Source organism: Rhodamnia argentea, chromosome 2, assembly GCF_020921035.1.
Source record: "Rhodamnia argentea isolate NSW1041297 chromosome 2, ASM2092103v1, whole genome shotgun sequence".
NCBI classification, from domain to species: Eukaryota; Viridiplantae; Streptophyta; class Magnoliopsida; order Myrtales; family Myrtaceae; genus Rhodamnia; species Rhodamnia argentea.
Window position 1 is genome coordinate 19937964 of NC_063151.1, and position 135119 is coordinate 20073082.

At 39.1% G+C, this 135119-nt stretch overlaps 8 protein-coding genes and 1 long non-coding RNA gene across 20 annotated transcripts; 2 read left to right on the forward strand and 7 right to left on the reverse strand.

Annotated features, from left to right (window-relative positions):
- Window positions 1–7408: 7408 nt before the first annotated feature.
- Window positions 7409–9169, reverse strand: LOC115739625 (transcription factor bHLH93-like). Its single transcript, XM_030672828.2, has 4 exons — window positions 8355–9169; window positions 8079–8246; window positions 7785–7952; window positions 7409–7572 (listed from the first exon to the last, which is right to left on the reverse strand). The coding sequence occupies exons 1-4, from the start codon at window positions 9051–9053 to the stop codon at window positions 7486–7488; spliced, it is 1122 nt and encodes a 373-aa protein (XP_030528688.1). The 5' UTR covers window positions 9054–9169; the 3' UTR covers window positions 7409–7485.
- Window positions 9170–25318: 16149 nt separating this feature from the next.
- On the reverse strand, window positions 25319–33100 carry LOC115739643 (protein odr-4 homolog). 3 transcript variants are annotated; one of them, XM_030672855.2, is made up of 12 exons: window positions 32822–33100; window positions 32519–32740; window positions 32035–32130; window positions 31573–31664; window positions 31362–31490; window positions 30904–31024; window positions 28455–28539; window positions 28245–28354; window positions 27488–27639; window positions 26047–26143; window positions 25607–25914; window positions 25319–25492 (listed from the first exon to the last, which is right to left on the reverse strand). In XM_030672855.2, the coding sequence occupies exons 1-11, from the start codon at window positions 32900–32902 to the stop codon at window positions 25618–25620; spliced, it is 1482 nt and encodes a 493-aa protein (XP_030528715.1). In that variant the 5' UTR covers window positions 32903–33100; the 3' UTR covers window positions 25319–25492; window positions 25607–25617. The 3 variants fall into 3 exon arrangements, with proteins under 3 accessions (XP_030528715.1, XP_048131226.1, XP_030528714.1); XM_048275269.1 differs by having other exon boundaries at window positions 25319–25523; XM_030672854.2 differs by having other exon boundaries at window positions 25319–25914.
- A 1757-nt stretch (window positions 33101–34857) lies between these two features.
- On the reverse strand, window positions 34858–38186 carry LOC115739644 (ribosomal RNA small subunit methyltransferase NEP1-like). 2 transcript variants are annotated; one of them, XM_030672856.2, is made up of 9 exons: window positions 38162–38186; window positions 37718–38035; window positions 37302–37394; window positions 36711–36855; window positions 36508–36618; window positions 36335–36417; window positions 36113–36170; window positions 35392–35501; window positions 34858–35248 (listed from the first exon to the last, which is right to left on the reverse strand). In XM_030672856.2, exons 2-8 carry the CDS (start codon window positions 38012–38014, stop codon window positions 35422–35424), a joined length of 867 nt encoding a protein of 288 aa, XP_030528716.1. In that variant the 5' UTR covers window positions 38015–38035; window positions 38162–38186; the 3' UTR covers window positions 34858–35248; window positions 35392–35421. The 2 variants fall into 2 exon arrangements, with proteins under 2 accessions (XP_030528716.1, XP_030528717.1); XM_030672857.2 differs by having other exon boundaries at window positions 38141–38172.
- Window positions 38187–42754: 4568 nt separating this feature from the next.
- LOC115739642 lies at window positions 42755–44498 on the forward strand. Its single transcript, XM_030672853.2, has one exon. The coding sequence runs from the start codon at window positions 42883–42885 to the stop codon at window positions 44332–44334; it is 1452 nt and encodes a 483-aa protein (XP_030528713.2). The 5' UTR covers window positions 42755–42882; the 3' UTR covers window positions 44335–44498.
- Window positions 44499–44698: 200 nt separating this feature from the next.
- LOC115739640 (glycine-rich domain-containing protein 2-like) lies at window positions 44699–50309 on the reverse strand. Of its 3 annotated transcripts, XM_048275266.1 has the most exons (11): window positions 49751–50309; window positions 49051–49214; window positions 48670–48787; window positions 48295–48549; window positions 47433–47888; window positions 46436–46947; window positions 45910–46105; window positions 45521–45676; window positions 45053–45428; window positions 44883–44989; window positions 44699–44837 (listed from the first exon to the last, which is right to left on the reverse strand). In XM_048275266.1, exons 1-10 carry the CDS (start codon window positions 49751–49753, stop codon window positions 44952–44954), a joined length of 2274 nt encoding a protein of 757 aa, XP_048131223.1. In that variant the 5' UTR covers window positions 49754–50309; the 3' UTR covers window positions 44699–44837; window positions 44883–44951. The 3 variants fall into 3 exon arrangements, with proteins under 3 accessions (XP_048131223.1, XP_048131221.1, XP_048131222.1); XM_048275264.1 differs by having other exon boundaries at window positions 44883–45428; window positions 49751–50307; XM_048275265.1 differs by having other exon boundaries at window positions 44699–44833; window positions 44881–45428; window positions 49751–50307.
- A 1242-nt stretch (window positions 50310–51551) lies between these two features.
- On the reverse strand, window positions 51552–57631 carry LOC115739641 (serine hydroxymethyltransferase 2, mitochondrial). 3 transcript variants are annotated; one of them, XM_030672850.2, is made up of 16 exons: window positions 57521–57631; window positions 57343–57393; window positions 57055–57141; window positions 56757–56878; window positions 56557–56633; window positions 56067–56191; window positions 55247–55339; window positions 54266–54358; window positions 53966–54163; window positions 53744–53848; window positions 53570–53635; window positions 53376–53453; window positions 52698–52809; window positions 52506–52616; window positions 52221–52399; window positions 51552–51818 (listed from the first exon to the last, which is right to left on the reverse strand). In XM_030672850.2, the coding sequence occupies exons 1-15, from the start codon at window positions 57614–57616 to the stop codon at window positions 52251–52253; spliced, it is 1563 nt and encodes a 520-aa protein (XP_030528710.1). In that variant the 5' UTR covers window positions 57617–57631; the 3' UTR covers window positions 51552–51818; window positions 52221–52250. The 3 variants fall into 3 exon arrangements, with proteins under 3 accessions (XP_030528710.1, XP_030528709.1, XP_030528712.1); XM_030672849.2 differs by having other exon boundaries at window positions 52217–52399; XM_030672852.2 differs by having other exon boundaries at window positions 51552–51828; window positions 52217–52399.
- An 11862-nt stretch (window positions 57632–69493) lies between these two features.
- On the reverse strand, window positions 69494–72014 carry LOC115739572 (pentatricopeptide repeat-containing protein At1g09900). Of its 2 annotated transcripts, none has more exons than XM_030672726.2 (2): window positions 71889–72014; window positions 69494–71814 (listed from the first exon to the last, which is right to left on the reverse strand). In XM_030672726.2, the coding sequence occupies exon 2, from the start codon at window positions 71697–71699 to the stop codon at window positions 69837–69839; it is 1863 nt and encodes a 620-aa protein (XP_030528586.1). In that variant the 5' UTR covers window positions 71700–71814; window positions 71889–72014; the 3' UTR covers window positions 69494–69836. The 2 variants fall into 2 exon arrangements, with proteins under 2 accessions (XP_030528586.1, XP_030528587.1); XM_030672727.2 differs by having other exon boundaries at window positions 71885–72014.
- A 5417-nt stretch (window positions 72015–77431) lies between these two features.
- LOC115739494 lies at window positions 77432–85640 on the forward strand. Of its 4 annotated transcripts, none has more exons than XR_004015240.2 (3): window positions 77432–77674; window positions 79882–84301; window positions 84500–85640. It is a non-coding gene; the product is annotated as an uncharacterized LOC115739494 (long non-coding RNA). The 4 variants fall into 4 exon arrangements; XR_007197345.1 differs by lacking the exon at window positions 84500–85640 and having other exon boundaries at window positions 79882–83849; window positions 84071–84372; XR_007197343.1 differs by lacking the exon at window positions 84500–85640 and having other exon boundaries at window positions 79882–84372.
- On the reverse strand, window positions 83347–96409 carry LOC115739493 (MADS-box transcription factor 23-like). The gene is made up of 9 exons (XM_048273828.1): window positions 96317–96409; window positions 95722–95929; window positions 89821–89899; window positions 85434–85495; window positions 84187–84286; window positions 84059–84100; window positions 83892–83975; window positions 83644–83804; window positions 83347–83554 (listed from the first exon to the last, which is right to left on the reverse strand). The coding sequence occupies exons 2-9, from the start codon at window positions 95901–95903 to the stop codon at window positions 83539–83541; spliced, it is 726 nt and encodes a 241-aa protein (XP_048129785.1). The 5' UTR covers window positions 95904–95929; window positions 96317–96409; the 3' UTR covers window positions 83347–83538.
- Between the last annotated feature and the right edge of the window lie 38710 nt (window positions 96410–135119).

The window sequence follows — 135119 nt, forward strand, 5'->3', positions numbered from 1 at the left end:
TTATGTTATAAGAAAAAATTTAGTGTAAATGTGTCACAGTGAGTGTAGTTTGAGTTTTTTTGTGTTCGAAATGAATATATCACAATGAGCATAGTTTAGTGTTTTTTTGCGGCTTTTTCCTTAATCGAAACTATGAATTTTTAAGGAATTCCAATTAATTTCTTGATAGTTGGACGTTGGTGCTTTAAAACTTGATAATCAATTCATTTCCTCAAATTAAAAATACAAAGAAAGGCTTTCGGGTCGAACCGACCCAAATAAGTTTGATTGGAGCCGTTTTTGTTGCGGGTCATTTAAGGCTCTAAAAACTATAGCTCGAGACCTTCACCTCGTCCTCGTTACTCATAAAAAGCATAACCCATCAACTCATTCTCGCCCCAGGCTGTATGGCAAAACGTAACCAATTAATCACACGCTGATCGTGCAATGTGCATTCAACTGATCTCAAGAAAATGTGCTTCTTCACGCGCTGTCAACGATCTTCAATTTTTACCGGATTATCGAGAGGGCGTGACGTAGTTGAATGAGGTAAAGACCGATCAATATATTGAATCGAAGACCTTATGGGATCCAATTGTACCGATCGAGCACCAGTCTAGTTCGATTTTTAAAGACAACTTGTGTTACTTTTATGTGTTTTATCTTATGCCCGCGCAAAGAAAAACGAAAAAAAAAAAAACGTATTCATTATAATGTTTATTTTTCCTAAAATAGTAGGAGAGAGAAAAGAGGGGAAGGCATTAACGAGGTTGGTGAGGTTTAAGGGGACGAGGAAAAAACAGGAGGCCAAATCATGTGTTGGGGGACAAGAAAGCAGCCGCTTCCTTTGGATTGCCGGGTCACGAAGGCGACGTGTGACTTTCCCTTCCTTGCCCCTTTGCAATTTCCCCCACGCGCTCCTCGCAGGCGCTGATCACTCACGGTCCAATCACCAATCACCTGCTGCCGTCCATCAAATTTTTTTAAGAAAATTCAAAATAAAAATATGAAGTAGCCTATGTTTTAAATAATTGCATAAAGCACCATCATTTGCTCGTATAAGGACTTGAAGTAGGACATTATTTCAAAGAAGCACCTGAAAGGGCTATATCAGTCTGAAAAAATGGCCCCCTCGCCGGCTCACGAGGCATTTTCACCATTTAATTTTCTTTATTTTTTTATTTAATTTTTTCATTTTCTATTATTTTTAAAATTAAAAAAAGAAAGAAAAAAATATAGGCGGGAGGGTAAGTTGTATTTCCTTTTTTTTACTTTTACTTTTATACTTTTTTTAACATGATTTAACTAAAAATTAGATTAAAATTGTGTTTTGACAAAAATGCCATTGATCGCCGGGAATATTCGGTTGATCGGCAAGGTCGTGCCATTATTTGAAACAACTATGACCACTTTAGGCCTTTATTTAAGACTATTTGACCATTTCGGATTGTTATTTGAAACAAGGTCTACTTCAAGCCCTTATTTGAAATTTTTTTCAAAAGATTAGTGATTTAAAAAAATATTTGGTTACAAATGATCGCATGTATAGTTTGAAATAATGAAAAGTATTTTCATTATCGACAATATTTTGTGTCTAAACATTTGAGTTAATGATAAAAATATTCTTCATTTATTTATTTGTCAGCAAATATAAGCAAAAAAAATTTTGAAAATATTTTTATATCACTAATGTTTCGCAAAATAAATGAAACCTAAAGATCTCTAGATTCGGACACTCAATTTCTATGCATGTTTACTAAAATTGGTCATTGGAAATCGATTTGCTAAGTGACGTTTTGGATCATAAGTGCGAACTTTAAATGAGTAAGCCGTATACGATGGCCAATGACATCGAGGTACAAGTAAGTCAATTTCGTAAATCAATCTTAATAAGTCGAGCGTTTGTCGATTTTTTTCGTCCAACCTTCGAGATGTAGGGATATCAATGCATCTCGTCAGATTGAGTCACGTACTCTAGATGTACATAAAGAGAGTAGCCTTGCTGCTCATCCTTCCGAGACTACGAGTGTACTAAGAGCATCCATCGACAAAGGGATCACCCTAAGATGATCATGAATTGAATCATATGGTTCAATTCTCAATCTTTCTTTCTTGAAGGTCGAAAGGATTGAAAAAAAAAATCAATCATTCATAATCATGGTGAAGAATTCCTCAAAAAGTTAAGGAGTATTAATTCCTTAGATATAAGCCTAATCCCCTAAAAAAACCTCGAACTCTAGCTTTTGTAACATACAAGATTTCCAACTTTTGATTCAGCTTTAATTCTACCCTAACATTTTTTTTTTGTCTCATTAAAAAAAACTTCAACTTTAGGCCATGTCACAATTTCACACTAAACTTTTTTGTATAATAAAAAGCCTTAACTTTAGGTCTCGTCCAAATTCTCCTCTAAACAACTTTTGTCCTATGGAAAATTCATAACTATAGGTCTTGTCCCAATTTCACTGTCCGGACTCGATTTTACTCTAATTTTTTTTACAGTATTATAAAAAAATCACAAACTTTTACTTGAGTCAACGACAAAAACAGTACGATAAAATTTTTTTTCCGACTAATTATTTCAAGCAATGCAAATCATCGTGTACTAAGAGCGTTTCTCGATTTTTTACGAGACGAAAATAAAATTGTGATAAAAGTTAAAAGTCCAAAGTTTTTTTAGGGTATTGCGCTCGCAATCATAGGAGTTCTTTTATCTTCGGTGCGAGGTGAAAGTCCAATACACGTTGTGCATTATTATTAATCGTTTTTTCATTTTTTGGCTTCGGGTGGGACCCGCGCACGGGCAGCGCAATGGTCGTGCTTGGACTTTGGTTATCGCAGGGGGGTAGAGTGGGAACACGCGCGCCAGGTGGTTCGTGGGAGGTGGCCAGTTGCCAGCAAATCAAGTTTTTCCCACCAGGTATTTTCTTTTTTTAATTTTTTTGTCCTTATTTTTATCGAATAACTGCCAACAAATACAACAGTCCCACGCGCTTGGATCCGTAGAAGATACGGTACATGAACACGGGCACATGGAATGATTGCCATGCACGATGATGAATCCTATGGCCGACATCATCATCATCAGCCAAAATCACATACATTCTTAGTTTTGATTCCTATGCCTAAAGCTTATGTTCCAATTTTTGTTTTCCCCCACTTATACTTTTTTTTTTTTTACATTTATTTGCTTGCCTTACTCATCACATGTACTATTTTCTTCGGATTAACATAAATCGTCAATTTTCTTTATGTCTGTAGGATGTCCAAGACTTTTTCGGAACCCCGACTAATTCTCGCCGACCATCCACTCATGCGTAAGAATAACTGACATTCTTCCGTACCATTTGTTTATGTTTTTCCCTTTTATAATTGATATATTTGCTCTTGAATTCATTGTAATTATCGAGTTGCTAGCGTTATTTCGGCGTTCTTCCATGCTTACACATATTTTTCTCTCTCTCTTGAATATGCAAATATTTGAAAGGAATGAAAAATATTGGGTACCGGAGATTTTTTAAATTGCATATTTTTCGATTTTTTCAACCGATGTATAACAAAAGGCAACTTAAATTGTATAATATAGATAATAAGCAGATTTGTGCATAATGCATGTTGAATTCGCATGGAATCATGCATAACAATTTCGTGTTTGGGTCATCCCCAATAGATAATTCACGTGCCTATTGGATCCATGTAATCGATAGAGCATTTAACGAGTTCGAATTCAATGCCCTTAAGTTGGAATCCTATTCCACTAAATGGAAAAAAAGAAGTCAATTCTTGTACCATGTCACGAAACCTGAATCTCGATGCCACTTAATTGCTTAAGCTTTTTATCGACGAATTATAAATCTCGACAAACGCACGGGGTTTAAGCATGGGGACTCATCATCTTAATTCTATGGGAAACGTGTCTTCCCGAACGATGGGAGTCCGCGAAGTATACCACAAATTCGAAAATGATAATCATTTTTCAAATCATTCGTAGGAGAATGAAAAGCAGTATATGTCCGTTTGTTTGCTTTATTCAATCATCTATAGTTCTCCGATTGAGGTTACACTCTCATCAGTCGTCAATCAACTTCTTTTGTAGTGATTTCGATGGGCCGCGGGGCAATTAAGGGCTGACGATGTACTAATTGGGCCTCCAGGCCTATTACTACTCAGCCCATCACGTTTCACCGTCACTATTCACTAGCCCAGTTTTTTTTTTTTTTTTTTGGGGGTTTCAGAATTCACTAGCCAATTGGGTGGGGGAACAAATCAGTTGTGTTAGCACCGACACTCTCCCAAAGCTTCCGTGTAATGTTCAACGTTCTCTGACACTTTCGGACACTCTTTCATATGCAACCGACACGTGGTCAGCGCTAGCAACACGATAGTCCAACATCCCCAACATGTCATTTCGACAATCATCGGTCAATTTTAAGTATTTTCAATAAATTAGGAGTCAAATATAAATTTATTAAAAATATATATACTTAAATCATGTACTCACCCACCCATAAAATTAATATACCCATCCAGTTAAAAAAAAAAAACTAATTGTGAATCCATAATAGAAGAAGAATAATAAACTCACCGCTAATATTTTTATATATACAAGATAATTTATCATGTATATATAAAAATATACATTTAATATGCAATGTGTCCCAACGTATCGAAATTTCCTATTTCATGTATTGTCGTGTGTCACGTGTCGTGACGTTGCTACATAGATTAGCACATTGGCGGACCTAAAGGGACATGACTATATGGTCAAGAAATCAACACCTGAGATTTTATAATTTTTGAAACATTTTCGTCTATCCCCTCGCCTCAAGCTCTCGGCCCGCCACCGGATGACGCGCACGGCGCGTGCCCGATTCCCTCATACGTCGAAGCCCGTGTTTTTTATTCGATTCATGAATAGTGTTAGGATTGCGAGTGCTACCCGCGGGGATTGGTTTGATGGTTCGAGCAATTTTGGATATTTTGTTTGGAGAGAAAGGGTGAAAAGAAAAAGAAATAGAAATAGAATTGAAAAACTGATTAATCTCTTCAATTCTTTCCCCTCTTCTCGTTCATCAAGATGAATTTCCATTTAAGAGCCGGGCCTCAGTTCAAGCTAAGTAGCCTATACTTGGCCTTGGTTTATAGCTACTCAATGGACAAATAGCCCATATAGCAAATTAATGTATATCGATTGTTGATATATATTACATATGGGTTGTTAACGTATGCATACAACGCGCGCACATACATACATACATACATACATACATACATACATACATACATACATACATGTATGGGGACTATGAAGTTAGATCTGCAATTACTCAACTTATAGATTTCGTTTCCCTCGTGGATTCCTAAAGTTTTGTAAGTGAAAATACGAAAAACAGTTGGCATCGCCACGCAAGAGTTGATAACTCAAGTTCTTGAAATAAATGTGGGTAAATTATTGGGATGCATCGGTAATTTTGAAAAGAGTTGATAATCTCGTACATTGGTAATTAAACGCAAACGACATTTGAAATTTCCTAGATGAGTTAATAACTCAAGGAAAGTTTTTTTTTTTGGTCGAAGCTTAAGAAAGTTGATAAGCTACGAGTAATGATGGTAACTTATTTAAACAGTTGGCAATTTCAAAACAATCATTTAGTCCTCAGTAGTGCTCATATAAAAGCTAATAATTTTCCCATGAGAGGTGGTAAAGTTAACATCTTGGCAAGTTTAATGAGTAATTCTTGTTAAACTGCCGGAAGAAAGTTAGCAATTTCAGACAATCAAATAGACATTGCTAAATTGAACTCAATTAGGAGTTGATAATCTCTTATAAAAGTTGGAAATTTAAGCTCGGCAAATATACAGTTATGCACAATTGGAACTGTCGAAACTTCAAACAACCAAACAGATATTACTCACTCAAATAAGAGTTAGTAAAGCTAAAACTAGTTTGGAATTAACTTGTGAGAAGTTGGTAAATCACCCCGAATCAAAGCTGGTAGCTTTCTACAAGAGTTAACAACTTTAACGTATCGGTAACTTTAACATATAAATATTAACGAGTTATTAGAATAATTGATAATTTCAAAACAATCACATAAAAGGCGATGGTAGACTCAAATAAAATTTTGTAATTTTCTATAAAAGTTAGCGATTTGATAAGTCACACGAGTAAAATTGATAGATCATGGATATAGTACATAATTTGGAGCGATTTAGTAACTGCTGATACATCTACAAAATTGTTAGTAAATCACCAACGTGGTACCGACCAAATAAGTTGCAACCTAAATTTTGTTAACGACGGGACTTGACAGCTACCAACGTTTGACGTCTTATCAACACGAAACAGTCTTCTGATCTTAAAATTTTGAGTTAGGGTAGTCGTCCTCTTTTCCATAAATCCTTCACAAAGTGTGAAAGCTTGTGTTAGATAACCTAAGGATGCAAAAAAGTAATGGTTCTTCAATTAAAAGTTATCTCAGCAGCTTCCTGAATTGCTGAGGGGGGGAAAATTCCTAGCTTCTTCCTCAGGTTGGTTGCTTTCAAGCAACGTGAATATTCCTAAATCTTCTTTTGCAAGTGAGGCCACATCTTGGATCTTATCAATCATATAAGATTCTCACAAACCCTAGGCTTCCAAAAGTTGGTTGGCCATTGGTTTAGTCACCAATCAGACCCGACCCATTAGGAGCAGAAACAGAACCAATTAGAAAAGGAGAACAAAACTACAAAAAAGCAATGGAAGATAAGACAGAGTAATCATCAATGCATAAAGAATGAAGGGGGGCCTGCCAATTGAATCATTCAAGTCTCTACTTGTTTTGTAAGGTTAATTGCATTTTGGCTTGTACTAATATGAGGCTTATGCTTCCAAAGATGTCATTATAAGGAGGTTGAAATTCCTTTTAGGACTTTGGACTTGCACTCTCTGTCGTCATCTATTGCTTTTTCAATGTATTGTGTACCAATTCTAGACCGAGTCTTTCATGCTTACAATTTTTTTTTTCCTGGTCCCTTTTCTTTTGTAGCACAAAAGATTGAAATTTTCCAAATGGGTTTGTCTCTAATAACCTCGATGAGTCTTCGCTCCTATCCTTACGTCGAAATTTACTTGCTTTCAATAATTTAAGTACGGTTTTTATCAGGAAAATGTGAGCCGATTCCGAAATTCGGCCATTTGGCCAAATTTATGGGTTAGTATTAACTATATGAGACATGACCATCTATTAAAAAAGAATTGTGCCCCAGATAGATGCAAACAACATTAAATTTCCATCTCCATGACCATGGGCAGTAACAGGAAATCAGAAGTTAAAAAATCTCCTGGATCACCTTCTCCACATGAAACAACACATTACACTGCTCTGTTAGTCAATAGAAAAATAAAAATAAAAACCATAAATTGAAATAAATAATTTTTTTTTTCCTTCTAGCCTCAGTCTCACTACAGCCTCACATTCCCAAAACTCATTTTTCAATTACTAAAACCAGGAGCATCCTTCACCATCACAAACACCTCCCTCCATACCCTGCATTCCTGAACAGAGCTTGCTTCATATCTTCAGAGCTGACCAGACTCCTCTGCTCCAATCCCTGTTCCCAAAAAGGGGAAAACCACAAACATATAAAAAAGAAGAAGAAGAAGAAGAAAAGATTATTGGACCCACAAAAAAAAATCAATTCACTTAGCTCAATGTAACTTTCAAAAACAAAAATTTGTAAAAATTTGGAGGATCTTGAACTGTTTATTTTTTTTTTGGGGGCGGGGGGAGGGTGGGGGGTGTTGTTTCCCTCTCTTTCTGTACCTCTGAACAGGAAGCTTGGATTGCAAAGTCACTGAAACAGCTAATAACGCACTGCTCAATCTCAAGCCCTAGTGCTTCCATGGTGGATATGGTCGATAGCAACAATCCTGGCTTCCCCGCACAGCAAATCTCAATCCTTGTGTCCTCATTTCTTCTCTCCACTTCGAACTGCAATGGCCCCAAAAAGGAAAAAAAAAAAAACTTAGTTCTTCCCCATGGTTTTCTTGAAATTGGAAGTCCTGAAAATTTTCATGGAATTGATGTCACAGAAGAAGCACGAGAAACTGGGCATGCCTGTGGTGAGTTCCTGACCGACACTTCACTTGGCTTCATCTCCTTGAGAGGCTCCAACACGTTCAGCTGCTTCAAGTCCAGTTTGCTCTCTTGTTGCAAACTGTTGATCTTGACAGTGAGTTCTTTGACGTAGTCGATCGTGTCTCCAAGAATCGATGTCCTGTCCATCTGCAGAGCAAGCAAAAGATAGCACATCGCAGGTTCAACTCGATCGGTCCCACTCAGTCATTGTGTAACTCGATAAGAATTTCCATTACCAGAATCTGGACCACATACCTTGCTTATCTTGGGAACGATGGATCGGAGCATAGAGAGCCGATCGTTCAACCGCTTCCTCCTCCTCCTCTCGGCCATCAGGTTCTTGGAAGGCTGGCCCTCCACCTTCTTGGCCCTGCTCTTCCCTTCCAGACAAGAACCGCCCATGTTGAACACTCCAGGAGGAGCTGCTGCTGGTGCTGCTGCTTCAGGAGATTCCTGATGTACTACAGGCTCAACCTTGCAAGTCGCCTGTTGTAGATACAGGCCCTGGAAATCATCCGTCACCGTCAGAAGCCGAGCAGGATCCGGTTCGTCTTCCTCCACCAGAGGACGAAGCGGGAACTGATCTTCTTGAACGCCGGCGTCGATCTCGCGCGGGCTGTAGGACGAGTCGGTGAACTGCGGACCGGTGACTGGGCTGTAGGACGAGTCGCTTATCATGTGGGGCTGCTGCAAGAAAGCGTACTCATTGCCAGATGGGAAGCACAAGCTGCTGAGGTCATCTTGGTCGAGGCATGGAGAGACGGAGAAGGCTTGAGAGGGAGAGAAGAAAGACGGGTTGTCGTCGAAGCAGGGATGGTGAGAAGAAGCCCAGGCATTAGAGAAGAAGAGGTCGTTCATCTCTGTGGGGTTGGTCTCAAATGGGTGGTGGCTGTGGCTCCTCCTTTGAGCCGCCAAGAGCTCCTCCAAGAAGCCATGCTGCTCATAATGCTCCATCTCCGTTTCTCTCTCTGTCTCTGTGTGGCCGTGGGTGGAAGGTGTTTGGCGATTTGCCTTCGTCTGCTGGGAGAGAGGCTAATGGCAAGAAAATGCCTCGATATGAAGAAGCTGGCACCAAGTTGATGTATTTATAGGTGCTTTCACCTCATAATTAGAAATGCATTGCATCATCTGTGTATGGAAATGTTTTCCCGACATCACTGTCAATGACGTGACAATCTCAATCGTAAATTCATATACCATGATCGTGTATGTTGCATAAAGCACTCATTAATTAAGAGATCGTGTGGTAAAAAATAATTGACAATGCCGTCGTACTGTCGGACTAGCGGCTCTAGTTATATTTTATTAGCCTCTTAATCTGAGATTGAAATGGAATCTGCTTTTTCTGCCATCTGTCTCTCTCTCTCTCGTGTGAGTTTGTGTGATTTGATGTCCTTTTCACCGAAATATGCAATCAAACAAGAGTGAATAATGTAACAATTCGGAGCGTTTCGCCCCTGCAAAACTTTGACCCACATGTGCGTCTCTGAAGCGGAAGGAGAGAGATGGGATGGGATGGGGGGATGGGATGGGTGGGGAAATACCATGATAGGCCCTGTCACGTTCTTTGGATGAGGAGCCCTACTGCTGGTGCTCAGTTTGTTGAGATTTGGCACAGCTATGTAGCCAAGGAATTCTCACATGTCCCTCTAATGCGACTGCATGGAGAGGCTAACACATTAACATTAGTGCATTTTACACGGCATTGATTTTGTTTTTCTCTCTCTCTCTCTCTCTCTCTCTCTCTCTCTCTCTATTTTGTTTTGTTTTGTCTTTTTTTTCCTTTTACGGTCTTTCCATTCCACGCTTCTCCTCCCTTAGATGTGCTATTCATCTAACAATCCGATCCGACGAGGACGAAGAGTGGTCGTTAGGAGTAAAGGGTCTGGACAAGGCTATCGGGTTTCTAGAATGGCAAATTGGATATGAATGAACCGAATAAGGAGAGAGCGATTTTAACTCCCAAAATGGGTTACCTCATGAGGACGGGCCAATGCGGACAATACATCGAGTAAGTTAATTCAGGGATGCCACAATTCAGTTCTTCGATTGTCGCCACTCTGTCAACACCGTTAGCATCCGATTGAGCCTTGTGACTCACGTTGGTGGCCCCGCACCGTCTTCGCGGGGAAGGAGTAATGGAGGCAGTGAGACAGCAATGAAGACATGATCGAGAGACAGAAAGAGTAGCTTTAGATTTGGATACTTTGAGACTCAAAAAGTCTATTTTAGGTCAAAAAATAATTAAAAATAACTGTAGGGTCTACTCTTTTAAGAGTTTATGGCTCACAACATACTGTTATTTTGACAGTCATTCAAAAATTGTTGTGCTAGTAAAACCCAATCCTTATTCAACAAAGAAGTTTAGCTTTCATTTCATTTATTTAGATCGAAAATTACTAACAGAATAACACAAATTAGTAGCATCTAATCAACCCTTTTTCGAGAAATCACCGGATGCATAGTGAGAAAGTTATCATCATGAGCACTTAATCTTTTGGTGATCGCCCGTAGCATTTTGCTATCCAGATTTTCAAAGGCAGGATGCTCGAAAATCATCATGGCAAAATGTTCTTTACCTCATATATAATTTTTTAGGTATTCTTTTAGTTGAAAATCCCCATTTTTTTATAGTTTTCGTGGGCCATCACGATTAGATGCGGCATTTGGTTGAATGCAAGGCTCCGTTTGTTTTGCGAAAAATGAATGATTTGAAAAATATTTTCTTAAAAATGATCAAATATATCGCTTGAAATAATTAATCAATGAAAATCTTTGAATGATTGATAACAATTTATGTCTAATCATTTTCTTGGAAGATGATCGTATCTTTCGTTCGTTCATTTTTATAAGCAATACAAACGAACATTTATAGGAAGATATAAGTTATTTATTTTCCACAAAACAAACATTCCCTAAAACTTTCGCATAAATCTGAATCGTGAGTGCACATATCATAAATGTTATAGGTACAATGCATAGTTTCTTACAGCTCATGTATTTTTCTTTGGTCGAAAACTCAATTAGTGGCATATGAAAAATACTTTCCTTTTCTACGTTAGACCAAAACTAGAGAAACTGATGATCCTGATTCATCATTCATGAGCAAAACTCATACGAAATCGGAAACGAACGCGAAAACGTGAAGGAAATGGTACATACCTCCGGCCATTGATGAAGTTAGATGAATACGGATTCGCAGAGCTTTGAAAGATCGGCAACAGGTGTTTCTAGCCAATTCCCTTCTCTGAGCGATGGGTGTGCGTTCTCCGATAAATGTACGTTCTGTATGTATGTTCCAATGAAAACTGAAAACTGACGTGAGGGTTTGACTTAAACAACCCATTTTATTTATATCGCCATCCGCACCTCTTCAAATAACATCTCCCGTCAAGATACTTATTGGTGAGGTGGCTATCACGTAATTAATGTGCATAATATATCGTTAATAAAATTGAATGTCGGTAATTATCAACTGAATGTGGGATCATATTATTAACATTATAATTCTATTCCCTTGTTCAAATTAAATTAAACTTTGCAACAATTACTCAATTCAACTATTTTTAGTCGGCCTCCCCACATTCTTCTTTATTTTATTTGAACTTTGGTCAAAGTTCAATTAGGCAATGAGGAATATGCCCCTCGTGTCTAAATCCTATAAACTAGAAAACAACTTGAGATTAGATAAACCCATGTCGGAAAAATTGAATGGGAGAACTTATCTTTCTAATCAATATATAATACTTCAACTATACTTTATTAATCTTTTCTTGTAAGCGCTGGACTGGCTCTACACTTATATAAATATGATCAAATGACATTTTTCTATCTCCTGTTTTGGCTCATGCGGTCGATCAACTTTGGGTTTCCCAATGTATTGTAGGGTGTCGTGGATATGACCTTGCCATTTGATAGGTCCTTAACAACTAAGTGAATTCCAAACATGCGGCTTAGTTTCAATTATTAAAACTTGTTAAAGAAAAGAGTTTACATTGTGTGTCAAGACCCCCCCCCCTCTCTCTCTCTCTATATATATTTATATATATGTACATGTATATTCAAATAATTGGTTAAAGCAGGCAAAAAACTTTGTCTAATTTACTATGGTGTGCACTTACTCCACATAAGTTGTTTGCCTAGACACTAATTCTGTGGACCGGGTCAATGATAATCTTCGGTCATGTGGGTCCCATTCCGGACTAGTGGTTGCCGTAGGAAAAAATTATCCAAAAAGTCATAAATCTATTGCGTTTTTGTTAATTTACTTATAAACTTTTTAATTTTGGCAGTTGAGTCTAAAACCTTTTTTATGTTTTGCCAATATGAGTCTATTGGGCCAATTTTGACTGGAAATTACTGACATGGATGCCGACCGTCCTACGTTGCACGGCCGGCGTTGACGTGAAACATAAAAGAAATAAAATGAATTCGAAAAGAAATACTAAAATATTATTAAACATTAACCGTATCAGCGCTAGTTGTGCCACGTCCGACCGTTAGGATTCAAGCCAACGATTTCTAGCAAAAATAAGCCAAATGGACTCAAGTGGTGAAACGTGAAAAGGCTTAGGACTCAATTGACATAATTAAAAGGTTTAGAACTAAATCGGTAAAAGTACAATACGTTTAGGATTTTTCAGGCTATTTTCCCACGTCCTAAGAACCCTTCCGGGGAAGCTCCACTTGCTCCTATCCGACCTCTGCGATTGAGGATCGTTGATCTGATGCTAGGCACAGTGACTTAATTAACTTCTGCGTCGTGTGGTGATTATTATAAATGCTCTATTAAGTGTGGTTATCATAGAGTTTAGCGAAGTAGCGTGTTTCTACATGCTTGTTGCTATCTTGGAACCGAATACGATTCGCCGTAAGAAAGAATCTGAGTGTGTTTTCTAGTGGTTTTTTTATATTTTTTAATTTTTGTTGTCCGAATATATTAAAAGATATGAAAATTAATTTGGATTATTAGGCGACACGTACAAGTAAATTAAGGATGTCAACTGCATAAAACTCAGTTTAATGAAGGAAGTTGGTGAAACTTTAGGGTTTAATCAGAGGCAAAGCCCCTAGTGAACGAATCTCAAAGCCAATGCTCCTTATTTTTCCCTATGTCTTTCAGCTCCGGCTTTCTGAAAATGTATGGAACATGTCGTGTGTGTTTCCCATGGCCCGGTTAAGTACAGCTCCGTGGCTCATGCAGGTGATCCTAATCCGGGGCAATTTATGCACGGTCTGTCGGTTTTAAACATGGGACCTTCAATTCACGAGCTCGAAATTGGCTGAGGCCCCAGAAAAACAGCGCCTAGCCCTGGAGGGTTAAAGTGAAGAACTTTATGCATGCCCACGTTCGACAGCTAACTTGGTTGCTGAAGCCATGAAAAATGTGGGGAGGGAAAATTAATCATCACAAGAAATGTCCCTTCAGAATTTACTGTCCCTGAAACTGTGCACTCCGAAAGTTGTCGTATCGATTACCATTAGCCGCTGTCTGAGCGTTTATTTTTTAGGGCTATCTTCGAAACTCATATCCTCCGTTTCAGCTTTTCGAGAAAAATGATCTTCTAAGCGTGTACATGATAACATTTTTAAAAGTAGATTTTTACTTCAGAAATACCGAAAAAGCTATTTTTTTTAACTCTCAAATTAGAAAAAAAAAAAACTTCAGAAGTGGAAATTTATTTTAGAAGTAAATTTTTTTTTTTTATCAAAAAGTACTTCTCGCCTCATTCTCTTTTTTATCATACACACCTCTGCCAACCTCTATCGCCGGCCCCCGCCCACCGCAGACCTCCGTCAGCCAGCACTCGTCGACCATCCCCGGTAGTCAACCATTGTCGACCTCTGTCGCCCGTCGCCCATCACCGCCCGTGATCGTCGACCACCACTAACCTCTACCAGCTGCCGCCAACCGCCGACCACCACCCACTACCAACCTTCGCGGGCCGCGATCGTCACCAATCGCCGATCTTCGCGGGCCGCAACCGTCGCCAACCGCAGGCCCCTGCGCCAACCATCAAACACCGCACTGGCCACCGCTGTCGAGTTGTCGTCTTCGGCCGCTTGAGTAAAAAATAAATAATAAATATTTATTTTTTAAATTAAATAATATTTTAATAATGCAAATTATTTTTAAAGAAATTTAAAAAGTTCAAAAAATGAAGTGAAAATTTTTCGCCACTCGATAATAATTTTTTATAGAATATTTTGTGTGAATAATGTTTCAGGAGTAAAAATTTTCAATCGTTACCAAACGAATTTCTCCGATCATAAATAACCTCTGGAGTAGAAGTAGAAAAATCAACTTCTGCTTTTGAGGAGAAGTAGAAAAATCAAATTTTGGTCAGAAGTTGATTTTTAAAGCGGGAGTGTTACCATGCGCGTCCCGAGAAAATAGCCAAAAATTCTTTCTAAGTAAGAGAAATTTCGAGATTAGCTCCACAGGATCATTTGACGAACTACTCGAGATCGGCAGTAGATAATAATATCAATGAAATCCCCGTTATTTCAAGTAGCATAGAAAAGAATTTCGAAAGCAAAAATTTGCGATGATTCAAGTAACACGGACGATTTAAATAAGTATTATCGATCGAGCTTGCAATCAGCCGGTGCCCACAAATTTCCACAGCAGCCGGCCACACTTACTATCTGCGAAATGATTAAGCGTGGGGGATTATGATAGTACTATTCCCTGTTCGATAATTATATTGGTCTGCTGATAATAACTTTTTTAGTCGCCTTTAGCTTGGAAAGATGACGCCATGCATTGCCTTGAACGTGCGTGAATAAACCCTTAATATATATATATATATATATATATATATATATATATATAAAGTGAAATTGGTTAATTAAAAATGGCTGACGAAATTAAAATAACATAAAAATGGTTTGACATATTTCAAGTGAGGGCAACAGAAACCACACGAATTTCCTCGAGAGCAGTTCACGAAGCGGACCCAAGACGACAGTGCAGTGAATGTCACGTTTGACTTGCAAGTGTCGGAATGAAAAATTTAATAAATAAACAAATAAAAACAATTGTTTTTTATTTGTCTCGACTAGTGGGCATCTAATTATTTACCAACGTGTCACATGCATGGAATCTCCTCAAGAATTGCAAGCACGAAACTGAACGTGACCCATCTAAGATCATGACTAAATTCTCCACAAAACTGACAACTATTACAATAATAATGATGACGATAAGAACAACAATATAATAATAGTGGTGGGATTGCATTTTCTCTTAAATCTGAACGCAATTGAAATAGTAAATCTATTGTGATTGTGTCGATTCAATCCTAAACTATTTTTTTGCCGATTTAGTCGTAAACCTCCGCCGGCCAAATGGACTGTATTAGCACAATTACAAAATGTTTATGACTCGATCGGCAAAAACAAAAGCTTATGACTGAATTGGCGAAATCGCAATAGGTTTAGGACTTTTTAGATAATTCTCCCGAAGGCAACTTAACATCGATTTAAAATTACATTTTGCTTTATATTTTCTTAAATCCGGTAACTTTGGTGTTTGATTTTTACTTGACGCAAAATAACTAAAAAGAATAATTCAAGAAATTATAAATCTTGCTCCGTAAGACTTTGTATTCACATTTTCAAATCTAAACATGTATGTTGTTCTTCAGATATTAGAATAAAATCCCTCAAACAAGCCTTCATGGAACAGGCAAAGTGGCGGACCAAAAGCCCTTACAAAGCTTGTCCATCCACATGATTTCGTCCATCACGTCACTACAAATATTTGTCATTTACGTGTATTGTATGTCCTTTGAGTGCAAGAAAAACAAAATAGTCATTCGGCCAAAAAAAAAAAAATCCAAAAAAGAAAAAAGAAAAGACATAGAAATAAAAACAAATAACAATAATGCAGCCAAAAGATGTCAGCGACTTGCAAGAGAGGTCACGAAAGCGAAGCAAGCACGCAGAAATCTCTATGTGCTAACTGGTTAAGGGGTTTGGTTTTGCCCTTCTGTGTCTGCTTTGTTCTTTTTCCCATGTTTACTAATCCAAGGATTTTGTCAGTTCCGTGATATTTCATGTCTCAATAGCTACGATCATGTACATTTTCTATTTCGATGATACTCTTAACTGTAAGCGAAGTTTCAATCTCGTCTCGTCTCACCATGCTTGATTCGAAGATGCTAATCGACCAACTTCAGAATGGGAGAGCAACGTCCGTATACGTCGTTATATTAGACTTCTTCATAAGGCCGAGTCATGGTGTACATTCATTAATGATGAGACGGGCCACAGATTTTTGAATTATAATAAAACTAGATATTCTCTTTCAGGAATAATCATTTTAAAAAATAAGTGCCCGCTAATGTTTAGGCTTATCAAAAGGTATTTATTGAATTCTCGTTATAAAAAATAAACCCATCAATTTATTTAAAATTGCGAAAAGAATCACACTAGACGAATTTAGTTTTTGACGTGACAACTCATAAACTCGGGGGAAAAAAAAAAGAATAATGCCGTTCCAAACACAAACCAATACCATTAGAGAATGAATTAAATTTCTAAGTATTGGTAAGTGCTGCACGATTGATGGAAATCAGATATTTGAGAATGATGGAAGAGTGAATGGTGAAAGCGTTGGCAAGAGCAATTTCTATTTTTCCCAAGTTAGATACTACTATAGCACACCATTTCAAAAGAGGTTAATAATCCAATTCCGCCACCGAAACCATCATAATACAATTTTTTCTTGTTTATTTCTTCATTAGAGTTTCTCATTCGATCCCTACATTTTTTTTTCCTTCTCAAATTTTTCCCTCCAAACAAGAGCTAAGCAAGCCGCCTCGGATCAGTCCGCGGATCGTTGCTCGTGACTCGTAGCTCGATCAGACAGATCGCGGGAGGCTCGTCCTGTCAATGATCTTCTACGGTGCTTGAACTGCCCGCATCCACCGATGACAATTTATCCTCAAGATGTTCCTTTTATTAAAACTCGCTAAGGATTCACTTCAATCGCATCTCTTCGTACGGCGATAACGATATGTTCATGACTGACGGCGTATCGCATCAGCTGGCCTATTCACGGTGCCTATGAAATCGGGTGGGGGGCCGCCACGGCCATAGACCCGGGTCGCGATGTAGGGATCGATCGATCCGAGCAGGGCCCATAGGAACGAGGGAGAGGGGGGAAGGGACGGTGAGAGGACGAAGGCCGTGACGCAGCCACACACCGTCGCACAGGAATGTTTTGTCGTTGTCACAAAAACCGCGGCCATCTTCATTCGCCACCAACACCCGACATCAGCGGTTTCACCAAAAACCTCCCTCTATCTCTCTCTCTCTAGAAAGCATGGTGTTGAGCTTGGACAGCAGCCCACAGAATCGAATCGAGGGAGGCTTCTACCACTTGTTTCTCTCTCTATCTCTATTCTCTCTCCCAACAATTTGTCTGCTTTCTTCTTGTCTTGTTAGGATCCTTCCGTCACTGCTCACTGCCCCTCCAAGAGCTGCAATGCACAGCTTCTTGTACCAAATTATGTCAGAAACCTAAACATCTCCTAGTATCAGAACTCAGAAGCTGAGAGAATCAATTGGGATGTTTTGGGTGACTCTTGATCCCCATCTTACTCAATTGGACCCTTGTGGATTTTGATTTTCATCTATCTATCTGTCTGTTTATCATTTTGTTTCTTATTGTAATCCAGGGGGACATCCCATGAATCTCATGATTTGGTTAAATTCCGACTTTTGAAGAGTGTAGGTGGTCTCAATCTAAAGCAGTTTGCATGCAATTTGCGAAATTTGAATAGAGAATCTCCAGTTTTCGAGCTGAAAATCTCCTAACACCCTAACTAATTGTGTCAACTATAGACGGTACTCAGTCATATTTATTACCCGAGCGCTTGGGGTAACTATGATTGACTATAGATTGCTTTAGAACTGAGTTGATTGTCTCAAATATGTATAACATACTATAGAACAACCTTGAGTAATTAATGTGCATATTTTAGATATCGGACATAGTTTTCATATACAACCTTCGTGTTAGTATGCATGTATGAGTTGTGTTAGAAAAGCCTCATTTCGGAGAATTAATGTGGTGTTGTGAAGTTAATATATTCTAGTTGGTTCATAACTCATTTACTTAAATTTTTGAGTGAATGTGAGTCCAACTGGATACGTTGGTAGGCTCGATTTTTGGCAATCTTTTCAAGTGAGGGTATTGGACTTTTACTACATGCTCCGCTAGAAATTCTGACTTGAAATCCGTAATTTCTGTTTAAAATGCCTTTGGGAATGCGTAGTAACCTTTTTCCCATGAAAGGGATGTGGCTGGTGACATGTAAACAGGGATTACCTTCCAATTTCAGAATGAATTTTTAGTAAGTGAATGCGGCACTATACAAATGGTAATTATTTTGATGGCAAAGAGAATAACTTAATAAAAAATGCCCTGGATGGACAAATTAAATGGTACTTTTTATCAAAAATTTAGGGATCACATTGAATAAATTAAAAGTATATAGACAACGTTATATATTACATTAAAGTTCATGAACCCCCCCCACACACACACACACATATATATATATAATATGAATATCATTATACATTGGATCGAAGTTAAAGGACTATTTGTGTAATTATTCCTTATCATTATTATCATAGGATGGGGGAGGTTTCAGACTGTGATGCGACAATCGTGTTTTATAGCAACAAAAGTGCTATCCAAGTACTGGAAAATGATGTTCTTCATTTGCACCCTAGACCTATTGACATTGACCCTCACTTTATGCAACATCATGCACTCTACATCGCAATTCATCTTGTTTTCATTCCATCCATCAATTAGACACATCTTCCCTAAGGCACCTCCCCCAGGACCTTTTCAGATCTTTCTACCCAAATTCCAGCTAATTATTGCTCTCCACATCAAAGAGGGTTTGGTGAGATTTCAGAGATATTTTTATCCCTTTGCCTTGATTGATTGGGAATTGTGATTATGAAATGCACAGTGGGATTGTATGTATTGTGACTGATTGAATGTGGGGAGAGGATCCGTTTAATTTTATGTAATTATGCTAGATAGACTCTCCAAGTTTCTTGAAAGGCCCAAAGAAATATATAAAGAAGCACATATTCTTCCTTCCGCATAATTGTCTTTAGAAAGCCTCTGTTGAAGCGAAAATTAGATCCAAATATTCATCGTTAGGTTTACTGAACATGCACGAACCTATTATAAAGATCGATTACACACGAATTAGGGCTCGTGCATCGTTAAATAGGTGCATAAATTGGTAATTGAAGCGGAACTATGCATATTTACCAAGAGATATAAGTAGGATACGCAGCACAAGTCCGGTAAACATAATGGGGTTTGTACAATTCGCCTTGACAACTTCTACTACTTGTTCGCGTAGGGTTTGGTTGGCCAATCTCTTAAGCAAATCGCAAGGTGGATCAGAACCGACTCACCGTCTATTTAATCACCGTTTGTCAGTTTGCTTGATGACAATCCAACGTTGATTGAGATCCCTAATTACAATATTTTTCAACCCAATTGACTCGCTTGTTTGTCACGTAGGGACTGGAGTCCAAAGTTGAGATTTGTACGCTTGCGTGGATCTCGTACCGTGGGCGAAAGACAAGTGTCGAAAAGATGTCATCCATGTGGAATTTGATTCGGAGTGTAAAAACACAAGTAGAAAACAAAGCAAAATGGACATTGGAAGGTGTCCATCAAGGATCAGATTTCCTAGTTGACATATCTGGGTTTTTTTTTTGGTCCCTTCCTACTCTATTCTATTTTACAAGCTACCGTGAGTGCGATGTGTATGCACAGATTGCGAAACTTTACTCCCTCCTCAAGTATCCCCACCCAAGCTCCCCCCGTAGGTGGGGATTCGGATCCCCCATCTCCCCCTTATCAATTGAGAAGAGTGGCCATTGAGGCAAACCCCCAGTGATTACATATCCGGGTTGAAACGTATTGGTATTCCATTATAAGTCCTCTCGAGTTGCGGTGAGGGTTGCGGCTCTCGCAGCTGCGAGTGAAGGCCCATGAGCCCTCGTCTAAGAGGTCGTAGACCTCGGCGGGTGGCCGACGGCCTCCCGCTAGCCCTAACAAAAAGAAAAAGAAGAAAAAAGACAAGGAAAAATCGTTAAATATTTAAAAATAAACAAATTGAAAAAGTAGTCAAATATTATTGAAAATTGTCCAAGCCGGTGCCAGTCACTCCATGTCAATAATTTCACGCCAAAATTAGCTGGATGGATTGAATTGACACAAATCAAAAGGTTTAGGACTCAATTGGAAAATAAAAGATTTATGACTCAATTAACACAATTGCAATAAGTTTAATACTTTTTCGATTATTTTTCCTTATACAATATATTTAAATACAAATTGTTGTTAGTAGTGAAATCGTTATTCATCGATTAATTATTTCAAGTGATCATTTTAGAAAAATACTTTTCAATTTATTCATTTTTCACAAAACAATTTAGACTACGTTAAGATAAGAACTAAAAGAAAAAGTTTGGGGGGGGGTGACATCTAATATCAAATTGGAGATTATTACTAAGTTGGTCACAAAATATATATATATATATATATATATATATATATATATATATATATATATATATATATATAGCTGCCCATTCATTGTTGGTTGAGTGACAGGTGTTTTTGGAGTTGACTTTCTCATCGAATTATTTCGAGAAAATTATCAAAAAAGTCATAAATATATTATAATTATACCAATTCAATCTTAAACCTTTTTTTTTTACTAATTCAATACTAAATTTTTCGTATTTATACCAATTCAGTTCATTCGGCCGGCCGGTGCCGACATGACCAATTTTTGATAATATTTTGATATTTTTTCGAATTTTCCGTCAATTGAATATAAAAGAAAGTGAAACCATGAGGAGAAAACTAAACTTGGGTTGGAATGCAAGAAGCCTGAAGAACGGCGAACTTAAATTTAATGAATTGAATCCGATTGAGTATTGAGTTCAGAGATTTTAAAGCATTCATTAGAAGGGCGCTCGGAATTTAACATAGTCGAATGAAAGAAGCTTTGGCCGATTTGCCCCTTTTCCAAATAGATTCCGGAGACGGACTCTCATGGCGTGCAGTACTTCCAAACATGTTGCGGAAAGAGGACGGCGCGATCGGATTACAATCGCGAGCAAAGCGGGAAAAAACCGAGCGGCGGACGGAGAAAACAACCCGCCGGAAATGACGTGATTGGACTCGAGCGTCGGAATCTACTTTACGCGGGAGCGCGAAGGCGATGAATCCGTTACGAACGACGGAGAAATAAGCTTAGATCAAGAGCTCTCCTATACCCAAGCCCCCGGGGATTTCCGATCGATGTCGCACGATGTTTCGCTCGATTTCTCCCAGTGTGTTCCTCACAAAACTCTCCAAGGAGAAATCCTAGAAGCACCAGTCAAGAGTTTATGAACAAATTGGGAGCCCGATTCGCCGTGGTCCGGGCACTTTTCCACTGTGGGACGCCTCACCAAACTCCCGAAACTTTGAATAACATGTTAAATAGTTATGGAAGACTTAAAAAAAAAATGCTTTCTACTTTTATTTAAGTCCAAACAAACATGCCCTAAGTTATTGCAGAAAAAGCATGATGATGATATGATAACATTCTATAGTTTAAATTGAATGTTCTTAATGTAGGAAATCCATGTATTTCACGTGGACTCTTACCTCAAATCACCGTACCAACGTCAAGGGTTGAAAATACATTTATTACAGCTGGGTCGTAAGGGGCTAGTTTTGTTTTCATGCTTCTTGTTTCTAAGAACCGAACTTGCACTCATTATATATCAATCAATCAATCAATCAATCAACATAATTTAAAAAGAATTTGAAAGAAGAAAATCTTCAATTCCAATCAAACCTCGTCAAAATTGCATTATGATCTCATCTTGCCTATACGGCAAGAGAGAAGCTCCTTTAATTTACGCACAAAGTGGTCCTTTTAAAGTTATGTATTAAGAGTCCGTATGGTAACGTTCCTGTTCCTGGGAACATATTTAGAACAGAAACATTTTTTTGTGTTTCTGTTCCTGGCTACGATTTTCAAGAACAGAAACGCGTTTGGCAAATACAAAAAAAAAATACTTTTTTTACCAAAAGGAAGGATTTGCAACCAGAATCGGGCGACCGGCAAGGGCGGAGGCCGACGATCGGCGGCGGCGGCCGATGGTGGTGGCGGGGGGGCGACGGCGACGGGGGCGACGGTCGACCGGTGGCGTCGGCAGGCGGTCGGCAACCGGCGGCGGCGGTCGGCGGTGGCGTCGGCAGGTGGTCGGCAATCGGGCGGCGGCGCGTGGGCCGGCCGGCTACCGCCAAGAACCGACGGTGACCGGCGGCGGCGGCGACCGGCGGCGACGACCGGCGGCGGCGACCGGCGGCGGCGGGAGGCCGAGTCAACTCCTCACCGACGATGGTGGGCTGTGGTGGCTTGCATAAGCTCGCCCTCGAGTTGTTTCCAAAAAGTGTTCCGAAGAACAAGAAACAAGTTTTTTTTGTTCCTTAATTTTGCTTCAAAAGTGTTCTTTTTCTCAAAAATGTTCTTCGGAACACTTTTGGAACATTTTTTTATCATATGCGTTTCTGTTCTGAAAGTGTTCCCGGAACACTTTCGGAATAGAAACACTTTCCAGGGAGTGTTACCATACGGACCCTAAACGTCTTTTTGGTGTATCAAGACATGTCTCATTCTCCCAAGACCAACACCACATAAATATGTTAGCTTTAATTAATCGCAATTCGGTAATATGAACACAGTCGTCTTGGGAGGGTTTCCTTCGTGGATATGCTGACTTAAGATTTTTGAGCACTTATCGGGTAGTGGTGAGCGATTCCTCCCGTATTCATAATTGAATGATTGTAGTGAGTCATCACCTTTAATAACTACTATTTGCTGCTGCAATCTACAGACCACAATTCATATTTAAACACACAAATAAATATGAGACATTAATATAATAAAAGTCTCAGTCTTAAATATCATCGGAAATGGAAACTCGGACTAGTGATTCCAGATTACACACTCATCATCGGACATGACGCAGAGTCGTGCGATTGCATATACTAAGAAAAGCACAAAAACTAGTTACGGGTTTTAAGTTCCACCTACCCGAAACCTATCCGTCGGAATAAGTTTCTCAATTTCTAGAATTTAAAACCTATCATGCATACCTTGGAACTTAGAACAGGAACGATACCCCATCGATCCGATTCCAGATTCTAGGTTATACCCTCAAACAATACTCACCCTTACTATTGGGTAGCCAAACATCATTTATGTCTAGAGTTTGTCCTTGGAAAGATCTCGAGCTGCAATTGATGTTCTGAAAGGCACTGCGAGCCCGATAGAGATCGATTGGTTCATGCAAGAGGTCAGCGGTTGGGAATAATATACATTCATATTATATCGTTTTTCTGTTATTTTAATGTAATCTTAGTACTAGTTGCGTAGGTTTTATAGACTAAAATAATGTTAGGTGCAGCTGTCTTAAGGATCACAAATAAATGCAAATATTTTATATTTCTTTCGGATTTGCTCACCACTTAATCTCGAGTTCTTAATTAAAAAAAAAATCACTAGTGATCGTAACTGGTCTATTTTACTAATTAAAAATGACCCGTTTAAGTCTAAGACGTGTTGTCATCTTCATCCCCCAATTCTTTCTTCCAAACATGGGGGATTTCTTTTGAGTTTTTTTAGCACTAATTCTAGTCAAATTAATGATGGGACCATCTGAGATTAGTCACACCACGAGAACAACACACGTGATTAAATCCATTGGCTTCTTAATTCCTTAGGGAAATTGAAGTTATGGACCCAAGGGAATTACGTGTTCGTGTTAATTCCGTCATAATCGGAAGGCTAATTTCCTCGATTAGGATGTCACAATTTCTAAGGGATCATAAGAGGTTTTCCAGATTAGTTGGCGATTATGTGAATAATTATTTACACACTAAACATGAGCTCTTCCACTCATGAAGGGACGGCGACCAATTGGCTTGAAATCCTCTTTTTTGGGCTTTCCTCATGGATAATAGCATAAAAGTTGGCAAACTTTAGTCGCTGAAAAAGAGGGCAAAGCCATCTAATTATCCATTTAATTATGGAGGTGGAAAAAGGTAAGACATTCTTGTGGAATAACATGAATATGCTAGTAAAAGTTAATAATTTGTAGATATTAACCCGACCCCTTCGGTTATCGATTATGAATACTACTTTTGAAAGTGGAAAAAGCGAATAGGTGGTCATATATATGTCACAAGTTAATTGTATACCGCATCGATTGTTAACGTGGTCTATGATGCTCATATAGGATTCTTGGAAGAAGCACGGTCAATTACTGTCCATCGCCCGGCAATTTCTCATGGTTTTGTTTCATTCCGACCCACGAGAGAGCACGTTAAGTACTCTTTACTTTCTCCATTTTGGTAATTGTAGGCGTCCTGAAAATGCATACTTGATGGCTTCGGTGTCACCGCCTACGCGTGCTTTACGAAAAAATCTTTACATGATATACTTTCATTTGATGCACGTGCAAGCGTATTGAGCTAGTATCGAGCTAGTATTACAACTGAGGAGGGCCAGGACATACGGTGGCCATAAGAGAACCAAAATCATTTGCATTGGAGCGAGCTTCCGGGATGGGGCAACCCACTTACACGAAATGGTTGGCTCGACGATGATCGTATTTTACACAAGGACCGCGATAGAATCCCGATACAATAGTTGTTTAACTTACAAGTATCAATCATTTCGACATGCAGGAACGTGGTTTGTGGAGATGAATTGTTTCCAGAAACGGCATTATAAACCGCAATGTATGCAGAAAAATGCCTTCATAACCTCTACACAACACAGCATAATCAAGCATAGAAGATAAGGACGCTAAATGTAATCATACATGGTACGAGCATTGAGTACAGGGACATGCCCTTCGGAATTCTACCCATTCAACTTATTGGGTTGACTTCGTACGTCATGTTGAAGATTTCGACATGAAATTCATGGAAGTACATGAACATTGCATGAAAGCTTTCATGTTATCATGGCTCTTACTCGTTTCTGCCGAAGCAGAAAGTTTCGAATTTGGAGAAAGTCGACCAGAAAAGAAACTGTCTTTCGTTATCAAAGCAGAACAAGGGACTATAACAATAGTGCTTTTCCAAGAAGCTCTAATTGATCAACATGTAGAGAGAGGGTGTATACCAGCCAAGTGAAGTGATACAATGTTATGCTGCCGACTCACTTTAAATCAAGTTTGTGTGGAGCTTGAACCATGATTGACTGCTCCGAAACCCAGCCACTATTCTGGAAATGCATATAATACCTAATGTGATACACCAGTCTCCTCTGCAATGACTCAGTCACAGAGGCTAAAATACTACAGAGAAAGCAAAGATAATGTAAGAAAAAACAGAAAACCTGCTAAACTTCCAGTGAAAACATACTTGAAGATGCTCTTACTAAAAAAGATTTCAAGATGCTCTCACTGAAAGGAACAAATATCCGAGTAGAACAGAGAGGAGAAGCACAAGAATAGCTGCCACGGTGCTTAGATTGGATTGCTTATTAGATTTCTCGTTACTTTCCTCGCTTTTTGGGTCAGCACCAACCTTTTCTGAGAGAGATTTAGAATCCGACCGTGATGGTGATGCTACGTCCCAAAAACACTTGGCGACAACTGAAGGGGCTTCTCCTTCTGGTTCTAGTATGTCGGAGGAATCTGTGAGAACTTCCATAGACATCAACTCGGCACAATGATCCTTAAGAACCTACAACATCGCACGAACAGAACAAAAAAACATTTTAATCACACGATTCTGCATCTGGAGACAACTTCTTTTAGTTCTTCAATGCTCGAGAACACAGTTAAACCACTCGTTTACCAAGTCACATGCACAAACCTCAAGCGTCTCTGATGGTTGTAAATAGTCGCAAATGAACATTCCAGCCAGCCAAGGAGCAAATACTCTTCGGGGAAATAAAAGACCACTTGGTTTCCTGCTTTAATCATGTAAATATCAAGTGAGAGACAACAATATGTGACCAGCCGCACAAAAGAGACCAAAGTAAAGATGCAATTTCGAAATACCAGTTCCTTGGTTCATGGATGTAAATATCAAGTGAGTCACAACAATATGTGACCAGCCGCACAAAAGAGACCAAAGTAAAGATACAACTTCGAAATACCAGTTCCATGGTTCATGTAAGCGAGATTAAGGAATCAGACACAAGAAAAAGTGAGCAAGAAGGTTGGAAAGCAATTAAATCAGATTGAAAGGGTAGGCAGAATGTGACGACATAAGCTTGAGTTACAGGTTGATATTAATTAATTCCCTCTGCTGCCAGGCTAAAAACTTTCCCCGAGAAAGCTTCTTGAGTAGACAGTAAGGAATCAACAGAGCGTTCTTAAAAGTCATACCATCATCATTCCAAAAGTAAACAGGATCAATATTAGGGGCCAAGGATACCAGTTGAATCAGAGTTGAATCCTGCTAAATAAATTCCAGTATCATGCAAGACTACTTTTTTTGAGGGGCACAGAACTAAATGTACTTAAATAAATACTAAAACAAAAACAGTGAGCAAAGGGAATTCTTCATACACATGGACCTGTGTTTCTCTTTGCATAGGCTCTTCATTATTGAACATTGACTAGGACGATTGTTGAAAGGAAGATAATTAAAAATCTTGCAATCCACAGGTAATCCACAGGTCACCTCACATTAAGCAAATATAGTCAATGCTAAGAACAGAAGTTTACTTGTGCCATCATTAGTTCCTCTAGTTTCTCAATAATGTGACAGGGCTATAAATCCTACCGAGAAAATATGGTTTTTGTAGCAAAAAACTTAGACATACGTGCCATGGAGATAGAACAGCCTAAACTCTTGTCAACTAAAATTTGTCCACCCAAACAATCTAACTCTGGTCCAGCAAACAATTTACATGTGGATCTGAGATCAATTGAACCAGTGGTTATACTGGATCCTCCATTGACCCATTTTTCCTTTTCAAGTTCCACAAGAAACCAGAACTCATCCAAGCTGACTTTTGTAATTCCCATGATCCAAGTTCATTCGCTTTTCCTTCCCTTGTACATCTTAAAGACCAACTCTCCATCATTGCTTCTATTGCCAAGTACTTATTGAGGGAACTCACTGATCTTGTTATTAAAGGAACAATTTCACAGGTGATATGACAGTCGAATAATGGTAGAGAAAACAAAAGAACTGCACAAACAAGACAAACTGGAAAAGTAACAAGTACTGAAACAACAATAACAAACACCCAAAGTTACACTAGCAAAGCAATAGAAAGAACATAAGGTGGTTGTTAGCACACCTCAATGACTGGAGGTCAACTTGCGAAATAAGATTTTCCATTTGTATATCTGGACCAGATTCCCTGCATTCGTTGTCCAACGGACGTAGATCTGCATCTGCCTCATCAAGGATAATGTCTAGTCTACTTCGCAGACTTGTGATGATATCTGCCTAGAAGTACATGAAAAGTCCATGACTGCTATGGAGAAAAACAATGACTGGAAAAGGGATGAGATGCTTCTAATGGATATTTTTCATAAAGGAGAAAGCTCCTGGAATGCCTTACAAAGGGAACTAAATCTAGAGGTTCGTACTCAGGAGTTGCAGGCTTGGTCAAGGAATTTTAGGCTATGTTTTGGTGGATTGTGATTTACAATTTAGGGCAATTTGACAATTATTCTCAAAAAGAAATCTTTCTGTTGAAGCACAAACACAATTTAGAAGTTATTAATGAAACTTTGTGATTTTTCAGAGAACATACAGATTTTACTACTAAATTAAAATAAAATCGTAGATTGTAGTACTTTGGACATATGTGAAGCCATTTGAAACCATTTTTGAAAGTCAACGCAAAAGCCAACGAACCTATGCATGCATGCGTCAGCACTTATAGGCGTACGCCTCACACGTATGCACAGAGAGAGAGAGAGAGAGAGAGAGAGAGAGAGAGAGAGTTTCTTCCACTGAAAACATTTCGGCATAAAACCAAGTGCATTATTAGCTCCATGCCACAGAAGAAAAAATGAATCAGAACGCAGCGAGACAATGGATATTACCTTGATATCAGCAATAGCTTGCAAAATTGACTCTTTTGAACTCAGGAAAGCAAACGAACATACAGAGCCACTGAAGAGAAGTACGCCAATAACATTTTCTAAGCTGCTTGCTTCACAAGCATCAATAAAGTGAAAAGAAGATAATTAGATTGAGATTGGGAAAGGCAGAGTAGCTTTTGGGAAAATTAAATCCAAATTCATCCAACTCACCTTCTAAATAGGTGTCATTCATAAAAGGCAGAAGTAATTCAACATCATGAAAACCCTCTGACATGGATGTTGCATCATTGGTGACCTGAAGTTGAAAGAGAGACAGAGAGAGATTAACAAATGAAACCAAATATGGCAAACTGTAAAAGAAACTGCTGTACAGTATACACAAGGCCAGAATAATTAATTACAATACGAGTAGCAGAGAAATGAATAGGCATCAAGCTTCACAGGATTTAATGAATTCTCATTAGTTGATGGATGATACTAGACGCACATATAGAATTGAAATTAACAAAACCTTGAGGTAGTATTTTCATGACCAAGCATTCTTGAAGGTGGTCAAACACTGGGCTATCATGTTGCCTCATGACATGCCGTAACAAGCATTTCAGATTGTAAAAAAAAAAAATCCTTCATAAACATAAATGCATCAGCACATCTACTTAACCATTGTCCCAAAAAACAATGGTCACAGAATGAGGCCCATGTACCACTCCAAAACGTAAATCACATAATCAATAACTCAGTCCAAACACAAGTCAAACCAGTCTATATAGAGGAGTTAATAAAAATCCCATCCGATGCCCAAACAACCCTATGCCACCAAAGAAAAAAGAACAAAGAAAAAAAAAATCCTCTCTTATGCCTTGTTTGATTTACCTTGGCATCGAATTACTCAAGAGATGAGATCTTATTGCCAGAATTTTCACGTTGTAAAATCCAATTCATGGATAAAATATCTACCCGAACATGAAAAGTCTAATATTCAAAAGTCAAATCCAATTGGATCAAAATGAGGTCTTAAAGTTTTCAAGGTTCAAAGTTCATTGGAGGGAGCTCTTCACAGGGAATCATTTCATTACGACGCTAATTCAGTCCAATTTCGACAGCTATTATTGTAGCCAGAAGTCCCATCAGACTTGAGACTCAAGTCAAATGATCATGCTTAAGGCAATAGGCTATAGTGCCTTTCGCTTAGAGGCATAGAGGAAAACTCAGCAAACATAATTTCTCATTATTGGTTTGGAAAAGATAACCACCCAGAGAACCTTCAGTTATTAACAGGATAGAAAAGAATGACCAGACCAATCATACAATTATTCTAGGAGAGAAAAAAGACTTATAGGAACACAAAAAATATTGTAAAAATTCATCTCCACATTTAGCCTTTGTTTCATGAGTACAGCGCCTTCCAGTTTGAACCTTTATCATGGCAAATATGACACTTCCAACAAGGAGGACAATGTGATCAGATGTTAGTGACATCTGGAAGTACTATTTCAACACCATCAATAGTACTTGTGAACAATAAATCTTAGTATGTATATCGAAGTATGATGCCACTTATGGAGAATTTGGTGAAGGCTTGCAGAAAATGTTTTGTTAACAGCTTTTAAAAGGCATAAAGATTTTAGAAAAGAAGGTAAGAAAAATCGTTAAGCGACGCACTTAAATTTCTTAAGCATCACAGTAGGACCCTTAAGCACCGAACTCAAAAAGGAATTGCATCGCACAACAGCAAAAGAAATTGCTAAAACTTGAACTTCGTTAGATTAAATGATAATTTCTGTTTCTCCATAAGAGGAAAGGCACATTTATAGACTCCACTAAATCCTCCTCTAATTTGGAACAAGAAAAACATCCTGTACCAAGTTAAAACAGAAAACCTTTGAGCGAAAAACAGAAATATCCTGCTTCAAATAGGAAAGGGAACTTGTAAAAATTCCTAATGAACTCTAATCCTAACAAATAGACTACTAATTCAATTAGAAGAACAAACCCACTACTATTATGACGGTCATTCGTGTTGTTGATTGAGGCAAAAGGTCTATCTACATCAGTTCTTGATAATAAGGACAATGTTTGATCACCATCAGCTTGTTTGAACATAAAGAGGTTAAAGCAACTGAAATGATTACGTCATCACCTTAAAATAATGAACACATCAATTTGAGTGCACCTACTAATCAAAGTTCAATTCATAATTCTGCTGACCACAGCTGACTCATTTCACAGTTTTGCCCCAAAAGTTCAGTTCTGACCGATTAATTTATTGCATCTAATTTGCCTTAGCCTGTATTCCATGTCTATCTGGCTAAGAAATAATGTACTCTGCACCTTCTATATGAATGGGTTGTAGTACCCTCCCCCAATTCTTTCTTCTCGAGACAAAATACTATTAAAGCAATGGCTATTTTCATGGGAACTTTTTCCATTTGATAAGATAGGGTGTGCCAAATTTCAAACTTTTGGGACTATGGAGTACAATTTGATTGCTTGAAAGACCAAGTGTAGTTTGCAAAAATCTATAATTTCTATAGCTTTTGCCTGCACATTGAGGCAACTATTCTGACATTCTCATCCTAAAACTGAAACTCCAAGAGTTAATGCATGTAAAAAGATAATCATTGGGTTATGATTTCGACAGAATAGATGATAGCCTTACCAGGTTTCCATCAACTACAGCCCTTGCACTTCTCAGCTCTTTAGCCATGACTGAAATTCCACTATGAAGTACATCACCAAGCTTCTGGACATCTGATGCACTCTCACGTCTCACAGGCAATCTAATTTAACATTTTTTTTTTATAGAAATAAGCAATTCAGAACTACCACAGAGGTGGAAATTCTTACCAATTAACCATAGCGGAAACAATGCCGAAGGCCGATATAGACCAATCATATAGAGAAATTTCTGATAATAATGGCTAGTCAATCATTTCGAGTCTTTCTGAAGAAGAATACTATTCTTTTGATCAAGCCAATTAATTCTCTTCCAAAGGCTTCCAGAATTTTTATTGATAAACTGAAACTTCTTTGGCTAAAAACGGTTAAAAAAAAATCAAATCAAATAAATAGTCCACTGTTCAGATACAGAAGATAGACGTGGAAGTGTAACATTACCTCATATTGAAGTTGTAAGTACACTTAAATTTCCGAAGAGAATTTAAGACTCTTCCCATTTTGAAATCACAAGGTTTAAGGCTGCTAGACGTGATGTTTGATGCCAGTACACAATTTCGGCATATCCACCTACAAAGTTAACCAGTTGAAGCAGGTACTGCAAAGTTCAAACATGTCAAGTGGACATTGTAAGTATAGGAACTAGTTATACCTCCTTGGACTATAAGAAATATGTATGAGCAGTCTCTCCTCAGTGTCAGTCCCTGAGAGGGGTTGTGCTGCCCCTGCAACTCCCTTTATGGTCTGCAAATGCCATTTTCCACCAAGTGAACCGAAGAACATGAACTCTGCTCTAGAAAAAATAATCTATTCATTACAAAAGCAGGAACAAACCTAATTAAATCAATTTATGACACAAACTAGCTCCTAGGGTAAAATAAACTAGGAACACTTGCCAACGTAAAATGCTGATTTGCAACAAGTGGAGTAAAATTCACACATGCCAGTTCCTATCTTGCAATTGCTAAAGCATGACTAGCTTTGAAAGAAAAAAAGAGTATGACTAACTTAAATTGCACTTTTCACTAACAAGATTAAGGAGAACACGCTCATAGATGCAAATACAACTCAAAAAGCCAGTTTCAAACGAAAACTTGAGCAAATGTCTGAGTACCTGGCAAAATTCTATGGTCGAATTCTTGAACGCACTCTCACTGGCCCATACAAAAATGCCGATCACCCTTACGCCACCCACAAGCATTTTGGACACCTGAAACAACGAGACTTAGTTCGTGTCCTTCTGGCAAACCCTCGAAAACTCAATTGTTAAAACACTGGCCCATAAAACAACTTCATTATTCGCTGAATAATAACTTGCAACAGAGAAGTTGTCCCAGAAACCATATTGATAGACTTGATCAATTATGACAGCACCTACATTACAGTAGAGAACAGATCAAACGCACGAATCTTTATAACCACAAATATTCTTCATCGTATCAGACCACTCCGCTGCATCATCAAGAAATGCATGCGATAATATGTCAAAATACTCCCTAATCGATGAACATCTAACAATTTCCCAACAAATCCCAAAGGAAAAAGGAGTACTAACAACCAATACACAACAATACCATCAAATTGTGTGATAAAACTACCTGACGTGCATGCTCAGCGACCCAATCTTTGTCTATTACCAACGACGAAGAATCCGATGATGCCTGGGACTTGGATTGCTTCGCCCCCTTCCTCTTGTCATCTTTGACTGGCTCGACGAGGGAACAAGCAGGTCGTCCCTCATCGTTGGGCGGTGTCGCGATCAAACTGAAAACAAAGCCTCTGTCCAGGCTCGAGCTAAGCTTGCCGATCACAAGACCCACCTGTAATTCGATAAACGCAGCATTTTCTCAACAATCGATCCACGCAGCAAACCATACATCACGAAAATCAATCGGTAGTACCTGAGCGGGAATCGATGAACTGGACAGGCGGTCCTCGGTTAATTTCAGCTGGGCTTCTTCTCCGACCACCGCTTTCACCATGCTTCTTTTTCAGTTCGCGAGCAGAGTCCGCTTCACCTTCGATCAATCGCCTTCTCCCCCCTCCCTTCGAAAGCGTTGGAGGCGGCCGTCGTCCTCCCGTCGGATCTCGCCGGAGTCGGAACTGAGGGCCGGTGAGCTGCGCCTTGACGACAGGCGGCAGACGAAGAGGGACAATAACGATTAACGAAGAAGAATTGAAACGGGGTAAACGTACTACGTAGAGCTCCCAGATCCGGTTCGGTTTGTAGGTGACAAAAAACCGAACTAAGTCGAGTCGGTTAAAGATAAAATCATAAAACCGAATAGAGTAAAAATCAAACTGAATTTACCGGTTCGTTCCGGTTCCAAACCGAACCAGTACGAACGAAATTATACTCCTTTTTTTTTTATTCCCCTATTGAAACGCTAATTTCACAACCATTGGTGCATACGTATTCATTGTATTGGGATTTTAATAACAAAAGTGTGTCTTTGTTTACCATAATCCCTTCATTTTATTGAATAACGAATGGTCGCACTTTTTCCACTCTTGTCATAACTACTCCAAATTATGGTATTTTGACAATATTTGTCCTTGTAGGTCCCATCTATTTTTAAGCATCCTTTTGCTTAATTGTGGTGTCCCCGTTCATTTTCTTTTTTGTTTTTCCTCGTGGAGTCCCATTTTTTTCCTTTCTTTTTTACTTCTCTTTGTTTCCTCTTAATGGAATAATAGTTCGAGCTTTGGCAGTATTTGCAAAAAAATAAGAGAGCAGAAAAGAACACTCTTCTTCCTTTGTGATTTGCCTTTGTCACTTGTCGTTCAAGCCATGTCGCACTTATTGATTTTTGAATCTCTAGTCGGGATTCTCTAGAAAGGCTCTCGTATCGTGTCATATGCTATCGTGTCGTCGGTCGTCCAATTAAAAAGCAGTTCGATCCCATAACCCACACCCAACCAGAGGGGCACCGATGGGTAACGTGCAACATATAGAATGAAGGTGGAATTCGTGGTTGTGCACGTTTTTCTCCTGTTTGCTTCCGACAGTACCTGGCTTTTCCAATGTCTGAATCTTTGTCGACCATATGCTTCAGCGTGCAAATTGAAAATCCGAGGCAACACGAGCAGGCTCGCGAAAGGCCAGAAGCACGTTGCACAAAACTTTCGAAATTAGAGAGCTCTCAAGATGCCCAGTTCAACGCTCTGCACTCTTTAGCTCTTGTTAAGGTCATCGAGTTAGGTCCAACAATATCTGTTGAATCTCGCCCTTGGGTCCAAAAAGGTGCAAGACATTGACATCTACATGTTCAACTCGTCTCTTTCCGAGTGAAACGACTTCCTATCGATGCCCATTTATTCTCTCCCTAACTTACACTTGAGGACCCCGTCCAAATCACCCATTTCCATCTTCTCCCATCAAAAGATCATGGATGACTTCCCGTCGAGGTTTCAAGCCATCGAGACCAACCCGAAGAGTGAGGGCGATGGCGATGGCGGAGACAACACCACCGCCCAAATGCAGCTGCATGCAGGGACGGGTCTGTTTCGATCGGGCAGGGCCGCCCCCATCAAGTTCACCTTGGATCCAGAGCACCAGTGGGAAGGATAAACCTTCATCTCCGTCATGGTCATGGAGTCTAAATGATGCCGAATCTAAGAGACGGAAAAGAGTGGTTAGGTACAAGGCATATGGCGCGCGGGGGGAAGATCAAAGCTTCAATAAGGAGCGGCTTTCGATGGATCAAGAACAAGTCCTCAGCACTCGTGCATGGTTACTAGGAAGAATTAATGGATTTTACTGCTACGCCAATCCGTGAATCGTATGAATGCCCTGTCGCGAATGAGCACCTCTTCATCTTTTCTTATGGCGGTTCCCTCAACAATTTTTTCCTCTCCTTTCTTGTACATTTTCAAGCAACAACATTAAAGCATCGAACATTTTATGGATCCGACTCGGGATGAAAACAACTGTCTATTCATGTCAAGGAGGGTCGTATACCTGGAAAATTTTGATTGAGGTTTCAAGGTTCAATTTTGCAACAGACACGAGTAAACATTTGTATCCCGATCATCACTCTGAATAGAAAATGAAATGAAGGAGGCTTTTCTCTCCTCTTCCTAGTCCAAGGTGACTCGCACGCCCAAGCTGTTCCCCGTGCACGAACCAGGTAATCCCCCAGGATCATCAATCAATCAATTGATAAGGAGAGCTGATATGGAAACTAAGTTCTTTCCCTCCGCAACACCCTTCAACTCTGTTTTTCACCCCTTGGATCTTTGTAAAACTCTTTACAGCCGGCAGGGCCAGGTGAGTTCGCTGCCAACTTCACTATATCGCTACTTGCAGGCATAATTACCCATAATACCTGACACAGGAATACCTTATCAGCACTTAAACGATTTCGCCGAGCAAGCAAAGAGTATAACAAGTTGGAGGGCAAAGTGTCATGCAAATAATCACAACATTTATCTTGGATATGCTCAAAAATAAATGGAGAGATTGGTTCACCTGTCCCATGAGAGCTATTGACTGAGCGGGTTAAATAAATTTCAAATGCTTCCGCACGGCATCGCAAATCATGTTGATACAACATGCAGCACTCAATGGATAGTTGGAAACTGTTGCAAAGTAGAAGCCAAAGTAAGATATGCAACAAGCATAAGATGGCAAGACTTGCATAGATATCATCATTTACAGCAAAGATATGTTGCTTGAGAAAGATAGCATCATCTCATTGTCAGTCGAGCAATACAATTTCTCTTCATATTTCAGGATACGAAAAAAAATTAATTCTTGAAAATAAAAAAAATTACAAAACAAGAGCATCCCCGACCTAAACAAAAGTTACAAAACAAAAGCATCCCCAACTTCCCCTTATTCTACATTTTGCATCCTCTACTTTGAAAATATCCAGAAAGCCTATGATCTACACCGCTTTAAAAATTCTATACAGTAAAAGGTGCGAGACGTAATTTTTTTTTCTTTTGGAAACATTAGAGTCCAGGGAAGAGAAACTAAAGGATGCAAACTATAGGTTTTAAACTGAAAGATGGAAAATCTTTTGTAACTTCCCCAGCTATTGGTAATTCAACTTCCACTTTCAGCAAGGGCAGTGACCCTTATAAGGGGAAGTAAAATGTCAACAATGCACCAGCATAACATGATACTAGGAAACAATTCAAATTTCTAGCTAAATTTAATAAAAAAATAAACCATATGATTTACTCACTTGAAATAAAATCATCTGTATACTCGGTTTGGATTTTCCCATGGGCCATCGCACCAACCTGAAAAATGTAACATGTTTACACAAACTAATACAAACTCACCACAAACACTAGAGGGCTATCATCACCAATAGCAGCCACATAGTAGGGATAAGAGACACAGGGCTAAAGAGAGAGCCAAAAATACTACAAGGCATTCTGCTGAAAAATTTATACAAACTCACCACAAACACTAGAGGGCTATCATCACCAATAGCAGCCACATAGTCCTGCATTTCAACCAGCTTTTCTGAGCTGTGAGAAAATCCTGAGATACAAAAGGAAAGCAACAGATGTGTTTAATTTACTCAACATTTGACTTGGAGAGAGAGAGAGAGAGATGATAACCAGTTCTTACCAATTCTTCTGGCATTGGCAGGCAGATATTGCGTCACAGGGTTTTTGATCACCCGCAAAAGCTTCTCACGCTTGCCCGCTGCTGTTATACTCAATTTTTGCAGTAATTGCACTGTAAAGACAGAAAATTATCAAAAAATGCCTTGAAATGAATTGGCTGATAATGATTAAACAAGCTATTAGGTAAAAGCAAAAGGTACGTACACATTATGCCTGAGAAGCGCTTGTATGTCCTGGGGATACGGACATGAGGCTTGACTTCAAAGAGCACACCCTTTTCAGTCCTCACATAGACAGCACGAACCTTTCCTGCCTTATTAAGTGGACTGTCTAGGATCGCCAAAAGAGCCTGAAAGCAAAGTGAAGAGTTAAGTGAATTGGTGCAATAAGCAGTCACAACAGAAAACCAACTATTGACACATTTGATCCCAATGCGCACAACCTACATAAAAAAATATATTAATAATAACAAGTCCAATGTTAAATTAGTTGTTTAATGAATATATCTGCTTATCGAGATGCCATTGCGCATGAATCGCTATTAAACCCTATCTCCATGTCACCACCTGAGAATTCCTTCTAGAAGCATGATCAGCGGTTTCCATGCTAGGTCATAATAGTAAAGATCACATGACTAGTTAAGCCATCATGAGTTATCAAATTAAATAGTAATGGGGACACACTTGAATCTACAGACAATGAAACCCAATGCATGCAAAAATACAGTTTTCAGTTAAACTTTGTCTATAAGTCCTCAAGAAAAGCATCAAACCCACAGCAGCGAAGTTCACAAACCTGGTGAACGATGTCAGGTCTATAATCAGCTGGATTTCTACCATTCCTCTTCAAAAAGTTGGCGTGATCATCTGAATTCAAGATCTGATAGGTCTGCAAATGTGACTAAGTTGCTTAGCCTAATGAGAAGCAAGAAGACAACCAAGAAAGACATGGATACAGACATACACTTCTGCATATATATATAAGTGACAGAAATCCACAGATCTCTGGTACCACTGCAAGTCTGCAATGGAAAGTGCTTCTTTCATAGTAAAAATTTTACATTGTGAGAGCAAAGATGAAGTTGTTCTGTAAGCATCAAAGTCACAAGTCACGGTCCTGACAAACAGATGAACTCTACCATGGATAAAACTAACGCAAAAGGGGAATAATAAGAAAGACACGTGAAGGGCAGCCTAAGCTCAAAACCAAACCTTCCCAACTTTAGCGACTTCCAATGAAGCCTTCTCGAGAACAAAAGTAACCCCAATGTTCTTGGAGCCTTGACTCTGGACCGGTCCGAGTGGTATGCCTTCGAGCTGATGAACTGCATCATCCTCTACTTCTTCTGATTGCTTCTCCTGATTTTCCGCCTCTTCTTCTATCGATACATCATCTGCCTTCAGTTGCTTCGGCTGTGGTTCTTGCTCACGTTCGCCTTCCTCAATCTCCGCATCGTACTTCTCCTTCCGCTTTCTGTTTCCCCGTTTGATTCCCAAAGGCCTCCCCATCTTTTCACCTCGCTATTGATTCTGCAACCACCCAAATTAAGCCCTCGTCCAATCAACAGCCATAATTTGATCTGGAATCCCAAAAGCGACCCCTTTGTCGTTTATAGAAGAAAGCGAAATGCGAACCTTCGAGAGGAAGTGTTGAACCTGCGAGGGAGGGCCGGAGGTGAGAGGCGACCAAGAGCGACCGGTGATAAGAGGCGACCGAGAGTGGAGAGGCGAGAAGCGAGGCCGCGGCCGGAAGTTAGTTGAGCCGTCGAGACTTGGTAGCAGCAGACGCTGGCGCTGTGGAGCTTGGAGAACGAGCGGCCGGGTTTAGGGTTTTTCCGTCAACTGGACGGGACGAATCACAAATGGATTTTAAATTCAAAAGCCCATCCATAATAATAAATGGGCTTTAAAATGAACCCCACTTGGGGTTGGTTCTGAGAAGATGGCTGGTACAGGAAGACAAAATTTGCTTCGACTCTGTCTTGGGTTAATTTGACCCTGCAGTTCAGAGGCGATGACTGGAGCTGGAAAAATGAAACTTGTTCCAACTTGGTCGTAGTTGCCCGCCAGGTGTTCGTGAAAATTTCCCAAAGGAAATTGACTTGAAAGTTTGAAAATTCCAGAGGGTGAGAAACACTGCTTCATTGAGTCTAGCTTCTTCTTCAACTTTGCAGCAGGCTGCAAGTACATGTGGACGAAGTTCTTTGCCCTCTGGAGGTACAGGTTCGTTTGTGAGAAACTGTTCTTTTTATGTTCCTAATGCTGCTATAGGATGGGTACAGAGAATTGGTATTTTTCTTCTGGGATTTGTGGTGTCAAATAATGGCAGCTCAGTTCAGATCAAAGCCTGAGTAATCTGGGGTCGAGTCAGTTCTTGAATGTAGTAGTTGGTTCTGGAGATAATAAGATGTATGTTATTCTCAGATCTTGGGCATCAAGGGGCATTTGGTGATACTTCGCTTTGAAGGTTTTCTAGAGTTTTTAAGAATCTTAGGCTTCGTATGGTAACGTTTCTATTCTTGAGAACATATTTGGAACAAAAACATTTTTTTGTCTTTCTGTTTCTGATTATGATTTTCGGGAACAAAAACGTGTTTGGCAAATGCAAAAAAAAAAAAAAATACTTTTTTCACCAAAAGGAAGGATTTACAATCGGCGGGTGGCGGCGGCCGCTTCAGCTCCTCGCCGACGATAGTGCACGGTGGTGACTTGCACGAGCTCGCCCTTGAGTTGTTTATAAAAAGTGTTCCAAAATCCAGAAACAAGTTTTTTTTGTTTCTTTTTTTGGCTTCAAAAGTGTTCTTCGGAACACTTTTAAAACATTTTTTAACCATACGCGTTTCTGTTCCGAAAGTGTTTCGGAAACACTTTTGGAACGTAAACACTTTCCAACGAGTGTTACCATACATGCCCTTAGATGACACTTTAAGGACTTGGAGGTGACAAAATATTGGATTATTTAGTAATTTCATTGGAAGTTGTCATTCCATTGAGTCTTAGAAAAATTTGACTTTGCAAAATTGATTCCTCGAAAGGAGTTCTGTGGGCTTTCTAGGCTTGTTCTATCTGCAAATCTTGGAGCCATGTCTTCTCTCTCTCTCCCTTGGAGACTTTGCATTATAGCTCTGTTGACATTATTAGATTCCGGAAATTTTGACTAGGTTGTGCTGTTTAATCTGATCAGTGAAGCACTGAACCTACCATTGGAGCCATGTCACTTTTCCTATGCTATAATCACCAGCCTAAAGAGACACTACGTGATCAAATTTGTGTTTTTGCAGTTCCTTTTTTTGATGTAACAAGAGTCTTGTTAGTAACTGTCCAAGCATACTTTATGAGGGCGACTTCAATTTTCAGACCACAGTTAATGTAACGAGGATTATAGTATTTTCTCAATTAGTTGTTTAGCAAGTACTCGATTTATTTACTAAGAAATTTCTTCATAGGCAATAGCCGTTGGATGCCACGAGTGTTGGAGCTAGCTTGCCTTCTAATATGAATCACAAGACCCACAATGGCCATTTTAGTTCGAACTCCAAGAGAAAACAATTAGGCTACGTTTAGTGGTCCAAATAAAAGCCATGATAGGACATGTTTTATCCTATATTGTATTTGGTAGTTGTGTCAATGTTTGTAGATAGAATATGATCAAATCATCGGATTTCTTATCATATCCTATCCAGTCCTATTCTGACTAGAATTCAGGACGACCAAACGTAGCCTCAAGACACAAGAAGTTAATATGGAAAGTCCAGGGTGTGGATGGACTTGGCCTACAGCCCATTCTTGCACCAAAGTATAACAGCCAATTTACAAGTAGATTGAACATTTCGACCCCCCCCCCTCCCCAAACGAGAATTTTAGCTCCGTCACGAGCAATCTCTTAAAAGTTGCTTGAAGTTGTTGTAATTGCGAGGTGGTTGTCAAACACCTCATAAAAGGCTAGAACACCGTTTCGCGGGGTTGAATTTCTGATGGAAAAATCGTAACATTGAACGAGAGTGATAAGTTTGGCTTTTTATTGACAGTAGCACGAGCGTGCCTTGATCCTCTTGTAAGATAGAATGTTTAGCTTTCCATTAACAAGTATCACTGCATTATTTCTAACTCATATTTCAAAAGCGTCTGTTCGATGATCCCGAAATTTTGCATAGAATAAATGAAGCCTTATAAAGTATACTCGAAGAGATTTTTAAGAACAACTATGAAAGACAACTCTAAAGGCCTTTGGACCTCCAACCTTTAGACAAAAGCTACGTCGTTTGGAAACTATTTTTGGGAGCCCACGTGGGAAATGTTAGTATTTTCGAAGTCCTCGAAAAGCTTTTAACACTATCCACCAGCATTAGGCATTCAGCTTTTATTCCAATTATGCATTCACTAATTTTTTTCGTATGCCTATTTTACTCATGAATGACATTTTTCGATTACGCTTTATTTAAAATACATACCTAAATCTTTTATAAGTGTAATTATTTTTTTTGGCTGAACAACATTAAACCAAAGTTGATTCTCGGGGCATTTTTCGATTATAGTTAAAACAAAAAATGCTATTTATACTTCGAAATTTCCCTTGAACAGACCTTCCTTTATCCGATAGGCAGCATATCAATGCGCTATAGTGACCGGCCCGAGTGACACGTATTGTTCGTGGCGACGTTATCGATCACCCCCATCGGAATTGACACTCCTCTCCCTGCTCGGAATTCGAAATCTCCATCCCTCCGCCCTTGAAAATATCAAGTAAAATAGCACGTGGACAACGTATCGAATTAATGTGTTGCCTTAATTATTGTTTCTTCCAAGGAAAATGACCTCGTGAAAAAAGATAAGAATATTCCCAAACGAGCTCGGGTTACGGAAGAAGGAGTACAAGGAACCGAGAAGAAGGCATCAGCAACAATTGGTGCGCAATACACATTCTCACATAATTTTGTTTCTTTTTTGGTCGGGATATTCTAACATAATGGTAACCACAACAATTGGTCGTTGGGGCTTCTTCATCAAATTCGAATCCCATATTTTATATTATCCTCTTCTCCAATTAATATTATAAATAAATAAAAAGGATAAAATGAAAAAAAAAGGAAAAAAAAAAAGGGCATTGTAAACGTGCAATTGAGCAACAGAAAAAAAGGGGTCACTCTCAAGGCATTACTTCCACGCAATCCTCCCCATTCAATCCTCTCCTAGTCGATCCAACCAGGTGGGCCCGGCCCACGGGCCCAGCGGGGCCCACTAACACGACCCGATGGTGTGGTGGGGGCGACTGCAATTATTGATTGTAATAGTAATGATTAGATTCCTTCATACAGTCTTTTTCTCGATAATTCGATGACGACCCTAAATGTGATTTTGTGATTGAGATTAAGGGCATAAGATAAGACGCGACGGTAAAAAAAAAAAAAAATTCACAGGAAACTCAAATTCGTCGGGTTTCGATCGCATTCGGAATCAACGAGAATTGACGTGTTTTTCATAAAATAAAAGAATCGGCTTCTACTATTACACGAAACAACGCGAACGCTTAAATTATTATGCATACCTGAATTTTCTCTTAACAAGAGAAACATGATAAGTCCAAAAAAGGACATCAAATAAAAAAGTTAACTATCAAGTACGTCAAAGTTCGCTCTTGATGCCTATCGGCCTTAGCACATAGACATCTAAGAATAGTCATGTCGCGTGGGTGGTATTTCGAAAGCATCTGTGCAACTGACCTTTGAATTTCCCTTTTGTATGAATAGGATGCGTATACTTTGATTCGGATTGAATTTAGAGTATGCCACGCGTGGTGTGTGCATGCGATATATGGCGAGCTCGATCATAGTTTGGTTTCAAATTGCCAAACCAAATTGAAATTGGATTACAATTATTCTATTCGATCCCGTTCGTAAAGGTGATTTCTCGAACAAAATTGAAATTTCCAAGTTTGGTTCGGTTTGATTTTTTTTTTCTTCTTCTTCTTCCTCAATCCGCCCGATCGAACTATTCATTTATGACTTATGTGATCATATTAATTCAGTTCAGTTGGATATTTTATTAAGATGGGATTGAACTGAATCATGCTGGCCCCTAATCTATACCGCTAAATATAATCTGATCTATCGAAACTTTCTTTGTAATTTAATTATCAAATATTATCTCCCTCCATGGGACCCACCACCAATAATAGACGGCCACGTCAGATGACGAGAATCTACTCCCTCCCTCTCTCTCTCTCTCTCTCTCTCTCTTCTCCTTTGCGTTCTTCTCGTGCAATCTCAACGACCCCACTCCAAGTTTCATCTCCAATGGCGTCCCCCTCGACACGCTCGAAACCCTAGAGAGAGAGAGAGAGACGCGATCTCGGCCTCGAAGTTCACGCCATTTCGGCCATGGACAACAACGCCTACTCCCACTCCTCGTACCCGGACTCCGGCAACTCCTCGCCGCGCTCCCGCGACGTCGACCTCGAGAGCTCCTCCTGGGACGACCCCCTCCCCAACAGCTACAGGGTCCGCTTCATGTGCAGCTACGGCGGCCAGATCCAGCCGCGCTCCCACGACAACCAGCTCGCCTACGTGGGCGGCGACACCAAGATCCTCGCCGTCGATCGCGGCGTCAAGTTCTCCTCCTTCATGTCCAAGCTTTCGTCGCTCTGCGGCGGCGGCGCCGCCGAGGCCTGCTTCAAGTACCAGCTCCCCGGCGAGGACCTCGACGCGCTGATCTCTGTCACCAACGACGAGGATTTGGAGCACATGATGTTGGAGTACGATCGGCTGTGCCGCGCGTCTGCCAAGCCCGCCAGGTTGAGGGTCTTCCTGTTCCCGATGACCAGTTCAGCTTCCGCGAGTTTCGCGGACAGCGAGGGTAAGTCGGGAAGCCAGTGGTTCGTGGACGCCCTGAATTCGGTTCAGATGCGGAGTCTGGAAGGTTCGTCGCCACCGGAATCGACCGCAGGAGTGGCGGCGCTGAGTCCGGACCTCCTGTTCGGCTTGGAAAAAGGATTCCCAGCGAGAAAGCTGCAGGATCCGCCAGCGATGGCTGCAACGGCGGCTCTCGATAGGGATGTTGCAGCCGGATCAGAATGCGGATCGGAGGACCGGCACGTGATCGGAGAACCGGTAATTTCACAAGAAGAGATTCACCGCCAGATTGAGGAGCTGCGGAGGATGCACATAGCCGGACACGAGCAAGTTCATCTGTTGCATAGAAAAGTGGACGATGCAATTGTCAACCCTAGAGCCTCCGCCGGTGACTACTACGGACAGCGACCACCTGAGAAGGTAGCATCGCCGGCTCCGGGGCCAGTGGCTGTTCCGGTTCAGATGCAGATTCCGGCAAGTTTCCCATCGGAACACCACATGACAAGCGGAGCTTATCCAATTGCGGGAGCCGGAAATGAGCAGCAAGTTTATTATATGCAGGCTCCGGCAGGCGGCTACATGGGGGCACCACAGGTGATGCGTCCGGTGACTGGACAACCTGGCCAGGCGGCATACTACGGAGTGCAGCGGATGATGCCGGATATTTTCCGGGAGCAGCCGGTGTACAATGCAGTGCCACAGGCACCAATTCAGCAGCAGCCGCCAAAGTTCATGGCTTATAGCACAGAGGGAATACAAGTGGTGCAGGCACAGCAAAAGGCCCCAGTAGCTGAGCCGGGTTTCCCTCCAGTGGTGTATGACGGGTCGGGTCGTCAGGTTTACTACACAGCCATGCCGGGATCAATGGCGCCACCCTATCCATATCAAGCGGCAGTTGACGGGAGGCAGGGCGGCGACACTGGGGTGGCGAATCAGGATGGTAAGGTTGTGGGAAAGGGGGCTCAATCTTCTTCGATATGATTGAAGTTGTTGTCTATAGTGGTGAATTGAACATGTGAACGCCTTTCAATATTGATTCTATCGTCTCTGTCCGAACGTGAGCTCAATCTTTGAGCGTTCTCCTCTGCTATCATGTTCTTGTTCAGGAGTGAGTTTGGAGTGCATTAACTTTCTCTTTCTCTTTTTGTTTTTTTTTTCACACATTCAATTTGCATTCCTTGTAGCTTGAAGCAAATCCTGATTCCTGAGTCACCCATTTGAGACTTTGTACTCGTAAAGCTTACATGAATTGAATTGTGAATGTTCTTATGAGTCGTTTAATTAACTATCCACTGTCAGAATGTCGGGTTTCAACTGCTCGGCGGCTTCAGCCGGAAGATTTTCAAATTGTTCAGTTCCGCCAATTTCCCGGAACATGTTAAGGGAGGAAATTGCAAGATGCTACAACATCGGTAGTACTATTATCGTGTTTGAATATGTGTCGACACTTTAAACGAACTATATAATTCAGTCTGGGCGACCACTGCAACGGCCGCCGCAACCGCTGCTGCAACTGCAACGGATGCTACACACTGTCAGGACCAGAAATTGACATAATATACTATGGTTTAGACTTCAACATCAATCATATGTCCTTTCTAGCGACCTCCACTGCAACGGCTGCTGCAACTGCCGCCTCCACCACAACCACCACCCCTGCAGTTCCCCCCGCCGCAACTGCCGCCGCAACCGCTGCCGCAACCGCTGCATCCGCCCGCAGCCACTGTTTCTACCGAAGAACCATTGCGGTTATCTGCACTGGGGGCACCTTCATTGCTGCCACCAAAATTCGCTCGTGTTTCTATTTGTTCCTGCGCATGAACTCCATTGCCAACTCCATCGACACAACTTGAACACATGACAGAGGTTGCCAAAAATTGGTACTTGTCTGCATAAAGGTCGCTCGAGCATTTGCCTTCCACCTCTTTTCTGTTGTCTTCCTTGTTGCAGATACTTGCATCCAGAGCATCATCCATCCATTCCTTATTCTCTTTGTTCTTCGGAATGTGTCGCCACATATTCGACAGTATGAATGCCAATATTATTGTAGGCAGTACCATCCAATCTTCTTTCACCTGTCAATCAGGGAAGTTGTCTCTTAGCAATTCCTCATTTTCTTCCTTTTATCTGGAAATGGTCTTGACAACTAAAAAATGGTCGCTTTTACCTTTAGTATGCCACATTTCAAATCGAGCAATGCCGCTGACTTCCCGTAGGGATATTCAGCTGAAAATTCCACGGCTGTCAGGACTCCTTGTTCATCTTCCTTCTCACAACTGTTTCTAACCTCATATTCTAGCTTCCTTCCAGGATATATAATCACCTAAAGAGTACAGCACGTGCAATGAGTTGCTAATTGATAGCCTGGACTCTGCCAGAGTGAACTGTAATTCATTGTGAAATGATACATAGTAGAACTTGTGGAAGGACTTGTCAAATTGCGAAAGCACTTGTTGCATCGCCATCTAATCTCTGGCTGAGATGTTTCTTCATGAGCAGTTCTACACGTACAGAATATGGATTATGAATAAGATTAGAAGAATAAAAGATGCTTACTTGTCTATCACCCGTGAGCTTAAAAACATGGCTGTCTCCTGAGGAATCTCCCTCTAGGTGAAAGAACCATGTAGAGTTCATCAGGGACCATCCTGTTCCTTGTAATTCTGCAAGTAGATGTGTTTTACCATCTCCAGCTGTTCTAATCAGCTCTCTTGGAAGCTGATTTTTGTCTGCCACAACTACTTTGGAATCCCTATCATGGTCAATACTGAAAACTGATTAATGGTTGCATAATCCTGCACGTGTAAGGTTATAGGGACAGCGAACATTTGTAGTTCCAAGGAAGGAGGATGGAAGCTTTTGGGAACCAATAGGATGGTCCGGATCCTAAGAACCCTAGTCAATTAAATGTGTTGCTCAATGTAACGTAGGTTCATGCATCAAACCATGTCGTAATTTCTAACAGCTTGCGAATTACAGTAGCGAGCTCCATTCCAGTAAATTTTATACGTTCACTACATTGTACTAGAAAGAAAATGCAATCTCATCATTGAATGGTTTAGATATTCGGTAATGCATATACCTCATCTGGATGTTGATGATTTTATTGCCTTTCTCTTGTAGGATGTCAGGATTAGTCCTCCTGAGAAGCGGCAGGAAGCGAGCACTTTCCATTGATGGATTAGCTGGAACCATTTGAAACATGTATTCCATTGGAATCGGAGGAGTGAAAGACAGGATGATGCGGATGCTGACAGGCCTGGAATCCAAAGTCTCCGAGTCTGTTGGGAGCTCAAACCAATTGTCCATCCAAAGGGGAGATCCGGGCTCCGACAGTTTGGTCAAAGAGACAGAAGTTCTTCCCAGTGGCGTTTCTGATTTAGTGAAATTCGTATGACGCATAAGTTCGAAAATGAGCTCTCCATCACGTTCACACTGAAAGCTAGCGACCTGTTTGTTCCCTGATTCAGACTGTATGCTTAGTCTTGTTTTGGTGTTGAAGTGCACATCTGGCTCAGCTTTTCTCAAGGTGACAAAGAGATTGCCTCGATGCCTAACTGGTAAGCCTTTGATTGCTGCGATCTCCACCATGACCTTTACAAGATATTACAAAATGAGGAACCGATTTTATCGAGTTTGTGCATTACAATCTAGTGGTGCGCCCAGATTTTCATAAACTTGAAGCTTATAGGATTATCTATGAGCTATCTCCAGCATGAAGCTAGCTGTAATTGCAATTCTTAGGTGTTCCAAATTCCAGCGTATATACAAGGAAAGAGTTGCATAACATTTGAGTAGCTTCCTATATGTATCAACAAATCATGTGCTGTAAATGGACTTGACTTAAAGTTGAAAACAGAGAAGAGGAACAGTTAGTGTCGCACTTGCATTTGAAGCTCATTTAGTTCTTCCGACACGCGACTAAAGATTTGAGTGGGGGCAGCCTTTCTATATTTGGACAAAGCCATATATTAAGTGCAGCTTCTACTGTCAGATAACTGTACATGTGCTGAGTATGGTTTCATAGCCCCCTTCAGGTGGTTCGTGCCATATGGTGAAGGAATTTGGAATTTAATTACCTCTACTAGCTTTTTTGGGGGAAGTGGAATGGCATTCTGAAACCCGCCGGACGAAACTGCCTTCTTGGCCACTGTATTCAGCTGAAGAGGAGTTATTGTCAGTGGAGATGGAGGGCTGCCTCTATGCATTGCTCCTGCCTTCCAATAGCTCATACCAAATGTCTCTTCCCACAACTTTGTGGTTTGGAAAAACCCCATGTTGAGTTTTCCACCTTCGGTCCGATCGGAATCAGTATCGTCATGCTCTAACACCTTCCCGATGATGGCCGCTGTGTCTCTACAGTATGAAGCGGGGTTTAACTGGTGAGCATGCCAGATGAGATCGATGTCGTAAGTCGGGACACAAAAGCATTTGTTTGCCTTTTCTCTCTTCCTCTTGATCAGATAGAGAAAAGCCTTGTATCTGGCCACAGCTTCTTTAAGAAGTACATCGTCGTTCATATACGGTCTGGACACCTGAGCAAGAGAAGAGATCCTGTGAGTAATTGTCCACTGTCAAAAGAAAGGTTAGAGAAAACCCATGTGCCAGAGGTGCACTTCAATGTGTTTCACCAGGAAGTGACCTGAGCTGAAAATTACCAAAAAAATATCAACCCCAAATTCTGGGTTCAGTTCAATTAGTTAGATGTGATTTTCTGTTTCTCTGAGTTTCTTTTGTACCCCCTATATCCCCACTGCCAGAGTTCATTAGATGCAACAAATTTTTTAACTGGGACGGTGATATATATGAATTCAAATTCAGGGACGTGAAGAATCGTCAGTGAGAATAGGACTTCAGGAGTCTAGACACGATCCTTCTGAAAGAATTTTAGCCTTTAGGTGATTTAAAAAACTCTGATTCCTGATAAATTCATCCCTGTACCTGGTAAAAGAATGAACTCTGCCTCTTGACAGCTGCAACTAAGTCGTAATCACTGTCTCTCGGGGCTCCCATTGTATTTCCAGCTCCATTCTTTGACGAGTTGCCATTAATGTCAAGTTCATAAGGTTCACTTGGATACATTCTGTTCCAGATTGCTTCGGTTTGTTTTGTGCAGGTTCCTTGGAGAGATGATAAAACATTTGAGTTGTCCAAAATCCTCCCGTACAGCTCCTGACAGTCGATCTTATACCGCACCTAGGGGAACCAGAAAACGCGCATAACTGGGAAAATTTCCTTTGATGGTAAAGAACGAGCAGAAAAGGCTGACAGAGTTCTCGAAGAGAGCAAAACACATATGCCTTATTAGAGTCTTACCGGGTTTAGCCTATGACAGTGCCATATCCATTCGCAGTCAAGAGGCACCACCAGGGGTCCTTCAGAAATCGGAGAATCCATGTGCTTGGCGAGCAGTGGAAGCCAACAATGCTTGTATCTGAAATTAGCACAAAATTGAAAGATCTGAGAACCGGTGGATATTTTTAGGAGTGTGAAAAGGAGATATACCATCTTCAAGTCCTTGCAACATTAATTATCTCATGATGGGAGAGTGAAATTTCTTTAACTAAGATTAAAGCCGAAAGAATGGACTAAAGTTCCATGACAAGTTTTATCTCATGAGTATGCAAGGTGCAACAAGTACTCTTCGAATCTCCGTATCTGGGTCACTCAATGGTCCGAGACCCATTCACTGCTCACCGACAAATGGCACGGTCCAACACTGGGCCGCTGTAGAGATGCCGATTCCTATCGACCGCTGCTAGAAACTGTAGTTGTTGCTTGGCACCTGCCACGAGGTCTGTGCTCACGACTGTCTGCTGTGCTTCAGCCCACTCCAGGTTTTGTTGCTTCTGCTCCATTACCTGCACAAAGGACGTCAGCAACCATAGAGTTTCTGAATGGGAAAGATCTCTTACCGTTACGTAGGCACATCCTAATATGCTAAAGTAATCAATTTTCTTTTCCAGAATTCCTCATGATAGTAAACTAAAAGTGACCCAAAAGGCAAAACTCTGCGTAGATGATGGATTCAAATCTTGTTATGTCATTGTTGAATTTGACCTGGGGCAGAGAGTAGAAGTCACTGGACATCATGCAAGTTCACTAGTTATTAATGTCTGCTGTACCTGAAATGCAAACTGACTTTCAAAAACTAATATAAGACCTGTCATACTTTGTTTTGAAAACTTTTAAGGATGATGCTACATCACTTGTATCGATTTTCATATTAGTAGACGATAACAGTTTCATGGTTCTAATTCCTACTCACACTAGGCCACCTGTGAGCTCTGAATCTTCAATTCAGATCTTCATTTCGCAAGTCCTAGGAATGTAGAATTGCGAAACCAATACTTGCAGTATGCAAGGTTGTACTTTGTATGCGCTGCAAATTCCTTACCATGGCTCTTTCCTTTTGTGATTCTCCGAGCAAATGCTACACTAAGATGGTGAGGAGTCTCGACCTTCTTTATGATGAAAGTGCTATATTTAACTGGATTTGTGTCTCTCTTGTCTCGGCTGTTGTCTAATGTCTAGGAGGTTGATATATATGGATTCCCTAGGATCAACGGCGAGCAAGATGGAGGAATGAACTTCATCTTTGGATATGGTTGAGAAAAAACATAACTCTCTTCTGAGTTTTGGTGCTAGTCACACTTCAGGTGCTTTCCTGGATTTCAGCTGCAGTTCTGGGAAGACTTTTCCGCATGCACGCAAGAAACATCACTTAGTTGCCAGGTTACATCGGGCAACGTGTTTCATGTCATCAGTTATGTGTGATCTCCCTCAACAGCTCATTGGAGAGACAATTAGTCGTGTTGGTAACTCCTGCTTCGACCTCGATTCCTTTGGTTAGATTAGATGCCGCGACAGAACACTGTAATGCGAGAGCCAGGTTCGCTTGATCACAAAACTGAAGCTCGGAAAAATGTTTGTATTTTTCCTATTCCTAGGATTGGATAGAACCACTATTTTGTGGGTGGAGACAGAATTTCTATAGTGTTCTCATCGTCGGAATGAATTCGAGCCTAAGTATGAAATACTACGCTATCGTCCGTGCTCAACTGCACTTGTGCTGGCTAGCAATAGCGCTATTGCGGTCCCGGGATTGTATGCATACAACCAACGACATTTTGCGACAAGGCTTCCGACCGCTATTTTCATCATTCGTTTCTCGTGTTCGAAAACAGTTCATCCTCTGAGGTTGAATGAGTAAACAGTTGTATAACTGTGCAACCAAGGCGCACAAATCCAGTTTTGTGTGTCACAAAAGAAAATCAATAGGCGACGTGGCTGATGGATTAATTGTTGTTGCCTGCTTGAAAGCATCACTTGGAAATTATTTCTCTTGCTGTTCAGGCACCTATTCCGTGACACCCTTATTTGCCAACACGAGATATCTGGACGATTCATCCTTTTAACTTGCGGGACGAGGAGGGAAAATAAACAGTACTAACACTCCCTCCAAAGGAAAAAGTGTAAGTAATGGAACTCCTGCTGCTAAAAGCTAAGTTTCGACAAGGGAAAGATTCCCAATGACATATGATGTTATAGTACTATGAGGTTATGCTTTGTTACGCGAACATATCAAGGTTTTGCCTAACTCGACAGCCATTTTCGCGCATTCTTCTTTTTCGCTTTTCCCGTAATCGCATGCTCTTGTTTTCTCCTTTCAATACAAAGCTACAAACTTCTTGTAGACAGCAAGTTTCTGGAAGGGGAATGCCGATAAAGATGCCAAAGAGGATCAGCCTATCTAAGGTCTGTCAGCTTTGAATATCAGAGGCACTTCATGCAGCTCTTTTTCGTCACGGCGGCTTTTGTCTTTCCCTAAAAGCAATATAACACAACTCGGCACCATGCAGGTGCATGCTCACTTCACTGGCACAAACCAACAAACCACGAGCCTGTGCATTTGGTGCATCATGCCTAGCTACTAATTGTGCATCCACTCTTGTGGAGTTCTTCTTGGCAGTGCGTTCGAGCATTTAACAGTGTCTTCATTCTGATCATGGGGTAAACAATGTTTAATCTCGAACCATTTCCTTACTGTAAGAAGACTTGTTTCCCATGTGTATCACAATGAATGGAAGGTGCCGAACTTTGACCTAGGTTACAGGCTGACACTGCCGCGAAAAGTAAAAAAATTTCAATATGCATGTCTTAACTTTGTCTACCCTCTTCTGAGTTAAGAGACCACCTGCACTCTGGTATGACACGTGGCCGGAAGGGAAACTCCCTTTATTTTTTTCTTATTTCTTGGGTTGACAAATATACTTCAATTTTCACAGCATACATATTTTAAAAGGAAACAAATCAGACACTTAACAGGCCCGAGTATACAAATCTCCTGAGACTGCTGCAAGAAAGCAAAAGGATTGAGTCCTCCAATCTACCAGCCATGTCCAACGATCCAGCCGTTTTCACAAGAATAGACATGACATGGCCTATGCGTGCTGGCAGCAAATCTGTGGAGAGCTTAAGGTATCAAAAACACCGCAAGGAATATTTAGGAGCAAGGATAATGCATACTGGCAACTTGCATTGCATAAACTTTAAATTTGCAACCCCATAAAAGCACCTTGTAAAGCAGGATATGCTTCGGATTATCTATGTTATGAGAATATTTGGCAAACAATTCTTCCACTTACAACATCTGATTCATTTGTTAAATCTAAAAATCTGACAATGCCCGTGATCGAGAAGAGAACTTGCCACATCCTATGTATAACCCTACTTCCGGATTTCTCTTTTCTTGCCAAACAAATGGTGGAGTGCAGAATATTGTGGACCAACTTTTCTGACTTCAATATCCAAAACAGGCAACGATTTAATAAATGTGGTTCGACTAATTAGTGAAGATTACCCATTGTTGAAGCTGCAACATCAGGATGACTCCTTTAGTTTTTGTATCTCATTGTTTCTTTCTCAAAGCCGATTGTTGGAAATTGCTTGGCATATTCTTCCACCTCTTCACGGAGTTTTGCAATTTCAGATTGAACATTGGCATCTGATTGCATGGTTACCACAAAATCCTTCAACTTAGTTCCTGCATTGGCAAAAATCATAAAAGTTGAGAAAAGCTCACAAACAATGGATCAGGGTGATGTTGAACAGTCATGTATGTCAGTGGACAAAGGCGAGAGTCCTTGAACCTTGAGAATTAGCCTTGACCTTCAAGGCCAATTTGACAGCAGCATCAAAGAAATCGGCTACTCTTGCAAAATCCTCCTCTGCAAAGCCCCTGGATGTGAGCGCAGGGGTCCCTGGAGCACCAGACAAGGTGAGATAAAAAATCAAGTACCTAGGAGAAATATATTAAAAAATGAAAGGGAAAAGGCTCTCACCCATGCGGATACCACCAGGAACCATGGCAGACACATCCCCAGGGACAGTGTTTTTGTTTGCAGCTATATGAACCGACTCCAATACTTTCTCAACTCTAGAGCCATCAATACCCTATGAAAGGAATGTAAGAGTTTGTCATTGAGATCCACTTTGAAATAAATATAGTTTGTTTCCTTTCACTGTACCATCAATCAAACACTTGAAGCATTAATATCATATAAGTAATTAGGATCTCCTGCAAAACTAGAGGCTGTGATAAACATCGCCTGAACTGCAGTGATAGATACCTTCAAAGCAGAACATCCAATAAACAAACAAAAATAAGGGGAAAAGGGCACAAAAAACCTAGCACAAACAACCTATCTCATCAATATTTTACACTTTCCCCAATTGTCTTAAGTCCTACTTTAAGATGTGACAAACAAAGTGAACAAGTGAAATGCAATCGCACTTCAGAGCTTTAAAAGCTTTGCTCCCTGGCTAGAGGAAACATTATCGAGAGAGTTGTGTAGAGAGAATTGATAATCGGCATAGAAATAAGTTCTCACTGAAGATGTTAAACCTAGTGTAAATCAGTCAGGGGAAATATATCCCCCGTGTTGAAGTATGTAATTTGCAGATGAAGCAGCACATGAAACAAAAACGAGAAGGAAAAACAAATTGAGAAATTTATTTACCTTGTTCCTCAAATTTACCAAGACCAAATGGTTCTCAGTTCCGCCAGATACAAGTTCATAGCCCTTCTCTAACAGACTCTGAACATTTAACGCCACAGTAAATGACACATGAAGTTATGGTGTGATATTGAAAGAAACAGAAGGTAAACAACCGTCAGCAATCTTGTGAAAGATGGCTTATAGCCCTTAATCACCTGAGCAAATCTTGAGCAATTGCTGAGAACTTGCTCTTGATAGGCCTTGTACTCAGGAGTCATGGCCTACAAACAGATGGAAACCAATGATTTAAAATGGTTTGCTGCAGTATGAAATGTGCAAAACAGACAAAAATAAAATCAATCCAAAAAAATCCTTTTTGCTTATAAAACCTGCTTGAGTGCAACAGCCAAGCCAGCAATGGTGTGATTGTGAGGGCCTCCTTGAAGTCCTGGAAAAACAGCCTGATTGATCTTGTCTTCGTAGTCATAGAGAACCTAAAGAATAAAATTCTATATATGATCAATCCACAGGTATTCAAGACCCTAACTTCAACCCATATGCTACGAACTTTTGAATGTTTGGCATGCAAAATAAGGAAGATTTGCCACCACCTCTTGCCCTTTCTTGTTAATCTCTTTCAGCCCCTTTCTGAAGAAAATCATTGCTCCACGAGGCCCACGAAGTGACTTGTGAGTGGTAGTTGTCACAACATCAGCATATTCAAAGGGAGATGGGATGACTCCAGCAGCAACCAACCCACTAATGTGAGCCATATCTGCCAGCAGTATAGCTCTTTGTTTGTCACAGACCTGTGGAATCCAGTAGGGAACAGCAAAGCAAGCATAAAAGGTGTTAGAGAAATTTGGCAATGATTATGAAGCTGCATAACACAAGTCATCAAGGAAATTTACCTTTCTAATACGTGCATAATCATAGAGTCGTGCATAGGCACTAGCACCAGCTACTATCAACTTTGGCCGATAGAGGATCGCACTTTTCTCCAACTGTAATGTCCAAGTAAGTTAAATTCAGCCAATTACTAATTCCACAAAATTATAGCTGAATCTGGATATTTTCGTAAAAGAAAACAGACCATTTAACTATTTTCAATGAAAAGGACAATTGCAAATTTAAGCATAAAAGTTCTTAGATTATTTTGGTAACTTCACTTCTCGTCGATGTCAAGCGAATTCCATAATATCTGACATAATTAGACTACCAAAAATACTCGGATATTACCTTGAATCTGATTTGATCAATTGTTATTAGGGAAATAGAAAAGAAACTTTTCTGAGGGATATGCGAAGCACTGATGTGGCTAATTTAATGTTTAGCATTCCTACAATACTAAAGAAAACGGATGTCGCGTTCTACATTGATAGTCCGTGCAGCATACATAAAGAAGTCAGAAGGTGGTTAAGTTCTTGCGCTTGAACGGTTTAATATATGCTTGGCCAAAAGGAAAATGAAAAGAATGATCTAATATGACATTATGACAATTGTGTTCCATTGCTTGGTTATGTTTGTACCTTTTTACATGTAGTATATATCAAAAAGAGAGGATTGTGACATAAGAAAACAGGACAGAGCCCACACTACTAAACCATGACTCACATTTTAGTACAGGATATCATCGAATTCCTAATATGCAAAGTGCACCTAATCTACTGAACGCATCACCAATTCATTCATGCATAAAAACTTGTGCGTGGGTGAGCATAATATAGTTTTAAGCTAAACACCCATTGGAATTGATATATCCTTCCAGAGAATAAAAATTATGAAGCATTAATGGTAGAAGTCCATATAACACAACTCAGGCATGCTGAAATGAAAATTTTCTTCACCTCCCGTAAATTAGAGCAACAGATGAGAAACATACTCAAAAGTACCTGGTCATAATCAATATATCCCGTGGTTTCATTCAGTCTGTACGGCATCGTCTCAAAAAATATGGAAACTGCAGATATTTTCTTCGTGTCTGTCTGCAAAATAAGAATGTGACTATCAGAACCAGCCACTGTAAAGGCTAAAATGCTACTGCTTGCAAAAGCAATAATTTGTTAAAGTTGCAAGCCATTCAGTTTATTTACTTTTTTTGGTCAAATTATTTCATCACAAAAATTCTTCAGAAGCTACTCTGAACACCATAAACAGCAACTATCTTCCTTCTTCAATAGAAATAACAAAAGAGATATAATCTTTGGTACACTAACTGTGTTCCAAAGAGATAAAACACAATTCAGACTGATTAAAAATATGCCGCGTGTCCACATGCCAGGGCCATCCATTATTGTATGAGAATAACCTACTACTGTCTTTGGGGGTCTATATTTCTCTTATTTAATCACTCTTTCAAGCCAAGGCCTTGTTGAGACTATGATTCAAGAGCAAGAGTACAGCATTTCTGGTTTCTTATGTTAATAGTTGCATACCTGAATTGAAGTAAAAAAGAGATGGAGATTATTGCGCACTAATTCATCAAGCACAGCTTCATGATATAACAGGTACAGTATTGAGAATTTTTCCCTGCTTAAGCCTCCATTTAAATTTCCCAGCAAATTTACTACTGAGAAAAAGTTGAAGCTTATAAGTAGACACAGAAAATAACTAGCATATAATGTCTAATAAATATGAGACAGCATAAAAATCCTTTGTACAACAGGAGCATGATATTACCAAAAAGTGAAAACATTGAGGATTCTTAATTACCTGGTAACCATGTGAAAGATGGCCACCATGAGGAAGGTCAAGTGCCATGATTCTCTCATGAGGTTTCAGTAATGCAGTGTAAACTTGAAAATTGGCTGGTGATCCAGACAGTGATTGAACATTAACTGCAGAGAAAGACGACATAGGTTTAACTTACACAGGTCTGATGCTTAAATACACTTTCTGCAGAGTCTTATAGACTATAGAGACAACATGCCCAACTTGTGAGTCAAGTAAAAGTGGGGAAATAGAAAGAAAGAAAAGCATAGAAAACAGTGTTCTTCCACGTGCATAATAAAAACTGCACCTTGATTTCTGGACACCATTTTGTCTGCTGTGTTGGATTTTATGTTATTTCTAGCTACATACCGTTTGATCAAATATCATCGACTATGGAGATACCCCTTCATTGGAGAGAAGTAAAATGTCCAGAGTCCAAACTAACTGTTCTCAGGGCCATAAACCGTTGTGCCAAGCTACAATGCATTACCTCCCCATTTTGCAGGATCCAATCGAAAGGCCTCCAATGCACGCTTCTGACATAAAGTTTCTGCCATGTCTATATACCTAGCATGGAAACAGAGAAAATATTGACTCCAGCTGATTGGTGATGATGCCCTACATGAATATCTACATAAATTATAACAAACAATATTCACAATAATGCAAGAGTGATGGGGCTAAACATACTCATTTCCTCCATAATACCGAGCACCTGGATACCCTTCACTATATTTGTTAGTCATCACCGAACCAACTGCTTGCATTACTGACACCGAAGTGAAATTCTCCGAAGGAATAAGCTCAAGGCCCTGCAAATTAAATTCTAAAGAACTTATTGTATCAACAATCACATCAGATTATCCAAGGAGAGAAATCCGCCCCAAGGACAATATTCAACACCCGTATCTATCCAAGGTTGAGACAGAAGTCAATCCACATTCAACTCAACCAAGATAAAAAAAGCAACCCATTTGAAGTGACGCACCTTCCATTGCCTCGCTTTCTCGAGTTCAATAATGTCGGCGATTTCAGGATCAATGACCTCCAGCGGTTCATTCAGTTGCTTAATCCACTGGAAAAAAAAAAACAAAAAGGGCATCTCAACGCATTCATAACAAAATATCAGCCTAACCGAATCCACAGAACTATTTTCCCGCCAACTCAATCCCCGTCGTGGATCTGGCAAATCACAACGAACACGTCGAGGACAGAGAGAAGCGCACGTAAGCAAATCGAAGTGGAACCAAAACGACGGCGACAGAGAAGTGCTTACGGTAGCGCGAGCCGACTCTTTGTCCTGAACTGCTTCATTCGAAAATGAAGACTGCGAAATGATTTGAGATCGGAAACGCGTCAATGAAGAGCCGGGTTTCGATCGCCACAAACAACACAAAAGGCAATGAACTAAACCGAATCCAATGGAAAAATTCGAGTTGGCGGGGGACACGAACCGCGCAACGGAGGGAACCGCCGTAGGCGAGAGGTCGAACGGAAGGGAAGCTGCTCGGCGGCGAGGAGAGTCGTCGGAGAAGCGACGCCATTGCCATCCTCTCTCTCTCTCTCTCTCTCTCTCTCTCTCTCTCTCGCACTACGCACCGAGCCTGAGATTATTCAGTCGCAGAAAGAATCTGGTTGGGTCGCGGGAAGGAAGTGGGGGTCGGGTTGGTGGCGAGGTTGATTTGTTTTCCTTAAAGGAAGTTGTTGTTGTGGGATTCTGACACGAGGTGGGGCCCAAACAGACCAAGGCCAATGAGCTCGCTTTCCGAAGCAGCAAGCGGTGATTTGTCTAATTTTGGCTTTCACCATATCTTGTCCTCCCTGTTTCCAATTTTGTTTATATTCTGAGAATTATTGTACGAATATCAAATCAATTTTAAGCTTTTCACTTTTGTTAATTTTATTCTAAAGTTTCGTACAAAATTTTGGTACAGCCCCCTTGACGAATTTATTGAAAATCGCCGACGCGACAGTCCAATCATCGTCGCATTGCCATGTCAGCAATTTCGGGCGAAAATTGATCGAAGAGATCACATTGAAATCTCGCGTAAGGGGTTAAAATTAAATTATGAAAATTGAAATGTTTAGGATCGCATTACCATCCATATATTAGTTTTAAGACCGAATAGATAATTTCCCAGTCTTCTTTTCAAATTCAAAACATTTGAAACTTTTAGCATTTGTAAGAACTGATGTGAAAATGCATTTTCAAATTTTTTTCATGATTTTTCAAACGATATTCTAAAATTTTAACGAAATGGTGAAAAAAAAGATTTCGCCATAATTCCAAACCAAAACGTAACTATGCTGTCGGTTATAAGGGAGCCGACACCTTTTGAAACACTTTCTAGTGTGCGTTACATTTGATTGTTGCTAGCGTGCTTAACTAAATAGCAAAGGCTTTTCTCGCTTATTTAGTAAAGTCAAGTTTTTGGCCTTTATCTCGCACGTGACGATAATATCGAGTTGGCAAAAGAAAAAGACTCAGAAAAAAGTACTTTTTTTTCACTTTAATTCCAAACCAAGAAACCAAACTTGAATCTTACCACGTATGATTAGCACATATTATCATGCGGGCTCGTGAAATCTACATGACCGAGATTGACATTGACCCGATCCAAATATGTTCATTGGACAACGCTTTAAGATTCGAGAATGGCTAGAAGGTTAACGAGGAAATTTATATGACACCATAGTCCTCAATTTATGCAACGTTTCTTTTCGAATTTTCGATGCGTACTCCCGGCTTCAATTGAAACATCTAATTCTTTCGAGGAATACATTCCATACCTTTTGCCTGGTACCAATTTGAGGTCGTCCACCCCGCCCGAGGCTAAGTCGACAAGGAGCTCGTCTCAAAAGTTGTCCGCAACATGGATGACCTCGACCTCATGATGTTAACCGCATCTCGATGTAAGAATAATTATGCCACACATGATATTATTAATCAATGATTTAATAATCATTTAAATTCTAAAAACCTATTGGCCATGGAAAGATGCTACTCTTATGAAAAGATGTTAATATTTATGTGCTAAGAGGCACCTATTGATAGCTCGTATCAAAAAAGGTCTAGTCCTCTCCAACCCGACATAACGAAAAGTTACATTCTATCCTCCATCAGAGAAAATACTTTAACACAAAAAAAAAAAAGGGGGTTAAGGGAGAGAAATCGAATTTCTTCATTTCTCCTGTCTTTGCAACGACCATTTTGTAAAATTATTGCAATGAATAGATGTATGTCTTCATCCTCCTTATCATGAATAAAGCATAAAGATTTAACGTTCTTTAATTCAGAATTTCCGCGTATAGAATGACATTATTGCTTACACTCGGGAGATTTTTGTGTGGGAGTGACTGAATGAGGGGGGCCGACGACGTCGGGGGCAGTGGTCGAAACAATGCTAGCGGCCGGCTCCGATGGGTAGAGAGAGTTTATATGGTTTTGAGGTTTTTTAAGGAATCTTTTCAATATTGAAGGAGAGTTTTAGGGAGGCCGATGAGGATCATCGGCCTTTCTTGGTTTTGGCAAGCTCTCGTCGTGGTGTGTGTTCTTTGAGGATTTTAGTGTATAGGCTCCTATGTAGCACGGATACTCCTCTCGGGGAGATTTTCGCGTGTCGGACACGTGTCGGACACATGTCGGTGTCTAACACGCGCCAGACACGCGGTCAGCCCGTGTCCGAGCTCCAACACATGGTCAACCGTTCGCTTCCCCTCGGCGGCCTTCATTTCCGAGAGAAAAGGAGAGGCCACCTCGCATCAGAAGATCAGGTCCCTCGACGCCTCGTGGCTGCCGGCCTCGACTCAGATCGCATCCTCGCTTGCCTCGCCTCAAGTCGCCTTCTTGAAAGGATAATGAGTGGTAGCTCATTAGGTGAAGATGGACAGTGAAGCCAGACGAAAATAGAGCTCATCTCGCGGAAACTGAAAGCAAAAGAGAGATGCACGAGAGAAGGTTCGTCAATGGAGGAAACATGTGGGGTGTTGTGATGCGCAGATGAGAGAGAAAGTAGAGAGAGAGAGGTGTTGTTTTCCGGGAGGGGGAGGACGATAATAGCTCTTTACACTTGCCTAATTTATGACTGACGGAGACCTATGTGATCCCAAAAAAATAATATTTCCTTCCTACCCTCCTCTCCCCTTTTCTTTTTTTTTCTTTTTTTTGGCATTTCCTTTTAAAATATCATCCTTTGAAAAATATTTTATTTTCTATTCGCTCTCTTTCTTTAATTTTTTTTATTTCCATAATAAAAAAACTATCAATCGATGTTTGATGGAATAATTTTCTAGGTTGTTGTTGTTGTTGTTGGTACTTCTTAATTTCAGTCAAGATCGGTAATTTATGAGACCTAAGATATGAAATCATAAAAAATAATAATTTATCATGCATATATAAAAAAATATTTATTTATTATGCATTGTGTCCCAACGTGTCGAAATTTTCTATTTTTTGAGAAATCACTTGTCGGGGTGTCGTGTCGTATTGTGTCTCATATCCGGTGTCGTGTTGATGCTACATAAATAGGCTCCGTAAAACATTAGGGGATTATTGCTGATCATTAAAAATGATAGTATGATCTTCAAGACTTGTTCACATGACATCTCAACTCGTATGTTGACAAAAGTGGTTTCTTGAATTATTCGTAATTTAAACCCATCTGAACCGGTGAAATCTTAAGTGGTTACACCTTGTACTTTTTTGAGGGCTTTCACTCGTATAAAAGGTGAAAACAGGTCCTATGAAATGATTGATAGATAAGAGCCGGGATAATTATCAAAACAGTCTTAAATTTATTATAATTGTACCTATTTATTTTTTTTTTTGCCAATTTAATCTTAAACCTTTTTGCATTTTGTGCCGATTCAATCCATATGGCCGGCTGACGCTGATGTAGCCAATTTCTAATGATATTTTAATAGTATTTCAATTTTTGAATACTTTTTGAATTTTTTTTTTAAATTTTCGTTGCTTTTTTGGCTCTTCCTTCTTTGCTTCTGTTTATGACCATCGAGGGTTTCCGAAGCTCGCCAGCCACTGTGCGAGGCCCTCTAACCTAGATCTAGGGGAGGGCATGGCTCGCCTTTGCCCGCGGCCAACGAGGCCCTCGTGTTGAAATAAAATTTGAGCTTTCATAGAGAGAAGCCGTGCTTCCAAATATTACCTCCCATCGTGCAAGAAAAGGCTGCGTACAGCGGAGAAAAGGGGCTTGTTGGGGAGGTTGATGGTACGCCCAATGCCAATGCCAATGCCAATGGAAGTGTGAAGGATGATGAGATTTGCACCATTGATATTCATCTTCTCAATGCTTGCGACTTGAGGAGTAGGGAGGCTTAAAAAAAAAAAGAGAATGGCCTGCAAAAGAGAAAACAGAGAGACAACCTGCAAGAGTCGAGAACTAAGATATCGAAGGCGTGAAGGAGGAGGAGGAAAGTGTGACTCGCAAGGGAAAAAAAGAAAACAAAATAATAAGAGTTGACCAAACCAAAAGGAGAATTTTTTTTTTTTTGGTCGAAAGAAAGATTCTATTCATTGATAATCGAAAGAGTTACATATAATACTTTCAAACTTCCAAAAGACAATAAAAAACCAAATCTTGCATCTAAAAGTACACTCTCATCCTTCATGAGTAGATCCGGTACGATGAACTTGCGGCGGCCGATCATCAAAGCCCATGATGGGCACACACCGAGAACTTCCATACCAAATGTCACGGCTTGCGGTGCGCGTCCAGATTCGACGTCCCCATCACCAAGGCCGAACAATAACATCAACAACAACAACAGTGTGTTAAAAGGACACAAATAATATACCTGTAGGTAACTCCTAGATTTATATCTAAATATATATCGGGAGAGTAAAATCCCTAGATCTAGATCCAAATCTAAATTGGGATAGAGAAGCGGTTAAAGAGCTGCAGAAAATTATTTATGTTGATGAACTCCCAAAACATAGTGGGGTGGGAGAGAAAATGAAAGACAAACTAGTAGAGAAAACCGATGACAGACGAAAGCTCCGGCACGACGATCTTCTTCCCAACGCCAACGATCTCCTCACCAGAGAAGCATGAACCAGAACTAGCTTCCAAGCCAAAACTAATCGAGATGAGTGAAACAGAGGACCAAAAGGAGATTGCTTTTATAGATTTATAACATACGCGGTGGGTCATACAAGAGATAGTATGGTCAAAATACACACACAAAAGGAGTGTCCAAATCAGAGGAGGAGCGGAAAAGCACGGCCCTAAAAGGCATATGAGGATTGGCTTTTAAGCACGGCGGAACATTAGATGGTAAGACGTCGTACAATCTTCGCAAATAATTTGAAGGATTTTAACTCTAAGTACGATTAAATGTCAAAAAAGTCGTACGCCTCAAGCCAGAAAGTTGACAGCTTTGGTAAGGCGTCGTATTACAATGATTTTTGCCTTAAGTACCACCAGATGTCATATACCTTGGTAAAACATCGTATAGCATATAAAAGAATTCATATTTACAACTGGCCTTAACTACGTAGAATGTTGTATAATCCAATACGGTGTCGTATAATAATGAAAGGTGATACACTCTGATTTGTGGCTCGGAATGCAATATCCTTGTACAATTTACGAATACAATCTTTACGAGGGTACAATGTCAGGTCGTATGCCTTTCTAAACAAAATTCCAATTTACTCTCTCAATTTTCAAGTGAATGGAAAATTGTCACAGTCGCTTTTTCAACGGTCGAAACCTTGCTTACGTGATCTCATAGCCAAAGCTATTTGAGATATAACATGTTGAACTATTTAAACATTATATTATACCTTCATGTAAAGACTCGAGTTTTAAAACAGTTGGCGATAATCCCATTAAATTTCATATGGTATCATAGCAGGAGATTTATAGTTCAAATATTTCTCGGCTCCTATTTGCCTTCTCAATGACGTATTTCCACACTTTAGGCACACGACAAATAGAAAATTCTCTTGGTGCAACGTAGTTCGGCAATGCCACTCTACTTACCTAGAGTTAGGGTGAGGACTCTTCTAGCGCCCCATGAAGGGTTTGTTCTCCACAAAAGAAATAAGCGGGGATGGCCACGGATTCCCTCGCAATAAAGAAGGAAATTGAGAATTCAATATGGTAAAGGGAGACAATGAAACAAAAGGTAGAATAGAAATGAGATAATTACAAAAAAATGTCCTAAACTTATTTTATTTGTGTCAATTTAGTCCTAATTTTTTTAATTAGATAAATTTATTCATAAACCTTTTGATGGTTTGCTAATGCATTTTTTTCTTATCAATTTTAGCCTTTAATCACTAACATGGATGTTGGCACTAGCATTGATAATTTTTTACAATCTTTTTCAAATTCTTTTGAATTATAATTTTTTTTATTTTTTCCTTTCTTCTTTTCATTTTTTTCCTTCTTCCTCTACTGATTTTCGGGCCTCGATGATGGCCGGCGACCAGCCACGGGTGAGGGCTAGCTTTAAAAAAAAATTGAAAATATAAAAAATTGTCTATGTCAATGCTGGAACTATATAGCACGATCGACATCCACGCTAGTGATTGCTGACCAAAATTGTCTGAAATGATTACATTGGTAAATTCGTCAAAAGGTTTGGAGGCTAAAATTGTCAAATTAAATAGTTTAGAACTGAATTGATATCCGTACACTAGTTTTAGGACTTTTTCGGCGAATTTTTCAAAGTAGAAAACGACAGCTCTGTTGAAGGAGCAGTGTTTACATTTCAAGTTTCGTATGTGTGCAGCAGTTTAAAAAAAAAAAAAAAAAGGGCCCCATTACCGAGAGGAATTGGTGAAGTTGGGTTGGCAGCTGTTGGTGTCATCCGTTAGATGATCCAATGTGCGTGTTCTGCTTTGAGAGCATCTTCAAAAAATTACCGTAGAGGCAATGAATACAAAAAGTTCAAATGCACGAGGATCTCAAATTCGCGCCGAATTGTCATCTTAAACCTTCCTTCGAACAAAACAAGTTATCGACTCAGTAAGGATATTCAAGGGTTTCAATCTGTCTCTCTTATTATATTTTCCCGAGTTTCGGTTTCAAGGCCGAAATCTTGTCTACACACGGGGGAAATGTCGGAACGTTTAAGTATCAAATCCGCGCGTACAGCTTCATATTTTAGAACAATTGCTTGTGATCTCATAACATTTTACGGGGCGCTATGAATTCCACCAACGGCTTACTTGAGACGATAATGGACCTTTGTTTTTGTCCTTTAACATAAAGTCTTCGATTGATCAACATAAGAACGTAAATTCTCGGCGGTCCAACAGTCATGCCCTATATCTGCATAGGTCCCGATTCAAATGAAATGAAAATAAAGAAATTAGGTACGGTGACATTGAGCCTGCAACAACCACCCTCCCTTTCATAGCTTTCGAAGCAAGAACTACCTCGGACAATTTCAGGGGCAAAATTCGCCTGAAGCCTATGCAAAAAATAATCTGACGGAAAATATGGTGAAACGAGTAGCATGTTCAAGACACAGATAATAATAAACACCAACCAAGGCAAATTGGTGCTGCTCTCTCCCGTTTTTTTTTTTTTTTTTTCGCTTCGATTTAGCAAAATTACGCGATTTGAGTAATCGGGCAAGAATTATTGATTAGGTAATCCACTTCGATACATTATTTTTCATGCAAAGGATTGACTTTTTTGGTCAGACGAATTTCGAAAAAGCGACATGGAGTGGCTAAATGAAATAAAATCGTGCATATAATGCCTTTTATTACTGCCTACCAATATGCAATCACTAAATAATAAGAGCGTGCTTGTTTCGCGGAAAAAAATTTATTTTTTTTGCAAGAATTTTTTGTTTTTTTTTTTGGGGGTCAAAGCAAGAATTGTGTTAGCCTATCTTTAGAAAAATAAGATTTGAATTCAATTCAAGAGTGCAGAACCGATTACCACATTCCGATGCTGAATAACGTAACTGTTGCTGTATTGTAATTGTATATGCCTCCCAACGACAGAAAGTGAACCCCACACGGGGATGATTCGGCTGCGACGCACCGGAGGACGGCGCCCCCCCCCGGGTTCTCATCTCGGCTCATGGGGGCGGCCGCTCGCTTGAGGCGGGGGAGGGGCCGGCGTGGCGGGAGGAGAAGCCGCGGGAGGGGGCGTCGCCGTCGGCGGGCCAGGAGCCGTCGTCGAAGTTCTGGGAGTAGCTGAGGGGGTCGTAGCGGAAGTTGCCGATGGGCTTGGGCTGGGGGACGGAGAGGGTGGTGGCGATGGACTTGCAGTCGAGGTTGGGGCGGGCGAGGAGGCTCCTGGAGGAGTTCTTGTTGCTACTCCTCCGGTGGTGGTCGGCGCTGCTTCTGTTGTGCCACGGGAGCTTCAGCTTGAGACGACCCCAACAGGAGAAGAGGAGGCTCTTGTTGGAAATGGACTCCATTTCCATGGAACTTCCCCCTTTGCAGTCTGCAATCTCTCTCTCTCTCTCTCTCTGTCTTCTCTCCCGTGGGAATGATTTTGAGTGTGTGGTGGCCAAAGTGAGGCCACCCTCCACTCTTTTTCGATTTTCCCCTTTTTTTTTCTTTCCTTTTTTTGGGTTTATGTTTTGGGGGTAGAGAGAGAAAATAGTGTAAACAGGGGAACAACAAAAAAGTATCCCCGGTAATGAAAATGTCCGAAAACCCTAATAAAATTTCTTGTCGGGTCAGTAAAACCATGAAATCTGGCCAAAAATAAATAAATAAATAAAACCATGAAAAGCATTTCAATTTGTTTCTCTATCTTACTCGAGTCGCATTCTCGTGTTGCGTCAAAAACTAGCTATATCGTCGCTGCTAATTGCTTCATCCGTAAGAGTTTCTCGAGTGCCCGATTGGCAAGGCATAATTTGTCTAAGCCGTATGCATTCGAATTGAAATCATGGTTAGGTTTCTGTAACTAGTTTTGATTTTTCATTTTGGCTCCATTTGTTTTCGCGAAAAAAAATGAACGATTCAAGAAATATTTATCTTGAAAACGAGCGCTTGTTTCGTTTGAAATAATCAATCGATAAAAAACAATTTCACTATCAACAACAACTTATATTTAGATATTTTCATGGACAATAACAATATTTTTCGTTCATTCATTTTTTGTAAGTGATATAAACGATCTATCTTCGAGAATACGTTTTTCAAAATCGTTCATTCTCCGCAAAACAAGCAGAGAGCCACAGATAGCTATTTTGAAGCAGAGAAAAACAGCATAAAAAAATAAGAAAATCTTTGGATTCAATTATTAAGTCTTCTTGATGACCGAGGAGCACGACGAGCACAGAGACCCAGCTAATTTGCAAGTACTCCGAAGTTTGACAACTACCGTTTTATATTTTCCTTAAGAGAGAGAGAGAAAGCTAGAGCAATAAGAAATTTTTTATTTTTTTATTTTTGGTCAAAAGGGAGCAATAAGATCAATTGACGAGATTTGGACAAAACTTGCATTCAAAGGATGCAATATCAAGCAGCCAGATAATAAACCATAATTAGTGGACAGTAATACCTAATTCGAGAATCATTAACCTAAAGACCCCATCACTAGACCACTCAAAAGCAACAGGGGCATCGACATCATTTGCAGCTCATAATTTCACCTGGATTAGCAAGCCAAAACAATGATTAGTACATGGAAGCATGGCTGAAGACTCAACGCATCAATCAGATCCGGGACCATTCAGTCATTTGGGTGGGATGGGATGGCCACACCTCCTCACACATTCCTCTCACGCCTTTCCTCAACATATATGCAAAGTAAAGAGAGATCCAGATGAAGGATGATTCTGAGCCGTGTGATTCAGAATGGCTCAATCCATTTTGGCAAAGGAACGAGTCCCTTTCCCACTTCTAGCACACCCAAACCAAAGCATTGGATTCCTTGGGGCTCTTGTTCTATTCAGTCCAGACACTTCTCATTCAAAAGTCGAATTAGCTTGGCACATATGCACCGCGGCGATGCTCTCGTCGCATACTCGAAAACCATTCAGTCGTAACTTCCAAAGATCAGTTGGGATTGACATGCTAGTAACACTGGCCGGGAGTTCCGTGTCCCTCGTACGATATGGGAGACCGAATAACTGGTGTCGTCGGGTTCTCTCAAAATCATAAACCGTAAAGTAATGCTTATTGGTGTCTAACATAGTGAATGAGCGACGTAGAGGGTAAGAGTCAACTGGGTCTGTGGGAATGATGTCGGACGGTTTGTGCTAGGAGTTCTATGATTAGATAGAATACATCCCTTAGGAGCCATGAAGGAGTGGTTGGCCTCCCGTGTACAAACCGCTTGGGAGCCGATGCCGCTCTCCCGACGAGGCCATGGCAGGCCAAAATTAGTTATAGTGCCTAATGTAGTCTGCTATCGCTCGATACAAAGAATGTCCGAACTAAGCCGAGCGTGGTATGATTCAATACGAGAAAGACATTCGCCTAAGTGTTCCATAAACAACTAAAGAAAAAGGGTTGGCCCGGTCCCGCACAACCGGCTAGTTCCGCGATCAAGGAATCTCTGAGCCCGTGACAAATGGTATCAGAGCAAGAATCCCTCCCGTAGGTGTGTGATTGGAAGAAACTAGTGGTCTTCCCGGTGTTACGAGTGCGGAAAGTGAATCGCTGAAACCAAAACAAAAGAAAAAATAAAAGGCTTGGACAAAATGCGGCTCTCGACTTGCTTTTGGGATGCCAATGAGGACACGGGAAGAAAGCGGTTCCTCACTGAAATGGGAAGATCAATTCGGCGAATCTCAAAATGGGTCCTCTACCATGTTTGAACAAGGATAAACCTCAATTGGTTAGCTAATACAAAGAGGAAAAAAAAAAGTGCTTATTAGTGAGAAAGAAAGGTGCCACCAGGTTAGTGCGGTTGGCCAAAGCGCCACACTTTAAAAGCGACAATAACTACAAAACGGTGCTACCAAAGGTGAGGACAATTGGCTAAAAGTGCTACACTGAATTGCATGGGTGGCCAAAGAAAACCCGAACAACCATCAAAATAAAAGAAAAGAAAGAGAAGCTACCCATATTGAGGAAAAATAGTTTTGTTGGGTGAACGCGCGCCTCCATTGGAGTTGATGGTAGTAAAAGTCGCAAGAAAGCGACGGAACCCGCAATGAGGGCGTTACGGAAATGAGTGGGGGCAAATGACACGAGCCGGAAGTTCCATGTCCCTCGTATGATGTGAGGGATCGAACAATTGGTGTCGTCGGATCCTCCCACACTCATAAACCTTGAAGTGATACTTGTTGGTGTCTAACATAGTGAATGAGCAATGTAGAAGGTAAGAGTCAACTGGATCTGTGAAAGTGATGTTAGGACAGTTGGTGCTAGCGGTTATAGGATTAGATAGAATACATCCCTTAAAGAGCTCTGAAGACGAGATTTAGAAGCTGCGAAGACGGGATTTGCCGCTCTCCTAATAAGGTCATGGCAGACCGAAACCAATTCTAGTGCCTAATGTAGTCTGCTATCGCTCGATACAAAGGATACCCGGGCTAAGCCGAGCGTGGTATGACTCGATACGAGAAAGACATTCGCCTAAGTGTTCCATGAACAACTAAAGAAAAAGGGCTAGCCTAGTCTTGCACGACTCGCCAATCGCCCCACGGGCTGTTCCGCAACCAAGGAATCTCTGAGCCCGTGACACTAGTCTCTCACCAAAAGTGCCCATGAATAACACAAATAACTTGACAGGAGCCCGCAATGTGCAGTCAACCAGCAGGAGTTCTCGTTCGCACGCAGCAGCTAAAAACGATGATATGAAAGACAGCATATTCAAATTAGGCTGAATAAAAGGGTCCACCTCGTGCCATCAAAAAGCGAGTCTTCAATTTGAAGCTCGATATGGGACACTAATAAAACCCCACAGGCCTAGCAATACATGGTATTTTCCATCTTTTATGATCTAGCAAGTGTTAGCAGTAGATCCAAATGCTCTATGTAAATCAGTGATGAAAAGATACATGCTAGAGCTTTTGGCCAAAAAACCCCATTCAAGAACGAGGGCAAAACAACACCACATATAGAAGAACCAACCCAGGTGCTTTTACTGTTAACAGATACCTCGTTGGTTAAATTACAGAAGGCTAAACATATGGACACATCAGTGTGCGTGATTCTTCTCTAGCCAAGAGATGACCCAATCAGTTGGTAAATGATGAAAGATGAAGGCCTCGTGGAGACAGAACAAACAAACATATCTAGTGTCTAGTAAAGCAAATTAAACAAGCATCTGTGCCTCCAGAAATGTATAAATATCATGTAGAACACATAGGCCATACAACCCACTGCGATAAAGTCAGTTTCTTCCAAAGAAGTGGAGAGTGAAATAGCCAAAGTTGCCATTACATAACATAAATATCGTTTGACCTGCGTAAAGGCAACGAACCTTTCTTGATCACTGATCAGCAGAATTGGACACAGAGACTATTTGTTGTATTACCGGACTATAATTCCAAGCAGCAAAGCAAACATTACAACACAGATAGGTGCAATTTCATGAAGTGATGATCTGTAACTTGCTACAAAGGAAAAACATGAGGTATTTTTACCATGGATAGCTCAAAGAACAAAGGTGTACTCAGTGTACCGATACCGCCCTGTAATGTTATACTGGCTCCTGCTTTAGAAGGCAACACATGGTTTGAAGCTCCCTCACGTTATAAGTTAAAAAAAGGCTACACATTCAGACTCGTGAAAGACAATGTGCCCCAAAAATTGCAGAACTCAGGAAATAGAGACCAGAACTCCCTAATGACCATATACTCAAGTGTTTTAGGCTACATCTTGACAGCTACCTGTTCAGCAGAACTCCTTCTTATGACTCCTCTGGTACAAAGGTCATTGAGTAACTGCAGCGCCTCCTTGGCGAACCCTTCATGAGCTATGCCCTCAATGAGAATGGTGTAGGTAGCTTCAGTTGGTTTACACTTTCTGGAGACCATATAATCCAAGAAGTCAATTGCCCGGTCAGTTTGCCTAGTCTTACAAAGTCCCAACATAATAGAGTTGTACGTAATAGCATTAGGCTTCAGACCAAGTGCTTCCAATTCATGAAAGTACCTGATTGCTTCATCAACCTTCCCTTCTCTGCCAAGACCCCCTATGAGAGAGGAATAGGTGATAATATCAGGTCTAAGACCCTTTTGGCGCATCTCATCCAAAAGCTCGATTGCACGATCAGTTTTACCCACCTTCGACAACCCATCGATGACTGTATTGTAGGTGATCAGAACAGGAGAGCAACCTTTGGTGCTCAGCTGATTAAGTATCTCAACTGCAACATCGACTTTGCCATCCTTACATAATGCCGTGAGCAGAGTGTTATACGTAACTATATCAGGGTAACAGCCTCGGGACACCATTACATCCAAGTATTCAATAGCCCTTTCCATCTTCTTCTCCTTACAGAACCCGTGAAGCAAAGGATTATAACTCAATGAATTTGGAGTGCAGCCATGCCTAGGCATCTTCTCCAAAACGTCAATTGCTCGACCCAACAAACCCTTTCGGCACAAGAAATTTATCAAGATATTGAAAGTAACAACACTAGGAGAACAACCTTTCTGAAGCATATTGGCCAAAAGCCTCTCCGCGTCCATCCACCTCCCAGTGCTGCACATGCTGCGCAAGATGATATTATGAGTTATGACGTTAGGTTGGCAACCGTAGGAAGGCATGTTATCCAAAAATTTGATGGCCTCGTCCAACCGTCCCTCCTTGCATATCCCATTGATGAGTACATTATACGTAACAACATCGGGCTTGCATCCTTTGATCCTCATCTCATCTAAGAGCTTCATCGCTTGCCCAACCCCACACTCCTTACAAGTAGCTTCGATTAATATGGTGTACGTAATTACATCGGGATAACACCCCTTCTGCAGTTGCATGTCTAGAACTTGCATTGCTTGTTTCAGTTTCCCATTGTCACACAAGGTCCGCAATATAGTATTATACGTAACAACATCCGGCGCAACACTCATTCGTTCCAAAACCCGCAAAGCATTGTCAATCTCCCCTGCCCTGCAATACCCGCTGATCAATACATTGTACGTGATAACATCAGGAACGGCCCCCGATTGCTCTAGAATTTCCATCACTCGAGTTGCCTTCCTAGTCTTACCGAGCTTACAAAACCCGCGAATCAGGCTGGTGCAAGCAATGATATCGGGAATGTCCCCATGATAAACCATGTTCTCAAGAGACTTGAACCCTTCTTCCAGTTCGCCGTTCCGGACCAGCCGGCGGAGACGATTGTTACTCTCGAATTCCTCGAGAGAAGAAGATGAAGTGACCAGCGAGGAACTACTCCCATTTATATACCCACGAGGGGATTTCACCAGAATCGAGGATCCCCCATTAGAATCAAAAGTCTCGACACTCGAAATAGCGAAAACACAATCAAGCCTATGCCTTCTACATCCCCTGGAAACCCCAAAACTTCTACTCCCAACACCATCAACAGATAACACAACCAAGCGCGCACTGCCGTCGCCAAATGCTATAACTCTGCTGAAGTTTGAACCAGAACTTGCCCTAACACCCCATTTGGAACCATTATTCCTTCTGCTTTCCCTGGGAGATTGATGAAAAGAGCAAAACCCTTCATGGGTATGCTTGGCAGGCACCGCCAAGTCCATGGCTTAATATGTAACCCTGTAAAATCTTAACAGCCGAAGCGCATATCGCTAAACCTCCACACCGCGGAGGTGGGGAACCAAACTGCGGATTGGAAATGACTACTAAAGTGTGTCTCTGTGAACAAAGTGAGCGGGAACTCAAAATCAAGCGTAAAAGTTAGGATTAGAGATGAAGAAGAGCTCACCCACTTGAAAGAGCGCCACCTCGAGAACCATATGCGAAGAGCTCGCGGACTGCTAACGCTTATCCGACTCCGTCTCCCTTACGAAGAGACTGGTTGGGATTTGGCGGTTCATGGCGAGGTTGAGAACTCGGAGGAGTCCCTTTGAGAGCGAGCGCGTGGGATTGGATTGGAATGGCAGAGCAAAGGGCTCGTGCATGGCCCAAGTGAATCACAGCCCAAACCACTTGTTGAGATCCACAGCTGATTTCTTTGATCAATGTATAAATAAGATAGCTTAGCAAATCTCCAAATCGTCTTAAAGTTGGAGTTTGAGAGATTATGCACTCTGGTGCTTGCCACCTGGCACATCAACCACTCAGCGTTTGCCTCGTGGAATGACACGTGGCACAATTTCGCCCAACTCGACTATTGGGTTTGTCACTTAATTATTTGTCATATGTTAATTTCTACCTCTTATTGGATTGAAACCTTAAAAAGCATGTTAAGATAAACTATATAAATATTTTATTTCTTATTGAGTTTAAAATTGAAAAAAAAAGAAAGATAGATTACGGAAAGCATTTTCAATTATAAAATTGTTGGCACTCAAAATAATCTGTCCGTCGAGACATATGTCGTGCATGTGAGAAGCCAGCAGAGGTGCTTAAAATGTGAGAAATCGACACGCATGATAAACACGTGAGGGGCAAACCTGACTAAACACGAAGTGACCACGTGCAGAGCGCATGAAGATTCCTGTAGGTATCGATCAATGAGCCACGTTAGGCAAGTTATCAATACCGTCAAGGAGTAATGCCACCTGTCCAAGTAGCAAGGATAATGCTACATATCCATAGTAGGGGAGCATGTCAAAGGTGGATGAAGTAAGCTATAGACATGGGTACCAATGAGAATTAATCCCGCCAAAGATCCAAGAACTTTTTCAAGGACCGCTAAAGAAAATTGAATTACTAGGCAGGAGAAAGGTTATCCATAGCTAATTTGAAAGCTATTGACAATTACTGGGATCTTGACTCAAAAGTCTTGAAGGTGGAGAACATGGGCACAACTGGTTCGAGTAAAGAAGTTGCGCTGAGGCTAAGGTATTGATGGTTATTTGAGGCTAAATAACCGCTTGAGGACAAATGCGGTTGCTATTGGCGCACTAAAAGTCACAACTGCTAAAGGGCAACTACCTTCTCAATCATTATAAATATCACCATATCTCTTCGGAAAAGGCCCCTCGAACAAATCAACAAATTGATCTTATCTTTACTTATCGCACTGCACTTTATTTTTCCTTAGCTATAGCTTTCAGATTCTCGTCATTGAGTCAAACTCCAGCATTTATCTTTTATCCCAAATACTGTACCATCGAGTCAAACTCTAGTATGTTATCGAAGCGTATTCAAAGCTCTGTCGTTGAGTCAAACTTCGACATAATTTCGAGTGCGTTGGTTCGTTATCCTTTGGGAGAAATTGTGCTCACAAACCCACTCCATCAAGTCAAACTCCGATTTGGTCTACATTTGTCTTCTTTCAATTTCATATGTAACGATTCCCTTTGAGTTCGATCCATTTGCCAACCAAAGTCTCACGAAATCTTCCCTCTTTGCCTTCAATTATATCCGAAAACGAGTCTCTCCATTAATTCCATTGGGATCTCACATGTTGATTTTCTAACTATCTGGATCTCTCCTATCGAAGATCTCCATAGGACCTTTATCACATTTAAAATAAAGCCGATGAACGAATTTCGGTGAAAGGATTTCCATTATAATCTCTCGATATCCATATTTTACTTATATTGTGTTTAGAAGTTAGAAAATGAATAAAAATAAAGTATATGAAGATCGAATTTCTTATTAGGTTATACATGTACTCGTAAACATCGAAAATTTACCGGATATAAAATTCTGAGATGTGTATTTAATTTTTTTTCATAATTCTTATTGGCAATATTGGCAAGTGTAATTGTTCAATCAAATAATGAGATGTATCCGTGGTAGACTGATTAAACTTGAGCGGAGATATTGATGAACTAACTTAAATTAGTATTTATATGGATCAAAGGCAAAATGGATTCGATATATGCTTAAATCAAAGAAAATATCAATCAAAATTCCAATAATAAATATGCGGTCTTAAATTGACCGATGCAATTAAACATGTTTAACACTTTTAACGGTCGTTTTTAAAGCATTTTTAATTCTGAAAAAGTTTATGAAATTAACACTCACTTCAAAACAATAAATAGCAAAATAAAGATGGGGATGAAAAAGTGCTCAAACATAAAGAATAAAAAATAAAAACTAAGTCCACGAACCACTTTACACGTAATGCGTTACTCATATATTCTATAAACGTATTAAACGTTTTAACACAGATTATCCTATATAAACTTGTTTATCGTGTACCTACGTTAACATACGCTAATGTATCGTATCTTGCCGACACCTCGCGTGTGACATGTTTGATAATCGTGTTAATCGTGTTCGTGTCCAAAAATTGACATCTTCTGATGCGTGGAAGCTTGTAAGGAATGATGTGTTATTTGGCTTTGTCCAAATGTGCCTAAATTTGCCCTTATGGCCGGGGTGGCTATTCTCATTAAGTTGCCTACCTGCTGCAGAAAAGATTACTAAATAGATGAAAGTTCTCTCCAAATTCTCCTTTTTGCTTGCCATTTATTGTTGAGACATAGTGTGAGTTGTATTAAAGAAATCTCACATCGAAAAATTAGTGCAATGTGAAGTAATTCATATATGCAAGTTGACCAATAACTCATTAACTCAAGCATTTAAGTAAAGGTGGGTCCAATCGAATATGTTGAATGCCGCATTGAAATACGAAATGCAACTCTCCTCAATTGTCGGCTGTTTGTCCATACTGGCATGCGCAGCCTTAGGTGATTGAGGTTTGTTGAGCTTATATTGTCGCATTCTTCTCCCATTGTGTTTTGCAGTTGTCTGTTTAGCAAGTTCTTATGGATTATAGTGGGATTGGCCAGCCCACGTTATTATTGATAAAATTCAGCTTTAACTTACCCATAAGAAAAAGTTCTACCGGAATATCTTTTACTTTTAAAACAGTTGTGTCAAAGACAAGTACCATTACAAGAACGGACCAAGTTGTCGATTTTGAGATTAAGGCTCCGTATGTTTCTTGGAAAATAAATCACTTGGAAAACACTTTTCTAGAGGTGATCGCTCATATCGTTTGAACTATTTAGTTAATGAAAAAAGTCATTGATGATAATGATTTATATCTAAGCATTTTCGTGAACAAAAAAAAAAAAATTCTGTTCATTTATTTCTAAGAGATATAAGCGATTATTTTTTAAATAAAAATTCAAATCATTCATTTTTCGCGAAATAAACGGAACCTAAGCGTAAAATTGACTAAGAAGTCAATTTTAAGACGAAATGTAAAACTGGCCAATTGTCGATTTCTTTTACTAAGAGTTGACTGACTGATCGACTTGCTAGTTTTCTAACCGAGTTAATGATTGACCGTATGAAATGATCAATTTTGGTTTATACAAGAGTATAAATTAAATATTCACATTTCTACGAATTGAAAAATTATAAGAACTACTTAAATTTTGGAAAAAATGGATCTGCAGGATAATTTATCCCAATGATCTATGTCACAAAGGTACTATTGGATGATGAGTGTTTAATGAGTGAGCTTGCAAATGATAATAAACAGATAATGGATTTTCATTGTTGACGCGCAGCTGGTCAAAGAGGCTAGTTGATATTACCAGCAAATATTGCTATTGAGATGTACATGACACTAGTTATGTTGTAATAATGCGTATTTTATTTATGCCACGTGATGACTCTTTGTCACGGCCTATTTGCAAGAGAGCGAACTCCTTTATATGAGTATGTGCATAAGACTCTGAAGTTAGCCAAATAATCTACTGTTTGGGACGGGTCTCTACGAGGTTAAGAGGACGTGGAGTCTTATGATTTATACACGATATGTGGTTTAAATAGCCCGATATGACTTGCATAGCGTATGAATATTGTCGAATAGCCATCGTCATATGGATATACAGTTGTTATTTATCCTCGTTGATGCGGAGGATGCCCGTAATGGATGGTGGAGTTGCATGGTAAAGTGGTGTTTATAATTCAGTCCTCCATGAGTTGGTGGTGATAATGTCTCGCTAGTCAAGATGAGTCCTGGCTTGTGACAACAGAAAATATATATTGTATGTCGGTGAGCTACTATATTATAATGGCACATCATAAAATATCATATCATTTGCTTACATTTGAATGTTTTATGCATCATTGTCCAATTATTATCATTTGCATAGATAGTACATTTGCGCATTCATTTGGCATATACCAATGTCTCGGTTGGTATTAAATCGAGTAGTAAGAAGACATCATACCTTAAATTTAAAGATCTAATTTAAGGTGATTTTGGCTCATCCCTTTGTTTACATATCTGTAGGATGGATAATTCTCCCACGCTAGGAGTTGGGAGTGCCTACGTATTATGAAAGTGATTATCAACACGTACATGCATCGGGGTTCGAAATAGTGTACATTAGTTGTACTTCTACCAAAGTTAATCCCTCATCGTAACAAGGTGGACCATAGAATCCCCTCAATGTGTCGTTTTCCTAGGATGGACGTAAAGGAAAGATGCATATGTATACCATTTAAACTTGTTAAAATTTCCGATACCAAATAATGTGATTATTTTACTGTGCATTCAATTTGAGAGGGCAAATTTTCACGACAGTGGAACTCATCTTTCTGGCAAGTTTTTTTGGCGAAATTTATTTTATGTCGTGGGAAGAACGAAGTTTCTTGAAAATAAGAGGAACCATGCTGTTAATGCGTTTCTCCAACCATTGTCTAGTCGCAATCAATTTGAGAGAGCAAATCTTCCCGACAGTGTAACTAATTTTTTTTTATAATTTTTTTGGTGAAATCTATTTTGATCATGCATAACTTTTTTAGAGTAATGTCATGGGAAGAACGAAATTTCTCGAAAATAGGAGGAATCATGCTGTTGGAACATTTCTCCAGTCATTTATTCTATCGTATTCAATTTGAGAGGACAAATTTTCCCGCAAGTGCAACTCATCTTTCCGTCAAGTTTTTTTTGGCGAAATTTATTTTGATTATGTATAACTTTTCGAGAGCAACATGCGCATGCCGACCAAAGCCGTCACGATACATCACCTGGCAACGGTGACGAGCATCTAATTGAGCGGCCATATTGAAGCCTTAATCAGAACTTATGCACATTTGTTTAACAAATTAATTACACTAACCATATTATTTCGTATTATTATTATTTTTTTGGTCGAAATATTATTTCGCATTAATTATATTGGGTGCCAGCTACGGTGGGAGCAGCAGGTGCTGGTGTTCACTAATCATGATTAGTCAGATCGTACAAGCTCCGAAGTGAGGAAGGAAAACAAACCCTAATCCCACGTTTAAGCCAAAACCATCGAGATTAGCATATGTAATCACTTTTCATTAGCTCTTTTTTTTTTTTTTTTTGGTTCTCTCTCTCTCTCTCTCTCTCGCTCAATTTCGTTCGGCTAGTTATTCCCTGTCTCCCTCGAGGAGGCAATCGCATGAAGATGAAGTTCGATCCTCTCCCTCTCTCTCTCTCTCGGTCCGACCGATCCATCGTTTTCCGTCTCCCGAGCGCGCGGTTCGCTGAGATTGAGCTGTGCGGCGGAGCAGCTTCGAGCTCGCACCGACGCTTGCGCAGGTACGAGCGGCCTCACCGATGTGATTGGATCGGGGAAGGTGGCTTTGGACGACGCAGGTTTGATGCTGTTTGCGGTTTGATTTTCGGTGTGAGATGTAGCTCGCGATCTCGCTTTGGGATTTTGCTTGATATGTCCGCGAGAAAATTGCTCGGAGTTGAAAATGTGGAATATGGCTTTAAGTCTACCTCGGTTAGGGTTTTTTCCGCGCTTTGATGATCTCGTGCGACAAAGATGTGGCGTGCTGAAGTGATCCTGATCTTTTAGTGCGGCTCGTTGTTACCTGGATCATCTTAGCTGTGGTTCGTGTATAGGGAACAAGAACTGAATACTTCGCTTGGTCGCCATACTGAAGGGATATCCTGTTCTCTTATTTAGATCGCCATCCTTTTCGAAGCAGTCAGTTTGGGGTCTTTTACTACTAGTGGCGGCTGTATGGTGCTTCTTTGTATAGGCTTTGTCTTGAAACCACATAGGGAGTAGAATATTGGCTAGAGTACCAAATAGAATTACTCAAATTGTTTTTTTTTTTTTTTTTTGTTCTTGTTCTTGTTCTTGTTCTTGTTCTTTTAGGAGTCCACAAGGCTAAATTAGGTTAGGAATGTATGATAGATAAAGAATGAACCAGCACCAAAAGATTTCTGTAAATTCCTTTCCTGTAAATAGTATTGTCTAAACTGCTTTATGAGACTCAATCATCTGTGCTGTATTTGGGCAACTCAATGAATCATAGGCCTAGGAGTATATATCTGTTACACTTTAGAGTTGCTTGGCACCACTTAGGTCCTCCTCGAGGGAATTTGTGTGGCCATTCTATTTTGGCTGTTGGAAGTTAGAGAATGATCTTGAATTCGCAGCTTTTGCTACACGAAATACTAGAAGTGTGAGTTAGAATTGGTGGGATTGGTTAATTCACACTCGAGCGTCAGTCTTAACACATTATTTCCTTCGGCTCTTGCCAAAGATGGGGGCCAAATGACTGGAAGTTCTCGCAGCTTATGCATTTTGATATTTGGTTGGTTACTTAATTTGGATTCTATCAAATTTCCGGGTTGCCAGTAGCATGTGGTGATTGTACACTGCATTTATCTCTCATCTTTGTACCATCAATGTCATTTCTTTTGTGTCCTAAGATCCTCCATTATAAATAAGACCAATCGTTTGTAATAATGAAGGACATCAATTCTTAGTCAGAAAAAAAAAAAAATCCTCTTAAATTGGAAAAAACTTATTGACCTCAAATTAATCTGTCTTATGCAGATAGCTTATAAACAATGACTATGTATGATGTTCGAAAATAGATACTCAAGTAGTTATGAAGAGAGTGTTATTTATCAAGAATTCAGGAGCAGGTTACAGAGGTATGTGAAAGCTGAAGGTTTCAGCGGAGAAAGAAAAGCCCATAGTCACTTGTGTAGTACTTTATAGAAACCCTAGGTTCAAGGGGGAGCAACATAAATGGTGCATGATGAGAAGCACATGAATAAACTTTTTAACTGGGAAATATGTTTTAAGTCTATTGATTCATAGCCTTTTTATTTTTTATACGATGTAATGTTTGGACTACGTAGTATAATTTGCTTGCTTTTACTACTTATTTCACTTCTTCATTTGGCTGGTGATTCTTTTGTGGACTGAAGCAAAAAACCCTCGTTTTGTGTTGCAAAGACTTGAGCATGCAAATGGACAAAGTTTTCAAATGTACCGTAAAGGTCGAAGTGATTCATGGCTGTGTGGCCTCACGCAGGAAAAAGAGGTCAAGGACTGACACTGTAGAGAGATTGGACTGTGACTGGTGGCATTCGCAATAGTTTGTTACCCTTCTCAGGTTTATTAAAATGGACGTTGCAGATGGCTTCACACGGTTAAACACTTAATACTACTATTCTGTCTTCATTTGGTTTTCACAACCACTTTAGGGGATTTTTTTATTCCTATATGGCTCTTTCCTGCATTGTTTTTTCAAAAACCTAAGGAGATGATCTCAAGCAATATAACTGGAAATGGCCTCTAGAAGGCCCAATGGACTACCATTTACTTCAGTGGGAAGACCGTAGTACAACTAAGTCATTTTCACCAATCATGGGAAAAGGCGTTTTGTACCGTACTTGTATCATGTGTACTTTATTTAAATCCTTGATCCCCGTACAAAGATTCCTCCATGGAAGTATCCGCCTTGTGAAGAAATATAATGTAAAAGATGCCAAGATAAAGGATCCTCATGATGTATACTTTTTGTCTCAATCCCTCGTTTTGTGTTGCAAAGATTTGAGCACGCAAATGGACAAAGATTTCAAATAGACCGTAAAGGTCGAAGTCATTCATGGCTATGTGGCCTCACCAAGGAAAAAGGGGTCAAGGATTGGCACTGTAGAGAGATTGGACTGTGACTGTGGTGGCATTCGCAATAGTTTGTTACCCTTCTCATGTTTTGTACCGTACTTGTATCACGTGTACTTCTTTTAAATCCTTGATCCCTGTACAAAGATTCCTCCATGAAAGTATTCGCCATGTGAAGAAATATAATGTAGAAGATGTCTAGATAAAGGATCCTCATGATGTATACTTTTTGTCTCAATCCCCGTTTAGAGTCACTCTTGAGTCATATCTTATGGCTAGAGCATCTGAAATTTGCCCTTTCAATGTGGCTAAGTGCGCTAATATAATTTGAGAACTTCTGATCTTACACTTAAGTGGTGCAATATTAACTTCTTCTGCAGTAAATTTGTCTAATCTTCTATAATCTGTGTCCTTATCATGATGAGTTTTATTTTGGTGTTTCTGCGTATTGAACTATTTTGGAGGTAGTGACAAAATGCAATTGAATTGGAACAGGTAGCATTAGTTAATGCCTGCCATGTTATGTTGTGGAGCTAGACATATATATTCTTTTCAAATGGATTAATCTGGAGGCTGATTTTTTTTTTTTTTTAATTTATTGCATCCACATGTAGGTTTTATTGGAACAGAGCTCATACTCTACGTAACTTAGGCCTTTTGTCCCCTGAAAAAATCTTAATGTGCAGCCTGTATGTGTACTTGTGTAGTGCGGAGTGCATGAGGTTTAAAATGAGAGAACTAGAGCACTTCTTAACGGTGTTCAAATTTTATTATCTTATTAGCAGTTTTACCTACTAAAGGTCTTAAAATTAGCCATCTTGATTCCATTCCATTCATCCACTAGAGAAGTTAAATGTTCCTTACGAGGGCATGATGTAGGATGACCTTGAAAACCCTCCAGTTGGTCCCCTGTATTCTCTCTGTTGGATCCCACTCTGTATTGAATTTCTATACCTCAGATTATCTTTGCCATCATGTTCTATGGCTTTGATTTCTTTAGGGCTTAGACGCTTAAGTATTGTTTATGTATTTATTTGTAAAGGTTGAACGTCATGATTGAATACGTTTTGGGTATGCTTATGCCCATTGTACCATAGCACTTGAATGGTCCATGAAGACTAATTTAAACATGAGAGGACTATATAATTATAAGACTATGATGGTTCTAGCCTCTACAATTCCTCATAAGATAGTTTCTCTCGGGGCATGGCTTAAGCCAAATAAATCTATTTCAGGCTATTATATGGATGGGTTTGTTTTCTATCTCGATCCTTTTTGGCTAGTAGTATCAAGGTAGGATTTTACTTTTGGGTACTGCCGAGAATATGTTGCGAATGCTTTTTTGTGGAGGGTTAGATTAATTGAAGAATCCTGTTCTTTGCAACAGCTTCCTGCATGAACATTGAATTACTTCACCTCAATGCTCCTGAGTCTAGTACATGAACAATGCTTTTTCAGCAAAGTCTCCCAAATTTTTGTGGTTGTCACTGGGCTCTTTTCAATTGCTTTGCTGGCATTCTTAAAATGCGGTATGCTGATGTTGGATAGGGAGGACTACGTCACCAAGTTTGAAACTCAGTGCTTGATGGACAAAATCAGTTGAATTGGATGCACTTCCTGGTATGTTTTCAAGAAATCGCTGGTTCCTTTTCTGCATCATATGTTGATGAAAGATGATAAAAATTAATCATAGGGTCAAGTGATAAACAGTGCCATGAAGGACATCAAATTACCGATATCTTGTGTTCAAATTGTAAAATGATGCTTCAGCTTGTTCTTGTTGATTATCGCAGAAATTGCAGCGTATCAACTTCAACATTATTAGCAGATTCTATTATATGCTAAACATGATGTTACTAGGTGGCAAATCTTAATGGTAGGTGTGGCTTTTGGTTTCTAAATGCATAATACCAAAAATTCTCGTTGGCGCTCTATATTCTCTACTTTCACTGTTTCTGGCAAAACTTGTCATCGTTCTTAAGGGATAAAATGGTTTAGCAAGTGCAATCAATTTATATTCAAGATTCATTTTGTCGTCCGCTTAGTGTGTAACACATTTTCATATGTCACCATAATGAGGCTCTATGGGCTAAAGAAGCCATGATATGCACAAGTCAAAGTGTATGAATTCTATAGAAGTCTAGATAGTCCTTTGAACGTAAAAAATTTTCGGCTTATTCTCAATCAAATAATTTCGCGAGCATGAATATGCTCAATACTGGTGTAGATTGTTGATTTCATTTTGTTTCTGAGATCGAGGTTTGATATTCAACCCAGAAACATCCACTAGACCTGTTAGATACATCAACTTGAAAGTTGGGTTATTAGCTACTTTAGTTGAGGCATATGCTTCGTCTCCAGTTGCTTAGCACGTTCAGAGTCTCTAGTATCTTCCCTGATGTCCCTGCCTGCATAAAGAAGAACATATGTTGAAGTCCTAATATACAAGGTCACTTCTGTGCTTATAATGAAAGGGGAGGACTGTCCGCTGTTGGAAGAGAGATTAGACAGAAGTATGTGAGTACAATTCTTTGTTTTCATGAGCTTCTGATCATTAAATTATTCTGTGAACATTACTGTTGCCCCTGGCTTGGAAAATCTGAGTATATTGCCTTTTGCATTCCCCGAGAACAATTTGTCTCTCTGGTGGCCTAAAAAGCTGTAATTAATAGTTCTTGTGAGGCAAAGTTTATTGGAAAGAGGGATCTGAACATGTCATTAAAGGTACTTTGCATATTTCATGATGTTGGCCATGTTGTACAAAAGAAATTAAAATTTTAGACACAAGATTTTGAGATTTTCTAGTGCCTTCCGTGGTAAAATGGCAGGAAGAATGCTATTGGTCTGACTTAGATGAGTTTTTTTTCAAGAGAAACTTTGCAATTCATTCATTCTGCGGGTTCTGTGTAGAAAGATGCGGCATCTCTAATTTTCTCATAGACTCTTTTGGTTCATTAGACACTTGAGTCTGCCATTCGTAGTTAACACGTGTATTCATGTTCTTCACCTGGCAAAAATGATATTACATCTTTAGGAGAGAAAATTCAAATGCCCTTTGTGTTAAATACCTTAAGCAATTTTCTATTTGTTTTAGCTCAAATGCTGCTGCAACTTAGTTTGTGCGTTCTTGATGTTTGTTGAAAGCAGCGGAAGCTTTAAAATTATCTGTGGGCATTGTTGCATCAGATGAACATGCAAATGTAAAGCTGAAAGAAATCTCAGTGTATTTACATTTTCCAAGTGCTTGAATCGTCTTAAAGTTTTCGTCTGGTTCGATTCTTAAATTTCCGAGGAGAATGGTGGATTAGATATATGTGCCTGTATTTTCTCCCTGGTTTCACTAAGCATAATGATATTTCGGATTTTGAACTCATGTTATTTGTGACATTTAATGAGATTCTCATGGGCTTGTATCATTATAAGATTAATGCTCAAAGGTAATCTAGTCGACCATTATGAACATGTCTGGCTGAATAAGTTTTGGCTCTTATACAATATCTCAGTCAAAGAAACATTACTTTGTTTGCATGGTCCCTCGATGAAGACATAATAATGTCCTTCTGCAGTTGTTGCACCTGGTTTGCTAACGCAGCTGCAATCTGCTTAAACATTGGTAAAATTGTGGTAAAAATTTCATAAGCATGCCGACCTTTAAAGATTGGAATATATGTTGAAAGAAGATATATACCCTAAATTTGTAGTTCTAGATGACGTCTCACAGTTCTGATGACGTGGCTGGCTTAGTTGGAGATGGACAGGTACTTGAGCATCTTCATCAATGTTCGGTCCATTTGGTAGAAGACTCGTTTGTGCTCCGTTTATGTTATTTGCATCTCTTGTTTCATAGACCTGGGATATGGAATGCTTTTGTTCAGACCGAGTATAGAATCTGAGGTAAATGACTATGACAGAACTTTATAGTGATAAGATTAATACCTTCTTGAACAATTCCACATTCTCTTGTTTAAATAGATTTTCTTTCTTATGCAATTCCAAATTTTCCTGGTGAAGAAGGCTTCCCTGCACGGATTTGTGGTTGAAATTTAGCAACCTGAATGAGGAAAACAGTAAAGTTAGCAGTCTGACTGAGTTAAATACTTTACCTTTCTGTTCAGCTCTTGTATTTCTTCTGTTAAAACTTGGTCCTGCAAAAGTATGAAGCCTGTTTGTCATTCAAGATCCTTGGAAGCAAGTTGGATCGATTCTATGAATCAGCATGTAAGAAGTGAACCTTTTTTGTGCGGACACCACGGAGACTTATTTCCATTTGGTTCTCCAAATTCCGCAAATCTTTGATGCTCAAGCCTGAGAGTTCTTCTCCCATCAATTGCCTGTCAGCGTCGTGCGTAAGTATAGTTTAGCTAGCCAGTTTATCGTCTGACTGTGTCTTAGATTCTTGTGGAGTGGGATACGAAATGAAAACAAAGACTAATAGATGCAAAGCTCTTGATTCTTCAACCCTTGTGAGTTCAATCTGTCCTTACGCTGATTGCTTGTCTTTATGATACATGGTTCATATAGCAACAGACTCATTTTGTTTCTAGGATGCAGATGACAGCTGGCACGCCTTCAACTTTTACAGTTCTGATATCCTATGTCCTGCCTGTCTTTCCATTTACCTTATGTACATGTGATGTTGAGCCCTGCCATAACTTAAATTTCGTGGGGGGAGTTGTGTGCTTTTAGAAATGCTCCATGTTTTAAATGAAGTCGTGAGGCCTTTAGCTGAACTGGATCCTTCAACTAGAGATGGAATTCCAGGATCTGAAAACCTACCTTGGCATGGGAAAGGAAATTAGATCATGGTGCTCAGGGGTGACAAAAAAAAAAAAAAAAAATTCGGATCTCCTTCTGTGGCATGAATGAGTTTTCTCTTGGGCCTTTACTCCCTTTGAATTCCCTGTAAATAAGATTTTGTTATTTAAATTTGGCGTGTGCGAATTTATGCTAAAAGTTGCACCGGCTACATTTTGGTCAGTTGGAACTGTCAATTCTTTTTTAAATGCCCAGACAGCAGTTGGATGGAAATCCAGAACAGTGAGTTGAGAACAGTGAGTTGTTTCCAAGTATTCTTTCTTGCTGGACGTGGAGATGCATAAGGGGTCAAAATCTAGAATGTCCTTTTCTTCAGAAAATCCAATGAATCCAATGAGAATGAACCTAGAACCGAAACAGCAACAACATGAAAATTGGACGAAGATAAACAGCAGCAACACAAAAGCGAAACAAAGACCTCAGTACTAGAGTAATTCTTCGTCATTGCCTGGTGAAGCCTCCTTCCTCAGAATGACACTACACTAATAAGGTCACAAGGGTTGCACGAAGACCAGGCAAAGGAGTAAGGGCAGATAGTTACTCATCTTAACACTGACCCTTTCGGTAATTAACAGCTATTAATGGTATTCACTCGTCAGATTGGCACCATGGAAGCATCGCCATAAGAAATGAAAAGAAAATGCACGAGAAGAGAAGATGTACCGATGATTTTCTCGGAGTTGCTGCAATTGTTGCCTTAATATTGCTGCTTCCCTTTGCCAATACTGTCGAATAAACTGTGTAATTTAGTGAATATACTGGGATTTGGGCGGTCTCACAATGTCCGTGTACTGGAAGGAAATAGTGTACATGAAAATGCATGGTCATGACAATCAAAAGTCTCTCCGGGTAACTGTGGGATGATTCTTCTGTGGCTGTGCTTTTTCTGAACTTCGATGAGTTTATGTATGGAAGGAAAATGCAACAATATCAACATGACAGGACTTTAGTGAACAACCTAAGTATAGGCTATAGCCATCGACAATGTTCGAAAGATCGATAATATGCATCCACATTCGCAACAACATAGCACTTGAGCTAATTACTAATTCTCTCTCTCTCTCTCTCTCATCCAAAGCCCGTAAATATTCATGATATAATGTTTGCATCATCTAAGACCGCCATGCCCTGTTGGCGCAAGAAGCTACTTTGCCAGCGGTTTATGTGCCAATCCTCAGCCTGGGGCAAACTTAGTTTCTTTTTGGGTATTTCCTATGAAGTTCCCCAGCTTTCTACTAAAGTGAAATTGTGGGGGAAACCCTGCTTTTTCCCTTTGATTTGTCATGTTTGTTCATATATAGAGATTGTCTTTTGCCTATCGTTTATTTGAACTCAGGGCAAAAAGGGCATGACCAGCTAGTCTTAAGGAAAATGCACTTCGAGTTCGCACCCTCGAAAGTCATGCAGGGCACATGCCAATAGAAAAAAAAAAAAAAGATGACGTGATCAAATGCTCGTAACTAAATAGGAAATCCTCAAAGTTTGGTGTATACTTGCTCGAATCTAAGGGGTAAAATTAAGTTTCTCGTTTTTTGAATAAAAGACAAAATTTCATCAGGGTGTCAAAGGAGCACCGCCTCTTTACAAAAGGGCTTCCACTCGCCCACACAATGAATTATGCGCAAAAGATATCTTACCGTATGGAAAATAACGAGGAGCTTTACAGGGGTGAATTATTGTTCATGGAAGGCCCACGCTAATTTCACTCCTCATGTAGCTTTAGACACACCTCAAAATTTAAATGAACCAAAATAGCGCTGTAGATACACAAAGCTATTAATATACAATTTAAGCACTTCAAGCTCTTAATTAAAATAATATCCACTCAAGTCCTTATTTGAGAAAACTATGACACTTCGAGCCCATATTTGGAATTTTTTTGAGGACCTTATGAGGACATATTTTCGTTTTCAATATCCAAAATATGTTCAAAATGAAATATCTATATTTTTGAATTGTCCACGCATGTCTATATATGACTTTTCCATTTGGTCAGAATACGCATCCTGGTTTGAATACGATTGATATGTTGGAAAGACTATCATAAGCTCTGAAGAATGCAATGACGCAAGGTGTGAGGGAGAGGATCTCGTTAGTATACGCATCGCGTATAGTTGACTCTAGCATAGTTAATTTGAATAGTGTGTATTATTACTCATCGACCCTTTTTATATGCATATTAAGAATTTTTATTTGGTCCTTATACTAACATTTTAAAGAACGCGTACGGATGGAAGTTTCTGTTTCAGATCATTGAATACGCACAGCATAGACAATGCCAGCATTTATAATCCATATTGTCAATAAATATATAGATCTTCAACGTGTTTTAATGTGCTATTGGAAAATATTCTCCCTATTAATAAATTTAAATGAACCAAAAAAAAAACTTTGTCGAAATCAGCTTGAGCACATTAATAAATTGAAGAAAGGAAATGAGTCTGTACAAAAATGAATAGAAAATAACATAAGATGGCATGATGAAATGTCATTGTTTTTACTAATATTAACAGACTCGTGTTTTCATGACCATGCAAATTTTTTTAGGAAATTACCAAAAAAGTCGTAAATCTGTTGTATTTGTGTTAATTCAGTTATAAACATTTTATTTGGCCAATTTAGTCTTAAACCTTTTGACACTTTGCCAATTTATTCCCAAACCTTTTAATTGCGTCAATTAAGTCTTAAACATTTTGGTAGTTTGCCAACTTAGTCCAAAATTTTTTGACGATTTGTTAATTTAGTCTTTCTGACTCATTTTAGTAAGAAATCACTAACATGATGGATGTGACACAATTCAATTTCTAATTTTTATAAACATTTTTCCCTTTTTTTCTTTATTTTTTTCTCCAACCTTGGCCGATGAGGTGGCCGGCCGACCCTCATCGAAGCCCTTCCCGCAGCAATTCTCCACAAGATAAGGCGACGGCCGGCCTTGCCTAGACAGACTAGGGTAGCGGGGCCCAAGGTTGAAAAAAAGAAGAAGAAAGAAAAAAAAAACAGAAAAGAAAAAAAAAATTACAAACATTGTTCACGTTAACGCCAGCCGTGTCACGTAAAATAACCGACATCGACTACACTGCCATGTCAGCGATTTCTAGCCAAAACTGGGTGGCACGATAAATCAGCAAATTGTCAGAAGGTTCAAAATTAAATTGATAAATCATCAAGAGGTTTAGTTCTAAATTGGCATAACTTAGAGCTAAATTGGTAAATTGTCAAAAGACTTAAGGACTAAATTAGCTAAATTAAAAGGTTTAAAACTGAATCAGCACAAGAGCAATAACTGTAGGACTTTTTTGGTATTTTCCCCAAGGTTTTGGATTTGCAACGGATGTCGACCTTCACCCTTTTCATTAGTGATTTTGATGAATTAATTCTCTTTGAGTTATTTTCGTCACCTCAGTAAGCTAGGGAGTATTATAGTCATTTGGCGAATGAAAATAGCATGAGCCTATTTTGACAATATATATATATATATATATATATATATATATATATATGGAGAAGAAGTTTGTTTTGAAATGTATTTCGATCGTTCTTCGCATTAAAGCTCCTTGCGTAGGTTAGCGCATGGGACTTACTTTGATTGATGGAACAGTTCATCGTTAGTTTTGTTGCTTGTAAAGTGTGCTGGTAAACTAAATAACTCTATAACTATATTTCATATAATAAAATGCAATTGAAGAGAAACATATGGGGAGGTAGAAGTAGAACAGTAATAAACACGAAAAGGGTGGGCATGTCGTTCTTCAGGAGTGCTTGTACTGTACCTTATTATTGAACGACAATACAGAATAGCAACAAGAACAAGAACAAACCCTATTTCACTAAGTTGGGTTGGTCAAGGTGAACTCTTTTTCACATCGGTTTCTTTTTTTCCCATCTTGTACCATATCCGCCATTATATTCAAGACTCCAGAAAGTTCATTCATAGCCTCCCATTGCCCCCTTCACCCTACATCTCTGTCAGTAGTGTCTCAGGTTCTAGATCATTAGAGCCTCTAATGTACATCCTTTAGTAATTCTCAAACCAATTTAGAGAGTTTTTCTCATCTTATTCTGGAGGGCAGTCGTATGGACTGTATCTTCATCAATATCTATACATACATCAGAATATTCTCATCTTTACTCCGATCATTTTGCGTGTCTTGGGGGCTGACCATCCAACATGCCGTGCCGTCTATGTTGTCAGCCTCATTGTTGTCTAATAGACTTTACGGTTAAGCTTATGTAGCTGTATGATGCTAGATACACTCTTCATTCTTCCCTGCTTGTATCCGATACTTTTGCCAATTCTAAGACTTTAGAAGCTAACACTCTTTGGTAACAGATAAGGGACTAGGTAGCTGAAGTCAGTTTTCAGAAAAATAACTTTCCTCACCAATTTTTCTTGATATGAAATTTCATAACTTCCCAACACATTCTATTTTGGAGATATCGAATTGTAGAAAGTGTAGAAAGGGAGCTAAACGGTGCTGATTAAGATGACTACACATCCTATTGCTACTAAGTCTTGTGAGTAAGGTGTTTCCCAAAAGATGCTAACTTCTCATTTGCAGAACTTCACATCTGAAGTATCAAACCTTTTGAAGGGACAAATATGGCGTCATAACGAATCAAGATATGTATCATTTCGAAGTAGCAACATTGGGTATTTGCAAAGACAATAGAGAGTTCAAAATCAAAATAACATTGATGCAAATATAAATCCCATTACTATTCAAACTGACCACACGAATTTATTTCTTCTTGCTTACTAATCTTTAATGTTGCCTGGTTCAGAATAGGAAAAGAGATATATTGTTTTTTCTTTCTTACCAATATAGTTTTATAATTCTTGATTTATCTCTCACTATATTGTCTTCATTCTCGAAGTAAGTTACACATAGTTAAAGGAAAAGCTTTATCTATTGACTCCTTTTGTTCTAATGAATCGTATTTTCAAACTAAAACTTCCGGAGACAGACCATATAATAAAGTTACACATGAAAAGGTCATGAGATTCTATTGCACGAGCAAATTTAAAGATTGGCGAAGTGGACAATACCTTAAGTTCAGCCATCGGGTTCCCAGGTTGATCAATCTCTTCTTTTAATTTGCCATACCTCTCAATTACCTTGTTCATGCTGGTCGAAGAAAATGTGTCGAAAGTATTAAATTTGACACTTTGGGTAAGCATATAATCAATTACTGCCGCTAATGAACAAATTGTCAATAAATGCTGGAGGCAGAAACAGATGCTTAAAAGTTTTTTTATGTTCCTCATAACATGCTCACGGTTTACAATGCTTTTCACTGCACCAAAGCTTGCTAAGTCTCAAAATGAAGCTCTTTGGCCAAAAGGATCAAAATCCTATTTGATGAGCCTTCGATGTGTATATGGCGACACATGATCAAAGCTAGGTACTGTTTCTTTGCTTTTAAGATTGAGAGACATCATATGTTGCTGAGTTGCTCCCATATACTTTTTCTCTCCATTTCTGTGAGCATTTGCTTAAGGCCGACTCTGGCTTGCCTATTTCCATGGGTTTGTGTACAATAGAAGTTCATTTTCGTTTACTGGTATCATCTCTGGTTCTCGCTATGATGCAGCATTTCATGGTCCATGTTATTCTATAGTTTCATAGTTCCTAAATTAAACAGCACACCCAAAGCTGGAAATCATAACTCGGTTTATCCGTGACGTAATAGAAGATAATCAATAAGTTACAAGCTACTAATCAGTTTTATCTGTGGACGTCCCAAATCTTGACGTGATTGGTTGGATTTTAATACCATGGATGTCCCAAATTTTGCTACTAGTGCATTTTCGGCTCTTTGGTCAAATGGTTTAAGGAACTAGGGACATAATTCTTCTCATGTATTTTAGCTAGTTCTTTTTTTCTGTGCTGATAGATTAAGTTGGGTCTGCGGAAATAGAAATCAGACCTTATATATGTAAGGTTTGATGCTACAATAGTCTTAACATTTATTGAGAATTGTTATTTCAAAATAGTTTCGTAAGGTTCGATTTACAACAACTGTTTGCGTTTGAAATGTCATGAGAATAATGGTCATTTTTTTAAGTAGATCAAATATGTTTGAATTCAGATTCTTACACAGTACGCATCTAAGACATTTGTAGAAACCAAACTATAGAAAAAATAAATATATTCGCAATAAAAGTTTCTAAAAAACAATAGTGAAGATTACATTGTGCATTCGAAGTTAGTAATGTAATAGCATTCTTTCACATGACAACATATAATAATAACCATGTAAACAGTTCTTTACACACTTTTTTGGGTGAAGTTAAGATTAATTCTAAAGGAAAGATCTCCCCTTTGGAAAGAGACTTGCTTCCTTGAAAGAGCGAACCAATGTTTCAAATCCTACCAACAGAGCTTTCAATTTCATTCTAAAAGCACCTGAAAAGTTCAACATGATCTGGAGAAGCCAAAAAGTTTGTTCACGACAAGGTTTAATTCCTAAAGAACACTCCAGTTAAGTCTATGAAGATATTTCCCAAGTTGCACAGTTATCTGGTGAAGGAGAATTACGAAGCTACACTAAGAAAAGGAGACAAATTTTACTCTTTTCCATGTGAGATGAGGTTCTGCCTGATTTAGACAATTACGATGTTCTTTATTTGCTTTGAACTACAAGTGACTTTAGGATATCTTCATATAACTCGCATGAAACAGGCCAAATGAATCTTAATTACCTAAAAGGTACGCAAAATGATTTATTGTTTTATTCCTCATCTAAGAAATCTAAGCTTTCACTAAGAAAATAGTAAAGCATAACCACTTTTGCATAAACGTTTAGTTTGCTATTTCGTAAACTGTAGCACCTTCTAGGGTGTTATATACTTGTACATTTTAAGAAGGATATGAATTAACTAACGTACACCACCAATGTAAACAGAAAGTTTCACAATTGGCTTAATCTGCCATTGTCTTGGTGGTTAATATAATAGTGGATAGTTACAATCAACTAATCAATGGTGGATTGAGCCGTAGGTGGAACCTCATTGTTACACCAGCGGTGGATGCTATAGAACTCCGAAGGATACTGCTATGCGGAGAGCCAAGTAGCTTCTTCTCTTGCTACTCTATAACCTTCATTTCCTGAAGTTGGATGGCACATATCAGTTTGGCTTTAACCCAATATCCCAAGACAAAGTCTTAATTCATGGCTTGCTCTTCTAGATCGGCTATGTCTCTGAAACATGGATTACTCAAATTGGGGGTTTGGCTCAATGCTTTATGCGTCTTTTGGAAGCATGATGCTGAAACTGGATCTCATTCTCATCTATAATCTTTGACTTATTTCACTCCTCAGAGAGCTTGGAATCATTCGATGCTTGTATATGGGTTTCATTGACAGGCTGTTGAGTTACAGGATCGAGTTGTAGCTGGGTGTTGGAGCCTAGCAAGAAGAAAGAATTTTCTTTCTACTTTTCATCAGGCTTGTTCTGAAATCTTCTCTCTACTCTATTTGAAATCTGAAGAATTAGAAATGACATCAGAATTTTCGTTCTTCATGAGGCTTGTTCCGAAATTTTTTCTCTAAGCAGTTTTTAGTAGGACGAGATTAGCTCTTGTTAGAAGAATAGTACAAAACAATGAATGCTTGTTGTGGAAGTTACATTACATTGATGTACAACTTAGGAGAGTTTTTTATCACTTTCATGTCTTCTCCTACTCAATGTTTATCAGCCCATTTGAAATATTTCAGTGGTAAAAAATTATGTCCTGACCTGACCAGCTTTAGAATGGATACTTATATCTTTGATTTTGCTACCGCAGTATACAGTATATTCTCCAGGTAACAATTTTGGAACATCCATTATTGGATGGCCCCCTTACCTAGACACCTCATATCCCTATTATTTCTATATATAATTCATCCCTTTTTAAATTACCTGAGATTACAACATTATGACATCTTTTAAACGTATACTTGATACCTATTTTGTACACAAATTCCGTTTTATGTTCTCTCATTTTTCGTGTGTGGCGTAACTTCCACCCCTCTATTTCATTACATCATTTTAATGTCTAAGCAAAAGCCAAAACATCTAAAACAATAATGTGGCTCACGCCATGCATTTCAACTCATCTCTGATTAATCTTTTTGATCTTCCAAACATCTTGGCAAACAGACAGAGATCTCATTCAAAACACACATGTCCGGAACTTTTTTCCTCAAAGTCACCATATATAGTCCCACTACGAGATAGCTTGGAGACTAGGAGAACAGTTTCCTAGAATGAAACTTCAAGGGTTCATCAAGAAGTAAGTTGTTCTTCTGTTCTAGTTAGTGTAAAAGATTAATTTAGTGATGATGACACTTTCTGATTGCGCACATGCAATTGAATATGTCGTTTTGAATGAAAGCTTTGCATGTTTATCCATATAATATGATCTATGCAATGTATTATGACACATGTACTAGTATTATGTTCAAATCCCATATCATGCTTGTGTCCTTTTTCAATGATGAACCCAGAAGACGCTAGCGGACCGATACTGACTTGTCCCATTGAGGGAGTGGAGAGTACACTGGGCCCGGATAATAGGTGTGGTTCCTAGCATGTTTTAATGTAACAAAGGGCATAAGAATGAACAAAAATCACACACCATATCTAGAGAGTGTTGGGGAACATATTAGGTAATTTGATACGTGATTGGCTTTAAGGTGCTCATTAGAAATGGGTGGATATTGGATGATGGGAAGTGTACAAAGTAACATATATGTCTTACGGAAAAAGATTTGGTGTTGTATAGGGGTGACACCAGTTCAGTTTGACCTAGGAACCGGCCGGAATCGACCTAGCTGTGTTCGGTTCCCATTTCAAGAACCTAAAACCAGCCTAGGAATGATTTGTTTCCCTGCTCAAAGGCGCCGGTTCGACTCCAATTCCGGGAACTTAGAACCTACCTAGACTGATTTGTTTCCCTATTCAAAGGCCGGAAACAGTCCAACCTGTTCTCGAGTTGAACTTGTTTTGAAGCCTCTTTTGGCGAAAAAAAAAAAGAACACTTTTTCAACCGTCAAAATTTGAACCACAATCTTCGATAGGATTAACGAACCATTTGACTAACCAATTTTTCTATAATGAAATTGTGCAATTTCATATTTTATGATAATAATGTTGATATTCACCCAAAACATAAGAATGGGAAGTTCCTACGTAGAACTACGAAAAGGTGGTTCTAGAACCATTACGTAGTCGGTTATCACTTCTAGATCGGGAACCTACCCACCCCGAAACCAATCACTCTAATATTGTTGCTATATGTGATTTCCAATTGCGGTGACAAACAATTTATTAAGTCAGTGAATCACCCACTTAGTGTAGAGGCTGAGTTTACTAAAAGCTTGTTTAGATTAGGGAAGAATTGAGGTGAACAAAATCCTAGAACAATACAAGAGCCAGAGTAGATCTCCTCATTTCGAGATAAGACATTGTACTAAAAGTAGGAAATCATTGCATAGATTGCTAGTATAAATAAAGCTTTACACAAAACATCTCATGTACTCCTGATTTAAGGGTTTTAAACACTCAGTCTCTCATTATCCATAATACCAACTACCAAGAGTGGACATGGACATTTGTTGAAGTTCTTTTCATACTAACTATAATTACCATTGAAAATACTTGGGATATCATTTGAGGTTTAAACATTTGGATATGGTTGCAAAAAGATTCACTAACACGGAGGATAAAATCTATTTAATTACGGTCTTCCACGAACTTAGATTAGCAAAGCTAGACTCAGGGACACCATCTTAAAAGTGTTTCCAAAACCCAAATGCCGGTTTTGCAGGCATAGTACATGAGATTGTCATATGGACTATTATCCTAATGGTGGCCAGTACGGAAAGAAAACAAGAGAGCACATGGTACACATGAAGTGAAACGCGTGAACAGAAGATTCGTTTCATATGGAAGAGTGCCCTAATTAAACATAATACCAAAGTGCATGATAGAGGTTCTAAATAGATAATATAGGAGTTCAAATTGAGGGATGATTAGGACTTTTAAGATCTTTTAAACATCTTAAGCTTTCTTAGGCACTAGAATGACGTTGCATTCATGGAGTAAAGGAGATAAATACTAGGTTTGTCCAATAGGCAACGATAATGGAGTCGCCCTTAGATAAAAGTGAAGGCCTCTTCCACTGAACTAAAATCACAGTAAAGACCCAAACCATGTGTGTGTTTCAAACTTATCGGTTACTTATCTACTTTTCATCTTACTTGATCCACAAGGTTAAAGATTGTATCTAGTAGGCTCGGGATTCAGGATTGATGGTTACATGGTTTAATTGGGTTCTCCCTTATTGTCTTATAACGCAATATATTTGAAACTAGTTTTGGCGAACAACCCAGTATTTTCTCCTCTAACCAAATCTGGCTCGATACCGTTGAATCCTACAGGCTGAATGAGAAATTAGCTTTGTGACTCTATATAATGTCAACATCACCATAAAAAATAGCGGATCAGAGATGGCATAGGGAAGATAATCCTAACTCAGTGAAGTGCAGCGACCAAGCAAAATCATCAACCTCTTTCTCACCTCACTCCAACTGAACCTCTATGCACCTGGACATCTGTTAATGTCCAACAGCTAGAAAAAGTTACGGCCAAAGTGATTAATCTCCGGCGATTGGGGACTGACACACATCGAATAGCCATGGCGGCTGTTAATGGCCGCAGCATACCTAATTGTTAAAATCCGCCAGCACGAATCGTTTACGCCTTTTACTTTAAGTACTAGAGCTTGGTAAAGTGAAATGGTACAGAAAACTTACCTCTCTCATTCTTCTTTCGATAGAACTATCTTAATTGTTTATGCGAAACAGCAGAAAAAAATAATTGACCGAACGTACGGATCAATCGAATGCACAAAAAAGTTCATATATTAATCAGGAGAGGAAGCGAGAGAGAAGAACTGACCTGGAGCTGGCGAAGTCGTAGAGCTTGCCGGTGCTGGAGAAGATGACGACCCCGACCTCGGCGTCGCACAAGATCGAGAGCTCCTTGGCCTTCTTCAACAATCCATTCCTCCGCTTCGAGAACGTCACTTGCCTGCTCGTCGTGTTGTCGATCCTCCTTATCACTATCTTCCCCCTCCCCATTCCTATCCAGCTCGCACACTGCGCCTCTATGTACAACAATCGCAACCGAGCTTCAGCTCACAGAAAGAGAGAGATTAAAGCGCGTAAGATCGATCGGAACGAAGAGAGAGGATGGGAACTTTGACGAAGAACTAAGGAAAGTAAAATCGGAACCTAAATTTGAACTGGAAACGAAAATAGAAGAAGAGATGGAGATAAGACTTCCCGATTTACGCGAGAGTTTCATGTGTGTGTGTGTGTGTGAGAGAGAGAGAGAGAGAGAGAGAGAGAGAGAGAAAGGAGAGATTTTAGCCGCGAGACTCGCAATCGGATGCGAGAAAAAAAGCGAGGGAAACTTGTTTCGGCGAAGAACAAGAAGAACAAGAAGCCGCGGCGGCCGCGTGACCGGAGTTGAAAGCGAGAGAAGGACTTACAGGTGCGGCGGCGAAGCTTTAACGGCGGTTTCGCGGCCGTCGATCTTGGCCGTACTGGGACGCGGAGCTGAGATGCTATATAAGGAAAGTCCTATGTGAGGGATCTGTGAAACCGCTCTACCCCTCTCTCTCTACCCACCGGTCGTTTTGGTTTTCGGTGACACGTGGCCCAATCAGATGCTCCAGTCATATTTAAATGCAGGGGGTTTTGGGGTACTGCGCCGAAACGTATAGATCGTCGACACGTGGAAGCAGCATTCGAAGCTTGGTAGGTACTGTGCGAAGTAACGAATGAGAGGAAGAAAATGATTGGCTTGGCCCCAACAAATTCGGAAATGCCCAAAGTATCCCTCGACTGGTAACCTTTGTTAGGTTACTTCGGAGAAAAATTGTCTAGAAAATCTCAAATTTATTACTTGGCAGTCAATATTGTCAAAAGATCGTGGTCATCGATCCAAGCATCATTTCTCTCTCTCTCTCTCTCTCTAAAGTCATCTCAAAAGATCGTGGTCACAACCTCGGATCCGAGGTCGTCGGCCTTGGTTGACCTTCGATCCAGGGTTACCTAAGGTCGGGTGGCTAGTCGTGTGATGCTTGGGATAACAACTTCTCTTTGTGTTTCATTTGAGAGAGAGGGGGAAAGGGGAGAAAACCATGGAGCGGAGAGAGGTGAGAAGTAGGGCCAATGACGATGATGTCGGGTGGAAGAAAAGGAAGTCAGTAATAACGTCAACAAAGCAGCAACCGCAGCAATGCGGTGACATGAACATTTTCCTCAAACGAGGAAGAATGCCCGAAGAGGAAACGAGAAAAAGAAGAAAAAAATAGTGAAAAGAAATACTTTCTCGATAATCTAATGGCACGAACATGGAGATCTAATTACTACGACGTCCGTAGAAATACCCTAAAAGCCCCGTAAACAGAGACTAACATGAACATGACTAACTCGAATTCAAAACATTTCACAAACGCGTTGAATTAACCCAACACCAATACTGACACCCTCAATAAAGTGAATCGTGCAATACAATATGACTAAAATAGTTATCAAATATGTCACCATATCAGGTGTCAACACGACATGATATATGAATATCCCGACTAATATTCGTTCACTAGTGTAGCTCGCAAAACATATTGATACATGAAGACTTGTGTTAACACGTTTAAGATGTTTCTAGACAATTTGAGTCATTGCACCTCACGTGACTCTAAAGCATACCATTAAATTAGTTTTTCCTCGTGATAATAACTTTTGCATCCGTAAATATGTTCTTGTTTTACCATTTATTCTCTTTGATACGGTGGTATCTTGATAAACTTCTCAAGATAAAAAGGTCTTTAAATATAAGTATCGTACACGTTAAAACAACGTCTAATTCTATCGCATCATAAAAAATGACGGATTATCTCATTTAACCTAACATGCCTATCTAAACGTGTTCAGCGGGTCAACCTGCGTGACGCCTATGCCAAGCTCAAACTTATATATATGTGCATCTTGTCCAAACGGGTAAATCGATTAGGCGAGAGAGCCAGTTATATTCGAGTCTTTTGAGAAAGGTGCTACCTAAATGACGAATCTTTTGGCCTCCTCGTGTCAAAAAGTAGTTGAAGAAAGGGACAGCGGGGCAATTAGAAAAAGACCCCCATTTCTCACACTTTTTAAGGTTGTCTCTCGAGGGGAATGGGAAAAGCGCGACCAAAACAAGAAAAAGGAAAGTCCGACGTTTGGTGACAGAACTATGACGTTGTCCATTTTGAGGTTACTGACAGAGCAAGCTCCCGAATCAGCACCTTATACCAGGATTCTTCGTTCGATGTGACCGGATAAATGCCAAGTTGCATTAGATAAGTGGGGAGAGATCGATTGGTGGATAGGACTGTTGATGACCAGCCAAAAAGATTGTCCCAAAGTTGCAATTTTTTCTTTTTTTGGCTAAATTTGCTTTCTAGTTGAGAGAATAATTAATTCAGAAACGTACCCACATTATTAAGTCCACTTCGATGACCGGACATCGATTACTGTTCCATCACAAGCAGTGTTACTATGTAATCGATGTGTATTACGGGGTGGGTCGTTATGTAATCATGCTTCTAACGATACTTTGACTGTAGTTAATCTATCCTCTAAATGCATATCACATAATCCTAATTAGGGTCAAGTCCCCATGAACATTTTATCTATATTCTTAAGGCCAAAATAGATATATATATTCATAGAAAGGCCCATAATACACATTGATTATATTATTTAAATATAAGAATTGCAGTGGAGGATGAAACTATAGTTAGATTTTCCCACTTTAGGATAGTACTCGATCCAAGCATATTATACTTTAGTCGGCCAATTCCGTCGGGCGCAATTAATATCGATGAGGAGGGTCAATTTCTTGTTCTGATTTTGTTCCTCTCTTTCCTTTTTTATAACCATTCTAAGTTCAATATGCAATTGTGTTATAGATGGCATGGCCACATAGACGACAAATTAGATTATCTAGGTTCAAGTTGGTACTACCACGAAAGACAAAATCACATGGGTCCATGACTCATCCAACAGATTCAATGCAGGAATCCATTGGTTCCTCGGAGACACCGAAAGAGCACATCTCGGTGCACCCACGTGTCGGTCAACACGTCAATCATGGGAAAGATTGCCCTTGATTTTCAGATTTTTGAGGTTTCCATTTAAGGTAACGAGCTCAGCTTCACGCACGTTAGCCCTCATTTTGGTAGGAAACCACAAAACGAGGTCTTGTCCCTCCCTTCAGCCAATCTTTGGCGCACTAAACCAGGCGTGATGTCCTTCTCAAACCCTAATTTCTTCATTTAACGAGCAATTTTTTAGACCAAAAAAAAAAAAAAGAAGTAGGTTGGTTAACTAGAGAAAGGCTCGTTTTGAATGCGGAAAATTACTCGACTCTAGCGCTCCGTCGACGGATGATAATGTCGTGAGTTAGGTCATGTCGGTTGTCTTATCCCACTCTGTGAACGCCGATGAGCATGATGGTTTAGCTAACGTGACACAAAATATTCGGAGGAGCACTGCAATTTATTTTAAATTATCTAGCCTGCATCTTATGCCTCATTTCCCACTTGGCTCTGAATCGGTTCGCCGCCTCCCTTGTCAGAAAATGGTTTGGTCTGACGGGAAAGGATATGTTTTTTTTAAGTATTCAAGCTGTCACTACAGAAAATATTTCGTAAGATGGCGTCGGAAAGACAAGTGACAGATGACCCTTCACAATTGTCCACTGTTAGTGCCATCGAGTGTGTGGCTCCATATTATGGAACGAGTCATGAATATATTGACAACAAGGTCCACCTTGATTTTTTTTTTTCAAGCGCCCCCTCGTGATTTAGGCCATATAATTCTCTCCTATCCTTTGTCTTCAACATTGTTAGATGTATTTAGATCATTATCCAGAATATTATGGATATTTAGAATATCATAAATAATCTGTATATATATATATATATATATATATATATATATATATATATCTAACAAACATAATCTAAAGAGGCTCATTCAATTGACATGTCCAGTTCCCTGATAAGCAATTGGATTGTTGAACTTCCATCCGCCTCAGCGCATGTACAAGGAAAAAGTGTCGAAATATGTTATGTCTTACTAAATATGACTGTGATACAATGACATATATAGTGTAGTTGTCGGTCCGATTAGAATTGCAAGCAAACGGCTTTGCTCAATCAAGCTTACTAATTGAAGTGAGAGATCCATCATTTGTTCTAAGCAATTGCAAGACGTGCCATTAAGCTGCAAATAGTGTGCTATACTATCTTCTAGATTTGGCTTTGGCATGTGTTCATCAAAGGATGACAGAAAAAACTTGTTCTTCTTCTTTATTTCCGCATCGATTGACCTATCGGCATTCGTTGTAAACACGTCGCCAAGCAAGAACTTTTTACGAACTTCTCCTTTCTATTATGTATTAACACCCCTAAAAAGGTCCTCAATGACATCAACCATGTTGCTCCACTCGCTCTGTTAGTTATGTACCAACTCTCTCCTTGCGCTAGTGTAGCTAATGAAGTCATGTTCGTATGGATAGAACTCATGTATTTTGGTCAGATATGCAAGAGACACAAACCTAGGACTCTGCTAAAGATGACTTTGGAAATGGTGGTTTATATACTTTTTTTCTCCTGCTTCCTCGAGAAAGATGCCAAGCTAGGGTTAACTAGTGCTCTATACGAATTATCTGTTTTGGACCCCTTGCAAACATGGGAGAAAGAAAAAACCTTTTTTTTAATAAGGGCATCAAACTCTTTCTATTTGGAAAAGATTGAAGGGTCGGCTCAATAAGTGGCACGCACCTGCACCTTCGAGGATAGAATACGTGTTGATAAGACTCAATGGAGGAGTGATTGGTTGACCAAAGAAGCTGTGTAAGTTGTATTTTGTGGCAGGACTTACTCATATCACTTCCATGTTATGCTAATAGGGACAACAACACCACAAATACATAACTTTTCGTAGGGCGCAAATTATTATGATTTTTGTTTCGACTACTTGAGTATCATAATTTATGTACATCGTTTAATTAAGTGCCATAACTTTTTTTTTCCAACCACTTAAGTGACATGTAATATTTCAATCAATTGCTTGAATAACATAACTTTTTTCTTAAAATGTTCATCACAAGTGTCATGGCACGTCGGATTTCCAACACCTAGGTAAACGTTTTTTTAAATTTATGGTACTCAAATGAACATTTGAAAGTTATAACACTTAAGTAAACATTCTTTTAGAAGTTATTACACTAAAAGTGATCGAAGAAAAAATTATGCCACTCAAGAAAGCGTTGTACAAAAGTTACGCCAATTGTCAATTCTTATTGTGCTGGAATATAAGAAAGGGTTGATGAGTACTGCATGTTGTAAACCGTCATTGCTTTCACCAAAAGGAAAGGTATAGGGCAAAGATATATATATACACACACACATAAACACTCTCGATATGCAGGGTCTCCTACCGCAATATGTGAGTTCAATATGGTGGACTCGGATCCATTGCTTTTTTTTTATGACATAAACGACCTTGGCACCCGTATTATCCGGGTTTTTTTTTCAAACCATAATCGACCTCAAAAACTATACGATAAGTCATCTCATCTCCTTTCCCTCCCCCTTTTCGTATAATTCCTTTTTCCAGTGCAGATCACTACCCTTCTTCATCTCATAGCATTGACCCATTGGGAGGGCGTAGCAGAAATAAATACCTTCACCCGGAGAAATTGCTAAAAAAGAGCCAAAGTTCAAGCTTAATTGTTAGAAATATATCTCGAATTTGAGCTTGAAGCAAAATTTTGATTTGAGAGGAAAGAATTATTATTTGTGGATGTCAATTATTTGCCATGGAATCCAGATATTCATTTTTGGTGTTAGAGATTCTGTTGGATAAGGAATTTAAACAAAACAAGGAAAGGAAATATTTGGTAGAGAAAGAATTAAAGAAAAGAGATAAGAAAGTCCAAATCTTGGACTCCATTGACCGAATCCCTTTGGGATTTTGTTCCTTTCTCTAATATGTGTGGTTTTGATTTTGCTTATACATCAATTGACATTGTGGTTAAAAGCCTCTAGAAGGCCAAAGGACCAATTTTCTCTTAAGAGTGTCGTGTGGTCAATTTATGAACGACGTATCATAGGCGCTAAGTGCTTGAAAATGGGTCTTCGTGCAGAGAAGATGTCATCGCAAATTACATCTAAGAAGATTTTGTGTTCAAGTTGAGAAATTCTTGTGATAAGAATTTGTGTATAATTCTTTTACAAGATTAAGAGATTATTTCGTGAGGAATTGGGGCTAAACACTGTATGTGTTCTTGAATATTATTGGGGTTGAAAAATACTAAGAGTGCTTGAGTGACTCGAGCGCGGTTTGTAATCTCATTGGATCGGTTGTTCTATAGTGGAATTCGTTGTTACTCTCCCCGTGGACATAGGTCTCTACGACCGAACCACATATATCCGGTATTCGATTTATTTTCTTGTTACGTATTTTATTATTTGATCGCTTGTTCCGTGTAACAATTGGTATCAGAGCCAGGCTTGCTTGAAGTTGAAGCGAATCCATCGCGACGGAAGAAGTTAAAGTAAAAATCAACATATTTGAGGGGAAGGACTTTGGTTTCTAGAAGATGCAAATTGAGAATTATCAATATCGGATGACATTACATTTGCTCTTGTCTAGGGAGAAGCCGGATGCGATGAAGCAAAGCGATTGGGAATTGCTGGATAGATAAGCGATGGGTGTTGTTCGGCTAACATTTGCTTGTAACATCGCATTTAATTTCATGAAAGAGAAGACCACTATGGGCCCGATGAAAGCTCTATCGGATATGTACAAGAAGCCGTCGGCGATCAACAAAGTCTATTTGATGCAACGTTTGTTTAATTTAAAGATGAACAAAGGTGCGTCAATTGCTAATCATATCAATGAATTCAATGTGATCATTAGTCAATTGAGTTCAGTTGATATTGGCTTTAAAGACAAGGTATGTACTTTGATCCTATTATCTTCTTTGCCGGATAGTTGGAATACTATCGTTATCGTTATTAGTAATTCTTTTAGATCAACAAGTTTGACATTTGATGAGATTCAAGATTTGATTCTGAGTAAAGACATCCATAGAAGAGAATCTGACAAATATATATCTACTTCTTTAGTAGATGAAAATAGAGGAAGAGTTAGTACTCGTGTTAGCAGTAGTAGTACAAACTCAAATAGATGCAATTAGTCTAGAATTGGTGATGCTATATGTTAGAATTGTGGTGCTGTCTATTAGAATTGTGGCAAGAAGGGCTACATTAGAAGGGATTGCCTTGAGCTAAAGAATGGGAAGGGTAAGGGAACTAAAGTTGACTCTGCGGATAATATTGCAGCTATAGCTAATAATAATTTGAATAATGCTGATTTTGTCTTGTCTTGTCTGTCCTTGAGGATTCGTCATTTGATAGATGGATTTTGAATTTTGGTTGTTCTTTTCATGTTACACCAAACGGGAGCTTGTTTACTGCTTATTATGCATGAATAGTAGTAAAGTGTAGTTGGCGAACAACATTGAATGCAATGTTGTAGATATTGGCAATGTTAGAATCAGAATGCGTGAAGGTATTATGAGGACATTGACAAGAGTGAGGTATGTTCCAAAGTTGAAGAAAAATCCGATTTCCTTGAGTGCCCTGGATTCAGCTGGGTGTCGGTATTTTTCAAAATGCGGAGTTCTAAAAATTATTCGAGGTGTCTTGGTGATAATGAAAGGAATCAAGCACAATAGCCTATATGAGCTTCAAGATGAGACAGTGACGAAATTCGCTGCGGAAACATCAAAGGCATCTATTCGAGAGTCTAAATTGTGGCATATGTGTTTATGGCACATTAGTTAGAGAAGCTTGAAGGTTCTAAGTGAAAGAAATTTATTGTGTAGTTATATTGCTAAAGAACTAAATGTACGCGAGCGCTGTGATTTAGATCAATAGCGAAAAGTGCAATTTAGTGCGATTGTCAAAGAAACCACGGAAGTTGCAGAATTAATTCACTTAAATGTCCATAGGTTGTCGTAGTTTTTTTCGAGAAAGAGCGCCAAATTTATGCTAACGGTTGTTGATGACTACTCGAGGAGGACTTGAGTATTTGTGCTAAGGAAAAAGTTTAATACTATTGTCAAGATCAGGCAGTTGAGAGATTTGATAAAAAAAGGAGACTGGTGAAATGATCAACCAGATGTAGACCGACAAAAGCATGCGGTTTTGCTTAGAGCTGTTAAATGAATTTTGCGTGAATGAAGGTATAGTGTGACACCGCTCTAATGCCAATAAACTACAACATATTGCAGAGTTGATGAGCAAAACATTACTAGAGATAGCTCAAAAAATACTCTCTAGTGCTGGTATGGCTAGGAGATTATTAACGAATATGATTAGTACGGCGAGCTACCTAATAAATAGATCCCCATCGACTATGTTTGGATGTCGGACTTCCGAGGAAGTGTGGTCGGGTAATGTTGCTGATTATTCTATTTTTAAAATATTTGGTTGCCTATGTTACGTTCGAGTTAGTGATGGTAAGCTCGATGGAAGGAAAAAAAAAGTGCATATTCCTAGGCTATGCACAAGGTGAACATGGTTATCGGTTGTGGTGTTCGAAATAAAATTCATCCGTTAACAGCAAAGAAGCTACATTTAACGAGTCTCTAGTACTTCCGGCTAGGAGTGATTATAGCAATGTTCATACGGATCCGGACGATGTTCGGTTGAAGGTGGAGTTGCAACGGGAAACTCATGAGGTAGCGATTATTAGCGAAGTAATTGGCATAGATAGTGCTTGTAGCTAGGTAGAGCTTATAAAGCCAATGGTTGCTGCAACTACTGATATTAACAAGGTACGTGTTTGATCTCCCGATAGATATGAGTGCAAGGAAGGTTTTGCTTTATCCGTAGTTAAGGCGGTTATGTCGGAAAGTTCCTGTGGAGCGATTAAATGTGCATGTGCGGTTAGTGTTCTGATGAGATCCACGGTTATGGCAAAGTTCAAGCGCAGCTTGGACTTGGAATATATTTTATGCGATCAAGCCCGTGGGGCTATAGGAGAGTAGTAGCGATGAAATTCGAAGTTATAGCGAAGCGAGTGTGACTTGACTCAAATATCGAGTCAAGATGGAGATTGCTAGAAATATGTCTTGAATTTGAGCCCAAAATGAAAATCTGAACCGAGAGGAAAGGATTATTATTTGTGGACGTCAATTATTTGGCATGGAATCAAAATATTCGTTTTTGGTGTAAGAAATTCTGTTAGATAAGAAATTTAAACAAAACAAGAAAAGGAAATATTTGGTAGAGAAAGAATTAAAGAAAAGAGATAAGAAAGTCCAAATCTTGGACTCCATTGACCAAATCCCTCTAGGAATTTGTTCCTTTCTCTAATACGTGTGATTTAGTTTTTGCTTATAAATCAATTGACGCCGTGGTTAAAAGACTCTAGAAGGCCAAAGCGCTCACTTTCTCTTAGAGTGCCATGTGGTCAATTTATGAATGACGTACCATAGGCACTGAGTACTTGAAAGTGGGTCTTCGTGCAGAGAAGGTTTCATCGCGAATTACATCCAAGAATATTTTGTGTTCAAGCTGAGAAATTCTAGTGGTAAAAATTTGTGTATAATTCTTTTACGAGATTTACGAGATTGAGAGATTATTTCGTAAGAAATGAGGAGTTAAAAACTGTATGCATTCTTGAATATAATTGGGATTGGGAAACACCGAGAGTGTTTGAGTGGCTCGAACGTGGTTGGTAATTTCCGTCGGATCACTTGTTCTATAGTAAAATTCGTTGCTACTCTCCCCGTGGACGTAGGTTTTTACGATCGAACCACTTACATTTGCTGTTTGATTTATTTTATTATTCTGTTTTTTATTATTTAATCGCTTGTTCCGCGCAACACAAACATATCTAGTTGGACCTACATTTACTCAAAAGCTTAAATCAATAAGTTATGGGCCAACCAAGATATATTAACTACTATACACCACATCGATTCTGCGATGTAGGATTTCTCTAACATAAATCACACAATCGTGTATTCTAACAATTTTTTCCTCACGTGTAAGCCTAGTGTTAGATCCGCTCCCCTTAATTTAGGTATCCTTCTGCATCAACTTATCTTAAGTTGAATCTCCATCAACGATCAACTTCATTCTTAGGCGAAAATTGCCCGGAAAGACTATATTGGTATATCATCAAAATATTTAGGACTAAATTGGCCAAACTTAAAAATTTAGGACTGGATTGGCAGACACAAGATTGATTTAAGACTATTTAGATAATTTTCCATGGACAAGGGTATAGCATGAATATGGGTAACCCGAACATAACACGTTTAGTTTACGTTTCAAATAACTCGACAAGAACACGACGTGCTTAGTAAAGTGGGTCATATGACATGACATGGTCAACACGAATATCAAATGTATCGATGGCAAATTGCGACACGACACGATATATTTACCTCTTTAGAAATATATAATAACCAATGTACACGATAAACACATAAAACCACATTTATACAATTTTACTTTTGTTAATATGTTTAACATGTTTCTAGATAATATAACTCGTCTCACTTTATATTAATCTGAATTGTACTATTGAATTAGCTTTTTCTCATGTTAAATGATTTTTATATCCCTAAATATATGTGTATCTTACTGTCTACCATTTTTTATATGGGCGTGATTTTTAGAAACTTCGAAAGATAAAAAGCTATATTAAATATAATATGAACAAATTAAAAATGCATCTAATTATGTCGTTTTGAAACAAATGACATGTTAACTCATCAACTTAACATATCAATATGTGTTTAAACGGGTTAAGCGGGTCAATCCACGTCCCGTTTATACCATACCGAAACCTATTTAATTATGCACCTTGCCGTGTCCCATAAAAGGGTCATGTCGAAAATTGCTAACGAGAGAATCATTTAATTTCATGCATACATTCTTTGCAAGTGACTTCAATACAGAGGAGTTTGCTCGAAGTCAATCGGACTCGCGGTGTTTCACTTATTCTAATACGTTATCCCCTCGGACAACAGATAGGGATTGTCAATTTATCTGCTAAACGGGAAGAGTCTTGTTCTTGACATAAGATTGTGGGAACGCCACCAAACAGACTTCAAAAAGCAGAAAGATTAAGCCACTACCCAGAAGATTTTAAGGTTACCACTTGACGAATTTTGAAAGCGCGACCAAACAAAGAAAACCGAAGAATCCGAAGTTTGACGAGTTGTCGTTCTCCATTATGGGTTAAGGACGTGCACTGAGATTCTATGTTCAATGGTAGAGGATAAATGTCAAGTTGATTAGATTATTGATTAGATTTTTGTCACCCTGATATAATGCCGCTAAGTATTCAATACACATAAGTTCGTTTAAAATTTCGTCAAGTATCATCCTTGATATGAAGAGAGAAACTAGTAAGAAGCACCACAAGAGAATAGAATTAAACAAATGAGTCGACGCAGGACACAGATCGATGGATTATAACGGACATATATCGACCGGGTTAGTTTTCCATCCAAGAGTTTACGAGGAAAAAAAAAACCTATAGCACCCCATGTAACGTGCTTAGTTATTTAGCCATTTGAGTTATATTTCCCTCTATCCCTAGTTGAAGATTAAACCCGAAGGGTCGCAAATTCACAAATATTGGACATTACTATTAAAATTATGTCTCGAATTTTTTTTTTTAAATCATACACGAAATTGATGCTCTTTGGATGAGAAACAGTGACGATATCGTAAATACGAAAACTCTTACGGAGGATACACTTCTTTGCCGTTGAGAAGAAGTGTGGGGACCACGTTTGACCATTAATCAAGATTTGGGGATATATATCTTCAACAAAAAAGAGACTTCGGTGGGTCCCAGTCCAAAGCAAACCTTCGTCAGGTAGGAAAGTAACAAATAAAAGGAAAAGGAGGGTTTCTTGTTTTCTTTATGAGCACACAAACAGAGACTCCACCGTGCCGCACAAAAATTGAATAGAAGTCGCGAACAGGGGAGGCGCTCAGAAGGACGACTCGCGAAGACGAAAAGAAAGATGAACGAAAGGTGACGTTCTCTTGATCGCGCGAGGAGCCTTGAGCGTAGTAGATTTGTGCGTGAGTTTTATTATATCCAATTAAGTTATTTATTTGTGAACACTTAGGGTTTGGGTATAATTTAGGTGCAAGAAATACGAGCATATTGAGCGATTGTAATTCCGATTCTCCGATTATAGTGGATTGTTCTTCTTGGCTCTCCCGTGAATGTAAGTACCGATATTCGGATTGAATCACGTAATCTCTGGTGTCCTTTATCATTCCTCGTTATTTTTTCTGTGCTTTTGCATTGACTTATTTGTAAGATCCTGATTAGTTTCCGCGCGTTAGTATTTCAACAATTGCTATCAGAGCCAGGTTGAGGTTCGGATATTCTAGATTGTGATTTGAGGCTTTTACTTGTCTGCTTATTATCTGGATATCCTGTGATTGCAATTATGTCTGGAGTGAAAGCTGAAATTGAGAAGTTTAATGGGAGGAACAACTTTGGGTTGTGGAGCCTCAAGATGGAGGAGTTATTGACAACTCAAGGTTTAGCAGAAGCATTGGAGGGCAAGGCTGAGTTGCCCGAAACGATGACAGATGCTGAAAAGGATGTAGTAATAAGGAAAGCTAGAAGTTTAATCTTGTTGAATCTATCGGATGAAGTGTTAATAGAGGTAGGCGAATAGAAGGATACCGCAGCATTGTGGGCAAAACTTCGGGCACTCTATGTAATGAAGGGTTTGAACAATCGCATATATATGTTGAAGAGGATGTTCCGGTTCGGATATACTGAAGGTACATCTATCGGAACCCATCTAGATGAATTTAATAAACTCGTGATGGATTTGAAGAATGTCGGTAAGACACTTGATGATGAAAAGCGGGGCATGATGTTGTTGGCTTTCCTACCAGAGTCATGGGAGCACTTTGCTGATTCAGCATTGCGGGGCGTACTATGATTACCTCGAAAGAGGTAAAGTCCGCCTTGTTTTCTAAAGAGTGGCAGAGAAAGTTACGAGATGACAGCCTAGCGTAAGATGTAGCGCAAGGATTAGTGATTCGGGGTAGAGAGCAACGGTGAGGGTCCAATAGTAGTAGAGGTAAAAGCAGGTCTAAATCACGCCATAGAAAGTCCAAGGGACGCGTGAAGTGCTTTAAGTGTCACGAAGATGGGCACTTAAGGAGAGATTGTCTTAAGTTGAGAAACATAGCCGATAAGCAGAAAGCCGCAAGTAGTGTGGCGAACGTTCTTGAGGAGAGCACTAGTGATGCAGAGGCTGTCTTGTGTGTGACTACGGGTTCGTCAGAAAACGAATGGGTGCTAGATTCGGGGTGTTCTTATCATATGATCGTCGCGACCCTCCATCGGACGATCGAGGGCTAATGGGTCTCCCTTCCGGCCCGATTGCGTGTGGACCTTCGAACGCGGGCCTCTCCCAAGGCCTATTACCCAAATCGCAACGGAGGATAAAAAAACGAGTCGACCTTTCGGTGCGGTCTAGTGACATGTGCTACGTGTGCATGCCTCGGAGTCACCACCAATCGTTTCGTAGAAGGTACGATTGGAAACCCTATCGAATAGTTGGGAGATTCTATTCGATTCTGCGAGAACCAGAGAAATGGGATCGGGGACTTAGTTACGCCAACTATCAGAATTGACGCCCTTTCGGTACCTAAGTTGATTGAATTTTTCTAATCTCGGATTTCATGCGGACGAGTGGGGTACGAATCCTAAATCTAAGAGTTCATGCAAATGGGAGTGACTATCCTCGCAATCACAATCAATTAAAGTAAATGCGCAACTCAAGGAATCCATAACATGCGGATAAATCACATCAAATCAGCATGGCATTCCTAGTATAGCTCTATCAGCTTAGGGAAGGGACATTCAAAGCATAAGAGGAGGTCATGAGTGGTTTGGAAGCGATTCGCCCTTGAGGGGCAAAATCGTAATTTTGAGAAAATTTGGGGACGATTTGCCGAAAAGGGCAAAATCGTCATTTCAGAAGAGATTCGGAGTGAGAAATGTTGAAAATAGGATTGGCCACCTATACTGACCCATTTCATAATTTCCAACATTTTTTGGAAGTCACGGGAATTTTTGGAGACAAATTACCCTTAAAGGGTAAAATTGTCATTTTTGGAAAGATCGGGAGGAGAAATCTCAAAAATTAGGATTGATCAGTTGATGGTGACCATTCCTCAATTTTTGGGAATTTTTGGAATTTTTGTGAATTTTCTACAATTTTTCCTATTTTTTTTTTTCGATTTTTTAATGATTTTTTAGATTTTTTTTTTTATTAAACCGGCCGGGTCAACCCGGTCCACGGCCCAGTCAACCCGGTCTAGACTCATGCCCGGACCGGCGCCCCTCCAAAAACGACGTCACTTTGTGAAATTGGCATTCGAAAATTCAAAACTCTCGTTAAAAAAATCGACGCTCCAGATTTCGCCACGTGGTGCCTCCCTCACGGCCGGATCTTCCGACTGGAATTGACGGTCCATATCAAAAAGAGACTTAATCGCCACCGCACGATCTGATTACCAAGATCAACGGTTCAGATCGAATTAAATTATTAAATCTCAACCGTTCGATCTAAGCATTTTTTATTTTTCTGAAAATGATTTTTATTTAATACTTGAATTTCCGAAAATTTGATCCAACGATCGGAATGGTGACGCGTGGCCAAACCTGGGCCACGCGATCACAAAATATTTTTTATTTTTTGAAAAATGAAATATATTTGAAAAAATGATTTTTATTTTTCGAAAATCCGAGATCTCGACACGTGGCCTATTTTAGGCCGTCGGATCATTTTTATTCTGTTATAACGAATTTGCCGACGTGGCTACCACGTGTGCGCCACGTCGGCGCCACCCGGACGTTGACCGGTCAACGTCTCCGCTCGAGAAGATGATCGGCGCCGGCGAACCTCACTGGCGCCTCGCCGGAAATCACATTCCGGCGTCAAAATCAGCCTTAAACTTCGCGAAACGTAAACCATTCGGTTCTCTACACAATCCAAGCTAATATATCTCAGTTTTATCCCTTAAAATCCAGTTCACAGAACGTTCTCAACTGTTATACTCTGGCCAAATGTGCAGATTCCGACGAGCCCGAGAAATGACACCGAAACACCTCCGAAACTCAACGATTTTTATGCAAATCTACTCCTCGACTAATCTACATCAATAAACGCCAGATTCAAGAACGAGAGTTACCTGGAATCAATCTAAGCAAAGCTAAACAGATGCGTTTTCCAGCGACCATCACGAACGCCCATAGTCGGCACTAGTCAATATTCCGGATTACACTAGTAGCATCCATAAAAGTTGAGCGAACTTACCAATGGCCAAAAGAGTTTTAGCTTTATTCGGTGTAAGCTCGCGCGTTGGCCGTATGTCCGGGGTTCAGGGGAGTTGACGATGAGGGGGGTTTATGCAAAAACCATCATGACGGGGCCAAGAGAAGGATTCAGTGATCTACTCATATGGATCTAGACTTAAAATCGTGAAGAAAAATCGATCGAAACACCGCAGTATCGTCAACGAAGCTTGAGGAAAACTGGATCTGTGCATACCTTTCTCGGTGATCTTGAGAAGATCAAGTTGGTCGAAATGCTTCGATTGATTCCGGTAGAACCAACAGGAGTAGCGGAGATGATTGATGGTGTCTGAGTCGTCGGAAAATCGAGCTCGTTCTGCTCGATCCTTCTCCCCTTCAATGGCGAACTTCTCCTTCTCCCGAGAGTTTTCTGAATCTTCCTCTCCTCTGCACCCAATCCTCTCCCTTTCTTTGCGAGCCCTCCTCTCCTTTTGTTAACTTCCTTCTAACTGATTTCTCCTCTCCTTCTAGCTGCCGACCCCCTTCCAGAAGCTTCCTTTTGATTCCCTCTCAATCCTTGAACGGACGGCCAGCTTCCCCACCTTTACTCGCGCGTATGAACCGTGAAGAAGAAGATGAATAGTGCCGGGTTGCAGAGTCGGATCCGCCCGACTCGGCGAACCCGGTTCGCGAGAAAGGTATCCTAAATGACCTTGCAGACATCATTTCTTTGTGAAATTGGTGTCAAAAATCACTTTCCCGTCCTGGATTCCTTCCGGAAATGGTTTCTTGTGGAAAATACTCTAGGAATTGAGTGAAAATCCCAAATATTGGGTAGGATCCGAAAGTGATTTTTGTAAAATTGGAGTCCTTAGTGAAAGAATTAGCATCAATTGAGCCCGTCATTAGATTCAGAAGGTGGAAAATTATAGGATAGGGGTCATGGGGTTCCATGGGTGTCTCTTAGGAAGATTTAATTTCAGATTTGGTATTTTAGGGACTAAAGTGAAAAAATTTTCTGTGCAATTAAGTCCCTAATGCCAAAATTGAACAAATTAACGTGCAATTGGATCAGAATGTGAAGTGGAATACCAAAGAATCATGTCACAACCCTCAATAGTGAAGAAAGAAAAATAAAATGACCCCAAATGGTATTTTTATGTCTAATTTATGGGGTGCATTTGTGAAGGAACACACAAATCCGGATTGAGATTTTCAAATTTTAAGAGGTCAAAGTGAAAAGAAAATTAAAAGAAAAATATTGACTATTTTTCTGTATTTTTGTGACCTCGACTGATATTTTTTCTTGATTTTTTGGGAATTTTCCTATTTTCTGAAAAATATCAAAAAAATACGAAAAATATGAAAAATTATTTTTTGATCAAAAATGGTTCCTCGAGCTTGGCCAAGGCTACCAAAGTTGATTTTTCAATTTTCTAATTTTTTGTGAATTTTTTATGAATTTTCAAAGATAAATCGAAAAAAGATTGATTAAAAATCGAGTGTCAACAATGACGCCTCATAGGAACCGGTTTACTACTTACCAAACTGCAAATGGTGGTAGAGTTCCGTTGGGGAATAACGCATCCTGTAAGGTTGTGGGGATAGGGACAGTTCGGATTCGGATGCACGATGGTGTAGTACGCACATTGACGGACGTGAGGCATGTATTGGAGCTCAAGAAGAACCTTATCTTTTTTGGGACACTTGATGATATCGGGTGTAAGTACACCGCTGAAAGTGGAGTGCTGAAAATCTCTCGAGGTGCCATGACAATGATGAAAGGGAAGAAAGTAAGTTCTCTCTATCATTTACTAGGAGAGACCGTGATAGGAGCTATTGCGGTTTCATCGGGTGAGTCGGATTTTGATTTAACTCGTTTATGGCATATGCGTCTAGGACACATGAGTGAGGCGGGTATGACGATGCTGAGTGATAGGGGGTTGTTAAAGGGTCAGAAGACAAGTAAGTTAGACTTATGTGAGCACTGCATCTTTGGGAAGCGGCGCATAATTAAGTTTGCCACGGGTATTCATTCGACCAAGCAACCGATAGAATATATTCATTCGGATGTTTGGGGCCCGTCTCCGGTTCCTTCGAAAGGAGGTGTCCGTTATATACCGACATTTATAGACGACTATTCCAAGAAGGTATGTGTATACTTTCTAAAGCACAAATTTGATGTGTTTGATCGGTTCAAGAAATTTAAGGCATTGATTAATAAGCGATCGGATAAACATATTAAGTGCCCGAGAACCGATAACGGCATGGAGTTACGTGGTAAAGATTTTACCAAGTTCTGCGAGAGAGAAGGGATTGTGAGACACCGCACAGTGCGTGAGACACCACAACAAAATGGCATGGCAGAATGGAAGAACAGAACTTTACTTGAGCGGGCTTGAAGCATACTTTCGCATGCTGGAATAGGCAAGGAATTTTGGGCCGAAGTAGTGAACATGGCCTGTTACATGATTAATCGATCTCCATCATCTGCTATCATGTGCAAAACTCCAGAGGAAGTATGGCCGAAGAAACCCGTCGATTACTCTGGATTACGAATATTCGGATGTCTTGTGTATGCTCATACTAGTGATAGTAAGCTTGAGCCGAGGTTGAAGAAGTGCATATTTCTGGGTTATGCACATGAGGTGAAAGGTTACCGGTTATGGTGTACCGATCTCGGATCACCCGGTTTTCTAATCAGCAGAGATGTGATCTTCGACGAGACCGCAATGCTTCAACAAAGGAGTTCCGAGACACAACCAGCAGAGAAGACGGATCATGGTATCGGTAGTGAGGTGGAACTTCAGGTGGAGACTCCGGAGACCTCGGAGGTAACAGATGTTGAGGCTGCAGATGAGGTTGCAGTTCTTGAAGTCGGTGATAGTAAACAACCAGTACAGCCACAGCGTAGTATAGCCGCAAACAGATAGAGAAGACAAATTAAACCACCGGTACGTTATGCCTATACTGATTTTGCTTATGCTTTGTCTGTAGGTGACGAGGTGGAGATAGATGAGCCTTCGTTTTATTACGAGTCGTCACGGTGGCTAGGGGCTATGAGTGAAGAGATGGAATCACTCCATCGAAATCGGACATGGGAGTTAGTTAAAGTACCCAAGAGCCGGAAGATTGTCGGAAGTAAATGAGTCTATAAACGGAAAGATGGCATTCCTGGTGTTGAGGCAACAAGATATAAGGTGAGGCTTGTTGCGAAGAGGTATACCCAGCAGGAGGGCATTGACTACAATGAGGTGTTTTCTCCTGTGGTAAGGCATACTTCTATTCATGTCTTACTTGCCTTAGTTGCTGCTCAGGATCTCGAGTTGGAGCAGCTTGATGTAAAAGCGGCGTTTCTTCACGGTGAGTTGAAGGAACGGATTTACATGAGGTAGCCAGAGGGATTTGCTATTCCGGATAAGGAAGACCATGTTTGCTTGTTAAAGAAATCATTATATGGGCTGAAACAATCTCCTAGACAGTGGTACAAGTGGTTTGATGCTTTCATGGCTAGTCAAGACTATTCAAAGAGTCAGATGGATAGCTGTATTTATTTTAAGAGATTGGAGGACAGGTCTTTGATATATTTGTTGTTATATGTTGATGATATGTTGATAGCAGCAAAAAATATGTCCGATATTGATGTGCTAAAGAGGCAGTTAAGTGCTGAGTTTGAGATGAAAGATTTATGTGCTGCAAAGAAAATATTGGGTATGAAGATTTTGCATGACAGAATTGGAGGATTATTACGTCTGTCTCAAAAGAAATATATTGAGAAGATTGTAGCATGTTTTAATATGCGCTCTGCGAAGTCTGTGAGTACACCATTAGCGAAGCACTTTAAACTTTCGGTTAAGTTATCACCGCAGAGCGAGGAGGAGGAGGAGCATATGTTTTGTGTTCCTTGTTCTAGTGTCGTGGGTAGTATTATGTATATTATGGTATGCACTAGACCTGATATTTCACAAGTCGTCAGTGTAGTTAGTCGTTATATGAAGCATCCAGGTAAAACTCATTAGGAAGCTGTGAAATGGATCCTCGGATATTTGAAGGGGACAACGGACGTTGATATAGTATATCGGAGGGACAAGAATGGCAGTGAGACCATTGGTTTTGTGGATTCCGATCATGCGGGTGACTTGGATGAGTGCAAATCTTTAGCGGGATACGTATTTACGCTTGCAGGTGGTGCAATTAGTTGGAAAGCGTCCTTACGGGACCACGTAGCCCCGTCATCGATCGAGGCGGAGTACATGGCACTGACCTTTATAGTGAAAGAGGCGATATGGTTACAAAGTTTGCTCTTGGACTTTAGGTTAGAACAGAAAAGTGTTGATATACACTGTGATAACCAAGGTGCGATATATCCGGCATATAATCCAGTTTATCACGAGCGAACGAAGCATATCAATATCAAGTACCACTTCATCCGAGATGTCTTAGCGAATGGTAAGATTGTTATGAAAAAGATCGCTACAGCAGAAAACCTTGCGGACATGATAACAAAGCCTGTTCATTTGGCGAAGCTCAAGCTTTGCTTGAGCACTATTGGCATCTGTAAAGAGTGACCGCCTGTGGGGGCGTTGAAAGAGCAGCTCGGATGATGAGCATTATTGACTTGGCTTTAAACATCAAGCCAAGGTGGAAAATTGTTAAAATTATGTCTCGAGTTTTTTTTTTTTAAATCGTACACGAAATTGATGCTCTTTGGATGAGAAACGGTGACGATATCGTAAATACGAGAACTCCTACAGAGGATGCATTTCCTTGCCGTTGAGAAGAAGGGTGGGGACCACGTTTGACCATTAATCAAGATTTGGGGATATATATCTTCAATAGAAAAGAGACTTCGGTGGGTCCCAGTCCAAAGCAAACCTTCGTCAGATAGGAAAGTAACAAATAAAAGGAAAAGGAGGGTTTCTTGTTTTCTTTATGAGCACACAAATAGAGACTCCACCGTGCCGCACAAAAATTGAATAAAAGTCGCGAGCAAGGGAGGCTCTCGGAAGGACGACTCGCGAAGACGAAAAGAAAGGTGAACGAAAGGTGACATTCTCTTGATCGTGCGAGGAGCCTTGAGCGTAGTAGATTTGTGCGTGAGTTTTATTATATCCAATTAAGTTGTTTATTTGTGAACATTTAGGGTTTGGGTATAATTTATATGCGGGAAATACAAGCGTATTGAGCTATTGTAATTCCGATTCTCCGATTATAGTGGATTGTTCTTGCTGGCTCTCCCGTGGATGTAGGTACCGATATTCGGACTGAACTACGTAATCTCCCGTGTCCTTTATCGTTCTTCATTATTTTTTTTGTGCTTTTACATTGACTTATTTGTAAGATCCTGGTTAGTTTCCATGCATTAGTATTTCAACAATTACCAACTTGGGAAAAAGAAAAAACCACCAAAACTCTCAAACTATACCTGATGTAACATATTTACCCAAAAATAATAATTGTGGCATCAAAAACCCTAAACGTGTACATATGCGACATATTAACCCCAAAGTTTGTCATCGCCACCAAAAAGTTCAAACTTATATCCGTGTGACCTATTTAATCTAAATTACTTTTTGTGACACTAAAAACCCAAAATTTGCAAGCATGTGACACATTCACCCTAAATTTTGAGGTAAATATGTCAAAGAGATGCATCCACCCTAAATTTGTATTAGTATGACACATTTACCCCAAACTTTTTCTTGCGTCACAAAAAAAAATTTGGGGTAAATGTATCATAGTGGACATAATTTAAGGTTTTTTTTTTTTTGGTGAATGGACATAGTTTAAGGTTTTTGTTGGTTTTTTCCACAAAAAAAAAATACTAAAAATGATTGTGAGTAGTGTTCATACTTGTGACTTACCAATAAGAATTCAGTTGAAAGAAAGTCGATAGCGCAACAAGAGGGATTAACTGTTTATCGTAAAAATGCAATAGTAAACTTAGAATATATATTCTTAATAATACCGATAAGATTTTTTTTTATAATTGAGGTTTCCCACATGCAATGGACTATTCCTCGGGGTGGTGAGAGTTTTTGCTAATACCACTAGGTAAGTCCCCCAAGATATGATTGCTGGGAGTCAAATGCGGGACCTCATCGGTTTAACTGTCTAAGGCCCAGGCGTCTCACCAACTTGTCCGACGCCTCATTGGTCTGATAAGATTATGTTTTTTTTTTATGATCCAGGATCCGCCGGTCATAATCGGGCTTCGCCCTTTCCGACGGCGACTATACCCGGAGGGAAGGCGGCCTTGCAGCCCACCAACAAAGGCCCCCACTTAAGTCCGAGAAACGCGTTGGGAAAGTTTCGAACCCCCGATCGTGGCTTACGCCGGCGCCAAAGGATTTGATTCTCACCAAACACGCCATGTCCGTGGTGGGTTCCCGATAATATTATGTTTTTTTTTTTTTTTGGTAAGGACCCGATAATATTATGTTGGTGGCCAAAAAATACAAGAAGCTACGAGACGGCATCTAAAAGATTTTTAATATCATTATATCTCCTTAAATTAGAATTAAATTTCAATAAAGGAGACATATGACATCATATTTAGGAAGGGGAGAGAGAAAAGGAGATTCATAAATTATTTGCTGAGGGACAAATCATAACACATTATTGCAATGCCATTAATCGATTTTCCATCATATCCTTATCTGATTAGGCGTCAAATTCCTATGCAAATAAAGCAAATAACACGCGAATGCGGCTGCATGTTCTATTCTAATTTGATTTAGCTTCACTTGAGAGCTCAGCTATTAGTTGAGAAAAATTCTTGTTGATTTCTCTAGCTTAATCGATACAAATGAAACAACTTACAACTAATATGCAGGCATTTTGGAAATTAATGCCGCAAAAAATAAATTATTTAAAACATATTTTCCTACGATCAATTGTCTCGCTTACATAAATGAATGAACTAAAATATTTTGATCTTGCACGAAAAATATTTTGACATAATTGTTGTCAATAATGAAAATATTTTTCACTGAGTAATTATTTTAAGCACTTGTTTTTGGGAAAATATTGACCAAATCATTATTTATTTCCTAAGAAATAGTTGTTTCTTAGGAAATGAATGATTTAGTAAATATTTTCGTAGAAATGATCGCTCGTATTGCTTGAAATCACTAGCCAATAAAAAATATTTTTATCATCAACAACAAATTATGTCTAAATGTTTTTATGGGCGATGAAAATTATTTTTGTTAATTTGTTTTCGTAACCAATATAAAAAATCGCTCTTTGGAAATTATTTACCGAATCATTTCATATCTCATTTCACCCTTTATTGAACACTCCAAGTTGCTATTCCTCCTTATTCCCATTGTGATGTACTGCAATTATTTAGCCATAATTCTCGGAATACAGCGAGAGAAATGGCGAAAAAGGAGATGACATGGCCACACAGATGATAAACTGTATTATAGGTTCAAGTTGGTACTACCACGAAAAACAAAATCACATGGGGCCAAGGCTCATCCAATAGGATTCAACACGGGAATCCATCGGTTTCCTCGGAGACCCCGAACGAGCCCACCTCGGTGCACCCGCGTGTCGGTCAACACGTCGATAATGGGAAAGATTGCCCTTGATTCTCATATTCTTGACGTTTCCATATAAGGCAACGAGCTCGGCGGGCGCCCACGTTAGCCCTCATTTTGGTAGGAAAACCACATATCGAGACCTTGTCCCTCCCCTCACCTAGCGTTTGGCACACTGAATCATGCGTGTTGTCCTTCTGAAACCCTAATTTCTTCATTTAACGAGCAACTTGTTAGAAAGAAAAGTTAGGTTGGTTGACCGGGGGAAGGCACGTTTTGAGTACAGAAAATGACTCGCCTCTGGCGCCCCGTCGATAGATGATAATGTCGCTCGTTCGGTCAAGTCGGGTTTGTCGGATCCCATGTCGTGAACACCGATGACCGCGTGATGGTTTAGCTAAAGTGGCACAAAGAGTTCTGAGTGCCGCGGTATTTTTAAATTATCTCGGTGCCGCGGTTATTTTAAATTATCTCATCCGCATCTTATGCCTAGCCTTCCACTCGGCTCTGAATCGGTTCGTCGACCTCCTCGTTAGATAATTATCCGCTTTGACCTGAAACGATAAGATTGTTTTATGTATTCGAGCTGTCACCACAAAATGTTGTATAAGATGGCGTTAGATAGACAGGTGACATACGATTCATTCTTAACTGTTCATTGTCTCTGTCGCCGAGTGTGTGGCTCCGCATCATCAATCAAGTCACGAAAATGTTGACAATAGGGTCCAACGCCCTCCCCCACAATCCCCATCCCTCCCCCCCCCAAACATTCAGTCGATAGAGTTCTCTCCTATCATTTGTCTTCAACATGAATTTTAACCTAAAAAGAATCGTTCAACTCCAAAGTCCAGTTGCCTAATAAGCAATTGGATTGGTCAACATCTAGTCACGTCAGCGTATGTACAAAGAAAAAGTGTCAAACTTGGTTATGTCTTCCTAAATAGGAACATGATACAATGCCATATAGTGTACCTGTTGGTCCAGTTCGAATTGCAAGCAAACGATTTTACCTGATCAAACTCACTAAAAGGAATCGAGAGATGCATCGCTCATTAAGCGATTTTGTTGTTAACGCGTCGTCAAGAAAGAACTCTTTTACGAACTTCTCCCTTTAATCATGTGTTAACGCGCCTAAAAAAGATACTTAATGACATCATTTGTGTCGCCCACCAGCTCCTTCATTTTTTTCACTCCTCTTTCCGGGCCTCAGCTCACTCTTTTTGCTGGCATGGCTAGCAAGTCGTGTGTGGAAAAGCATGTTTTGGTCAGACAGGCACGACACACAAACCTAGGACTCTGCTAAAGACGATTTTGGAAATGGTGATTTATATACACTTTTTTCTTTTTTCTTTTTTCTTTTTTGCCCTGATTCCTCGAGAAAGTTTTTTGCTAGGGGTTAAGTAGTCCTATATTTGGAATCTCTGTTTTGGACCACCCGCAAACATGGGAAAGCAAAAAGTAAATTTTTTTTTCCTCGAAGGGCGCCAAACTCTTTCTATTAGAAAAATATTTGAAGGGTACGCACCTGCATCATCGAGAATAGCGTATGAGCTGTATTTCATGGGATGAATTCACTCGAACTCACTCCCATAGCACGGGAATTTCGAAAAGGCTTGATGAGTATTGCATGTTGTAAGCAAACACTTATGTGATCTCCTTGATTGCTTTCACCAAAAGGAAAGGTACATATAGGAAAAGAGAAGGAGGACCCCTCTAGTTCTATGATCAATCAATTCGAAAACTATCTTCCTTGCGATAATGGCTACATGCATGTAATATGTTCAGTGTGCAGTGTCTCCTACTGCAAAGATATAATAATTTCGAGATGGTGGACTCGGAGCCATTGTTTTCTACATAATTTCCTACGTTGCGATTAGCTCTGTACAGTCCACTATTCATAAAATAACTAGATGCAGTGTTTTGTACTCAAGTGATTGGGAAACCTGAGATGTAGTGTTGGCCAATCGGCATAGATAGGGTTTTTATCCCTTGGAAAAAATAGTTGGTGGACATGTATCGATCATCCACATATATAGAATAAAGCTTACACCCGGAGCCACTTGTCATATGTGATCCTTCAAATTACTTCGACAGAGAGATGATGTGATTTGAATACGAAAATTCGCGCATTCAAATCAAACTCTTAATCACTCAGCCAACTCCTTAGAAATTAGAGAGATCTTTTTCACTCATATGTAATTTATTTTAGGAATAAGTGTATCGGATATTTTCAGATTGTACAGTGGAATCCTGAAATTTATTTAATTGGTGCAATCAAATCCCTTAGCTAACTCCATCTAATTTGGCTAACAAAAAATACTGACTTGACTTTCTCAAAGTTTTCCTTAAACACATGGTGCCGATGTGCCTCACCGAGCGGCACATTAGGAAAAAGCTTGAAAAATTAAAAGGGAAGAAGAGAAAAGGATCAAAATTAAAAGAAACGGGTATTGATTAAAAAAAAGAAAAATAAAGGTAAAAATTTTAAATAGACAAATAGAGAGAAAATGGTTGTGTCGAACGGGTGGCGGCGGCTTCGGCTGCCATAAGCTTGTAGTCCCTCACTCGTTCATGGCGAGGGCAGCGAGCGAGGGTTGTTAGCCCTCGCTGCCAAAGCCAAGGGCCGCGAGCCTCCTCTCAAGCCCATGTAGTTAAGGTTTGGTTACTCTTTTATCCTATTTAATTATGGTTTGGAGAAGATTGATTATTTTGGGCATTGTTGCACGCTTTAGTTAACATTAATTGTCATATACAAAGAGAAATTAATTAATAAAAAAGCCAGATCAAAATTTTCACTAGTCAAATTTGACGCGTTTAAATGGTGGGTTATATTGCAAAGCATATAACAACAACAACAAAATCGAAATTCTGCTCAGTTATTGCAAATTAGAACAAACTTGAGGAATATTTGGTTTCTCTACGTCAGTTTTCTTTGTGAGTTCTTGTGGATTTTGATGTGAGTGTAATCTAAGATCGGAAAACACATGAGTGATTTATCTGTAATCCTCCGTATTCACAATGAAATTCTATATATTCCGCTCTCCTCATGGAATTCTATTAGGTATCGTCACTCCCGGACCACATAAATCTCTCGTACCTTTATCATTTTTCATTGATTCCTATAGTAATTTCTTCTTCTCAAGTTAAATTTAAGTTGCAAGATCCATTAGTTTTTGCATTATTTGACAACAAACAAACCCTACATGACATTTCTGACCCCCAAAAAAAAAAATTCATGATATTATCATATTTTTAAGCGTAAGACCGCCATATTAATTTCTGAAATAATGATTGACCCTGTTAAAAAAAAAAATCGTTCTTACCTTAGACTACCCCTTTCTGAGTGCCGAATTCCGTAAACTTCTTCTCCTGCGTCTTCTATAGCTTGTACTCCCTTAGTGCTTTGACCTTTAAGCGCCATATTATCGATCTTCAAAAGAGGGGGAAAAAAATGCAGGCGCAGTAAGGGTTGGTTTATTTCTCAAAAACGAACAATTTAAAAAATATTTTTCTTAAAATTATCGCTTTTGTCGCTTAAAATAATTAGTCAATAGAAAATTTTTTCATTACTGACAACAATTTAAGTCTAAAATTTTGGTAAATGATATCATCATTTTTGTAAGAGTTACGATGATCATTTTTTGCGAAACAAACGGATCCTAAACTATTAAAAAGATCCAGTTAAAATGCTTTGGGCCGATTTTAGGGGTTGCTTGTTCTTGGTCATTAAGCCCAAGAGCCTGGTTTAAGCAATGACAAGCTCGAAACAAATGAATCCATCGACGTATTTCAGCCCAAGAATATTGCTTGCAGTGCCAGTTGAGTCTGTAAAGCCCAACTTCAACGTCCACGGATTCAGAAAATGTCAAGTAGGGCGTTTGCATTTCGTGTTTTTTTACCACTTTGTTTTAACTCAAATTTCCTAGAGCAGGAGCATTTAGGTCTCTTACTGCTATGTATGAAAAAATAAAGAAACATGTGATAAGGGAGAGCGTAATATGCATTTGAAGTCATACACAACCCTCTACAAGTCTTCGATAGTGAGAAAACATTCCGATTAGTCTCCGCTTGTTTCACGAAAAATAAATAATTTATAAAATATTTATCTTAAAAATGATTGCATGTTGTCGGTAATGAAAGCATTCCTCATTAACTTACTATTTCCTATGATATAAGCAACTATTTTTTAAAAAAGTATATTTTTAAAACTAATTGTTATTCGCAAAACTAACGGAGCTTTGGAATTTTTACCAAGTCCATTGTCACCAATGCAAAACTTTATGCTTAATATGTCGATCTCATGACACGTAGAATAAGCTAACTATGGTGGTTGAATATTTACAGGTATCATGAAGAGATCAATGATGGCTTGGGTGCGTTTATTTCCCGAAAATTGAATGATTTGAAAAATATTTTTCTAAAAATGATCGGTTATAAAAGGCTCGCGCTATTTTCACTCCCTTATTGGCTTATGACGCCCCCTTTCACATTATCCCTAATGGGTCTCATTCATGATTTAAGTTTTTTTTTTTTTCCAATTTTGCTATAGATGAAACTATCATACTCCTCTCAAACAAAATTTATTGAGATTAAATTTAGGGTCCACTCTTGATTTAAGACTAATGCTTGCCTTCTTTTTTGGTTTTTTGCTTTTCTTTCTCCCTTTGGAACTATTATTGTGTTTCTGACAAAAAAAATGTAATTACTTTTTTAATGAGGTGTATATTTTTTTTACTAGGAAACTATTATTCAAAAATTAACTTAAGGACAACTAAGAAGATAATCTTTGAATAAATTGTGTACAATGCATACATAACCACAATATTCAATCTTTGAGTAAATTCTCGTAAATTTGTACCGAAAGTCGAAATCAAAAAATTCACAATCATGAGAATAATCGAGGGAAGAGAAGTAAACAATTTGTAGATAAAATTGACATTTCTCTACTATGAGATAGGATTAATGCTTCTTAGATTACAATAATAAAGAATAATTTATAAAAAAAAAAAAACAAGAAGGAAACATTGAAATGTAATGGGTGTGGAAGAATCGGCAAATAAAAGTTGTTTGGAAGGGACGCGGATAAATTTTTCTTTTAGTAAAAATTGAGAAAAAAAGAAGAAGTGAAAAAGGTAAGAAATTGTCATGGCTAACGCGAAAACTATAACGAAATTAAAATTGAGATGATAATGAGATATGGTAAATTAATATATTGATGAGTGTTATGGAATATTTGTATTGTAAAATTAATAAGAGAGATGACAAAAATAAATGCAATTTTATGGATTAACCAGATAATAAAAGAAACAATAAATTGAAGAGAGAGATGGGGTATTTGGGTAAGTTAACAAGAAAAAATGAGTGTATTAGCTAAAATGGGGGTGGAAATAGCGCCGCATATTATAAAAATGTATGATGAAAATATTTTTATTTCATATATTTTATAAGCGAACATTTTTAGAAAAATATTTTTTAGGACATTCGAAACAAACACACCTTTAATACTTAAAAAATTAAGTGTTCCCCATCGAGGGTGCACATCTGCAAACAATTCTTATATATAATTCTCGTGAAACCAATCGGTATTTATTTACATTATAGTTATTTTTTTCCAACATGTTAAGGGCCCCTTCTATAGAATATTAATTCCCACCTTAAAAAAGGAAGAGGTTCAAGCGTACATCTTATCTAATTTGGAGTGATTTGGAAAAGGAAAGTAATTTAAGCATGTATATAAATGGGCATTTTGACAATTAATGAGGTACATTAATGATTTGCTACTAAATTGGCAATCAGTGGTTTTGTTTTAGGTTCTTCAAATTCACATTTAAAAAAATTCCATTTTTATCTAGATTTTACTTGAAAATTTTAAAAATCATGGTACGAATTCCATCACTTTTTCCCCAAAGTCTTAACATTGCCCTTGGTCCTTTACTATGCACATAATCAGTGGGTTTTTACAGTTTGTGTGAATATCGAGTTCGGTTTTAATTCCCCTCTTTTGTACTATCTAAACGTAAGGTTTCCGAATTATTTCTGTAGTTCATGTAACTGAGGAGAGGAGGTAAATTTATCTTTTGATTGCTTAGAAAAACGACGTAGTATGAAGGCGCGAACTCGATGACAAAGGACCAATCGGAAGATGAAGACACATACACATGGTGACGTCATTTCTAAAATATGTTTATGCATTCTCTAATTATTTTTTGAGCCTTTTCCTTTCTTTGTGGACCAAGTCACCAAGGCTCTTTTTATGGCTTTTAACAATCTTAGGTACTTCTGATCATAAAAAAGAAAAAAAGAAAAAAAAGAAAACAATCTTAGGTACTGAGAGTAGAGGAAAACACAGTTCACAAATGCAAATGGTTTAACAAATTGGGCTTTTAAAAATTAAGAAGTCCGAAGGCCCAATGTCTCACCTAAGCCCATAAGACCATTTTCTAAGCCCTTTTGGTTTTGCTTCAGCTCTTTGCAAAGGACAAAAAAGGGAAAGAGGGAGAAGGGAGAAAGGCTCACGCACGTTTCAAAGGCCTGGACAACTAGGAATAATTATGTTTCGAAGCGCTTGGCAAGAATTCAACTTTTCAATTTTGTCATTTTACACAAGCCAACTCAATCCTTAACTTCTTAACTTTACTATTGTAGGCCTAAACCTTTGTATGAAATTTCAATTTTATCTCTTTGGGCAATTTTCGTCGAAAATCTCTGATGTAACGGTGTGCCGCGTAGGACGGTCAGCGATGATTGGACAGTCTTGTCAGCGATTTTTGGGAAAAATTGAGCGAAATGACTACATTAGGATTTTGCGTGAAAGTGTATAAATAAGTTGGCAAAATTGAAAAGTTTATGACTTAATTGGTATATACACGATAGATTTAGGAGCGATTAGGTGATTTTTCTCTTTGTTAAACATCATAAACTTTTAATAGTCACCTGGGATGGATGAATAATTGAAAAGGTCACCCACATGCAACACTAGACTGAAATTCACATTTTTCCTCTGATATAAATAGATCATTGGCATGGTTTCGATGTTTCAATCAATAAGTGTATCTCTAATTTTGTCCTTCATTTTGTACCACCAATGTTCAATCCCCCGTAAGCTCTTTGGTTTTGCGTGTCATTGATCGTATTTTCTAGAAAAGGAATGGGAAAAGTTAAAAAAAAAAAAAAAGGTCATAAGCCTATTGAATTTGTGTCAATTAAGTACTAAATATTTTAATTGAATTAATTGAGTCATAAACCTTTTGATGATTTGCAAATGTAGTCCATCCGATCAATTTGGCTAGAAGTTGCTCATATGGACGCCGGCCGTAGCAAACCTACGAGATATGGTTAGTGTTGACGTGGATAATTTTTTTAATTTTTCTAGATTTCATTACTTTTTTTTTCTTCTTCTTTTCCTTTCTTTTTTTCCCCGATTGTGGGCTCACAAGGTTGCCAGTTGACCCTCGCCAACCACAGGTGTGGGCCTCCGCGCCCTCACCCAAATTTAGGAGAGGGCTGCAACGCCCTTGCCTAAATCTCGATATGTTTGTCATGGCCCTTGGCTGGATTGGCTGGCAATAGTTGTTAAAAAAAAAAACAAAGAAATAAAAGAAAAGATATGAAAAGAAAATATTAAAAATTCAGAAAAATATTAAAGATTAGTAAAATTTATATGCGTCATCGCCGATCATGCTATATAGGACGGTTAGCGTCTATGTCAAAGATTTTCGGTCAAAATTGATGGGACCGACTATATTGGCTAATTGTAAAAAAGTTTAAGACTCGATTGACACAATTAAAAGGTTTAAGATTGATTTAGCACAAGTATAATAGGGTTATGACTTTTTTTTATACTTTTCTCAAAAAGAAAAAGTTCTTCATCACAACCGTCCAGCTTTTTATCTCGGATTCTTTGCGAGTCGGGTCTTAACTAGAGTCACAATAATCATGCTTATGCATGCACGGGTCGGATCGGATATAAGTGAGAGCCCAATTTGAACCATAGACACACCTTATTAAGAGAGCCGCCATCAAAGACCATGAGAGATCCTCTTGCATGTTTGAATTACTTCAATCAACGGGGAACCTTGAGCATGACTTACGAGTTAGTCTTCCACATTCTTCTCAAGTAAATCAATCCAAAAATAAATAAATAAATAAAGTGCTTACGAGTTATTCCTATATTCTCTTTCTTTTCCTCCGTGACAACTCTCTCGCTTCGTAAATGAAGTTTAATAATTTGTTCTTTTTTTTTAGGCAGTTTTCTGCTTTTGATGGTTTTACAATTTTAACTTAAAAAAAAAATGTCGAGGAGGAAAAAAAATCAAAGAGGAGAACTAAAAGGAAATATTTCATCGTCTCACTTTTGTATGAAATGGCTTAAACTACTTTGGACTCTTTGGAACACGGTAGTATTGAAGGAGAGCAGATTATTTTATGTTTTTTTTTTCAATTGTATACAATTTTTTAAACGTGTTCAATTAGTCAATCGGTGTAACCGCTTGGAGCGGGCTAACCGGAGAGGAAACCGATATCGAACGCGTATTTTTACCTTTAAATTCACGCTAATACGTCACTTCTTTAATTAAGTAAAGGACAACTATAGTCATTTAGGCTTATTTGGAAACGATTTTGATTATCTAATTTTATTTCTTTGAACAGAAAAAGATGAGAGGCCCATTTGGTAGCGTAAATGATTAAATTCTCGGATTCCGTTCCCCGGAACATATTTGGAATAGAAATAAGTAAAAAAAAAAAGTTGATTTTTTATTCCAGAATAGCTTTTGAGAAATAGAGAAAGAAAATTACTAAAAAGGTCATGAACATATTGCGATTATGCCAATTGAGTCATAAATTTATTAATTTTCTTTTTACCAAAAAGGATTGAGAAAAAAAAAAGTAAGAATTATTTCAGTTGGAGCTTTTGGTTCCGTTCGAAAGATCACAACTCCTCCGCGTAAATGAATATGAATAAATTTCATTATTTATTATTTTTTTTTCCTTCCTTCCTTTGAGTGGTATCAATGCTAAGTACTAGAAAGAGGAGAGGGAGTGGATAAGGACGACACATCGATCAATTAAATTTAAAGTACGATTTTACCCTCCCCCAAAAAAAAAAATTAAAGTATGAAGAAAAATGAAAAAAGAAATATGATTAAAGCGAATGTTCAAATAATTAAGAGAATATTCCATGGGACTCGCGTCTACTTTTCTTTTGTGGGGTCCGGGGACATTTGACCACACCCACATATTCGCAGCTTCGAAGTCATGTTCTCTTCAGACCAAAAAAAAAAAAAAGTCATGTACTCTTCAGACCAAAAAAAAAAAAAGTCGTACTCGCTTTCACTAGTTTTTGTCCTAATATTGCTTTTTTTCTTTTTCCCAAATCCTTTTCATAAGAAATTGACCCAAAACAATTTGCACGAAATTAGTAAAAATGGCGCACTCGATCCTCATGTTCTCGTCACTCATGCGTCAAGCCTTGAGTAGAAGATAGTCGAGATTTGAATGAAATTGAGAATTGACAATTAGTCGAATTCGAATGAGATTTTCGTGATCAACTGTCTTTTTCACATTTAAAACGGCATTGACTCTTGTCGTTGTTGTTTGCGTTTACTTAACACTACAAAAAACAAAACGGTAATTTCACAGCGAGTGGATTCTCATTTAGTTATGGTTGAAAGTTGATATTTCGCGAAATGCGTGGGAATCTCGAGGTAAATCACCAGGAGGAGGTAATTGTACCGGACGCTCTTCTTCTTGCTTCTTTACTCGAAAAATCAAGTCAATTTATAGTAACTTTCTGTTTCCTAACATTGGGGAAAATTACGATAATTTGTAATCTATAATTCCGAAACTATGGTAGAAATCACGTACTTTAATTGCTTCAAAGTTCTTTAATTTCGTAGAAATCACAGCAAGCGTGGGAAAGACTATTGTGTTCAGACTTTTTCCAAAAGCCTCCCACGACTTTTTCCAAAGCAAATGTTCATATGTGTATTAAATGATAAATCATAGAGACGCGGAACATCATCCAACTTTTGTGAGGTGATTCAAAAAAGTTATGAACTTATTGTATTTATATCAATTCAATCATGAACCTTTTAATTTGATCAATTTAGTTTTAAACCTATTGCACTTGTACCAATTCGGTCATAAATATTTCAATTTGACCCATTTGTTATAAACTCATTGCATTTGTGCCAATGTAGTCGTAATACCTTTTAATTGTGCTGATTGACTCATATATCTTTTATTTTTTCAATTATATATTAAACATTTTGACGATTTGCCAATTTAGTAATTCAAGCTAATTTTAGTTTAAATTATTGATGTGGCAATCCGCTGATGGTTTGGCCAATGGCTGGCAACCCTGGTTGACCATAGGCGAGGGCCTTCCGAACCTCTCCCGGATTGAGCAAGGGCTGTTGACCCTTGTCCTGGGCCCCGACAACCCCAACCGACCCTCATCGCACCACTATGGACGACAACGATGAGGGCCTGCCCTTTTTTTCTTTAATTTAATTTTTTTTAATTTAATTTGTATAATCCTTAGATTAAAAATTAAATGTAGACCAAAACGACGACATTTTCGACTTGTTCTTCATGCTTTAGCCTATCATCGCTACGTGGGAGAAAGAATTTAATAACAAAAAAAGACACCCAAGTTTTTCCATTAGTCAAGTTGGACGGAGTTAATAAAATGACGTGATTACACAAATTTGATTTAAAAGTTTTAGGATTTTCAATGCATTTATTCCAAAAAAAAAAGAAAAGGAAAGTGACAGATTCTTGGACGACTTGATAATTATCTTTTTTTGTCCAACAAGGTTATTGTGCATTTTAGATGTATGCATTGTGAAGCTATTTGGAGAAAACTTAACCTCAAAGTTACTTTGAATTTGCTTTATTAGTGTCTAGCAAAAGAGTACACGTTAAAAAAAAAAAGAACACGTAAACTAAAGAATAAACTGTGCAAAAAAAAAAAAACTAAAGAATAAACATATTAAGAAAAATTAAGGCTCATTTTGGATTATCGATTAAATGGTACCGGATCAGTGCTTGCACACTTCTTTTTTGTTTTATTTTTTGGAAAGTAGTTCTTGCACACTTCGATACGTCCACATTCCCCGCCTTTTCCACATCGGCTTGTGATTTTAGGAATCAAGGTTTGAAATATTAGAGATTCAGTTTACTTTTAAACGATAATGTCGCTTTTGAATGTGAGTTATCAGATGAAAAGACTTGCCAAATTAAGAAAATCAAGCAATTAAAATGCAATTAAAATGGAAGGCTGTGAAAGAATTACGCTCTTCTTTCACTACTCCACCTCCGCATTTTTTCACCACTCCACCAAAAGTTCTCATCGCCGCTACCATACTCCAGCTTGGCGGTTTTCACAATCTGGAAATGTCCGCAACCCCCGTTATGTCTCGTTCACTAGCTCATTCACTCGACCACGAATTCGTTTCCTCTTCCTCTATCGTTTCATATTTCAGTCATTCAGGCAAGCATTTTTTTCGAAACTAAAAAAACTCTAATTCAAAGAAAGATATAGAAAAAGGAAAAAGTTGGAAAAGAACATGAAAATATGAGAAAAAGGAAAAAGTTGGAAAAGAACATGAAACTATGAGAAAAAGGAAAAGGGGGAATAAAAGACAATCTTCTTACTTGGCCAAGAAAGTGAAAAAGGGCATTGGAAAGAAGACCTTCTCCAGGAGGGTTATCAAGCACCACCAACATGTTGTCACAAGACCTTCCTTCTTAAGGAAAGTTATGAAGCACCCCACTATGAAAACTCGTGGATTCCAGCAAGTTATCAAACGTTTTTCTTCTGCTACTCACAAATATGGTCCATCTAATGTTGTCACTACTCAATTTTGATCCCCATGCTTCGTTTCTCGATTGATTTAATTCTTAAGGTAATCCTCGATCACTACTACATGATATTCTGTCCAAACGTCCATGGAAAACGTCGGCTAAGCACCAGAGATGAATGAACGTGTGGCCCCCGTGCTTCGGTTCAATTTAAGTCCCTGAACTAATCTTCAGTTGTGATTTTACGACCAATCTCTCGAAAGTTATGCTCAACTTTCGAGAGATTGGTCCATCAGGCTGGGCGAAGTGTTGCGACCAAAGGCTAAGTTGCCCTCCAATGTGGTTAGTTTGTAATAGAAGGGCAATAGTTAGGACAAATGCTGGCCGAAACCACAAATGTAAGTTCCCTTGCATGTGCTCGTACATGATAAATCGTTCATATTTTCGTGAATTAGCTGACCTCCACTTGCTTAATAATTTTTTTTGTTTGCACATGTGAACGCAAACATCTTGAAATGAAGATAAAAATGCAAAACGATAAGTTCATTAGAAGTTTTAAAATTTGTCGCGAAAGTGTAATTGAATCGTAAAACATTCAAACAGTGCAATCTAAGTATAAAACTTGTTTAATTAATGTAATCAAGTACTTTCATTAGCTCCGTCAAATTTGATTAGAAAATGCCGACTTGGCATTGTTAATAATGTTTGTGGATAAATGGCGCCATATAGGGACCACGCGAGGGCCACATCAGAAAAAAATAATAATAACAACACAAGTTAAAAAAGCCAAAAAAGAAAAAAACTTGCATCCAGTGGGAGAGACATTGTAGATGGTAGAGGTTGTTGAAGGGGCACCATCGCATTTCGGACTTTAATGGCGAGGGCCACGCGAGTCGACGGACCCTTGTGTGGTTATCATTAGCACTCGAAACATACCAAATTAAATTGAACCAAAATGGCCAAATCTGAGTGTGGCCAGGTCGTCGGCACCGCCACCACCGGAACTTCAACACACAAGCACCTTGCCTCTCGCCACCACCGCGTGAGTGTTCGCCGGCCCTCACGACCTCCATGTGAGGGTATCTTTTGTCTAGATTTGAATCGAAGGTCGAACAGTAGGATCGTCCTTGCGACCCCTTTCAGATCTTTGTGGATTATCTTCCATTCCTAGCGCAGAGCTATAGAATGGACAGCAATTCGAAGTTCCAATTGGGTGTCCATGAACCGATGCAATCTCTCTCTCTCTTTCTCCCCTGGTTCCAATTTTGTTTTTGTTTTGTTTTTGGCTTTTATGTTTTTCATTTTCTTTATAATTTTTTTAGGTGACGACACATCAACATCACTTGTCCTAGAAAAATATTAACAGTGCCACATCGACCCAAATTCACTAAATTAATAGAAATGCTTAATTAAATTTGTTGGATAAATTTTATAATTCAATTGTACTTTTTTGATAAGTTTTTGAACTTTTGATGCACTTATTCCAAATTAAAATTAATGATGGAAGTAATATGTGAAACTTAATCAGTAATTTTGACTAGCGCTGCTGTCTCTTATTTATCTTTTTAAGCCAACTTTATAAAAATAACCTTGCACTACATAATGAAAAGATACAAAAAAAAAAAAAAGACATAGTTAACATATCTCGAGGCCAGTAACTTCCCATTTCAGTTGCCTCCGATATAATTATTCATTTTCTTTAAAAAAAATTACCCATTCGAGTCATATACTTATTTAAGATGCTAAATCACCTATGAACTTTCTAATTTTATTAACGTAGTCCTAAATCTTTGCACAAAATCTTAGGGCATGTTTGGTAACGATTTTGATTCTATGATTCAGTTTCCCGAAATAGAAAAAGATGAGAAACATATTTGGTAGCATAAATGATTCTGATTTTCAAATACTACGATTCTGTTCCAGGGAAAAGATTTGGAACACAAACAAGAATATAAAAAAAGTTGATTTTTTGTTCCGGAATCGCTTTTGAGAAACAAGACAAACAAAGTGGGAAGGCTCAGAGAAGATTGTCACTTTGGTTTTTAAAAATATTCATGATGAGACTCTTTTATTTAAGTGGTGGCATGGGTACAATAGATTGCGCGAGATTATTTTATTTGATTTGCTTTCGCTCTATGACTTATGTTATTGGTTATTATTTGTTTTTTTTTTTGTTTTTAGATATCTATATTAATGTTATCGTACTTGTGTAATGGCATATATGCCATGGAAGGGGGACAAAATAGTGTTTAATGGGCAAGTAGCATTGGTTGAACATTACTTGGATGAATTTGAGATTGACATGATAATAACATGGTTGTGCACTATTGATATGGACATGTCCGTGTATACGATAGAACCTATTAGAACCAATATAGGTAAGGGAGATCCTTTGTAGACATTCAGATAGAACATATGAAGCCTTCAAGTCGAAGAGACGTGTTTTTCTAAACCTATGTGATTTAATTAGGGCAATAGGTTGGTTGAAAGATAGTCAGTGTGTTAGAGCAGATGAACAAGTTGTGATCTTCTTATCTTTGGTTGGTCATGGTAACTCTATTAGAGATTTATGTTAGAGATTTCAACGTTCAAGAGAAATAATCATCAAGTATTTCACCATGGTGTGGAAAGCATTTCTCAAGCTGTCAAAAAAGGTTATGCGACCATCTTCCTTTGATATTGTCCCATAAAAGATTCTTATGGATCCTAACCATAAACGCTATTTCAAGGTATGGTTTTCATAACAATGTTACACCATCAAATACCCGTAGTTGATAATCTTGTATAACACTAGACTTTCGTGAAATCACGGGGCTGCATAGGTGTTATTGATGGCACCCGCATTGATGCTTTCACTCCTGTGTTGAAGCAAACCCCATATAGAGACAGGAAAGAGACTATCGCCCGGAATGTGATGTGTGTTTGTTCATTTGATATGAAATTTACTTTGCTTTCATGTATGTTGGATGGGAATGATTTGCAAATGATTATCGAGTATGCTCGGTGGCACTCGAGACTCATTGACTACAATTTCCTTGACCACCACTAGGTATTTGCTTTGTTTATAAGGAGTAAATTTTTTTTTATGATTGTGTTGTTGCATATCATAACAAATTATATATACCTTGTTATAGGTAAATACTACATGGTAGATTCTGGTTATGCAATACTTTCGGAATTTTTAACTCCATTTAAAGGTGAACAAAGTATCTTGAACGATTATAGGGGTAGAGGGAGACCACCCGGAACAACGAGAGAAATGTTCAACCATAGGTACTCTTCACTAAGGAATGCCATTAAGAGGTCATTTGGGAAATTAAAGAATTGCTTCTTCATTTTGAGACGCATGCCTTCATTTACGGTTCGAAAGCAAGCATTTATTATAATTGCATGTTGTGCTATCCATAATTACATTTGTGGCCAAGACAAGATGGACAAAAACTTTTACTATATGGAGATTTGGAGTACCCATTTGGACCTATACAAGAAGAGGCTGCATATGACATATCGCATAGGGAGGTAGCTGATATAAAAATGCTTAGGAAAAATATTGCAAGTAAAATGGCAAGGGATCACAATATGCATGAAATTCCGTGACTTTGTGTTTCTGACTTTTGTAATCTTATTTTTTTAAATACTTTGCAATATTTATGTTTACAATAGTAAGCAATTTAAGTGAAAACTTCATGGAGCAATACCATTGAGCTTATGTTCAATCTGTCTCTACATGAACAGTACAATCATGGAGCGATCTAGGGATTATTTAAATTTCTTGCGTAAGCTAATTTAAGTGTAAATTCATGGTAAAAATTGAAGTGCATCTTGCCTATTCAGCTTATGTTATTTTTTAAGGATTTGCATATGTCTTCATGCTCCACGAAATAAATACACTAATTATGTATTATGCATGATCTGTATTCATTTAAGTAGTGATGCTATATATGTTGACTTTATAGTGACAAGACATAATTATTTGACTCAAATAAAAAAATGGGAAGAGAAATTGTTCTCGCGAGCAGAAATTTTGTGCAGTTACAAACACTTTTCTGTTTCGAGAATAAAAATTTCGTGCGGTTACCAAACAATTTTTTATTCTCTAAACTTGTCTAGGGAACAAAATTAAAAAAAAAATCAATTATGAACAGAATATATTTTTTGAGTTAGAATCATTGCCAAACACACCATCGATGCAGTCCTTTCGTCCATTTATCATCGTAAAACGCCAACGTGGTGCAAGTATACTTGTCCACATCAGCGAGTCAAATAAGACGATCGGAGATGATTGGATGCAAAGTCAGCGATTTCGTGCAGCAATTGGCTGAAAGATAACATTAGAATGTCATGCAAGGGTTTAGGATTACATTGGCAAAATTCAAAAAGTTTAGGATTGAATTAGTATCCGTATATTATATTTAAGACTGATTGAGTATTTATCACCATTTTCTTTCCATGACACAATCATTCAGTCAGGCAAATGTGAGCAGCGCATGCCGGAACACCAACTAGTAAAAAAATA

Coding starts and splice junctions, on each gene's coding strand:
- LOC115739640 (XM_048275264.1), bottom strand. Junction 47,889..48,294: donor AGAGTTCATTCTTTTACCAG/GTACAGGGATGA, acceptor TCTCTTGCTCAG/GTGTCCAGACCGTATATGAA. Junction 46,948..47,432: donor CCCCAAAAAAGCTAGTAGAG/GTAATTAAATTC, acceptor TATCTTGTAAAG/GTCATGGTGGAGATCGCAGC.
- LOC115739643 (XM_030672855.2), bottom strand. CDS start 32,902: ATGGTGAAAGCGGTGGTCGGAGAAGAAGCCCAGCTGAAATTAACCGAG. Junction 28,540..30,903: donor CTGTAGTTGATGGAAACCTG/GTAAGGCTATCA, acceptor TTTCAACTTCAG/GTCACCAATGATGCAACATC. Junction 26,144..27,487: donor GTTGACCTCCAGTCATTGAG/GTGTGCTAACAA, acceptor TGATTAAAGCAG/GAAACCAAGTGGTCTTTTAT.
- LOC115739493 (XM_048273828.1), bottom strand. CDS start 95,903: ATGGGGAGGGGGAAGATAGTGATAAGGAGGATCGACAACACGACGAGC. Junction 84,287..85,433: donor CAACTCCGAGAAAATCATCG/GTACATCTTCTC, acceptor CGACGCTGACAG/GCAATTGATGGGAGAAGAAC. Junction 83,976..84,058: donor TACAAGAGCTGAACAGAAAG/GTAAAGTATTTA, acceptor AAATCCGTGCAG/GGAAGCCTTCTTCACCAGGA.
- LOC115739625 (XM_030672828.2), bottom strand. CDS start 9,053: ATGGAGCATTATGAGCAGCATGGCTTCTTGGAGGAGCTCTTGGCGGCT. Junction 8,247..8,354: donor TCGTTCCCAAGATAAGCAAG/GTATGTGGTCCA, acceptor CTTGCTCTGCAG/ATGGACAGGACATCGATTCT. Junction 7,953..8,078: donor CGGTCAGGAACTCACCACAG/GCATGCCCAGTT, acceptor GGGCCATTGCAG/TTCGAAGTGGAGAGAAGAAA.
- LOC115739641 (XM_030672850.2), bottom strand. CDS start 57,616: ATGGCAATGGCGTCGCTTCTCCGACGACTCTCCTCGCCGCCGAGCAGC. Junction 56,634..56,756: donor CGGTATTATGGAGGAAATGA/GTATGTTTAGCC, acceptor TTTCCATGCTAG/GTATATAGACATGGCAGAAA. Junction 55,340..56,066: donor ATCTTTCACATGGTTACCAG/GTAATTAAGAAT, acceptor CTTATTTTGCAG/ACAGACACGAAGAAAATATC.
- LOC115739572 (XM_030672726.2), bottom strand. CDS start 71,699: ATGGACTTGGCGGTGCCTGCCAAGCATACCCATGAAGGGTTTTGCTCT.
- LOC115739642 (XM_030672853.2), top strand. CDS start 42,883: ATGGACAACAACGCCTACTCCCACTCCTCGTACCCGGACTCCGGCAAC.
- LOC115739644 (XM_030672856.2), bottom strand. CDS start 38,014: ATGGGGAGGCCTTTGGGAATCAAACGGGGAAACAGAAAGCGGAAGGAG. Junction 36,418..36,507: donor TGCCAATGCCAGAAGAATTG/GTAAGAACTGGT, acceptor TTTGTATCTCAG/GATTTTCTCACAGCTCAGAA. Junction 36,171..36,334: donor ATAGCCCTCTAGTGTTTGTG/GTGAGTTTGTAT, acceptor TACATTTTTCAG/GTTGGTGCGATGGCCCATGG.